The sequence below is a fragment of the Meles meles genome, chromosome 7 (assembly GCF_922984935.1).
Source record: "Meles meles chromosome 7, mMelMel3.1 paternal haplotype, whole genome shotgun sequence".
Taxonomy (NCBI): domain Eukaryota; kingdom Metazoa; phylum Chordata; class Mammalia; order Carnivora; family Mustelidae; genus Meles; species Meles meles.
In genome coordinates, this window is record NC_060072.1 from 18239695 (window position 1) to 18383873 (window position 144179).

Sequence of the window (144179 nt, forward strand, 5' to 3'; positions counted from 1 at the left end):
CTTTATCACCATGAACATCATGGTGCCCTCGGCCACTCTCATTGCTGGCCGTGAGGCTCTCCTTCAGCTGAAACCAAGTATATACAGGTCTGCTGGGCTGCTGGTGTTGAAATCATGAAGTGATCCTTCACTCAAATCCATGACCTCATACAGACTGATGTGGTCTGACATTCAGAGGTCTCCACTATCCTTGTATATTTGGCTCTCCTATTTGGTGAAGACTGGCATTTTCTCAGATTGTTAAAAAAAGATTCTTTCTCAAATGCAACTTTAACGTGTGAGTCAAAGAGCTAACGCATGTGGATGCCTGGCACGGTGTAGGTGTTTGATAAATGGTTGCTTTTGTTATTAGTCATTGGAGGTCACAGAGCTAGAAAGGAAGGAAGAGACAAATGAAACATGTCAGGCTCCAGAGCCCATGTTTTACCTGCCTCACATACGACTCAGCCTCTCCTGTGAAAAGAAAAGCCAAGTTTGCTCTTTTGATATGAGAGATCGGTATCTCTCAAATTTTGTTCCAGTTTATCTGATAAACACCACCGAGTGTGTTTGTATCACAAAGATATTTATTTGGTTATTACTGCATAGTTGAGGTAAAATAATCTTAGTGTTTAATTGAAAGGCTGTTAATAAAAAAGGGCTTGGTGTTCAATGCATTTCTCATTTTGATTTTGAAATATGACATTTTGCTTGTGCTCATTCAAAGGTTAAAAATTTGGACCTAGTTAAAATGTTAGTGAACAGAAAGAGTTCCAGAACATGTGCTTTATAAGGCTGGGGTATCAGATGGTGTTTGCTGCCTTGGTAACAAGTCCAGTTGTGGCACCTGTGTTTATGTGTCATCTTACTTAATTATGCTCTACAAACTCAGAGCACCCTAGTTAGTTGTGAGGGCTCATTGCACTGATCACTCAACCCATTATCAGGAGAAACAATAGTGGGCTCCGTTATGATCTATATTTATATGAGTAGGAGTAGTGGATGGAATTCAAATGATCAGGGTTTTTTTTTTTTACGATTTTATTTATTCATTTATTTGAGGGGAGGGGAAGAAGGGGGAGGAAGAGAAACAAGCAGACTCCCCACTGAGCATGGAGCCTGACTTGGGGCTCCACTCCATGACCCATAAGATCATGACCAAGATCCGATGCTTAACCAATTGAGCCACCCAAGTGCCCCTCTAACGATCAGTTTTATGACCATTTCTCTCTCTCTCCCCTTATCTTTATCACTTTCTAATTGTCCACATTGCAAACTTACTTTCTGTAATTTTACTTTTGGGTAATTTCTGTATTTTATAGTACCCGATGATACTATCAAATGGAAGAAAAGAATAGAGCGTTCTTTAAAGAATATATTGCTATAGTTTTATGTAATAAAATTGACAGTAAGTCCTCCTTGATCATTCCTTCTTTTAAAATGTTTGCTTATTGAGAAAGATTAATAGGGATAAACATTATCCCTCTTAGAATAGTGTTATTGCTATAAAAGAGTGATGACTTTTTAGGTACACAGCAAGTTAATTAGTTGCATATGAGCTTGTATCATGGATAAGACTGGTAAATGAATCTGCCGGTGTTCAATCGAACGTTCAATAGAACGGAAGAGAGAGGTTGGGAACCACAGCACGGTCTTTTGTTGTACTTCCATCTTGAAGGGAATTAAGATATTAGTGAAAGCTCCTGGGGGTATATTTAGAGGTATTTTGAGGAGAGATTTTAGTGCAAATCCCCCTTACTTAGTAGCTGAGTATCCTTGGGACAGTCAGCCAATCTCTCAGTCAGTACTCTCATCTGAAGAGAGAGCATAATACCTACTCTGTAGGGTTGTTGAGATGTGCTCAGTAAGTGCTGATCCCTCTTTTTCCTTAACTTAGTGCTTAACTTCTAAGACAGTGAATGGATGTGAGCTTAGAGAGTCTTCTACTTTTAACCAGATTTGCCAGACAAAGGTTGCTCTGATCCCTAAGGTGAGATCCTCTCTGGAAGTAATTGTCAATGGTGCCAGTCTCCCAGCTGTACTTGCTGGACAATGTTACAGCCCCAAATGTTTTTTTTACAGCTCTTCTCTAGGCATTATGTAGAACGAAGATGATAAATAGGGGCATACATTCATTCCTCATCCACAGGGGATGATGGCTGTGCTGTTGAGAATCATGCAATCAGTCATGGTGCTCGTTCTCAAGAAACCTGGAAAAACTCAATGTCCTGATAGCATTCCAGGCAGCCAATGCCAATTGATCTGAGTTGATGTTGGAGGGAATTCACTCTTCTGATCAAACAGCTCTACAGGAAAAAATTTACAACTCACACATTTGAACACAATGATGGACACTCAGTGATAGGCACACAAATTTTTCTACCTTTTATTTACACAAGGACAGAGAAATTAAATGAGTTACTTGAAATCCCAAGTTGGCTACAGAACCAGGATTAAAACTGAGGGCTCTTGATCTCAAAATTAAGGCTCCTTTTGTCTAAGTTTTCACTCTATGCTTATCAAAGTGTTGCCTCCCTGCAAATACTGGCTGCAGAAAACAGTGCGTTGGAAGTCTTTGTGGAATTGTCCAACTACATGCTAGATGACAGGATGGGAATAGTACTGGGGGGATTCAGATGTCAGCTAGGATGTTGGATTAAATGGTTTTGAGGATGTCTTCTGGGCCCCAGATTCTAATATTCTCCCAACAGTGTCACTGAGGAATGCAATTTCCTAAACATGAAAAGTCTCAGGAAGTAAGTTCCATGTCTGGAGCTCATTTGTAATTACACATGCAAGACTCTAAATAAAATTTGGGTTAATTAGCTTTTCTCTGGTTTCATGAAGCACAGCTAAGTACTTCTGACCATGTCAGTGTGTTTGCTCATTGAAAGGTTGTTAGCAGACTTGTGAAAATGGTGAAATTTGGAAAATAAGGATTGCTGCATAAATACTTTTACTCTTTTAAAATCAAGGAGCTCCTGAATGCATGAGAGAGATCATTTTCTTCTTGGTAGGAAAGAAATCTTATTCATCTAAATCTCATTTTTGGATAGGCTCTATAAGAAAGTTGGCAATTGAAGATAATTCATGACATATCAGAAGTGCACATCTGTCCATTTCTGACAACAATGAATATTAAGTAGATTTTCAAGTTTTTTTTTATTATGGGTAACACAGTGATGTTCTTATTGAACCTTAAAAGCCATAGTGAGCCCCTCTTGTCTCCCACCTTCTCCTTGCAGCGCTGTAAATCCAACTTCTGCCTGTCCTATTGTTCAGAAAAAAGCAGCCATATTGTGCTGATTGCTATTAAATTAAAGCAGAAAGAGAGAGGCACAAATGTGGAAGCCCATCTTACCAGCAGGGATACCACTATCTTTTATTTTGCATTTTGGGAGGGTCAGAAAGTCATGACAGGCATCTGACCTCTGATAACCTCTTTGGTGCTTCTGTGCACAGTTTTTGGGGGAAGAACTTAATTAAATACAATTGAATTTCCCTGCTAACATTGCCACTGAAAAGACTCCTTTTAAATGGCTTGGTGTTTGCTGGTGAGGAACAAACAAAGATGCTTCTTTTGTTCCTCAAAGAAAAGTTAGCATATGTTAGTTAAGGATTTGTGATTTCTTTGACTAGACTGGCGGGTTCCTAAAAATTCAATGAGTCTTCTGAAATGAGACCCGCAATAAAAGATAAAGCATACGACTAGCTAAAACTCTAACTCTTCTTATGCTTGATAATTATGGTGGAGGTTAATGTTTTTAAGACTTCACTATGTTTATTTATACTCAAATAAAAATGAGGACCTTAGATTTATGATGAAGTTGCTAATATTTGGCCACAAAAAATATAACCGGTCTGTCTCTTGGATTCTCCAGCTTCCAGAAGAAGAGAAGAACTGCCGGCAGTTGTATTTCTAGTACTTTCTGTTAGGAAACCATTAACAAGAGGTGCTGATAGAAAGAATATACAGTTTTTGGTTATGAACAATTTGTCATGCATATTAATTGCTGATAGGAAGCTCATCTACAAGCTACACTTTAATAAAAAGCAATAACCATATAAATATGTGGGTTAAAAATCCATTTTCCCATTTTGATAATGGGAAAGTCCATTTTGATAATTACTGGGTAGTTATTTGTTATTCTTAGGGTTCTGAAATCAGAGGAATTGAAGAATCAATTTTATAATCAAGACCTAGAGAAAGAGTGGGTTACTTTGTTCAAGTTTGAGTCTTAGTGCTCATTTTGAGAGGAATCAGGTTTGTGTCTTAGATGCAAAGAATCTTTTAATCCCACATGATTTTGTTTTCCTTGAAGAGAGGATTAGAATGAGGAACTGATGCTTTTGAATTTAAAGTTGACTATTGTAAGCCTACTTCCTCGACTCACACCCCCTTCCACTGTTTGAGCTTTCTCAGGTCTCTCTAATTATTTAGAGGGTGGGGGGAAGTCAACACTTGACCCTGCTGACCTGTCTGGCTTCTGTCTCATCTCTTGTTTAATACTCACAGTTGAACTGCTAAAAGTAGTGTGTGCTACACCCACAGCTTTTCTTTCCATGTCACTATCTCTCTGGAGTCTCGTCTCTAGGTTCACCCATGTGGGATACTATGTACCCCAGCTGAAGCCTCCAACTCTGGGGCCACCATGTTAGATTGGAAGCATGTACCCTTCGCAAGGGCTCTAAGCCAAGAGGATAAGTGGGGGCTGAAATCCAGGTGCATTTGCAGGTCCACCAAACCCTGTCATGGGAATGTATCAGTGAAGAGAGGGCAACATTTTGTGTTTTGTAATTTGCCTGAAGGCTCCACAGTACTAGCTGTGCCTTTGTCAATAAGGCCTTTGGCCCAATCTTGATCTTATTCTTCAAAATCTAGATCTTTAAAAAGGCAACAAATAAGCATGTAATCAAGAGTGAAATCATTAGTTTTTTATTGGTACAAAATTCTTTGTAAACTGGAGTCTGCCCAACGCTGTTAAAATCTTAAATCACAATGGGACTGGGATGGGTTATTTTTCTGTTTTTTGAGCAAAATACTAGTTGAGGAAGGAAAAATCAGGGCTGGGATCCTCATGGAAAATGCAATGTTGATTCCTTTTCAGATCAGTCCTGCCTTCCATTCCACAGCCAAGGTGCTGAAATACAGGCAGAAGGCATAGGTTGGAGGACCAGGCAGACCCAAGCTGGCATCTCAGTGCCACCACTCACTTACTGATATCACCTTGGGCTGTCATAAACTCTCGGAGCTTCAGATTTCTCATCTACAAAAGAGTGGTAAGAATAGTCACTTCTCAATAGTCCTCTGGTGGAAGATTAAGGGAGCTGTTGTAGGGACACACCTCCTATCCTGCCTGGAGTTGGAATGTTCTCACAATCTAGACATTTCCCCATGCTGATTGTCTGCTAACAATACTCTTACTTCCTCTTCTTCAACTAGGTATGTTTTTGCTCAAGCTTCGAGATTCAACATCTTTTCCAAGAAGTATCTCCTGATAGATATTTTTAAAGATTTGTTTATGTATTTGAGAAAGAGAAAGGGAGAGAGAGGGTGTGCAAGCAGGGGAAGGGGTAGAGAGAGAGAGAGAGAATCTTAAGCAGACTTCCTGCTGGGTGTGGAGCCTGACCTGTGCTTTGATCCCAGGACCCTAAGATCATGACCTAAGCTGAAATCAAGAATCCTCATTTAATCAACTGAGCCATCCAGGCACCCCTGATATTTTTTAACTTGACTAAATATTCTTCTCCTTAGCTCTGGTTGAGGTGCTCCTCTGGTACATTAAGCATCTTTTTTGCTGTGTTGTAATCACACTGGGGGAGACTTTTGGGGATTATGCCTCATTTATGGTCACATCCTCGGTGCTTAACCTAGTGCATGGCATTTTGATAATTATTCGGTAAAATCAATTGTCCAGATTTCAACGACTGGGGAAATGTTAAAAACAGCTAGGGTGGCTGGGAAGCATGCATTAAAGTGTAGTGGGGAACGAAACATTTTCCTCACATATTTCATTTCTAACAATTATTCATTCCTCTATTGCTTAATTTCTGGTCCGTTACACTTTCCAAGTTTCTTCTTGGAGAGGAACTGATCTATTTTCAAGGCTTCAGTAACCTCTGGTCCTGATCTTAGGAACTTTTAAAACCAGCTATCTGCCACAAAGCTGAGTAGATCAGTACCTTGCTGAATGGAAATCAACATTTCCTGAGAGCTTGTTATATGCAGAGTCTGAGGTTGCAGGCTAGACTCCTTGAATCAGGATCTGCATTTTAACTAGCTCCCCAAAATGATTTGAAAGTGTAATAAAATGTAAGTAGTCCTGGATTCATAGCAGGTATCTTCAACAATAGTGTATTCCTTGAATTTCCTTTATATAAATGTATTTGTCTATGAAGATACAGGAAAAGGTATAGGATTGTTCAGAGTTCCTGGTCAAAACCAGGAAGAAATTTTGTGATCAAGAAAAAAATGTCAAGCTTTGCGCAGTGGCAGTATCGTAGCCAATGAGGTTTATCCGAGGCGCGATTATTGCTAATCGAAGAAAAAAATGTCAAATAGGTGACTAACATAAAAGAATAAAAATTAAAAAAAAAAGAATCTCAAATAAAACACTCCATATTAGATTAGAACAAGGCAGACAATCTAAATATTCAAAATCGTTTCAAATAAGTGAGAAATGGGTTTTTCAGTTTAGTGTCTTGATCCTCTGCTTGAAAATAAAAATGTTTATCTTTTTAAAGAAGGGCCTTATTTCTATAAAGAAGTGCACACACCCCATCATGGCAAACATAATTTTTTTTTTTTTTGGGTAGCAGTTAAATGACCTAAGTGAGGATTTCAGAGCTCTCTCCTGGTTTCCGTTTTCTCTTCCAATCCCAAGGAAAAGCAAGTATTTGCTTTTAGCATAGTTGATCCCTGAGCACTTTGCAAATGTTTCCACAAAGCCAGCTGCTCTTTATAGATCCCCCTGGGAACCTTTCTTTTGGTTACTAACCCTTAAGCACCCTCAAACCCTATTTGTGAAGATATTCGTCATATGGGAAGGGTCCATGAATCTTCAGATTTTTGGAAGAAAATGCTTAATCTCCAGTTTGGAAAGCTCTGTCCTCTGGCCAGGACCTTTGGGCTCATCTGAAGACTAGCTTCTCCAGCCACAGAAAGACAAAAATATGCAAAAAATCAAACAATACCTCTGTTGTGTGTCTTGGCTCACTCTGGTAGGCTGGAAAACTCTTGAGAAAATTCATCTTGAAAGGTTTCTTGGATTTTTTAATATTTTTGGAGCAAAGTTCCTGGTTATGAGTATTGTAGCCACACGGAATCTCAAGTTGACTTCACTTGCTTCCTCATAGTTCAGGACTGATTCTTCCCTGGGGTTTTCTTTCATCACACCTCATTCTGCTCTTTCCCCTGGATGCCTTTAATGACTGACCTTTAATGCCAAGTGTTAAATTGAATAAAGGACTATAGTCAAATACTAGGGGGAATCAAATTGCAAAATTGTCAGTGGCAGAGCCTCCATAACTCCTGAGATGCAGCGCTGTCCAAAAAACCTGATTGTGGGTTCAGGTTTTACTCTTCACACATCTAAGAGGTAGTTCAAGTATGTCGACTGTGTGTGTGTGTGTGTGTGTGTGTGTGTGTGCACGCGCGCATGTATGTTCATGCCTGTGTGCACAAACAGAAAACTTGAACTCTCCAGCACATACCACCTGTTTTCACATCATTGTTGTCACAAAAGGGTTTTCTTTCTTTCTTTTAATTAGCTGAGCTGTCCTATTTTTCAGTAACTTGCCTCTTCCCTAACATACAGGCTGTAACCGTATTTCTTTTCATTAGACCTGGGCCTCATTTGTCATTTATACCATACTTTTGCCTTTCTCTTTCATTTTGAAAGAAAGAGAGGTTTTCCTATTATTTTAGAGCAAAGCACCTCTGGTTTATGTGGCGACTCTTGTGGCTTTCTAAATGCACTTGATTTAGCTTTCAATGTGTAATTACTGCCAAACAAGTTAATTGCTTTATAAGTGTCCAAAATTCCCTGGTTTAATTTTGCTTTCATTTACCAACCTTCATTATACATCCACTGTTCAACATAAACACAAATGATTGTTAATGAATGCCTAATGCCATATTCATTAGAAAATCAGGTTAATGACTGGCAATGAATATCCCAGCTCCTTTATTCTTCCAAGACATTTTTTTTTTGCTTGTTGATTACAATAGCCTTTTTTTTTTGTTTACAAAGAAATTCTACCTACAGTATAGGCTTGCTTTAAAGTTCAAGATAAAGATTTTCTAAGAAATCAGAAAACCCCAATCCCTGATTCTCTCTGCTTACCTATGTCTTTGCCCTTTAGAAAGAATCTCCTATAAAATGGAACAGTCAGAATAAACATGATTCCCTTGGACTATTGGCTATCATAAAGTCTTATTGCTTGGACAGCGAAAGTCTCAGGATTTTTGTGTACAGGTGTTCAGGTGGTGCACTGAACAACTTGAGGAGGTATTGTTCACTTTCCACTCTGAATGATGTGGAATGTGTTATCCACAACCTGCATAACTCAGGCAGTAGCACTGAGAAATCTGCGTTGAAATAAGAAATGTGTCACAGCAGTGTGGCTTGGGACAACATTCAGTGCTTGGTGCTAATTGCCCAAGACAAGAATTACTTAATCAGAAGACAATCAGATATGTGAAGATGCATGGTTGGAGTGCAGGCAGAAGGTCCGTTGAGGAGGAGAACTGAGGTCCACATCATGGAGAAGGGCTTGACTCTCCACCTGGCGATTCTTGTTTTGTAAGTGAGACCCCTTCCCTTTCCCACAGATGTGGAGTTGCTTTCCAAATCAAATGTGACAGCTGGGTTTGAGGGCCATTCGTGTGCTGACAATAGAACAGAGGATTATGTATGGGCTTGAGCACAGAACCCAGGTGCTAAAATTGGTCACTGACTGGTTGCTACATGCTGGTGTGGACTGAGCAGTATCTAATAAGAATGTTGGTGATGTAGTATTCCTTCCAGTTCTTATGCTCTGTGACTCTTTTTTGGTATCACGAGACAGTCCACCTGTCTGATTGGATGCTTACCATGTGCTTGGCATGGAGTTGATGTCAGGGATATTGTATTAAACACACATTTCCTGGTGTTGTGCGAAGACAAACAAGGGTGACTCAATGCCCCCATGCACATGTCAGGTAGTACCAGTGTGGTATACTTACAGTCGCTCAGTACAGTTGCTCTGAAATGTTGTTATGCTCCCCACTCTTCTTTGGATCTTTTTTCTTTATTCTTTCATCTGGAAACTTCTACTTCTCTTGTCACAGTCCTTTTGTTTTGGTATTTTGATCTCAGAGATATCTCTGTCTCTTCCAGTTTTGTCTCTTTTTGGGGTTCTGTTTCCATCAGCTGAGTCTGCATCATCTATAGTCCTTGGCTGCTCCTATGTCTGTACTCCATGTGTTTGTCCCTCATAACATTTAGGGTCACTGAACTTTTGCCTTGATTTGTGTGATTCTCTGAGTACTAATTCTGCCATAGACTCTAACTTCCTCAGGGAAATCATGGGGTAGACTAATTGTTTTCCTGGTGTCTGGACATATGCTTGTAGCCTGGTCCTAGATCTGTTAGGATATTGTCTTCATGACAACAGGCTTTGCAGGTCAATGAAAGGCTGAGGCATGATTTTGGCAAATATTAAACAATAAAAGTTCAAGGACCTGAAGATTGTGACTAAATAAACAAATAGAAAGTATCAAATTGAAAAGCAGAAGTATAAAAATAAATCCTGGTATTATCTTACTGAGGTTTGATATTTTATTATCAAAGTTCCAGGATCCCATACCATTGGCACATCCTCGGGGTGACCCCAAATGGACCAATTGTAGGTATTGTATATGTGTATCGGTCAAGTTTCTGCTATGATAATTCTGCACAGCAAACAACTCCAAAATCAGTGGCTTTCAACAAGCAGCATTTGTTTCCTACTTATATTCTCTGGTCTGCTTGTTGGCCATGGCTCTGCTATGCTTGGCAGGGACTGGCTTAAGGCTATGGGTCTAGTCTATTAGATTTGTCCCCTTGTTCTGGGACCAGTGACTACTTGGGGCATGTTTTTGTTTGTTTGTTTGTTTGTTTTCCCCTAGCTAAGACAGAAACATAAGAGGCCAAGGCAAACCCTGTGTGCACATTTAAAGCCTCTGCTCCTGTCATGTGTGAACATGTCACTGGCTAAAGCAAGTCATGGGTCTAGCTCAACATCAATGGGGCAAGGAAACATACTTCATTTACTCAGGTGGGGAGGACTTCAAAGCCACATGGCAAAGGATGTAAATGTTTAAATCTATTTCATCCTACTATATTACAAGGTTCTCAAAATACTTCGTTTCTCTCATTCATAACATTTGTTCCAGTTGAGATTTTGCATTTTTTGGTATGATTCTTTAGCTACTGCCTGTGTTTTCTTCTGGACCCTTGAAGGTAGGAATTGTGTCTTTCAGGGCTCACTGTTGTTCCCCCAACACCAAGCACCGTGTTCTGGATGATATCAGGTACTCAATGAATGAAGAGCCATTGTTCGAATGAATAAGCTTCTAGTCTCCCTAAAAATTATCGCAGGAATGGAAATATATCTTTGTGAGAATTACTGGTGTAATACTAAGGGCCTTGTTTCAAACCTTTCAGAAATCCTCTTGCTACATTTCCATTGTGAGACCTGCAACTCTGTGGGAGAGGAACATATCCCATGCAAATGTGAGTAAGTAGAGTGGTATCCATAGTGGAATTGTTTTGGTTTCAGTTGCTGGATGCATAAGAAAATTTGTATTTTGTTTTTACCTTATGACTGGGAAAGATTTTCTTTTAAATTTCAAAATAAGGAGAACACTAAAAGACTTATCCTATGGAAGTTTGGATCTCAGTCTAAGATTTACGGTACATTTTTATCTTTTCTACATGGATTATGTAACTGAGAAAATAACGTATTCATTGGATAAGCAATGGTAGAAGTCACCTCACATTAGGGTGTGTGCAGTGCTTGTGTGTGGCACAACATACAGAAACGGGGACAATACTGCCATCTAATATGATCAATAACAATAAACAACTGAGTTCATCAAGTGAAAGACTGACATGTTAGTCTTGTTCTCCCCCCCATCCCATATTCCACCCACTGGTTGCTAATGATGTCCTGTTGGTGAGAGCCACAGTGAGTGTTTGTTGCTACAGTGTGCAAATGCCTGTCTATAAATGACTGCAATGTGCACATGGAGATGGTCGCCATGGCTGGCCTGTCCAGTTGTCATGGAGCTGTGGGAACTTCCCAGGTTCCCTCCCACCAGAGCTCTGTGGACAAAAGTAGGATCTGGAAAGAAAGAAACCTTTCAGCCAACACTTAAATTTACATCCAAAGGGCTCTAATTGCCTTCATTTCCTTCCTATTTACCACGACAGAATGGCAAAGCCCTTTGGAGAGGACCACACAACTCACTGACACTGAGGAAATCAGAAAGTCCCAAGCATGTGTGGAGAGGACCATGCTAATTATGTCTTTCAGAGTCCCTACTTTCCAAAATTTGGGAGCAGGGTTGCTCCAAATTACTACCTGTGGAGAAGTAGCATATGGTCACTGCAAATATTCAAGAGAAGAAATCAAGAGACGTGAAAAATCATCTTCTAAGAGTAAAGAAGAAAGCCAACTGTGGGAAGAGGAGAAACATGACCTAGTTGAAAAATGTGATCTGGTTTTCTAACTGTTCTTATATACCACTAAAGCACAGAATGTATCTAAATAAGGTGTCTGAAATATGCTGTTCTATCAATCATTTTTCCATTTGGGCTTCAAGAACCTCTTAAGAATTAACCAGAGGATTTCCATGAGGAAACAGACCCCAGTGAAGTCCCTGTATTTCACCACTAGTATGTTAAGGCTCTAAGAAGGCAAAGCTTCCTGGAAGGGGATCACAGGCCCATTCACTTGACAAGGAGTGACACAGGTCATAGGGAGGATCAGAGATTGCTAATTAGCTTATACTATAGGGATAGAATGCTTCTCAAGCTTATAGACAGGTGCCACCTGGGTGCCTAGCACTCTTTTCCTCCTACAGCTTAAGTAAGCACCAGGAAGCAAGGGCAGGCCTACATGAGATCAGGAGGTTGACGTAGCTGGATCCTCTTTCAAATTGTTTTGTCCCCCTTTTTTCTTTCTCTGTTTTCTTTTCCTTCTCCTTCTCTTTCTGCATTTGTGTGACTTTGAAGGAATTATAGAAGAGGACTAAAAGATTTTGAGATGTGTATCTTCTAAAGACTTCTGTGTTATTTGTCATTGTTTTATTATATTGACTACTATATACTTTATTGCATATTATATATTATGTGTTATATATTACATTTTGTACATGATATACTATATATAACATATCTCATATAACATTAGATGTATCTAATATATTGTTATATATTATATATCAAATGATCTATATTTGTATGTGTATATATTCTAATTCCATACATTGTATATTAGATTTACTGATCACCTATGTTGGTCAGAAGGCTCTTCTGAAAGCAACAGTAAAGAAAAACCCTTTGCCTTCCAGGAGCCTGTCATATAATGAGGAATGTAAATAATGGAGACTTTAAACAAAACAAAACAATAATTGCAGGTAGTGAAAAGTGCAATGCTGTGAAGAAGATAAATAGGGGTTATCGGGTCAAAGATGATGTGGATGGCAGGAGTATATGGCCTTAGTTAGGGTACAGTGGTCTGGGGAGTCCTCTGTAAAGAGGTGATATTTGAATCTTGTCCAGAGTTGTGAGAAGGAGACACCCAGGTAACATTCTGATTCACAGAAAGTTCTTGGAGGCTAACTATTCCAAGCAGAAAGGACAGACTGAGACAGATTTGGCTTAGAACACTGAAGAGTGGACAGAATGTGAACGCACTGGAATGGAGACTGACTGAATGGATGGAGTAGTGGCAGGGGCCCCAGCACAGAGGGCCTCATGGCCAGTGAAAGGAGTTTGTCTTCTACATGCAAGGCAGAACTGGTAATGAGAGTTTATTTTATAGCAGGAGATGAAATGATCTGATTTATTCTTGAATAGGTTCAGTAGGTACTGTATGCAGGATGAATTTTTGGGAAATAAGAGACCTTGAGTCCCACTAAGAAATTCTTGGATTATATCAGAGAGGGGAGACAGTGGCTAGGACTAGGTTTGTAGCAGCTGAATGAGTTGGAGGAGGTAGTCAGACTTCAGAAATATTTTGGACATGGAGCTGACAGGCTATCATAATGAATTGAATATGGGGTGTGAAGAAAAATCAAGGAAGAGTTTTGGGCTTTTGGCCTAAAAACTGGGATGGATAGTGGTGGAGGTGGTGGGAATCTTGAGAATAGGTTTTTGAGGGAGCCCATCAGTGGTTGCATTTGGAGAATGCTAAACTTGAAATGCTTAGTACTTAGTATCTTGGTAGTTAGAACTTAGTCTCATGGTCAGACCTTGCTGCAAGAGAGGCAGGGAAATGTCCACTTACTGGGCACATCAACCTCAAATTAGGGTTCCATCACAGAGACTGAGAGGAGAATGGATGTGGGGGTAGATGCCTAACAGTATCTGCCACAGAAATAATAACAATATGACCCAAAATATGGTTTCCAAAAATAATTACTCTGGAATGATTCATGGGCCAAAGAAGAAATAATGATGACAAGTAGAATACTCAAAATGGAATGGTAATAATTTTAAAAGTGAGAGATGCAGCTAAAGAGGTTTTTAGGGGGTAGACTTATATTTTAAATGTTATCATAGAGAAAAACGAAGGTTGGACATTAAAGAGTGAGGCATTCAACTTAAGGAGGAGTTACTCAAACAACAGAATGAATTCAAAGGAAGCAGGAAAAAGGGACTAATCAAAGTTAGAGGAAAAAGTCACTAAAATAGAAATAAAAAAATACAGTTAGAGATAATTAACAAAGTCAAAAACTTGTTATTGGAAAGAGCATATAAAATAGAGAAACCAACCAACATGGATCAACGAAAAAAAAAAGGAGAAACAATATTATGGATGAAAAGAGAAACATAAGTACTGATACAAGGGAAACTTATAAAACCTGGAGTCAATACTATAAATAAATTATGTGAACAATTAAAAACACACTATTGAATCAATATTCAGAAATTTCCATTTTCTCAAAAATAGCAGGCCAAGAGTTTTGGAGCTGAGTTATTAAAATTTCAAATGTCAGGTAATCCTTATATACAGGAAGAGGAGAAGCCTCTTCTAAGTTAATTTTTTGAAGTTAGCAAAACTTTTAAAATAAAATGGGATACTATGGATTAATCTCATTTATGAAGAATATTTATTAAATACTAGCAAAATCAAATTCAGTAATAATCAAGTAGAATTTATTCTAGGGATACAAGAATAGTTTCTTATGAAAAAATCAATTCATGAGGGGCTCCTGGGTGGCTCAGTTGATTAAGCAACTGCCTTCTGCTCAGGTCATGATCCTGGAGTCTGGGATCGTGTCCCACATCGGGCTCTCTGTTCGCCGGAGAGTCTGTTTCTCCCACTGACCTCTCTCCTCTCATTCTCTCTCTCTCTCTCTCAAATAAATAAATAAATAAAATCTTTTAAAAAAATCAATTCATGAGATATATAGCAAGAGACTTACAGAATAAAATCATAACCATCTCAGTGGATATATCAACATTAATTTATGGGAAAAAAAACTCTTCTAGAAAAGTGGGAATAGAAGGGAACTTCCTTAACTTGAATGAACTGTTGGGATTTCATCAAGATCAAAAGCTTTTGCACAGCAAAGGAAACAGTTAACAAAACCAAAAGACAGCTGACAGAATGGGAGAAGATATTTGCAAACGACATATCAGATAAAGGGCTAGTATCCAAAATCTATAAGTAACTTAGCAAACTCAACACCCAAAGAACAAACAATCCAATCAAGAAATGGGCAGAGGACATGAACAGACATGTCTGCAAAGAAGACATCCAAATGGCCAACAGACACATGAAAAAGTGCTCCACATCACTCAGCATCAGGGAAATACAAATCAAAACCACAATGAGATATCACCTCACACCAGTCAGAATGGCTAAAATTAACAAGTCAGGAAATGACAGATGCTGGCGAGGATGCGGAGAAAGGGGAACCCTCCTCCACTGTTGGTGGGAATGCAAGCTGGTGCAACCACTCTGGAAAACAGCATGGAGGTTCCTCAAAATGTTGAAAATAGAACTACCCTATGACCCAGCAATTGCACTCCTGGGTATTTACCCTAAAGATACAAACATAGTGATCCGAAGGGGCACGTGTACCCGAATGTTTATAGCAGCAATGTCTACAATAGCCAAACTATGGAAAGAACCTAGATGTCCATCAACAGATGAATGGATAAAGAAGAAGTGGTATATATACACAATGGAATACTATGCAGCCATCAAGAGAAATGAAATCTTGCCATTTGCGATGACATGGATGGAACTAGAGGGTATCATGCTTAGTGAAATAAGTCAATCGGAGAAAGACAACTATCATATGATCTCCCTGATATGAGGACATGGAGAAGCAACATGGGGGGTTAGGGGGATAGGAGAAGAATAAATGAAACAAGATGGGATTGGGAGGGAGACAAACCATAAATGACTCTTAATCTCACAAAACAAACTGGGGGTTGCTGGGGGGAGGTGGGATTGGGAGAGGGGGAGGGGTTTATGGACATTGGGGAGGGTATGTGCTATCGTGAGTGCTGTGAAGTGTGTAAACCTGGCGATTCACAGACCTGTACCCCTGGGGATAAAAATACATTATATGTTTATAAAAAAAAAATTTGGAAGGGGAGGCGAACCATAAGAGACTATGGACTCTGAAAAACAACCTGAGGGCTTTGAAGGGTCAGGGGTGGGAGGTTGGGGGAACAGGTGGTGGGTAATGGGGAGGGCACGTTTTGCATGGAGCACTGGGTGTTGTGCAAAAACAATGAATACTGTTACGCTGAAAAAATAAATAAAATGGTAAAAGAAAATCTACAGAAAAAATAATTAGACTTAATAGGGAGCCTTTGGAAGCCTTTCTATTAAAGTAAGGGAAAATAAGAATGTTCACTATTATTGTTTCCATTAAAAAATGTCCTGGGGGACCAAGGCAACAAAATATAAGAAAAAAAAGATATTAAAAATTTTTTGGGGGGAAGATAATATTGATTATATACCTTCAAAGTCTAAAATTATTTCATAATATTAAAACTTATAAATTATTATTATTTTTAAAGATTTTATTTACTTATTTATTTGACAGACAGAGATCACAAGTAGGCAGAGAGGCAGGCAGAGAGAGAGGGAGAAGCAGGCTCCCCGCTGAGCAGAGAGCCCGATTTGGGGCTTGATCCCAGGACCCTGGGATCATGATCTGAGTCGAAAGCAGAGGTTTTAACCCACTGAGCCACCAGGTGCCCTAAACTTATAAATTATTAAGACCAAAATTATAATTTACTTTAGAATAGATATAACAAAATATTTGTAAGGCATATATGGATAAAAGTATAAAGCATTACTTAAGTATATGTAAAGGAGGGTCTGAATAAAGGAAGAGATGCTATGCTAATGAGTGAGAAGATTATCACGGAATTTTCCTGAAGTTAGAGTGGGTCCTACAAATTGCATGAAAGATAAAAGACTAAGAATAAATGTGAGAGCTATGAAGAATATAATGTGGAAACTTTCTGACCAGATATCAAAATTTTTATAAAGCCATAATAAGACAGTGAGCTCAAGAAATGGCTGATGGGGGCACCTGGGTTGTTCAGTGGGTTAAGCATCCAACTCTTGGTTTTGGCTCAGGTCATGATCTCGGGATCATGAGATTGAGCCCTGTGATGGGCTCTGTACTCAGTACCGAGTCTGCTTGACATTCTTTCCCCGTTCCTCTCCCTCCCTCCTCTGCTCCTTCACCTGCTTATGCTCTCTCTCTCTCAAATAAATAAAATCTTTAAGGAAAAAAAAAAGAATAGGCTGATAGAACATAGTAGAATACATACTGCTTTCTGGAAAGGATGACTTTAAGTGGTTCCTCATTTTAATCACGGAGCCACATCAGTGACTGTACACTAAACACATATTTTAAAGTCATGAGCTATTCAAGCCTTGTCTATAAGCTTTCGTGGATTTGACTGGAGAAAGATGCAGTAGAGTCAGTCATAAAACAAATTAGTAACCTTGCAATGGATCATTTCCACAGCAAGTGGTAAAACAGACATTTGAAGGAATGAACCAGGAGGTAGCTAGTCATGGGTGAGCTGAGGACTGTGAAAAGTAAGGTAAATGTAAGGCGGGTCATGATAGTTATGACCTAGAGAAGAGCATCAGTTCCTCAGCAGGTGTGTGTGAGATAGATTTGCACAGGGAAGGCATTTTTAGATCTTCCATGAATGAGTTATTTGAGAAGTGGAGTGTCTTCATCTCAGCATGCCTTGGTAGCAAGCTGATTCTCTATCTCCTCTGTGATTACAGCAGGAAATGAATCCAGCTGTGGCTCAGATGATCTGGGGACACATTTTATGTTCCACTAAAGTGCTTTGGCAGACATTTAAGTGTGGCCTCTAAGTGATTTTAGAAATGTTTGCCTTTTCCAATATCCACTATGAATATCTGAGAGAAAAGGAGAGGAATGCCCATTCACTTTGACCCAAAACTGATAAAAACTGGCCCAGAGGATAACTGGAGAGTCAGTGTCCTACAGAAATGACACAAGGGTGGCATATCTGCATCCCTGGGGAAGGTCCTCTTAGAGACTCTGCTGGTGCCCAAGAATGTGCTCTGCCCAGAATCAGAGGGCACAGAGCTGGAGAGGGTTGCACTGCAGAGGTGGAATCATAGGCACAGAACTGTGAACGAATACCTCATGCTTTGCCTTTTAACAGACCTGGGTTGTTGTCAGCGTAAAATGAGTTATTTAGGGTTAGATGTTTCATTCATTCAACAAACTGTATTAAGTGCAATATATACCAGGCACAGTTTTAGGCTTCTAGCAGTGAACAAAATAAATGATCTTGACTTCATGGAGATTCCATTCTAGTGTGAGAGTCAGACAATACCCTGAGAGGTCAGATACTGGTAAGTACTGTAGAGAAAAGGTAGGGTCAGAGCATGGGGGCATGTGCCATCGTTGAGTGTACCAAAAAGGATTATTTGCACTCAACAGAAGCTGACTCTGGTTGATTCATCAGAGAAGGGATTGAGCAAAATAAAATTAGGTGGTTCACAGGATCTGTGGGAGGGCCATGGAACAAGATCTGGGGGTAGGCTTCCTGGAAGAGTGACTCAAAGAACATGGTACGGCTGATCGATACCGGTGGCCACCTCCATCGCCTCCACCACTGAGAATGAGATGTCACAGTCTGCACTGCTGTCATTTCTGCGGGACACTCAAAGTTGCAGCAGAAAGAGAAAGAACTTCCTGCCCTTACCTCCATGTTATTAATTCATGAGTCTGGCTGCTGATGTCAGTGCCTGGACCTTGACAGTGTCCCTTTCTCAGATTTATTTTAAGATTCAACAAGTTAGGTCTAATAAACAACTTCAGCAAAGCTGCAGTAGGCAAAATCAACATGCAAAAACCAGTTGTGTTTCTGGATGTTAGCAAAGAAGAGTGAAAAGGAAATTAAAGCAGTTCTATTTACATATTTATTCCATTTATGTATCTAGGAATAAATTTGACCAAAGAAGCTTAGGATTTATATGTTGGGTACTATAAAAAATGTTGAAAGAAATTAAAGACCACCCAAATAAATGGGCAGGCATCCTGCATTCATAGATTAGAAGGTTTGGCATTACTAATAGGATAACATTGTCTAAAGTGATTTGCACATTTAAAGCAATCTGATCAATATCCCAACTTTTCCTTTTAAGAGATAGAAAAATTCATCCTAAAATCTATGGAATCTCAAGGGACCCCAAATAGCCAAAGCAATGTTGAAAAAATACAAATTTGGAAAGCTCATACTTCTTGATTTCAAAACTTACTACAAAGTTATAGTAATCTAAACTGTGTGGTACACTCATAAGGTTAAACATATAGACCAATGGAATAGAACTGACAGCCCAGAAATAAACCCTAACACATATGGTCAATTGATTTTTGACAAGCATGTTAATACCATTCAATGGGGGAAAGGACAGTCTTTTTAAGAAATTGTACTAGGAGAGCTGGATATTCACATGAAAAAGAATGCAACTGGACCTTACACAAGATATGCAAATTAACTTAGAGTGGATCAAAGACCTAAATAAGAGCTAAAATGGTTAAAATCCTAGAAGAAAACAGGGAAAAATCCTCATTGCCATACTAAAGGCAATGATTTCTTTTTTTTTTTTTTTGCCTTCCTTTTAAAAAGTATTTTTTTCTTTAATTAATTAATTTATTTTTTCAGCATAACAGTATTCATTGTTTTTCTTTATTTTTTTCTTTTCTTTTTTTAAAATTTATTTATTTATTTATTTATTTTATTCCTTTATTTGTTTATTTACAGCATAACAGTGTTCATTGTTTTGGCATCACACCCAGTGCTCCATGCAGTACGTGCCCTCCCTATTACCCACCACCTGGTTCCCCCAGCCTCCCACCCCCGCCCCTTCAAAACCCTCAGGTTGTTTTTCAGAGTCCATAGTCTCTTATGGTTCACCTCCCCTTCAACCTCCCTCTCCTCTCCATCTCCCAATGTCCTCCATGTCATTTGTTATACTCCACAAATAAGTGAAACCATATGATACTTGACTCTCTCTGCTTGACTTATTTCACTCAGCATAATCCACATCTCTCAGCATCAGGGAAATACAAATCAAAACCACAATGAGATATCACCTCACACCAGTCAGAATGGCTAAAATTAGAAGGCAATGATTTCTTAAAGATGATACCAAAGCGCAGGCAACAAAAGAAAAAATGAGCTGGATTTCAACAGAATTAAATACCTTTGTACATCAAAGGACACTATTAGGAGAATGAAAAGACAACCCACAGAATGGGAGAACATATTTGCAAATTATATCTTATAAGGGGTTAATATGCAGAATAAATAAAGAGCTTCTACAACTCAACAACAAAAAACAAATAATATGATTTAAAAATGGCCAAAGGACTTGAATAGACATTTCTGTGAAGAACATATATAAATGGCTAATAAACATATGAAAGAATGTGGAAAAGTTGAGGGTGCCTGGGTGGCTCAGTCGTTAGGCATCTGCCTTCAGCTCAGGTCATGATCCCAGGACCCTGGGATCAAACCCCACATTGGGCTCTCTGCTCCGTGGTGGGCCTGCTTCTCCCTTTCCCACTCCTCGTGCTTGGGTTCCCTCTCTCGCTGTCTCTCTCTCTCTCTGTCAAATAAATAAATAAAATCTTAAAAATAAAAAGAATATGGAAAAATTGGAATCCCCTGTGCATTGCTGGTAAGAATGTAAAATGGGGTAACCACTATGGGTATATACCCAAATGAATTTAAAAAAAGACTCAAACAGATATGAGTATGCCAATGTTCGTAGCAGCTCTCTTTTCCATAGCCCAAAGTTAGAAACAACCCAGTCTCCTGATGAGAGAATAAACATACTGTGGTACATACATTCAATGGACTGAACCATAAAAAGGAATGAAGTTTTGATACATGCTACAATGTGGATGAACCTTGGAAACATTATGCTAAGGGAAAATTATTGTATGAATATACTTATATGCAGTTTGTGGCTCCAGCGTCAGAAACTAATCGGATGGCTTGCTGAATGAATATGCAAACATCGGGTAGAAAGAAGAGGGGGAACTCAAGGGAAGTTCTGTATTTTTCATTCATTGAAATAGAAAGGATGGAACTGGTAAACAGGTCCTTGGACCATCAAGTTAAGAAAGTCATGACATAGAGAGGAAGTATATTCCAGGCAGAAAGATGGCAAGTGCAAAGGTCCTGAGACAATAAGATAGGATAGGATATTGAGGGAATAGCAAAGTCACGAGTGGAGAGTACTAGATGAAATGAGAGATAAGAGGACTTCCTTGTTGCCTGGACAGTCCAGGTTTATACCTGTCATTTCAGGATATTGTTAGTAAGCTCCTTTTTTATGCTAAAAAACGTACTGAATTGGCCAATACCATTGTGTAGATGCCAGATCCTGTTCAGCCTGTCTGTCTCTTTGTATCTATGTGCGTACCAGTCCTGTTCGGTTCAGGAAGAAACCAATGGGGATTGTACTCTGAATAAGATGAGGAGCCTCTGAGGGCTGTGAGTGGCAGGATATGACTTTGGTTTAACAGGACTGTTCAGCTGACTTCTTGGAGGTTGCAGACAAGTTTGCAGGCGTGGATTTCTCTCAGGAGATGGGGCTTCTGCAGGAAGAGTGCCCAGGCAGCTGGCGTGATTCTCAAGATATCCTCCCAAGTCTAACACCTGGAGCCTCAGGCAAAACTTCAGGGTACCTGAGGGTGTTCAACCCAATTCAAAGCTGCCTTGCTTCATGAGAGAGGAAGGGCGACTGCAGTCTGCTCTGTGTCTTTTAAGCAATCCCACACTGCAGGACCCATTGCTAGAATTTGAATCACGTTAACTTTCTTCTGTGATACACACTTTGTGCCTGAGCATCAAGGCCTGACATTAATAACCATTTCAGGAAGACTGTGAGTGGCAGAGGACTCTGAGCGCTTAGACAGCCTCCTTCACTCACGGTAGAGGTGACATCGTTCAGATGCGCTTCAGGGCTTTAGAGTGTTGAGAAAGGATGAAAGAAGCCAGAGAAGACCTGAGGGGCAGGACAGGATGGATTTCCAAAACACTGGTTCAGTTCCAGAGTAGAGTTTGGAATTACCATCGAGCCCTTGACTGTATTCCAGGTTCCTTAGCAATGTGATGTTGAGGGTGCCAGCACCTGCTTTCAGGTGGCTATTGCTTGAATGGGTGGCAAATGGAATGAATGGTGAAAGATGGAGATTATACAAGCAAACCCTGGGGTCTGATGACCTGAGTTCAAGTCTGACTTTGCTGCTTTTTTTTTTTTTTTGCTGCTTTTTTGCCTGTGAGATGCCTTAGCTTCCTCATCTTCCCATGCCTCATCTTCCCCCGCTTTTGCTTCCTCATCTGTAACATGGGATAATAATAGCACCTATCTCGGGCGCCTGGGTGGCTCAGTGGGTTAAGCCGCTGCCTTCAGCTCAGGTCATGATCTCAGGATCCTGGGATCGAGTCCCACATCGGGCTCTCTGCTCAGCGGAGAGCCTGCTTCCCTTCCTCTCTCTCTGCCTGCCTCTCTTGTGATTTCTCTCTGTCAAATAAATAAATAAAATCTTTAAAAAAAATAATAGCACCTATCTCATAAGGATGTTGTGGGTTTAATGTAAATTGCCTAGAGCAGTGCTGGCACACATGGAAAGTCTGCCACGCATGTTAGCTTTTACTACTATTCCTTCTGACTAAGGCACTGTTTATGCCCCTCTTTCTCATGAGACCACTCCATTTTTTTTTTTTAAAAGAATGAAACTAAAAAAAAAAAATAAATAAAAGAATGAAACTATTGTCCTATTGTTTGTTTGCTTTTGACTTTTGGAAGTTAACTGGTATTGAATCTTATAGACTAAGATGTTGAAGGTTTTTTAGGCTGGTCCATTTTGATCGCAGTGATTGGGCATGCTGTCCTCTGTTTTGCGAAGTAGGTGGATTATTTCCTGTGGAGTCCTCTGTACATCCATCAGCCAATGTTGCTGGTTTTAAGCAAAGTCAAGCTTAGCTTTTACCTCAGATTTTCACTTTCATTTCAAATATGAGAAAAATCAAACTCAACTTGTGAAATTTCAGGGGAACCTTTTTTTGGTTTATTTAAATCTGACTAGACCGGTAAAATTTAGAACCCTGGTAAACAGAAATGATAAAATTGATTATCCTCAGAAAAAATAAGGCAAGGATTCACTCATAGAGAAGGTGACACCATTACAATTCATTATAATCATTTAAAAACTTTATTGAGTATTATCTGGATATAGTTATGAATCTGTTTTACCTGAGTAGTTTTCATATTCTGTTAATGGGTTACTTATATAACACAAGAACGAGAACATCTCAAGGAAAGATATATTTGGATTCATTACTCATCATAAGTATAATTATTGTTTAACAATATTATGAAGGGCTAATGATGAGATGCAGGTGTTTAAACACGCGGTGCCCGTAGATTTGACGTGGTATTCAGTTCTAGGCATATACATTTTTAAAGACTTCTATTCACCATGGGGACAATAAAACTCTACACAATGGTAAGTGTGTTTGCTAAAAACATGACGTGACTGGTTAATTTTTAGTCTTTAGATTTTAAAATGGATTTTTTGGTGTGTGTGCGGTGACACTTGTTTCTTAACTTGCTGGTCTATACTTTACACTTTAGAGTAAAAAATAAAATAGACCTATATTGATAAAACCCACCTCTCTGGGCCCTTATAATCATCTCTGGAAGGTGACGAGAGGGTGGAGGACACACGTACGTTTCGACTTCAGACTGTGCAAATAAACTCCAGAGTGGTAGTCTGAAGTTTTGACAAGTATTTTCTACCTGGAATTATTGGTACCTTGGGAAGGATGGAGCTCACACTTCTCACTAAGTGAGAAAACGGAAGCTGGAGAAGGTCATGATTTACCCAAGGAAAAAGGGCTGGTGGACCACACTCTTTGTACACTCGAACCTGAGCCCATTAATTGTTGTTACAGAACTTTTCCTAGCATGCTATGTTGCCTCCCGTCAAATGTGAAACTCTGATTATTTGAATTCTTGATTAATATAGCCAGTCAATAGACACTTTTGAGTATCGACTCTGTGCCTGTTGTGGCTCTAGGATCTCTAAATTCTTAAACTTGGTTTTGATGTCACTATTCTGCTCTTTATTCTTCCACGGGCTAATGTTTCCTTCATTAAGTTCTGTGAGTGTGTTAATATGTTTGTGGCTTATCTTAAAATTTTAGCCCTTAATTGGGAAGGAGCTAAACTGGGAAAGAAAATTTCCAGTTTTAAATTGGGAAGAAACCAACATTTACTGAACACTGCTATGCACTTTATAGGTGCCTTTATGAAAAGCTTATGAGCTGGCATTGCACCCTAAAAAAAGAAAAGCTAAATTATTTGATAAGGTTTAAATATCTTTTAAGTGACAGTGCAGGAAATTTGTTCACCCACAGTTAAGATAGTGTCTGGCATTCAAACCACTTCAATTTTGTTGAATGAATGAATGCATGTGTGCATGCTGGGCTTTAAACTCAGGTCTATGTGGCTCTAAAGATCTTTCCACTATATTCAGTTACCTTTTTTGTATCCCCTAGGGTTAGGAACATACTGGCTTTAAATACCACCTTAGCATATAAGCAATGTTTTCATAAAAACTTTTGCTTATAATGGCATATAAGTTCCTAAGGCTTAGAATGCTCACGTAGCTGTCATTATATATAAATCTTTGAAGAATATGAAACTAGATACCTAAAAAATTAATTTTTAAAATTGTCTTTGGAAGATCGAAAGAGATAACAATCAGCATAATAGAGCTGTGAATACTCTACAAAATCCTGGAGGCATGAATATGCCCTCTTGATCTGAAGCAGCTCTGTCTGCATTGTGGCTTTCAAGCATTTCTGGTAATTTTCCCAATCCATGAAAGGGTCACAGCACCAAGACCCCACTTAATTAAATGATTTATGTGGATGTATGATTTCAGTTCAAAATAGCTTACATTTCCCCGGGCTAAGCAAATTTTGATGTTACCTCATCTTCTCTTTCAATTGTTTTTAAAAATATTTTCCCATTTTTTTGGTGGGGAAAGTTGAATTCAAGAATGGCTAAGTAGAGGGGTACCCGAGCGGGTCAGTCAGTTAAGCGTCTGATTCTTGGTTTGAGCTCAGGTCATGATCTCAGGGTCCCGGGATCCAGCCCCACATTGGGTTCCCCACTCACTGGGAAGTCTGCTTGTCTCCCTTTCCTTCTGCCCCTCTACCTCCTCGTGTTCGTGCTCGTGCCCTTTCTCTCTTTCAAAAAAAAAAAAGTTAAATAGAGATTAAATTCCATAGCACAAGTCCAACTACTACATTACCTTGGTTGTGGTTTATTTTCACACTCCCAGTAATTTGCCACCTTATTCATTTAAAGAATGAATTTAAAGAATTCATTTAAAGAACATGCATTAGTTATTATTATATTATGTGAAGCTGAGCCAGAGAAACACAAGTCAAATGGTGGCCAAGAGCATGCATCTACATTTTCTCACGTATAAAGAAATATGAGAACCAAGTTTATTCATTGCAGCATTTCCTGAGGTAATCAAAACTCAGAAACAACCTGTATATTTATCAACAGGGACAGGTTAAATGCATTCTTAACACTATGTAATACTATAGCCTTTAAAAGAATGAGGCAGGATGCTATGTGCTGATGAGAAGACATGCCCCTGATGAATCAATAAGTAGAAGAAGCAAATTGTAGGTAGTTAAGTATCATATTGTGAGAGGGGTGACAAAGACAAGGTGCATGTGTATGTTCAAAATCCTTGACCTTTCCACTGGCCTTGGAAGAGAAAAATGACTTTGTTTTTTGGGCCCACCAGCCATGTCAGACCTTTTACTGGGTTAATCCAGTAATGGTTATAGAGAAGAACTGATAGAATCCTAGGAAGGCTAGTGATTTTGGAATGAACTAAAACTCCTAAGGAATAAAATTATATTTAGAAGAGGCAGGAAGAAAGGGGAAAACTAAAGCTAGCATGGATTGAATTTTGAGGACATTTATTGGTGGGGTGGGGAGGACAAAGTTCTGTGTGTGTGTGTGGTGGGGGAAAGGCAGAGGGAAGGAAGCAGGGGGAGGGGAGAGAGAGGAAGTTACCATGCTGTGAAGAACAGGACTTTAAGGAGAAAGGGGAAGATACCAGACACAATTTCAGAACACATTGCTGTTTGCCATGTAACTCAATACTTCTTTTATTATTTCTTAAAAAATTACTGATGGAAAGATTTTACTTGCTTTCCAACTAGTTTTTGGATGTAGGCATTAAGCTTGCTTTCTTTTGAATGTGGCACCCGTACTGAAGTGGCTGAACCATGAGGGAACAGATTTATTTGGCTTACATCGTGCTCTTGTTTGCGTAAAAAGAGTATATGTGTGTAATCATACTATATATGCATCAAAACTTTCTGAAAGCAACCAAGAACATTTTTGTAATGTTAATTACTTCTTGAGAGTGGTGACGTTGGGATACTCTTCTATACTGTTTAAGATTTTTAGAGTGGGCATTTTTCACTTTTAAAATTTTAAAAATAGATTTATTTTAGTGGTACTATTTATATTTCTCATAAACAGAATAGGAATATTAAGTGGAGGAGTTGTCCCAAGCAACTGCATGTTTCTTGCCTCTTGAAGTTTAAACAACTGCATCAATTTTTATTGGAATACCAATAGTGCAGAGACCAAAGGGAAGATCTAGCCAAATCACTAAGTGTTTAATTCCTCACAATGGCTCTCGGGAGTGTATCAGGAGGGCATTTCTATTTTCAAATTGCAGAAAGGGCCTCAGGGGTTCATAGCATCTATGTGAATCTAGACAGCTGAATTTGGAAAATGGCATCTAAGATGTTTCCGTAGGTTAAGAAACAAAGGTATTTGCCTAAAATTGGGGAGACAGTGGGGGGCTCTTCATTTTCTACTGGGTGCTGCCTCCTCACATAGCAAAGAATTGGTCTGATGCTGAATAGATCAGAAAATAAAACAAACAAAAAAGCCAGACAAATATTTATCCTGAGGTCTAAGGGATCAATACATAAAACTCCTCTCTTCTTTGAATGAATTTTGAACCAGTGAAAAGACAGAGAAGCTGGCTGATAGATGTTGAAATACCAGATAGGTTAGGAATGTGATTTAGGTGTTTGGGCAACATGGGCTTTCTGTTCTGACCCGCAAAATGGCAGCCTTGCCTGAACTACCATGGTAGCACTTGGAAAATGCAGAACTCCCCAAGGGTGGGAAACAACAGACTCTTCCTGATAGGCTTACCTCATGACTAAAAGCAGACTGGAATCACCTGCTTTTTGTAGAACCCAAAGACAAAGGAAAGTGCATTGAGTTAAACATGATCAGTTCTTTTCTCCAAATTCCCTAATTAAGTAAAAATCTCCAGGAATTGATGAGAAGGCAGGAGTGATTTGCAGGCAGGGTCTTCTCTCCAGGACAAAACTGGAACATATGTTTTTCTAAAAAAAGTGAGAGGTTTTAATGGGGGAGGGCCTACACTCCTCATGTGGGAATTGGTTCCTTAGAATGAAGCATTCTTATTCTGGTGTTTGGAGGATCCCCAGCTAGCTCACCTACCCAGAAGTGAAGCTAGGCAGTTCACATGCCTTGACCACCTCTACCAAGCTCATGGTCATGGGAAAAAGCCCTGAATTCTCCAAGAAGAGAAGCACATCTGCACAAACAGAAAGGAAACTCATCAACTAGGCTTTTATTCCTAATATAGGCATACCTTGTAGATATTGTGGATTTGGTCCTAGACCATTGCAATAAAGTGAAAACCACAATAGAGTCAGTCAAAATAAATTTGTATTGTTTTTCGGTGCTTATACAAGTTGCTTACACTATACTATACTCTATTAAGTGTGCAATAACATCATGTCTTAAAAACCCAACACATATATACATTAATTAAACTATACTTTATTGTTAAAAAATGCTAACCATCATCTGAGCTTTTAGCAAGTTGTAATCATCAATCACAGATCACCATAACAAATATAAGAATAATGAAAAAGTTTGAAGTATTGTAAGAATTATCAAAATGTGACACAGATGCACCAAGTGAGCAAATGTTGTTGGGAAAAAGGTGCTGATAGAGTTGCTCTATGCAGGGTTGCCAGGAAATTTCCATTTGCAAAAAATGCAATATCTGTGAAGCACAATAAAGAAAATGTTATAAAATGAGGTATGTCTTGTACTGAGGACTGCCAATATTTAAGGGAAACCAATTGCACAAAAAGAACCAAGAAGACCCAATAGAGATATTGGCATTGGAAAAAACAGATATAATTCAGAAGCCAGAAGATGATATCTAATTAGTGCCTTCTGGGGAATTCTGAGAAAATCCATGAAATAAGACCAGCTGTGTCCTTGAAAAAGAAGCCCTCAACAAACAGAAAGTGTTCATGCACTCAAATATATGCTTGTTAAAAGTAAATAGTTTAACAGAATACTGCAAGAAGAAGTTGAGGAACATATTCCAGAATGTAAGGCAAGAATACAACATAAGAAAAATGCAAGAGGAAAGTTAAGGATGGGGAATCAGTCAAAAAGTAATCAAAGCAAATGTAGAAGATAGAGAAGCTCTTGGTCTGAAGCACCAGTTCCCCCTCACTGGTGCATCAGTGAGCCTGCAAGCAGGAGTGTGTAGGGCTGCCATGCCCAGGCACTGATCTTTGTCTTCTTCCATTAAGTTCCGTGTCACCCTTTCTCCTACTTCTGTTGTTCCCATTTGACTTCTCTCTCTCTCTCTCAATCTCTCTCTCTCTCTAATGTTCAATTAGCCAACACATAGTACATCATTAATTTTTGATGTAGTGTCCAATAATTCATTAGTTGCATTTGACTTCTGTTGAACTGAGAGCTTAGCAATGTACCCGAGTTTGGAGAGCTCATTGTTAGTGCCTGAGACAGCAGTGGAACTATGCTGACCAGTCTTAATGAACCTTTTGCTTCAAGAGGATGTCAGAGTAAGCACTGTTGTAATACAAGTAGTCTGAGCATAGACTTCATAGAATAAATTCTGGACATGCCAGGGGAAAATGATTTGAACTAAAGATTAGAAGTTTGAGCTCTAAAACCAAATCAAGTTATGAATAAAAGATGAATAAAATTGATAATCTTACATATATGTAAGTTTGGGGTAGGGAGAGCCATTTGGACAGTTAATTTGAATTTCTGTGTGACTCATTTTCCTCCTCTGTAAAATGGGGAGAGGAAAGTACTAACTTTATTGGTTTACTATTTGATGAATTCACAGGTCTGAAGTGTTTATAACAATGCCTGGTCTATACAAGGTACTCAATAAAGGGTTTGTTGTTACTGCTATATAATGAATAGAAGATTAATAGTAAAAGTTATTCCTAAAAAAATAAAAAATCTAGCGTTAAAGACAATCATGCCATCTTTCCCTTCTAAAAGCAGGTGCTTCACTATGGTTTTTTTGGAGGATCTCAACACTCTTATTTTAGAAATATCATAACTTCATTTTCTTTTCATCCTTCTAATTAGATCTGCTTTTATATATCAAACTTCTAACCCTTAGTTCAAAATAACTTTTCCCCTCTGAATTCCCGAAATTTATTCTGCATGATATATACTCAAGTTGCTTGTTTGCATTAGTACAGCAGTGCTCACTCTGACACCATTATCTTTGCCAAGAAGTGCTTTTCAATCTTCAGATTTTCGATATTGTTTGGTGGGAAGCATTGCATTTATTTTCAACAGCACAGGATTAAGAAATAATACTTTATGAAAGAAAAAATATCTCATTGTAGAAGCTTAGCATCTGTTTGTGCAATGACCTCAATAGGTAACTCTGAATCCCCTTTGGTAAATTTCCTATTAGAATTCTGGCTGGTCTACTTCTTATTTGTTAGAAATAACTTTCACCAGAGGAAATTGGGCAGAAAACCTTGCCAGCATATTTAACTTCTTGTCCTTTAAGAAATTATACTTTGATTTTAGAGGTTTGACTTTGCTAGATAATGAAATTATCATGGTGGAACAAGCCATAGAAATAATAAATACAGTAATTCTTCTTTGCCTATTGTGTGTCTTTGCTATTCATAAATTTTAGGGCCTTAGATATTAGATACACTTACGTAAGGCCTCACGAACGGTAATTATCTTTTGGCCAAAGAAAAAGCCCAAACGAATGCTAAGCTGCATTATCGCTTGGCTTCTGACATGAGCTGATAATCAGATTTTCTTGCTTAAATCCATGGTGCTCGAACAATGCTACCCACTGTCTGTGCTTCCCGATATTACCCTTAATTAGAAAGAACAGAAACACAAATCTGAATTATTTCAAAATCTGGTTTCCATGGTCAGTGGTTTGAAGGGCTTAACTTTATTATAAATAAACCTGGCTTTATTGGCTAATGAAATCTGAAATGTGAAGCCTGGGATAGAGGGAGTGTAATACTCTGATGTTTACTCATCAAAATATCCAGTGTGGGCAAAGTGTTTTGTAATAAATCTTTGGATAATTGAATTATGATTCCTTTGTCCAAGTACAGTCTGAACCCCAACACTAAGGAGAACCTGAAAGGAACTTCAGTTTACGTTTTCTTTAGAAGTAACACATTTAATAATAATAACATTTTTATAATTTAATAATAAGTAACATTTAATAATAGATGTACCCACAGCTGTCAAGGAGGTGTTGACCTTTTTATTTATTCTCTTCCACTTTAGTCATTTTTTTTTCTTTTTACAAATTTGGTCCATAGTTGTAAGTGTGTGATGGTCTGGACCTGCACATGTACACATCCCTCAATGTATTAATTTTAAATATTCACATTGGGCTCTCTTTGCTACATAGAATTGTGCATGGACTGGCTTCTGAGCAAAACAGATGATAAAATGAGACATCAGCTGTATTTTTATTTACACACTTGTAAAAAGAAGGCTAACAGTAGTCAAGGATACCTGACCCCATTTGAAGGGCTAATTAATAACTAAGTGGAGATGATAACTTTGTTCTTTTCCTGGAAAACAGCATCAAGAAGCTAATTCCTAGAACTGCTATTGCATGTAAGGACCTCAGATGCCATTGACAATAATATGTACACACACGGACACATCGCATAAGTCTATTTATACATATGTCCTATTTTATAAATAGTATATCTTTATATATATCTTGCTTCTATGTAGATGGTGGAGGCCTAAGTATAGGTGTGTTTGTAAACTGTGGCCCTAATTCCTTTTATTCTTTGTTTAATGGTATTTTTTCTAAGACCGTATCTTTTCTTCTTTGTGAATATTATCTTTTTCCTTTCAACCCCTCATTAATATTTTCTCCGTGCTAGGCACTTTGCAACTGCTTTCTCACTTAAACATTCAGGGCAATGGGAATTACTCTTCAATCTGTTTTCCAGATGAGGATGTTGAAACTTAGAGAGCTAGAATAATTTTCCTAGGATCACGTATCTAGTAAGTGGTGGAGGCAGGCTTTCAGTGCGGGTATTATCAATTCCAAATCCCACGATCTTGAGTACTGGTTGGACTGTCCTATCAAAATGTATGTTAGCTTCTTCTCGTTTATTTCCTTTGTCTTCTTGGAAGTTCTGCTTCATTGGCTGGGATAGATGAACTTCTTTCTCCAGTGTCCAAGGACCAAGTTGGATGTGTCTAGAGTTCAGGTTCCTGTGACTTAAGAGTCATCACGGAGCTAGGTACTTGTAGAGATATTGGGGTAAAAAGCAGGGTCTTTACTACTTCCAGGGATAGCAATCATAGAGAAGCTTTTAGAGCCTCTGGTCTTCCTGGCAAGAAGTATCAGAAAGATACCATTTAGATCAGTTGGAAGGATACTCTGGGACTAAGAAATCGATGATCACAGGGGGTAAAACATCACCTAACCTAGGCAATATAGAAGAGTGAGCAGTGAGGGGTGGCTGGATAAACATGGTTGACTGATAACATCTGTTTCTCTCCTCTCCCTTTCCCCAGACCCTTCAGATTCAACAACAGAACAGAGCCTACCAAACGGTATGTTGCAAGTGGGTCACAGGTGGGCTGAGATATTAATCGATTTAGTCCTCTCAGTAGTGTTGTGAAGGCTAGGAGAGCAGGTAAAGTCAGACCAGTTGGCCTTGGCCTTGAATAGTCTTATCCATTTACCCCAGTGCTCCCTACAAATGTTATATATTTTTTGTCTCATGTGATTTTGAAAACAATTGGGAAGCACTGCTTTAAAACAAAATGCATTCACCCACAAGGTTAAAAAAAATGAGAGGAGATAACATTGAGTGAGCAATTTCAACAATTCTTTTGAAAGCTGTCAAATTGGTTAAAATGTAGTCACTGATCTAACAGAATGGAGTGATCCCCAACACAAGTCTACACAGGGATGCTACAAGGAGAAGTGAATCAATTCACTCTACTCCCAAGAAACCTGGAACTTGAAGGTTTTACATAACTTCTAAAGCAGGAAACAGGCACAGGGCCTAAAATAAAGGGCCAGTGATAGTTTGGTTCCAGAGCTCCATTTTTTCCTTGGCTCACCCTGTAGAGGCAAGACAAGGATTTATTCTCTGGCAAAATTAAACTAGAGAGGCTCTCAACACAGGGACACTGGGCTCAGAGATGATGTTGAATCTCCAAACAGGGGTTTCTTGAGTATTAGGTAGTAGTCTTGTGGGAACTTCAGGCCCTTTTCCCTGTTCTATTCCCAGAATTTGATCAGCCAGATAAATATTTCCTGGGCTGGTATTTGGAGCATTCTTCTGTGGAGAAGGCAGAGAAAAGCCCTTCAGATTCTGACATTGAGGGATCTCTCATGGGAAAGGCAGGCTCCCTGCCGAATGCTACAGAGAAGCCCAGTAGTCAACAAGCCTTGCTCTAGGGAACCCAGTTTTCAGGCTACATTTTAGTGCCTTACTATTAAATATCAATGGGTAGCCAAGATTGCAAATAATTTTTTATAATTTTTAATTTTCAGAAGAATCTTTCTGCTGATGCAAATGTTTCTCAAGCTGTTAAGAGTATTTTTATAGACAGTGACAACATTGGGATACATTTATGATAAATTGTTTTGAAATGTAAATTTTAGTAAATCTAGAGTTGAAAGTTTTTGCAGACAATTTTTAAAAAAAATATTTAACTCTTCATACACATTTGTTTTGTGTAAATCTGAATTTAATTTTAAACTTAAATTTATACAACAGTATTTCCATGTTTCCTCTGACATTTCTGTCACTTGTGGAGGTCTTACAAGAAACTGAAGGGGGCTTAATGATTTTCATATAATTCAAAACATTTGTTATGCAATATCAGGAAGATCGTCCTAACTCAGTGCAAATAGGGAGGCTGGTTTTAGCTCCTTACTCTGTGAGTCACTACATATATTAACAAAAGCAAAATACCTCTTTCTTTTAGTTGTGTTTGTAGCAAGTATCATATTTTTCATTTGGAGGATGAGGAAAGTACCTAGGATTTCAGGACTCAGCTAATTGGAGAATGATGCCAACTAAGGCAAAGTGGGCATCATCTTTTTCAGTATCAGTACCATCTTTATCAGAATTAATCAGTTTAACCCAGAGTGAAAGAAACAATTCCATGACTGCAGACTGCATTTTAAATCCTCATGTCACTAATACAGGTCCCTGGGCACCAGGCAGAGCAGGAAGAGGGTTTAGCTCACCCAACTCAAGCTGTTTTATCCGAAAAGCAATTCAAAGCCAACTTGTGCTTTCCACGTTGGTAAGGTGTCACGTTGGTGAGGTGACTTTGATAACCTGGACTCTGTGCTCTCACCGTCAAACCTTGAACCTGGAAGTCTCAACAAAAATGTTATGATATCCCACTGGTTCTGAATTTCAACCCCTGTAGCCAACAGAACGTAATGCACTGTTGTGCTCAGATGTAGGCATTTGCTTTATCCCTGAAGTCTGTGGGGAGACACACATGTAAACCAAAGGGATCATGATTTGGAGTCACATGGATGCCTAAATACTTGGTCCTGGAAGTAGAATAAAAGAATGTAGGGGCTGAAAAGGTACAAATCCCTTCCCCAGTGGTGGTGGTCATAGAGGCTGTAACCCTCTTTTTGGAGGAGACATCTGCTTTGGGTTAGAGAAAGGACTAAAGCTTTACACATAGACCATTTTTGTCCCTGCACTCATTTGTCACCTGCACTGGCCGGTCATCATGCCTGGCTGCAGTTCTTTTCACACTAATGTTCAGTGGGAAGAGATGAAGAGCAGTGATCAAGATTGCACAGGGCATGATCCTACCTCACCAAATGGTGGGTAATGCTTCATGTAGAAAAGATGATCATTTTATTCCATATTTAATGTTCAGACCCTGGGGGGGTAATATTCTGAGTGGCTACCTTCAATCACAATGTGAATTTCCTCTTGCTGAAATCCCACCCTTATTTCTTGTTGCGGGTCTTCAGGGTTGGTTAAAGAATGATTCTGGATTTCCCCAAGTCAAATTGAAGAACTCTCTGTCAAGGAATAAGTTTCGTGAGGAAATCCAAACCATTCTTTCTGGACTGCAGAGGTGATCTATTTTCATTATCGCATGGGGACATTGTTCAGTCAGAGAAGCTCCAATTTCTGTCCTTCTCTTCCTATGTCCTCTAATTACAATTGCTCGTAGGTATCCTGAAGCTGGTGCTTCCCCTACAGATTGCCAAGAGAGAAAGAAAATACACCGTCATTGGCTACTGTACTTAGAATGGTTCCTAAACCCAAGCAAAAAAAACCCACGGTGATGTTGGCAAGCAAACAATTGAAACGTACAGGTGCTGGCAGTTTGCATAGCCCTAAAATCAACATGACTTGGGAGGAGACGGGGTTGGAGAACAAAGAAAGGTGCTTTTCATTCAGAGAAATTTATTTCTTTTAAATATTTGCAATCTGCAGCCGATCGCATAGGAGGCCACTTGGCATTATTTCCCCACAAAAGGGAGGGCTGGGTGGTAATGAGCAGATGCTTGAGTGGCCTGTGGCGTGAGGTGCACCATCCGTCAAGAAGATCAATATTGACTGTTCTTGTACCTTTGTGGTGCAAGTTTGCTCTTCTTAAGCAAAACAAAACAAAAAAATGGTGGGGGTTGTGCTTTAATATATAGAGCATGGATTTGACTTCAGGCAGTAAATCAACTGCGAACAGTGAGGACTGCACAGACAGGATGAAGTCCCCCCCTCCACTGCCCAATGATAACATGTTCAGTGTTTTAAGGAGTAAAATATATCCGCTCATGACACTGACCGTCTTTTCTCCATCCATTCTTTTTCACTTCAGTTAAATCACACCTTGGTGAAGATACCGTATGAATGTCATGCCGTACAAAATGTGTTTTAAAATATACACTGAGGTTGTTCACTTTGACTCAGCATATATCAATAAAGCAGCATGTCTTATGTAGCAGAGAGTGTGCTAGGCACTGGGGAGACCAAGATGGAGAAGACAGTTGCTTTTTTGTGCCTCGGTTTCCCCAGTTTGTCAAGCTTAGATCACAGCAAGAATTCTGGTCATGACCAGCCTTCTATACCATGGAAAACGATTTGATATTTTGTTCTTCAGATCAAAGTGTCGTCTACATCTTTGACATGCATTCAAATCAAATGGAAACTCTGTTAAAATTTAGATTCTGATTGAGTAGGACTAAGGCCAGGCCACAGAATCTCCATTTCTAACCAACTCCCCAGTGGTAGTCTACGGATTTACTTTGAGTAAGAAACATCTACATATTACTTGTATCACTCACATGTATGATGCTTATGAACTGTGCACATTCCCGGGCCCCCCTCTCAACTTTTTGAGTCAAAAATCTGCATTTTAACATGTTCCCCAGGTGATTTTCATGCACAATAAAATTTGAGAGCCATCAATTAGTTGATGGGAAACCATTGAACAGTTAAGAAGGTGAATGTTATGTCTATTATTATATTTATTATATTGGATTTTAGGAAGAGAAGGTGAAAAGGGAATTCCACTGAGGTGAATGGTGGGAACTGTAGCAGGGGGATGGGTCTGAAGGACATTGAGATGGTGGGGCTGACAGGATTTGGTTATGAGTGGATCTGGGGGTGAAGAAAGTAGGAGGAGGCCAGGGTGACTTTCCAGGTTCTGGTTTGGATGTCTGGATTGCTGGTTGTGCCAATAAGATGGCGAAGCAGGATGATGTGGGGTTAAGAACACAGGGTCGGGGGGGCGCCTGGGTGACTCAGTGGGTTAAAGCCTCTGCCTTCGGCTCAGGTCATGATCCCAGGGTTCTGGGATTGAGCCCCGCATCGGGCTCTCTGCTCTGCGGATAGCCTGCTTCCTCCTCTCTCTCTCTGCCTGCCTCTCTGCCTACTTGTGATCTCGGTCTGTCAAATAAATAAATAAAATCTTAAAAAAAAAACAAAACAAGAACACAGGGTCGGGAGTGGGGAAGAGTAGATTTGAGACCCGTCTTCAACGCTGACTTATTTACACAGCCTTGGTATGTTAATTTTTTATCAACAAAACATGGATGATGGTTTTTTTTTTTTTTTTAGATTTTATTCATTTATTTGACAGAGAGAGAGAGATCACAAGTAGGCAGAGAGGTAGGCAGAGAGAGAGGAGGAAGCAGGCTCCCTGCGGAGCAGAGAGCCCGATGCGGGGCTTGATCCCAGGACCCTGAGATCATGACCTGAGCCGAAGGCAGCGGCTTAATCCACTGAGCCACCCAGGCGCCCCTGGATGATGGTTTTTATGAGGTAATATTAGCCCCATTTTGCAGAGGTGGAAACTGAGGAGTAAAGGGTAAATTGTCCAGCTCCTATGTGCGAAGAGGAGTGGGGGTGGGTTTTCCACATACCGCCTTCCTTGTTGGATAGTCCCTGCTCTGAACCTTTAGCTCCAAGGTTTCTCCAAGGACAGATGGGCTGGGGTAGTTAGCGGCACTCACTTAGCCACCCAACGTTTTCTCTCACTTCACGTTCTCTCAAGGTCTCTTACTGTCACCTCTGAGCCACCTCCTCCCTTTAAAGTGTAGCAAGCCCCTCCCTTTCACTTCTCTTTGCTCATCTGAGATGATTTCCAAAAAGAGTTTACTTAAGATGGAACAAATACTTCTGGAGATAAAGCAAATGCTGGCAGTAGTGGAGACTTACAAGTACAGGTGTCTGACCTTGACTCAGTTTATCTCCCACACCCCGTTGCTGGTGCAGCTGGCCTGGGGCACTGGGTTCCTGGCTTTCTTTCCACCTTTTAACAGATTATGTGTCCTCTTAAGTTTCATCCCAGCAGGTCTGTCCTGCCACCTTGGTCTGTAGTCATGACCAAAGAAGAGTTCCTCCTCTGTTCCCTCTTAAGAGCCTCCCTCTCTGCATAAAGTTTCTGGCTTGAGAAACAAGCCTTTTCCACAGGGAATGGCTGGGGCTGTGGGAGTATGGCTGTGGGATGAAAACCTCAGCCTTCAGGTAGGATCCTATTCCTCATGCAAAGGTTGTTTGGTCTTATAGACCCAGTGGGTTAACACCACCTTAAACATATATTAATCCAAACAGTAATATCCAATCATATCCAAACAATCAGCATCACGCACAAATGCTAGTGGGCAGTTGGTGCTGATTACATGTTTGCTGAACTGTTTTATTTCAAATTGAATCAGGCCGTCCTAATTTATGACCTTACTCCTATTAATTATCCAATATCTTTGCATCTTTCTTCTCTTTATTTTCCCCTTTTATTTTTTATTTATTATTTCAAGGAGACAAAGCTCAACTTCAAAGCTTTCCCTGCTTCAATCTTCTGTCATCCTTCTCTATGCCCTATGTCTCCACCGACTGTACTCAGAATTACCCTCATCAGGACATCACATGGCTATGCCATCTCTGCTTCCAAATCTTTGCTTTAAAGTCAGCCAGTCCAGGAAGGCATCTCTTATTTATGTATATAAATTGGTACATTATCCTCAACATTTTCCATTCCCCTTATCTTGTCTTATTTTTCTTTTTAGCATTAAGAAAATTGCCACCTGATATATTATAGATATATTTATTTATTTTTATGTCACCTCCACTTAGCATGTCAATTTCACGAGGACGGAGACTTCATCTGTTATATCCCCAGTTTCTAGAACAACATCCAGCATATTGTGTAACTCAACAAAAATTTGTGGAATGAACAGATAAATAAGTTAATTAGTCACTTTAATGAAATACATGGGAAGGATGTGCCTATGTAGGTATCTGGAGTCAATTGCAGTTATTATCAGGATTATCTTATTTAAAAAATAAAGAAGATTTTAAAGTATCATTCATTTATGGAAGGAAGCATGACAGGTGGCATGGATTATTTTTGGAACCATAGATCTAATTTTATTTTGTGTTATTTTTCCCTTTACCTTATAGCTCAGCCCTCCTCATGAAAGAGCTGCCTTACCTTGCTCCAGATTCACTGATCACATGAAGAATTTCTCTGAATCTCTTAAACATAAAAGTTTATGTTTTCTACACTTTCCAGGTAAATTCAGAAATAATGTCAAGAAAGACCAGAGTTTCTAAAGAAACTCTAAAATATGTACAGGTAAAAGCATAAAGACTTTATTGAAGAATACTTGAAATATGTTACAAAATAGCAAAAATAAAGATTTCATTGGCTTGTCAAGTTGGTAAATCCATGGGACAGACTGGCTCAGAGCATGGCTGGATCCACTGTTCACTGATATTATCATGATTTTCTTTTTCTTTTTTTAAAAAAAATCTCCATATTGATATAATTCTCATTTTGAGAATGCTAATGGATAGCAGTAATGGGTCTTGTCAGCTAAAGGTTTATATGATTCTTAGAACTTGTAAGTTCAAAAATAGAGAAATCTTCTTTTGCTTGGCATCTTTAACAGTCCCCACCTCCTATCTATTGACTCTGCTTGGTCAAATCTGAGTCTCATGTTCATTCCTGGAACAATCAGGGCGTGTGGGAGAATAGAGCACAGCAGTCAACTTTTGCTACCCCAGCATTTAACTCTGACAGCTGCATTTAAATTACACAAAATACGTGTGTGTGTGTGTGTGTGTGTGTGTGTGTGTGTGAGGGGTGGGGAGAAGGAGAATGGGAAACATAGTTTCCCAAAATAAATTGATACAGGACAAGCAAAAAGTATTATTTTGTGTCAAACCAAAATAATAAGTGGTTGCATTAATTATATTCTATACAGTGCTGTCACAATAAACCATTATGACAATTTTGGACCATTTCACTAACTTGAAAAGATAAATGAATTTATATGTCCTACCTAAGAGAAAAAAAGTTTTTAAGACAATTGATAAAGCAGATAACTGCTATACTCTCAACTTATTATTCAGTCTTATTTTAGAATATTTACTTGTATTTATATAGCAATCAAGTTTGTTGCATGTATATAGATATCAGGACTGTTTGAAGGGTTTTTTTGATTTTATATTTCCAAAGTTCTGGAGTAATGTGATTTTAATGGGATCCTGTCACCCTGTGATCCCCACACAAACTCTTCTTCTTTTTCTTTTCTTTTTAAACAAAAGTTAGGAAACCATGTGTGTGTTGGTGGGGTGGTGGTGGTGGTGGTGGTGGAATTCATTCACATGGCTCAAAACCCAAAATTTAAAGAGGCTTACAGTAAAAAGCCTTGTTCCCACCCTTGCTCCAACCTGCCTCATTCCCCCTCCCCCAAAGGAAACCACTTTTTCTGGTTTCTTGGCAATCCATCCACATTTTCTCTAAGCAAATAAAAGTGTGTCTGTGAGCAAATAGAAGTGTGTGGATTAGTAGCAACGTTCTGGACTTTGTTGTCTTACTGAACACTTTAACTTGAGGATCTATACACAGTGGTACACTGAGAGTTTCCTCTTCCATTTTTCTTGCAACTTTCAGAGTAACATATTTTATGAATATACTTTAGCTAGTTTTCTTTGATAGGACCTAGTGATTCTCCCTCCCCTGCCAAACACCTCAATGAAATAGGATTTCTTAGCCTTGATGGCTTGTATTAAAAATTATTGAAAATTTTGACCCAGTCCACTTTTGTTAGTTTTAGAGAAAGAGTAATTTAGGATTCATTTCAGCCAGCTAATGTAATTCAATGCCAACCCCTTAATTCTTTTTGAAATACAATGGAAGAATGGAAGATAATTACCACTATCAGTATCGCAAAAATGTGTGGCTTCAAGAATCAGTATACTAGGATCTGATGGTTGAGAGAATGGGTATAACTTTGAGAAGTGTCATGGTTAACAACATGGCTTGCTCTAATAGATCTAAATTCCTTGCTGTGTTGATATTCACCTTAAATTTGGGGACATGAAGTCTTTAAGCATGCTAGAATTGAGGGCGAACCAAGGAATGGGGATATGAAGAGAGCAGAGACTCTTCCAGAGGTGAGGGTCTCACCTGGCTATAGGCAAGACAGATGAGCAGCAGCATTTTGGCTCTGGGAGCCGTATCTAGACAAGGGCAGAACCCTATAAATAGCAAGGAAAGCAGTTAGGGTTAGACACCTAGGAGCAGAGGAGCGTCGAGCTAGTTTGGTTTAGTTGCTTGGCAATGGAGAATGATTACTTATTTACTTATTTATTTTTAAGCAAGGATGTAATGTAATTTGATTTTACCTAGATTTGTGTATTTACCAAGATTTGTATACTTCATGTGTTCAGAAAAGAAAAAAAAAAGAGGTCAGTGTGGCTAGAATATAGTTAATAAATAAGAGAGCTGTATAAATTGAGATTAGACACAAACAGGGTCCATATTGTAAAGAGCATTTTAGGTCACAGTGAGGAGTTTTGGATTTTATTCTAAATACAGTGGGAGGCTGTAGAAGATTTTAAGTGGAGATGTACCATCTTCTGATACATTTTTAAAAATGATCCCAATGTGGTTGTTTGGACATTAATTATAAAGAGGACAAGTGAGGAACCAGGGAGACCAATTAGGAGACCACAGTAAAAGTCCCAAGTGAAAGATGAAGGGGAAGCAGATAGCCATCATGGCAGTGAGGATGGGAATAGGTGGAAGTTGGAAATAAATTGTAGACAGATAAAATGAATAAGACTGTGGATGGTTAGGAAATGGGGATAAGGGACAGGTAGGAATCCAGAATGATTCTCATTTCTTTGGCTCGAGCCAACTAGACAATGGTCCTGTCACTTACTGGATTGGAGAATTACTGAGTGAGGACCTGTTTTAGGGAGAAAAGTAAGGAGTAGAGTAAGACCTTAATTCTGTTATACTCAGTCACAAAGTTTGGGAGATTTTGGAGATTGCCATCTTGATTAGTCTAGAGCAATCACTTTCACCCTTGAAATGGCTTCTCCCAGATCCTGCCTCTCAACACACTGCTTCTTGAATAACTCCAGTCATCTCACATCTCTGGGATTTTTCAAGTTTCTCTTTTTATTGCATGACTAAGGAAAATTCATAGAATTACAAAAAGGACCACAATAATTCATTGCACCCCCAAATGTCTCTTTGAAATATGTTTTTTTCAATCCTCTGATGAAGAGGTAGAATTCATTTTTCTACACTTTGAATCTGTAGTTGGCCAGTGACTTGTTTTGGCCAATGGGACCTTAAAAAATATGGCATGAATAGAAAATTAGAAAGTGTTTGTATATTGAGGCTTGCCTCTCTCACTGCAGGAAACTCTTCCATCATTCCATGAATGAGCTCAGACTATCCTACTGGATGTTGAGAAACTTGAGGTTGTCACCCCAGTTAACATTATTAGTGGAACTTTAATTTTCCTCTCCCAGGTGTGATCATGAGGTCAGATCCAGACCCAGGATGATGGCAATGGCTAAAGAAGGATCTTTGGGAGTCCTGATTGTCCTGAGAAACTGGGACCTTCCTTCAGCAGACAGGTGGACCACATTGAGGACCACAGGGGAAGGGAGGGAAAACTGGATGGGAAGAAATCAGAGAGGGAGACAAACCACAAGAGACTCTGGACTCCAGGAAACAAATTGAGGGTTATAGAAGTGAGAGAGATGGGGCAACCAGGTGATGAATATTAAGAAAAACATGTGCTGGGATGAGCACTGGGTGTTATATGCAACTAATGAATCATTAAACACTAAACAAACATTTATGATGTACAGTAGGCTGGCTAACAACATAAAAAAATAAAAGCAACAAACACAATTACTTAAATAACAAGAAGGAATTAAGAGTGCTTGTTTTGCTTTACATGAACCAAATCCAAGTGGTGTGAAGAGAAGAGAAAAAGGAAGCTAAACCAATTTTCTTATCAGCTGAGCAGAAGTGAGCAAAGGCTATAGTTCTGTCTAATGGACCTGAACAGACACAGACATTCAAATGGGCTTATTTATAGATGTTTCCTTTGTGACTTAGAATAAAGCTCTGAACTGGGGGAAATGTTATGAAGTCCTGAGGAGGTTGTCAGGAAGTCTTGGGAGTAGATGACCTCCTGATTAAGGGAGGGAAGAAAACCTGGGGGCTGAGATCAGAACTCAAAGAAATAGTATTTAAGGAGCATGCACAGGAGTTAACAGAGAAGGCCTGTGGTCTAGAAAGTTGAGGAAGAAGCAGGAGCCAAGAAGAGGCACTGCAGCTAGGACTTCCCTGTCTGCACTAAGATTTTTGAGCTTGTATTCCACATTAACCGATGACTAGCTGTGTAACCTTGGGCAAGTTTCTTCACCTCTCTTTACTTTCGCTTTCCTAAAGTTAAAATGAGGGGATACCAATATATTTAACTCCTAAGGTTTATTATGAGGGATAAATATCATAACGTGTTCCAGTTTTGGGGACAGTGCCTGGCCCATACTATATGCTCAGTAATCATTAACATTACTGATATGACATTCAAAGGAGGTGATTGGTTTCAAAAGAAGGGAAAGGTTAGTGGCATCAAATACTAAGGAGAAACGAATAATAAATGCACTAAAAATGCTCACTTGATTTAATAACTAGGATGTTTTGGGAACATTGGCAAGAAAAGAAAAGTTTTTGCAGAGTCCTAGAGCTCAAAGTAGGCTGTTGAGACTAGAGGCATAAGGAGGAAGTGAGACCACTGGTGATCCAGGCCTGGCCTCCTTATTAGCTGTGTGACCTTGTGCAAACTACCTTACCTCTCTGAGTCAGTTTTCTCTGCTATAAACCAATAGGAGGAGGAGACTCAGTGATCTGTTCTCCGTTTTGAAATATTTTTCAATCAACCAATGGGAATCCAGATTGTCATCCAGCAGAATGTGGTAGAAATGATTTTTTTTTTTCCAGATGGTAGGGTTGATGACCTGCCAAAGTTTATGGCTTCCCACTTCTTGTTTTCCTTGGTGCTGCTCCTTTCAGAGCTAGAAACATACACTGATATGGATATGAATGCAGACAAGAATGATGCACATCTGTGTACACCCACAAACATAAATCATGCTGTCCTGAGACCCATAAAATGATACATAAGTAGATTATGTCATAGACCACAGATTTACCCATCACTTACTGAAAACCAACCATGTTCTGGGTGTTCTGTTAGATACTGGGGATACCTATATAATTTATTGGGAAGATTAGGAATTTACAAAAGGACAAGGTAGCTGACTGGTAATGAGACATATGATACAATTCAACAAGTATTTATTAAATGCTAATTCCTTGGCAACGACTGTGCTTGGTATTGAAGAAAACCCTGGTTTGAAAAAAGAGAGTATAAAATTATTTCTAATAGAAAAGTCTCATAAACTGTCCACTTTTTAAATGAGGTCCATTGGTTGATAGTCACCAGGTGATCTCAACATGTCACCTGGGAGGTGTGCTGCTGGTCTCAGTCTTGGTGGTAGAGTAAGGGAACTATGGAAAGATGGGGGATGGGAAGGCTGAATGAGGTGGGATCTTGTTCCCCTGCACTCACCTGATTTCCCTTGGAAACCACAATTCTCTTCAGAATCGAAAGTCAAGCACTTCCCACGTCCCTAGGTGTGCTTTGGGAAGGTTTCTGTGATTACTACCCCATACTACCCTTCTATTTGTGCTAATATCAGCCTCAATACAATGCATTGTCTGGAAAAGTCTCACCAAGATTGGAGACTCCTGTATTACAGACCACAAGGGCTTCCTGGAGAAGACTCATTTCTCCTCTTCCCAGGTAGAATATGAAGAGAGGAAATGACCTCAAAATGTCTTAGTTTTTCCAAACATATCTCCTGCCAGTCTGCAGAATCACATCATAGCCGACCCCAGGTGGATGAAGCTGACTGGGTCTTGCAGGGACAGCTTCCTCTTTGTTTCCTGAAACTCTCTTGCTCTTTCTTTGCCATAGCCAAAGGCTCTCATTCCTCTTCTACTAAAACTTGTGAGAAAACTCTTGGATTCTGACAGGACTCTTTCACTTACCCTGGGGAAGTGAAATGGGGAAGAAATGCTGACTCTCACTGGAAGCTTAAATGCTCTGTACTTTTCTCACCACTTTCTTGCAAAGAACTCAGAGTGGGATTTGCCATCCACCCATCCCTTGGTGAAAACACTTTCCATGGGTTGATAGAAATCTGCATTTGGGGCAATTTCCAGTTGTTTGGCTTTTGAGGGGAAATGGTGCAAATATAAACCCAAGCCTTTTCTTGGGAAATTTATGAAGCATCTGCAGAAAGGGAGGGGGAGAAGGGCATTTGTTAAAGTGCCTGTGCTGCTGGTCGTCATATAAATGCTCTTTCTCCTTCGTTCGTACCAGACACAAGAATAACAACTCAAGCATAGAGCAGAGGAGGCACTGGCAAGTGAATGCAAGGGTGTTTTCTAACCTGTGTGGATCAAAACCACACAAATTTTGATTCTGTAAAAAGTGTTCCTTAGCATGCTGGATTAATCACATGGATTAATAAAACACAATTGCCTCCCCTCACTGGTTCCTCCTAGCTTTTGTACTTGCCTTCCCCCAATCCCCTTCTTTTTTAAATTCTATGGAACTCTGAGGGGAAAAAAGCATTTTCTGCAAGTATCCTGGCCGTTGGTTCATTGGTTGAACCCGCCTGGAAGGATGGCTCTCTGAATTTCTCAGTGTGCAGACCTCTTCTCTGAGCCTATATAGCAACCTCTGTGCTTTGGGAAGAACTCAGGGTATCTTTTGAACCCCACACTTTGCAGAGTTTGTTGTGAGTGAAAATAGCACACTGCAATTATTTACATTTAAACACAAGCGAAGACTACATTAAAGGTGTTTAGTACTTGGTGGAGGATATTAGATAAGGGCTTGGTTAGGGATGTATATGTTGGTCTCAACTCTATTCAGCCCATTTAGCTTCCATGATCCCAAGCCTCCCTGTCTTCTGGGATAATATCAGTTAGCCTATGTCTAATTCAACAACCGCTAAACTTGACGAATGTGATTATGGTGCCAAGCATCATTTTACCACTTCATATTCACTTAATCCTTGCAGAGACCTTAGGAGACATCATAGTATCATTTCTATTTTCTGAAACAGTAACTGGGACCAGACATGTCCGCTCTCTGACTCGAGGTCATGCCACTGCTAAGAGGTAGAACTGAGACAAGGCAGATCCAGCATTCTCCCACGTTGTGGTCCTAACCATTGTACCTCCTTGCCTAAAGCCAGTTCCTTTCAGCCTAGGTCAATGGTGTCCTCATCCAGTAGATAGATTTCTAGGCTGTTTGAACATTTCTTCATGAACTTTGCCTTTTTCAAAATGATATCATGGCAGACAATTTTCTATTTCAGCCTCCAGCTCACCGTTATCATTCATTAGAGGGAAAACCCTGATGAAACCTCATAGGGAAAAGCAACAGAGGGAAAAATGGATAGAGAAAGGGAGCAGATAGCAATGTGAGAAAAAGCAATGTCTTGGAATGGATGGGCATATACAGACACTTTAGCACCTTGTGCTAATGCTTGAGTGCCATTGTGATGTGGTGCAGTGGCTTGGTTTTACTCTTCAGGGTCTATCTCCTGTACAGCCCCCTCTTCCCTCACCTTCCCCCAGAGGGAGAATTCTTTCTTTTTCCTCAGTCCACTTGGTCTCTTCTTCAAATTTATCAGCAAAGAAGAATTCTTCCCTCATCAGTTAGCTCCACGGCTTTTAATATCAGACCAGGGTAATAGTGAGTGAAGAAGCAGAAAAGTAGCAAGGACAAGAGAGGAAGAAAAATGATAGTGTGGAGGGGAGCCAAGAGGAAAGGACAGGGAACCTGTGGTGCCAGCTGGTGTGAAGGGGGGACTTTGGGGGTTTGGGAGTGGGGCAGCATGGTGGGGGGATATGGGGACAACTGCTATTCATACAGGAAAGAGAATGAGGGGAGAAGAAGGGCAAGGAAGGGACAGAATGAGAGGGGGAGAGGGAGAAAACAAGGAAGAATGGGGGAAAGAGGCTTTCAAGGAATTTGTTGTGCCTTATGCATCTAGATTTTCTTCAGTATTTCTGAACTAGACTGAAATTAAGATGGAAATTGACCTTCAAAAATCTTTAGACACCCATTAAATTTATTTTATCTAGGCACATCTAGGCAAAAAGGGGCCATATATGGGATCCCCTCCTTAGGGATTACCCATCTTAAAATCTCCAGGTTGTGGGCACATGTATCATCTTTTTTTTTTTTGGTCTAAATTGAGCCCCTTCGCTAGAATATGTGGGCCATGACAGTTGTTTCTCTTTGCACATACACAGTGTAGCTATTTTATCTCTTCACTTTTGATTCAAAATAGTATTTGCTGAGTGCCTGCTCTGTGTAAACCAGTACCAAACGAGACGTGGTTCTTGGCATTTAGAGCTGACTTTTAGGAGAGGATGCAGAAAATAAGCCACTAAAATATATAAACAACATAATTACAGATTGTGCAAAAAAAAAATACTAGAAGTAAACTTGGAGCAATTCCCTGCAAAATGACAGTTAAATCTGGATCTGAAAAATAAGAAGGACCTACTTACATGAAGAGCTCTGGGAAGAAAAGTACGCTATGAATTTTTAGGGATAATGTCTTGGAAATACATTTTTAATAAGATTTCTTCACATCTCTATTTTTTAAAAATCAGAATCTTGAGAAAGATCAATAGAATTTACCAACATGAACAAAAGAAAGAACAGAACATTCGAGTGGACATGTGGGACAATGACCAAATTGCTAACAATTTTATTGTTGGAGGCCCAGAAGGTGAGGAGGAAGAGTGAGAATGAAGAAGTATTTGGAGGAATAAAGGCTGGAGACATCCTAAATTTGGTGAAAAACATAAACCCACACATTTAAGAAGATGAGAGAATCCCAAATGGATTAAAAAAAAAATTCACATTAAAACGCATCCAAATTAAATTTCTGAAAATGGAACATAAAATGAGTGTATTCTGTTACCCTTAAATCCCTAGTATACATTTTAAAAAGTGAAGATTTAGTGTTTTAGGGCCAGGGAAAAAGTGATAACTAGTTGGACACAGCAGGACACAGCAAGAAATATTTGACACAGTTGAAAGGGTTTCACAGAAAGAAAGTTAGTTAAAGGGACCATATGCAGAGAGGAGTCTTGCCTATTTCAAAAGGAATGACATATTTATCTTTTCTTCTGAGGGAAGATTTTAATCTCTGTGTACCTTTTCCTCCCACTGTAACATGCAGATAATAATATGGTCTTATTTTAGGAGCTACTTTTAACATTTTATAAAATACTATTCCATCTCTAGTTCTATGATGAAAAATTTATACAAAAGGTGTATTTTGACTTTTCCTTCATAAATAAGGAATTTAGCAAACTCTGCTTACTCCCAGTACCTCTTAACTTCCTGGTCTTCAGTTATAGAACTTGGAATACTATTTTTATTAAATCTTTGATTTAATTAATTATGAATGCATTGATTTTAATTCAATTATATATGTCCTCTTATATCTGAGTCATATTATTTACCACAATTCTTTAAAACCAGTCTACATGCTTACATTTTTTTTTCTATGTTCACCCTCAGCTTTCTGCTAACTCTTTCATTTTTAATTCTTACTCTTGATTAATTTTTCAGCTTATTAGGGACATTTTCAAGTAAAATTTTATTTTATTTTATTTATTTATTTTTTAAAAAGATTTCATTTATTCGAGATACAAGCAGGGGAAATGGGAGAGAAGCAAGCTTCATGCTGAGCAGGGAACTTGATGCCAGGCTTGATCTGAGGACCCTACGATCATGACCTGAGCTGAAGGCAGATGCTTAACGACTGAGCAACCCAGACGCCCTGAAGGAAAATTTTAAAGGAGCACATTTACTTGGTTTGCTCTTTTTTATTTCAGAAAGGGTGAGCTTCTCGTTTGTCCTGCGCATCAGTATTCTTTTCAATCCAACCAGCAAACAGCCTGCCAAGTCTAGTGTGGGGGGCCCCTAACCTTGAATTAGTACCCCCCACGCTAGCAAGATAGCCCTCACCTTCCAGAAGAAAACCAGTCTTCCTGTGTGTGGACATCTTCGTGAGTAAACTCTTCCCAGAAGCCCCCAGAAGACTTGCCTATAGGTCTCATTATGTTTAACTAAGTCACGTGTCTTCCACTTGACCAATTACACTGGATGGAATGAGATTACCATTAATGGGGATTTTCCCCTGAGCTGGGAAGAGGGCTACTTCCTGGAGGTGTGGATACCTGAATGAAAGGTGACCTCTCTTTGTAGAGAATACGGTTTCTACTGTACCAATGGTGTCTGCTGCATCTTCCTTACTCATGATTTGTTTTTTTCATAATGTTGGTTACTCCATTTAGTCATCCAAAGAAGATCTTGATTTTTCTATCAGACATTTAATTTACTTGGGATTGTTCCTCATCATACCCTGCTCTGTCTTGTCTCTGCTTACTGGTCTTTGCCAGTCATCCCATTGTTTTCATCTCATCCTGTTCTTTTGCTGGTTTCTGTTCCTGTTCTGTAAGGCTGTATCTTCTTTCTGTTAAGGATGCCAAGCTCTGTTTTGTTTGTTTGCTTGTTCCTTATGCAAAAATCATTTCATCTTTCTCCATCAGCCACTTTTACTTTCCTTCTATATTCTAAGCTCCTCTCTCCAAAAATCTCTTCTACTGTCCAGAGCAAGGGTGCCTCCCTCCCTATTCATTCCCTACCCTGAGCCCCAGACTATCCAGGCATCTTGGTAACTGGGTCTACCATCTTGTATTTCATCATAGAACTGGATAAAATACACGAGTCTTCTAGCCAGCCCTGAAAGTCTGCTTCTGTGCAGCTCTCCTTACATTCTTCCAAAACCCTTCACATCATCTCTCTCTTACTCAAGATCTTTCAGTGGCTTCTGATCACACATTCCTGTTCTTAAAAGGATGGACTGGCTGGAGGACTCTGCCTCTTGCTGGCCAGGAAAACCAGTCTGTGTCTATGCTGCTGAGCTCTGTCTTTGAAAATTCCCAAAGTGATTGATTGCAGGAGGTTTTCTGTGAGCCTTTGGGATGATGCATTCTCTCCTTCATTTTGCTGTATGTAACTGCATTTCCATTTTATACAGCATCATATGAATTCATATTTTTTTCATCTTTGAGTGAGCAGGAGTCTTTCTGGTCCTTAGTGCTTTCTAGAAGACATGATGTTACAAGTATCATTTGCTTCTGTTCATTATCCACTCAGAAGTTGTTAGAATCTTTTTCAGGCCTACTGCTGAACAGTAAGGTGATGGTACAGGGCCAGACCTGTTCCCAGGTTTAGCTTCCATTATAACCCTAAACTCACCTCCATCTAGCAGTGCTTTCCCATGAGAAGCTGGGACCTCCCACCCACTACCTGATTCTCTGATACTCATGGATTATAAGAGGGATGACAACTTGGGGAAACATTGTTACCAGGAAGCTTTATTCTCTGACCTAACACTTGACATGTAAGGTCTACATCTTTTGGCCACTGTCCTCTGTCTCTCACACATCCTAGCATGATGTTAGGGCAGGGACTGGAAAAATACATAGCCTGCCTCTAAAATCACTGGGCGCAATACATAGAGGTGACTATGTTTTATTGTTGTTTTCTTTTTATCTTGGCCACAGACCCTGGGCTGTGTTGGGGAAGTGGATGACTGGATTGGGGGCAAAGCATCTCCCAGCTGGTGCTATTTTGTTAATCTTCTAAAGTATGCATATGGCATTGGAAGTTCTCTTTCGATGTCATTCTTCATAAAAATGCCCCTCAGAATTCATCATGGAGTGTCTCACAGGCTTAGAATTAGTAAAATGTGAGGAGAGGCTGCACTTGGGAATGATGGCTGAAAGTTCACACGATTCTTCCAATAATGGATTTTTACTTGGTCGTGTGGGGATCGTAGAATTTTTGCCATGTAATCTCATTTACATTTCATAGCATCCATGCCAGTGGCAATTCCAAGAGATGGCACAGATTGTCCATGGCGCTGTGATATCAGCTCTGGGATGGCCTGACAATAGCTCTTCATACTTCTCATCACTTGGTACATCACTTCATTTTTTAACACTGAGTTTATTGCCCCTTTCTCTCCTCATTAGTGTAAAGAAGACTACACAGATAAGCAAGAATGAGTTTTTGATATTATGTAGTTTGAAACTTGTCTTCACCTATAAATACCTTGTGAACTACTTTTTGCTTCAAGCTGTGATGTTGCCAAGGTGGTTCTAAACTTGATAAAAAAAATTCCCAGGACCAATATCATAGAGCATCTGGATACAAGAGGCCTATATAGTGAAACCGTGTTAGTTGCTAAGGACTTCTGCCCAGGATGGCCCCACCATTGGAAACAGATTTATTTGTGTAGGACCCCCTCCTGAAATCACTCTTTCTAAGTCACTTCTTTGCTAACTACATCTAGTAGAGGCTCATTTTATTTCAACATTCTCTAGCATGGTGTAGAGATGATTTATGAAAAGAAAGCTCTGTTAAACAGTTGACCTTGAACAACACAGTTTTAAACCACATTGGTCCACTCTTACAATTAAAAAATTACAATTCTTTAATCTTACAATTAATTCTTTAATCTTACAACAGTACTGTAAATGTATTTTCTCTTCCTTATGATTTCCTTCATAACATTTTCTTTATGCTAGCTTATTTTATTGTAAAAATACAGTATATAATACGTATAACATACAAAATATGTGTTAATTTACTGTTTATGGCATTGGCAAGTCTTCCCGTCAACAGTAGGCTATTAGTAGTCAAGTTTTTGGAGAGTCATAAGTTACACACAGATTTTTGACTGGACAAGGATTGGTGCTCTTAGTCCCCATGCTGTTCAGCAGCCAACCGTATACAGTTAAGTGCTAGTGTTTATAGTATTTATCCACTCATGCACTACAGTTACATGCTATAATGAATGAAGGTAGGATACCCCCTAGTTATACCAGCAATAACATATTATTTATTTAAAGATTTAAACTTTGACAATTTTTTTGATGTTTAAACATCATTTTATTTATTTTTATTTTTATTTAATTTTTTAACTTAAATTCAATTAGCCAATGCATAGTACATATTTAGTTTTTGATAAAATTTCCAGTGATTCACTAGTTGCATATAGCACCCAGTGCTCATCACATCATGTGACCTCCTTATTGCCCGTTATCGAGTTACCTTTGACCAAAAATTTGACCGGTTTTAATTTAATATTTGATGGAGTGTGATTAAGGAAAGTGATTCCTGTCAAAACTGTGGAGGATTATTATATGCTTCTTCTGTATTTGAAAACAACAGGATTTATTTTCGATGACTGTCACATAGCACTGGAGAAATCTAATTAATAGTGTACAATGCAAGTATTTATACTATGAAAAATTCATTGCAGAAAGTGTGTCAAAGGAGGGAGAATTCTCAGATCCTCCTAACTTGACAAAACGTATCATTGTTTCAAAGACTTATTTAGACTGTCCCATATGCATAGATTTTGTCATAGGGTTTTAATCATAGAAAATGTATGGCTGTATATTCTGCTTTCACTTACCATCATATCATTTTTCTATAATGCCTCATAGTTCAGTTCAACAAACATTTTTACATTTTCTTTCAGTGGCTCAACAATTTACCCAGCTGACCTATTATCATTGAATTAATATTATCATTAATATTATAATATTATCATTTCTCCTTTATGGGACATACAGGTTGCTTTTACTCCTTTTTTTCCTTTCATGAATAACTTCGAAATGCTTGCCTTGATAGAATTCAAGAACATGTTAACATCAACTATTAATAGGAGAGTCAGTAAGAATAGCCCCAATGAAGCATCCAAGATTAGAGAGTTCTGAACAGAGGCAAATATAATTCCATCATTTGCTTAATCTGTAAATGTGGTGACGTTAAAAGCACTGCTGGGTTCCACAAGGGGCTGGGATTACAATAATAATAGCAGTAGTAATCATAGAAATGAGAACAACAATATCAACAATGATAGTAGTGCTAAGAATGGCATCTACAATTTATGGAGCACTTTATGCTGAGTGCTCTTCTAAATGCTTTAAGTATATAGACTCATTTGACTTTCACAACAACCTTATGAGTAAGATGCCATTATAATTTTTATTTCATGGAAGAGGAGACATGCACAGAGAGGTTAAAATTCCTTGTTATTGTAGTGCTGATTAAGATTTCTGTGGTGGCTCTGTTTCTCTTAGAAGGAGAGATGGGCAACAAAGCAGGGATTGGCATATTTATTGTTGATTGAAATCAGATAGGAAAAAACCCAGAGCTTTCCTGGTAGAGGAAAGAGACTGTGTGGTCCTTGCCATCTACCAGTGCTTTCATTGATCGGCCCATGGAATTCTCGTACGTAGTTCTTCATGGAAGACTCCAGTGTCCATTGGCTACACTCTGGCATCATCATGAGCATTTCAGCAGTGGCCTCTGTGCCATGAGAACACAGCTTGGGGAAGTTTGAATTAGATTAATTTTCATCTTTGTGGATGAGGTCAGGAGAATTTCTTTATTTTGATCCAAGACCCAGCTGCCCCATCTTCCCTCTTTATTTGTATCACAGGATGAAAATGGCTGAAAACAACTTAATTTTATACAAATAACATTTATATACAATTTTGTATATATACAAATTTGTATATTTATATATACAAATGTTATTTGTATAAAATACGCGACCTTTCCCTGTTTTGATCACATCAGCTGAAAACTGGTAACATGCCTGAGCCTAGTTACTACTCCTTGTCCAGATTTAAAGATGAAAGAGATAAAAATGTTTCCTTCTGGATATGAACATTCAGGGAGCATGGATGCACTAATGAGTAGTGATTATTATGGTGCCAATTTAATGAATTTGTACCATTAATGCTAGCGACCCTGGAGAAAAATGTTGAACTTTCTCCCCATGATTCTATTCAAGCATTACTAAAATTCTGGCTTCTGAAATGCCATAAAAAGCATGTCAGGAAGCATTCCTTAGCTGGCCTAATTGATTCTCTTAAGATTGTTTAACTACATAACGACTTAATATAAATATTCTTTTCAAAATGGAGAACTTTGTCCACAGTCTAATTTGAGAAAAATCTTTGATTTCAGCATGTTTCCCTTTTTAAAGCAATGTTTTAATTTTGCTGCACTGAATTGTGTCCCCCCCTCGGGGTAAAAAGAAGTCAAATTGAATTGATTTTGTGTTTCAAATGCCTACATCGAAGCATATTGAAAGACAATATTAAATACCTCCATTTTTTATGATAAAGCATTTGGGGAAATCATTTTGTGTGTGCTGGGGTATAGAAGAGTTTTGCTTTCATTTGTGAACATTAGAATTTCATTTCATTAAATCACATTGGCAGCAAACATTGGTATTTTGAAAGTGGATCACTCCATTTGGATTTGTACTAAAATTTTGATAGTTAGCCTATTTTCCTTTTATTGTTTTCAATGTTACAACATCTCCAATGGGTTTGTAAAACTCTCTGCTCACTGGATATGGAGTATGAGTTGTAAACAGGGGAGCGGGCAAAGGGTCCTCAAACACTGCTCTTGAATCTGTCCCTGGTACTTGTCTGGTTTTTTTCTTTCTGGCGTTTGGAAGGGTGGCAGAGACCTGGTGACAGGACAATGAGGTTTTCCTATCAATGCTGACCCTCAGAAACAGACGTCATCTCTGTAATGTAATTCAGTCCAGCTGTCTCTGCATTCTGTAGCTTCTATCGTGGAGTTTTATTCAAGAGTAGGCTTGTTTTTATAGAAAGATAGAGGAAAATGCATATTTAATCTTTGAATTTGCCTTTCTATTTTTTTAACCTAAAAGAGTTAAGATGTTTTCTAATTTGCAAGCTTTCTGATTAACTCTGCTAAAGCTTCTTCAGGAGTATGTATTATGAGGTAATAATACTATATAACTCAGGCAGATTTGAAGACTAGAGTTTGTGTATATAGAACACCTAGTACAATGCCCAGAACAATAGGTTCTCAATACATATTCAGATATTGTATTCATATACATATTCAATACATATTCAGATATGTATTCTCCATCACCTCTCTTTATTTGAGCATCATTTGTAATGGGATCCAATAAGACATCATTCCTTGTCTAGATCTCAGAATAAAATAACATATCCCAGACTAAATGGGATGAGAGAGGAAGTCTGATATTAACACTTGATATCTTTATAACATTCTCAGTCTTAGAAAGTTGATTCTTCTGCTAAAGGTAAAAGTTTGATGGGGTGCCTGGGTGCTCAGTGGGTTAAAGCCTCTGCCTTCAGCTCAGGTCATGATCCCAGGGTCCTGGGATTGAGCCCCACATAGGGCTCTCTGCTTGGCAGGGAGCCTGCTTTCCCCACTGGCCTCTGCCTGCTTCTCTACCTGCTTATGATCTCTGTCTGTCAAATAAATAAAAAGAATCTTTAAAAAAATAAAATGTAAATGGACTTAAGCTAAGCGACCTTTTAATCAGGGCCTAATTGGCATAAAGTAAATGGCACATATTTAAGGTACACAAATGTAATAAATTTTGACTTACATAGACACCCCTGAAACCTTCAACACGTTCATGACTGTGAACATACCCATCATGTCCCCAAAGCTTACTCTTTTACCTTGTAATCCCTCCTTCTGGTCCCTCCATGCCTCCCTTCCCTGGGCCATCCACTCACTGACTGGTCTGCTTTCTGTTACTATAAGGTAGTTTGCATTTTCTAGAATTTTATGAAAGTGCCATCAGGCAGTGTGTCCTCTTTTTGGCAGGGAGAGAGGAGGCCTGTCTCTGTCACTGTAATTATTTTGAGATTCACCCACGTTATTGCATATACCCGTATATGCAATACTGGTATTTATCACTGTTCAGTAGTGTTGCATGGTAAGGTGTAGTGCAATTTGTTTATTCATTCACCTGTTGAGAGGCATTGGATTGTTTCCAGTTTGGAGCTATGACAAAGTTAGTGCAAACGTTTGCACTATACGGACATATGTTTTCATTTCTCTTGGATAAATACCTAGGAGGGAAGTGGTTGGATCATCTGGTAGTTGAACTTTTTTCTTCCCTGTTGGTCTGGGCAAAGTCACATCAGCAGTGTTGGGAGTTCCTGTTGCTTCACAGTCTCCCCAGCAGTACACTGTTTTGATTCCCATTCAAACAGGTGTGCAAGGGCTTTCATTAGCATGTTAATGACTGATATTGAGAATCTTGTCACAGGCTCATTGTTATTCACATATCTTCTTGGGTGAATTGGCTGTTCAAATTTTTTGTCAAGGTTTTCCTGTCCTTTGGCACAGCTCAGGGACTCTTTGAAGGTGGTGAACTGGACAATTTCAGTGATTACCTCAGTTTCAGCCTCCCCTCCAGAGTCCTTGTGCTTTCCGATGTATGTTAATTTTTTTCTAACAGTTTTTTATTAAGTCTTTCCAGCTTTCCAAGACATACAGTTAAAGGCATTTTGTAATGAGACAAAGTTTATTTTATTGAAATTCTGATTGAATAATATGAGTGCAGATGATCCTTTGAATATCACTTGAAGTTCTGAAATAAATGTCCTTGCTGGAATAGCACACAGATGAAATATAAATTCAAATGTGTATTTGAATTTACTCAGTAAAATATGTATCTCAATATGTCACCCTGCCTTAGAGACCCAAAATGCAAATAATATTTATGTCTTAAATTGTTCTTATTGTGGAAGTTAAGCAAAGTCCTCTAAATGTAATCTGTTTGTAGTTTAAAAATCAGTAAAATGATGAAACATGGACATATTTATGCTTAATCTGAATGAATATTCCAGATTGCTTTTATAAAAACGTGCTTTTCTATGAATCCTTTTTTTTCTTACTATGTCATGTTAGTCACCATATAGTACATCATTAGTTTTTGAATCTTTACCATAAAAGAGAGATGAGCTCGTGCCCTGAGGCTAGGTGGCTGTGTCTTAAGGGGATTGGATTCAGCTAAAGATTTGATAAAAGTGCTGAAATCAGTCAGAATGTCTCCTGTCATTTTCCTCTTCTCCTGCTCCCACTCCTGTTGCACTGTTTCCCATTCTAACTTCTGCAAATGTATGCATCACCAGCCTTGGTGAACTGAGACTCAGCCAGAGAATCCACAGAGCACCTCTGTTATTAGACATGCTTCAGGGACCTAAGAACTATAGGCAACAAGGTAAATCAGGGGCCTCAAAACTGAGAGGGGTAAAGTGTTGGGAAACAAACAGAAACACTGTTTGTAAGGAAGTTCTTACCTTGAGAAAGGGCTTTATAAAGAAATACAATCTGGAAGAAAAAGATTATAAAAATAAATGCAACAGAGTAATTCCAGGTGACCAGGAAACACTTCTTCGGTCCTCGTTAGGAGAACTTGCTGTGCAGAAGTCAGATGCTACTCTGAACTTTGGCAGGATGACATCAGTTTCAAGTGCATAAGTATAGGAGTAAATCTGAAAGTAAAGGAGAATCTGAAGTAAGTATTAAGTATAAGTATATAAGTAAGAACTAAGTATAGGAGAATTTGAAATTCTGAGTTCCAGGTGTTGGTGAGAGAGTTGTTATAGATGTTCACAAGGAACCTGGAAATGTGGGTCTGTTTCTTGTCCTGCTAGAAAGTTTTGGTTGTCCTCTGCAGAGAGGAGATAGGGCCAGCAAGAAGAGAGGGTAAAGTTTCTAAGGACACACAAAAGATGAGACAGAACTCCATGGTTGTGCTGCTTAATAAACTAACCACTAGCCACATCTAGCAATTTAAATGTAACTTAATTAAAATAAAATAAAATGAAAATTGAGTTCTTCAGTTGTGCTAGCCACATTTCTTATAGTTGTTAGCCAGATCTGTCTAGTGGCTGCTGTACTGGACTGCATAGATATAGAACACTTTCATCTGTGTGGAAAGTTCTTGTACAATGCTGCTTTAGGGGAAGCTTACATTTTAGACAGCTGGATGGTTAGACAGAGATGAAAGGAAAACCAGTAGGCAGAAAAGGATAAAATCAGAAATGTAAAGGGAAAAGCAGAGAGGACAATGTCTAAAGAGACTGGGAAAGTTATGGATGTAAGGAGCACACGAAATAACAAAATGCTGCAAAAAATAATTAGTGAAATGCTGCTTAGGGACAAGAAGGAAGAGGACGTAGAAGCTGGGTGGGGTCTCTGTGTGCAGTGGTGACCGTCTGGAGAGCAGTTTCAGTAATGGAGGCAGAATTCAAATAGGATTAAGGAATAAATTAAGAGTGAGAAAATGGAGGCATTCAGAGTGGGCCCCTTTCCTGAAAAGATTGGTTGTACAAGAAAAGAGTAAGATAAGATAGCTAAATATCAGATATCAGAGCTTAATGATCTGAGTTGTTTACAGGTACAGAAGAAGATATGGAATTTTCTAACAGAAAGAGACAGTCAACACAATGAGATGCAAGGAGAAGGGGCAGAGGATGAAAGGAGGAGGCCAGGTAGAGGTTTACCTATGTCCTGAGGAAGGAAAGAGGATGAAGAGTAGATGCGAGGGGACAGATGGGCAGTCCATGAAGGGGTTCCTGGTAGAAGGCTTCATCTTCTCAATGGTATTAGGGTCAAAATGAGGTTCTGGGCTTGAGGAGCACAAAGGAGGTGTGTATGGCCACCACGGCAAGGCCATATGAATGCAAAGGAACTCACGCAGTATCTCCTTCCACATTAAATGTTGGTTTTCTGGGGGTGTGAGTGGCTCAGTTGGTTAGGCATCTGCCTTCAGCTTGAGTCATGATCCCAGAATCCTGGGATTAAGCCCTGCCTCAGGCTCCCTGCTCAGCGGGGAGTCTGCTTCTCCTTCTCCTTCTCCTTTGGTCCCTGCTCCTATGCTCTCTCTTTCTCTCTCTCACTTGCTCATTCTGCCTCTCAAATACTTAAATAAAATCTTAAAAAAAAAAAACAAATTAAATGTTGGCTTTCTAATGGAGTCCTTCTAGAGGCAGTATCTTAACCCCAGATCATGACTCCCTGTAAAGAAAAGAATTTCAGGGTAACCTAATAAGCCCAAGTAGACATACATTGGGCAAGGCAAGGAGACTTGATAGCACACATCAGCTGGCCTCATGTGGGTAAGGGCCTGCTCCACCCTCCCTAGAATTAACCCTGACTGTCACCTCCTATTTACCCAACCAGCTCATTTGAAGTGGGGCAGTTTTTTGCAGGGGACTATTCAGAGAATCATTTTTACAAAGCAGCCATTTAACCATTGATTAGGGAGGTTAGGAAATGGAGAGTTTGGCCTTGGACAGGTGGCAGAGTGCCATGGTGCATATAGGAGACCCAACTAGAGGGACACAGTCCACGCGAGAAGCCATATCCTATATTAAAATTCCCTGTCCCTCCAGGTTTCCAGTCTGCTCCTCCCCATGGCACCAGACCCTTGTCCCAGCCCTACATCAGGGACTCCTAGGCTGCTGAATATGAGCAAACTTTTCAGCTGTGCACAAAGGGAAAGGTAACACTGGGACAGAATAATGCTGCAGGCAGTTCCTTCCTCGATGACGCTGGACTTGACAATTTTTGCTTTGGCTTCTCCTTGGATATCTTTCTGGGCCATAGACCTATCAGAACAACTCTGCTTTCATGTCTCCAACTCATTTAACTGTAACTTTCCATTAAAATATTTTTCATTATGCAGCAAAGTACTTCCTTTAAGAGCAGGTTCATTGGTGAAGCATCCCCAACCTTCCCTCAAGGGGAAGGGGCTAAACTTTGAACTAGATTTGATGTCCACCGACAGGATGAAAGTAGGATGCCAGAGACTTGAGAATATGGTTTGTTTGACCAAGTTACTGCTAATTCTCCTTAGGATGGAAGCAGAAGGGGGCTTGTTTCTAGTGCCCTATATGAGCCATGAAGAAAGCCACTTCAAGCTGTTTTATTTTTTCTCCCTTAGTAATGCGTTGTTAGGGTTTTATGAGTTGATACGTATGGGGAAAAAAGAGGCTTGCTTCAAAGTAAGAGAGTAGACCCATAAGAAACTCTTCTCATGTTCCAAATTAGCGTTTGTTAATGGTTCCTTCAAATCAGAAACCCTGGGATTAAGCAGGTTTGATGTTTTGAGAATAAATTCATTGATTGTGAACTCAAAAATAGCCAAGCTTTGACATCTACTTGGTGTTCTGCACCATCTGAGGGAGTTTGCATGACTTATTTTTTAATCCACAAAATACCACAACAGAAGTATTTTATTCCTTTCCTACTACATTTTATCAACAGATAAGGAAATAAACTTGGAGGAATCAAGAGAGAGGTCCTAATGGCCGAAGTGTGGAGGGAAGTATGACATGGATGACTTTCAAACTATGCTGTTGCCCCTACTTTTTCTGGCTAAAGGTATATGGAAAACAGTTTGTCAGCTGCTCTTTGACCCAAAATAGAGTGTATTTTCCCTACACTTCAGATTCTAGAGCGGAAATACATAAAAACTATAATTTTTTAAAGTTTCCTAAAATTTTAAAATATTTGCGTATTTATTATTTATTTATTTATGAGTACAATTAGAGGTCAGTGGTAGTCAGAGGGACAATGCCATTAAATGGATATAATGTCTAATATTCACTGACAGTTCCCTCTGGCCGAGATTCTCCAGCTGTGACCTAGAAAAGACTCATGGTTTCTAGACTGGTCTTGCACCATATTCAAGATTATTTATAGTATTGAAACTATTCACTCAATAATTGCTTATTGAAAATTTATTCATTGTAGGCCCAAGAACCTAGCTGCTACCAAGAATACAGCAGTGAGCAAAAGAAGCAGTCCATGTCTTCAGTAAGTTTAATAGTCTAGAAGGTGATGCCGGTGTTATTCTAACTGATCATGAATGTAAAGAGAAAATGACAGTCGTCATTCATAGTTTCTGGCCCTGATTCACGTTTTGCTTGTGAGATTCCTCTCAACTGTCTCATTAAATCAGCACCCCTCTGGTGATTTATTCCAACAAAGCATTTCTTTTTTACCCGCAAATAAGAGGGAGGATCTTTAGGAACTTCTGACATGGTACGATGGTCTGCAAACTGAAGATATTTGAGAACCACTGACCTATAGCCAGACTCTGAGAATTACATTAGAGAACATGACAATTGCTTGTCTCTTTTTCTCAGGGTTTGTATGTTTGCATGCAGCATTTGCATGAAGGCCAAGGTCAAAAAGCAGTCAGACTTCAAAAAAAAAAAAAAGAAATCTAAAAAACTTATCAGGAGTAAATCAGTGTTGCCTCGCCCTAGAAAATACAAAGATGGGTGCAAACTTGGTACTTTTGTCTTGCAGCATGTATACTAAATGCATGTTTATTTTCTGACTGCACGAAGATCTTTTTCTCTTGATAGAAAATTGCCTATTAAGGCTTTTACTCTTGGGATAGTGAACTTGAAATCTTAACTGGGTTCCTAAATCATGTTAAGAACATCAAGTGCATTTTCTGTTGGCATAAGGAGGTGAGTGTTTAACAGTTAAAGAGGCCAAAAAGTGCATCATCCTTCTTGAGACAGTAGTAATGGTATTCAACATAAATTTATGCCTACCTCTTATGCATCAAGAGCAAAAAAGCATCCTGGTGCTTGGCTTTGACATCCCAATCTTTATGTGGACTGAATTCATCATTTTGAAAAAAAAAAGAAAAGAAAAGAAAAAAGACGAAGTTTGAAGCCATTTTATTAAAAGAAAGATATTTGGTTGTGAAATCTGGTCATCGCCCATTAGGCTGTAGCCTCTCATGAAAAAAACAAAACAAAACAAAAAAAACCCCCACAAAATTACAGTTTGCTCCTAAATGCTATGGACTGCAGACTGTCACCTATTTGAAAGGAAGCAAAAGCAAATGGGACAGAGCTTGAAGCTGGAAAAGAAAACACACACACACACACACACACACACACACACGCGCGCGCGCACACAACTTTTGTTAATGTATAGGCATTCAACTCCCACTGTTCATTAACACACATATTGCTAATGCTTGGCAATGAAGCGGACATTTTTCTTGAGTGGGGTCGAAAAACTAATTATTCGCCATATGGTGGTTGGCTCAGCAACAATTGCTGAAGCCGTGGAAGCAAAGGGAAGTTGGCCGAGCGATTTCTTTGGGCAGTTTGCACAGCTCTGACTCTCTTGACATATGCCATTCATGTGGCCTCTGGAGAACAGATGGGCCAGGGCTGGGAACGGAGGGGAAATCATGGCTGGGATCTGGTGGCAGCCTCTGTCTCTTTATCCTTCAGAATGACTTGGAGTCACATGGCATGTGAAAATAACAAGTAGGGGATTGTACTTGGAGAACTTCCCTGCCTTCTTTTTATAAAGCCACAGCGTAATTTTGACTGCCTTTTCGTATTTTGTTTATTAAAGGGATCAGGGTCTTAGATGAAAGAGATTCCTTGGTTGTGGGTAGGGTCTGGCCTATGCCAATGACACTTGCTCATTGTCAGCAGGAAAAATGCTGGCAGTTTGATAAGGGATAAGAAAATAGAGGGTTTTTTAAATTAAAATTTAAATTACTCTTTATTTGTTCTCTTCCCGTTTGTAAATCTCACATAGGCAAGTTAAGATAAGAGCTGGTTTAGAATCAGGATACTCAAACCTCTTGAAATGAGTTAGTGTGGGCTCTTTTATTTTTTTCCTCTCCTGAGGATCCAATGCAGGAGAGCCAAGAGTAATGGGAACATTGTGCAGGCACAACTTGGGTGCTTTCTGGATTTTACATTGTCCTAAAGAAACAAAAGAGGAGAAGGAGAAGATATTGCCAATTAGAGATTAACTGGGCATTTATATGCATAAAAACGGCTTAAGCTAAAATTGTTCACTCAGCAACTTGAATTTTAATTAAGAAGCCCTTGCAGTTAGGGTACCAAAGTTATAGTCCTGGGAAGGTATTTATGCTCCTGTTCTTACTTTTTCAATTATAGCCCTGGTACTCCTACTAAATATGAGGCATTGTTCTTGGTCTTAATTCTGGAGATTGACTACCCAAGCTGACTCCTCACAGAGAGACTTTCTGAATGCCAACTGTAGTTGTTCACATTTTATGAGCTTCTAAAAGCAAAATCACTTGGTGATTCGAAATTGAAGAATTATAGGTCTTTTTTTTTTCTTTTGACTTTTTACATTTTGAATTTCTATCATTCAAAATTTGGTGCTAATACAAGATGGCATTGAAAGAGGACACTGGATTTTTTTTTAGCTCCTCTGGGAAATTGATGTTTTGAGTTTTTATAGCCAGAGCGTGGTTTCTTACTAGAGCTGAAAAAGGAAGAATGGGTTTTGTTCTTCTTTATGTTTCTTTCTTGTTTCTGAATTTTATTTTTAACTTTTTTTTTTAAGGATATATTTATTTGTCTTGGGAGGTTGGGAGAGAGAAAGAGAGGGAGAGAGTGAGAGAAGGGCAGGGGCAGAAACAGAAGGAAGGAGAGAATCCCTACTCCCTGCTGAGCGAGGAGCCCTACCCAGGGCTGGATCTCAGGACCCTGAAATCACAACTTGAGCCAAAACCAAGAGATGGTTGCTTAACCGAATGAGCCGCCCAGGTGCACCTGAAATTTATTTTTAACTTTGGCTAAGTTTTAGGCAGAAGACCATCACTCTGTTCTTGAATTTGTGTAGTTTTCCTCTGTGGCCCTATGAGGCAAGAATGATCAGCCTTTTATATTTTCATTTCTTGCCATCTGAAATTCCCCTCTTTGTGTATCAAGTCTTCAGATTACATGTTATGCAGTTTGGAGTGGCTTCCTAAATATTTGTTTGATTCTCAAAACAGACAGACTGGTTAATTCAGGGTCAGCAAAGTTTTTCTGTAAAGGTCAGGGTAGTAAGTAGTTTAGGATTTGCAAGGCATTGGTGGGCCATATTTGGTCCCTGGGACATAGATTCTGGATTTATGCAGTGTTGCTGTGCAAGTGTTGGAGTTTGCTCAAGTATTCACATCTCTCCAGCCAGGTCATTTTCCATTTCAGCTTCTCTTGGTCTTGCTGGAACCATGTTCTCTAGCTCTGCCCCCACTGCTCGAAGTGTGGTCTGAGGACCAGCCTCATGGGCATCACCACTCAGGAGCTTGTTGGGGATGCAGACTTTTCCCCAGACCTCCTGAAACAGAGTCTGCTTTTTAGAGAGGGAGCACGGAGTAGACAGCAGAGCCCACTCAGAGATGCCCAACAACTCTCCAAGGCCACACCTCCAATAAGAAACCAAGCCCAGATTTTTCTTAACCCTGTCTCATTAAATGCCTTACTCTTAATCATTTGGGTAGAGTGTCTATGTAGATCTAGACCTCTGGAATTTGAGAATCCACAACCAGAATCTTCCCAAATTGGAGTGAATCATTTCAAGAATGACTTTTCAGCAGCAAGATGGAAACTGAGACTGGATCCTTCCTAACAAGTCCTGTTAGTGCTTCCCATGCATCTGCTTCCTGTTCTTTCCATCCATTCCTGCATGGAACTCTCCCTCCTTCCAACTTGTGTTACCATGCAGTTCATTCATTCAGAGGATATTTTTCAAGTGCTGTATGAGTTTCCTGGGGTTGCCCTAAGAAAGAGCTCAGAGCAAGTGGCTTCCCCCACACAAGTTCATTCCCTCGCAGCTCTGGAGGCTGGAAGCTTGAAATTGAGGTGTCACACGGCCATGCTCTCAGCAGGCTGTAGGGGAGGGTTCGCAGCCTCCTTCTTAGCTTCTGGTGCTTGCCAGAAACTCTTGGTGTTTCTCCACTTGAAGCTGCGTGATTCTAACCTCTGCTTCCGTTACCAACTGACCTTCTCTCTGTGTGTCTCTGGGCCTCTTCTCCCTGTCTTGGAAGGACACTAGTCATTGTAAATGAAGAGCCCTCCTTACTCCAGTATGAGCTCATCTTAACTTACATCTTAATTTCACCTCTAAGGACTCTTCAAATAAGGTCACATTCGCAGGTGCCAACAGTTAGGACTTTAGCACCTGCTTTCTGGGGACACAATTTAGTCCCCGACAGGCATTCCTGAGGATACAGTGGCAGACCAGCTACACAGTCTTGCCTTTAAGGAGCCTCTATGGAATAGAAAGAAAAGCACAGAAAATATTTTCAGATAGGGATGAGTGCTGTTTAGAAATCAAACAAGGTACTGATATAAAAACCCAAGTAGCTTTTTTCGCTGGTGAAATTGTTGAAGGCCTCCTTGGTTTTCTCTGGATTTATTGAGGTATGATTGACAAAAATTGTATCTGTTTATGGTGTCTAAGATAGTATTTTGAAATATTGTGAAATGATTACCAAAATCAAGCTAATTAACACACTGATCATTTCACATAGTTACTCTGTGTGTGTGTGTATGGTGAGGACCCTTAAAGCCTAATCTTGTAGGAAATTTCAAGGATACAATGTAATGTTATTAACTGTAGTCACCATGCTGTACACAAGGTCTCCAGAACTGAAAGTTGATACCCTTGGACCAAGGTCTCCCTATTTCCCTCACCACTCAGCCCCTGGTAACCACTTTTCTATTCTCTGTTTCTATGAGTTCAGCTTTTGAGATTCTACGTATAAGTGAGATCATTGGTATTTGCCTTTCCATGTCTGGCTTATTTCACGAAGCACTATGTTCTCCATGACTCCAGCTTCATCCATGTTGTTGCAAATGACACATTTCCTTTTTTCTTAAGGCAGAATTATATTCTATTATCCATAGATACCACATGTTCATTATCCATTCATCTGCTGATGAACACTCTAGGTTTTTTCCATATCTTAGCTACAGTGGACAATGCTGTGATGAGTGTGGGAATGCAGGTATCTTTCTGAGACATCTTCATCTCATCTTCATTTTCTTTGGAAATATACCAGAAGTGGGATTGCAGGATCATATAGTATCTTGTTTTAAAGTTTTTTTTTTTTTTAAGATTTTGTTTGTTTATTTGAGAGAGAGTGCAAGAGAGGGAAAGTCAGAGAGAGAAGGAGACCCTCCACTCAGCAGGGAGCCCAATGTAGGACTCGATTCTGGGACTCTAGGATCATGACCAGAGCTGAAGACTGTTACTTAAACGATTGAGCCACCCAGGTGCCCCCTTACTTTTAAGTCTTTGGAGAACCTCTATATTGTTTTCCATAGGTAAGTGTACCAATTTATATTCCCACCAACAATGTATAAGGGTTCCCTCATCTCTTCCTTCATCCCTCTCACCTTCATCCTTCATATAGAGATGAAAATGAACACCTTTTCATATACCTTTTGGTTATTCATATGTCTTCTTTGGAAAAGTGTTTATTCAGATCCTGTGCTCATTTTTTAATCAGTTTGGTGTGTGGTATTGAGTTATATGGACTCCCATATATACTTTAATTACTAACCCCTTATCAGATACATGGTTTGCTAATATTCTCTCTCATTCCATAGGTTGCATTTTGATTTTGTTGATTGTTTCCTTTCTTGTGCAGGAAATTTTAGTTTGATGTAGTCCCGTTTGTTTATTTTTGCTCTTGTTTCTTGTGCCTTCTGATCTTTTTAGTTTGCTATACTTTGTTGATGGTCTTGCATCTATTTTGGTCAGGGATATTGACCTGTGATTTCATTTTCTTATTGTATCTTTGTCTAGTTTTGGTATTGGGGTATGTTGGACTTATAAAAAGAGTTTTGAAGTGTTCCTCCTCTTCAATTTTTTTTGAAAAATTTGAGGAGGATTAGTATTAATTCTTCTTTAAATGTTTGGAAGAGTTCTTCAGTAAAGCTATCTGGTCCTGGGCTTTTTTTGTTGTTGTTGGGAGATTTTTGATAGTTAAAGACTCTTAAATGTGAGCCATCTCCCTGTGCTGTCCTTAGTTTCACATTTTTAATCACCTTGCACTTCATTGCTTAAGGAATTTGCCCAAAACACTGATTTCACTACTCTGACTTATTTCCTCTGGAGTAAATTTTAGGTTTGGTGAGTGAACCAGAGAAGTCACCACTTACTTTATGACCTTTAAGAAGCAACTTTCGAAAAAAGCTTTAGTACTGTTATCAGTGAAATGCCATTATTATGAAAATTAAATGAGCTAGTTTACATATGGTGTCAAGACCAGGGCCAAGCACTCAGGTCCTTGATAAACAATTGCTCCAGGGTGTGTGATTTTTCATATTCTTCTTTTATTTCTCCTTTATATCTCTTTTTGCACAAATTGCTTTTATTATTGCTCCCCTAATTTCTTTATCTCTAGGTCTCTCCTAGAATTCCTTCTTCCCAATTTCTTTCTTTTTTATTTTTTTTATTTTATTTTTCCATTTTATTTATTTTTTCAGCATAACAGTATTCATTGTTTTTGCACAACACCCAGTGCTCCATGCAAAACGTGCCCTCCCCATTACCCACCACCTGTTCCCCCAACCTCCCACCCCTGACCCTTCAAAACCCTCAGGTTGTTTTTCAGAGTCCATAGTCTCTTATGGTTCGCCTCCCCTTCCAAATTTTTTTTTTTATAAACATATAATGTATTTTTATCCCCAGGGGTACAGGTCTGTGAATCGCCAGGTTTACACACTTCACAGCACTCACGATAGCACTTACCCTCCCCAATGTCCATAGCCCCCTCCCCCTCTCCCAATCCCACCTCCCCCCAGCAACCCCCAGTTTGTTTTGTGAGATTAAGAGTCATTTATGGTTTGTCTCCCTCCCAATCCCATCTTGTTTCATTTATTCTTCTCCTATCTCCCTACCCCCCCATGTTGCTTCTCCATGTCCTCATATCAGGGAGATCATATGATAGTTGTCTTTCTCCGATTGACTTATTTCACTAAGCATGATACGCTCTAGTTCCATCCACCTCGTCGCAAATGGCATGATTTCATTTCTTTTGATGGCTGCATATTATTCCATTGTGTATATATACCACTTCTTCTTTTTTTTTAATATTTTATTTATTTGACAGAGAGAAATCACAAGTAGGCAGAGAGGCAGGCAGGGAGAGAGGAGGAAGCAGGCTCCCCGCGGAGCAGAGAGCCCGATGTGGGGCTCGATCCCAGGACCCTGGGATCATGACCTGAGCCGAAGGCAGAGGCTTAATCCACTGAGCCACCCAGGCGCCCCTATACTACTTCTTCTTTATCCATTCATCTGTTGATGGACATCTAGGTTCTTTCCATAGTTTGGCTATTGTAGACATTGCTGCTATAAACATTCGGGTACACGTGCCCCTTCGGATCACTATGTTTGTATCTTTAGGGTAAATACCCAGGAGTGCAATTGCTGGGTCATAGGGTAGTTCTATTTTCAACATTTTGAGGAACCTCCATGCTGTTTTCCAGAGTGGTTGCACCAGCTTGCATTCCCACCAATAGTGGAGGAGGGTTCCCCTTTCTCCGCATCCTCGCCAGCATCTGTCATTTCCTGACTTGTTAATTTTAGCCATTCTGACTGGTGTGAGGTGATATCTCATTGTGGTTTTGATTTGTATTTCCCTGATGCCGAGTGACGTGGAGCACTTTTTCATATGTCTGTTGGCCATCTGGATGTCTTCTTTGCAGAAATGTCTGTTCATGTCCTCTGCCCATTTCTTGATTGGATTGTTTGTTCTTTGGGTGTTGAGTTTGCTAAGTTCCTTATAGATTTTGGATACTAGCCCTTTATCTGGTATGTCGTTTGCAAATATCTTCTCTCATTCTGTCAGTTGTCTTTTGGTTTTGTGAACTGTTTCCTTTGCTGTGCAAAAGCTTTTGATCTTGATGAAATCCCAATAGTTCATTTTTGCCCTTGCTTCCCTTGCCTTTGCCGTTGTTCCTAGGAAGATGTTGCTACGGCAGAGGTCGAAGAGGTTGCTGCCTGCATTCTCCTCAAGGATTTTGATGGATTCCTTTCTCACATTGAGGTCCTTCATCCATTTGGAGTCTATTTTCGTGTGTGGTGTAAGGAAGTGGTCCAATTTCATTTTTCTGCATGTGGCTGTCCAATTTTCCCAGCACCATTTATTGAAGAGGCTGTCTTTTTTCCATTGGACATTCTTTCCTACTATTAATTGAAATCCTCTCCATTTTCCAGAGCCCATCTGGAATGCTGAACATCTTTTCCCATACTCCCCACTGTGGAGTGTGGAGAGGTTAGAACCCTTCCCTATTCTGACTCTCCAACAGGACTTCATGCCTCATAGCCTATAGTGCTACATTGTATCCTAACCTCCCTCCCCTGTGGGCAAGAACTATGTCTACACTCACCTCATTTATTTAACTCTACCTTTCTAAGCTAGTGATACATTTGCCAAGGCCCTACATGATTTAGCCCTTCTCACTTCCCCAGCATCCTTGTTCTTCCTGGTGAATTCCGATGCTGGGCTCCTCTCACTATCCTGCTTTTCCAATCCTACCATATCTCTCCCATCATTCACAATGCAGTTCTCTCTGTAATGCGACTGCTTCTACCCTTTACGTCAGTGAACTGGGCCACATGCTCTTCCTATGTTCCCCTTTAGCTCCCTGGGTTTACCTTATCATCATATTTTCTACATTGTCTGAAAATTGCAGTATTTGGACCAGACATAAATGAGAAATAGCCTTGTAGAGTCCCCTTCCACATTACAATCCCTCAAACATTTTATGAAGAAATGAGTGGACTCTTCCTTGCAGTTGAAGTATTTAGTGCTTTCATCACGGTTAACCATGAACTACTATATCTTTTATGTTTGTTTTATTAAGAAAGATATACCAGTTAGCAGATATGAATCTTCTGTATCATTCTAGGTACTTTATGTTTGGCTGTTGTCCATACTTTTTTTAAGATAAATGTATTATTTATTTGGTAATAGACTTGAACTTCATGAACTTCATCAGGGATTTTCTGAGGGTTAGAACTGTAGTTGAAGAACTATTGGATATATTAGACTGGTTCTCTTTTTGTAAGAAATGTACAGTTGATGGTAGTTGTTCTGCAGCCCCAATCTAGCTATTAGATATGCTTGGTGTTCCTTGTAAAGTAATGAAAGAGAGAAAGAAAGAAAGAAAGAAAGAAAGAGGGAAGGAAGGAAAGAAAGAGAAAAAAAGAAAGAAAAGGAAGAAAAAGAAAAGAAACAATACTAGAAAGAAAGTATAACTAGGTGAGTATTGAGGTTTTTTAGTTTTTGTTTTCAGAGCAAGTAACTGACTTGTTTCTGTTTGTGTTATTTTCTTGGACTTATAGATATTTGAATTTGTAACTCCTTGCCTTTAGGCAGGAACAAGATATTTGAACAAGAAACAGTATGTAAGAACAAAAGCAAAGTGTTCCATGGTTTACCAGAAACTTTCTTACACATTGAATTTGCTTCTCACATCAAGTTCCTGAGATAGATGGCAATAGTCATCTTTGTTTTATGGGTGATATTACTGAGGTTCAGAGAGTTTTATTTCAGTTCTCCTGTCATGAATGAGCTAGTATTCATCTCCAGGTTTTCTGTTTCTATGTTTATTTGCACCCCTACAGTCATTAAAAGAGATAGTGGGCTGTTGTTCAAAACATTTGCTGCCCTGACTTGTGGGTAGTTAATGCTCCTCTGCCTCATTGACAAAAGGTTGGCTATGTGATTGTTCAGGCCAGTGAAGGACAAATAGAAGTGTGTCACTTCTTGGCCTCTTTTCCCCTTGCTATGATACGAGCAGTATCCCACATAGAGACTGCTCCTTCTATACGAGGCTCAGAATGATGCTGACATTGAGCAGAGCTGAAGCTAACTTGCTAATAAACATGAATTGTGAATTATTGAGAACAATTCTTTTTTTCTGTCAACCACTGAGACTTGTTCATTATTGTGGCATAACCTGACTTGAAATCAGATGCTAGGTGATTTCCTATCAGCAGTAGGGTCTAGAAGAGTGGTTCAGAGAACCATAATATCTACATGGGCTAGAGCAATCTGGTGTAAACCTAAGGCAATAATGCATGTCTTCCTTAACCATTTTAGCTTCCCTTCCCTTCTAAGATAGATGAGGTCCTATGATTCCACAGTGGTGCCATGCTTTAGTGCAAATGCAATGGACCAGAGATTTCTCTAGCTCTAACTATCTTGTGCCATTTAACCTTGGGGAACTTAGTGTTTCTGGGCCTCAGTTATCTCAACTGTAAAATGGGAATATTAATGTTTGCTAACTCTGTATCTCAGAACTACTAAGGGAGGTTCCTATTCCATTGGTGCAGGGTTCCATGACAGCCTTTATCACACTATGTGGTGATTATTTAGTTGTCTTACTGTCTCTAGGCTGGAGCATCTAGGGGGTAGAGATTGGGCTTCATTAATTTATTGCTTTATGACCAATGTTTAGCACAATGCCTTGCATGTAGTAGATGGTAACAATAACTTGTTAGGTGAACTTTGAAAGTTTTAAGTCCTCTTTGAGAGAGAATGATGAATGGAGAAAAGGCCTTTCTAGGAGGCGGTATGCATGTCTGGGACAGGCAGCTGATTGCAGTCTCACTGAAGCACACCAAGCCATGTGCACGTCCAAAGAATGGGAGTGATGTAGGTTTGGTGGGAGGCAGTCACTAATACTTCACCATCCAATTGACAATAAACACAAGGAGGCAGAATAGCATCAGTGCCTCAATGAATGGTAAAGCTGGGTGGGAGAACGTGGCAGTTTTCCTGGTGTGCTTACAGCATGGGCAATGTAGGCACCAAGTGAACCTGCCCTGCATAAGAGCAGGCTTGTAAGAAAATAGCAGTGTGACAGAAGGCATAGATTCTTTTTCCCACTTTGGGGTACAGTGATCCTGGAGCTGATAATCTGTCTAGTCCTGCCCTGAGGAAGGGAGTAAGGTGAGGGGTAAGAGAGAGGACTGGTGAAACCTTGACATTGAGTTCCCCCTAAGCTTAAAATTAGATGCATGGAAACAAAATAGATGAGTAAGACATAAATAGCCCTTGCAAACAGAGGAGTCAGGTAAGGACACAGATGACTGTAATTCAAAATGACACAGAAGGTGCGATAAAGCCCTCAGGAGAGTTAGAGCAGGAAAAGATAACGAAAAGTCATACAACTGGGAAGCAGAAGGTGAGGATTTAGGAACAGCAGTGACAGTGGACAAATGGCCTTCATCCTTTCCCACAGAGTCATGCTTGTCTTGGCCAACCATCTACAATAAATTCAGATCCAAATGGTGCTTCTATGTTGTGGGCCTGAGCAGCCAACCACATCAGTTTAAAGTTAATAGTTACAGATTATCCAGTTTTTGACACCAAGGGATTTATTGAGACTAATGGGACTAATCCTATTAGAACTCCCTGTGCACTCCTGGGAGCAATTCCTTTACCTCCAATGGAACTACCTCATTTTTGAATTTACAAAATAAGATAATCTGAAAATCATTATTGGTATTTAACACAGATGCATGCCTGTGAAGTCAAGAACCCACCCTTTATATATAGGTCCATCTGAAATAAGATTGACTCATTAAATTCTTTTCCAATGGGGTATAAAAAATAACTGAGATTTCTCCCAACCCACCACTATAAATGTAATAAAAATGCTTTGATGTTGTTCTGAACAGGAAGGAAGATATTATAAAATCACATGAGAGTTATTTGTTAATTCTAACTGCTTCTATACTTGGAGAAAGGTAAATGAGCAAAGGCAGTCCAACAACATTTTTATTTTAAAGTAGACTCCATGCTCAGAGTGGAGCCCAAAGCAGGGCTTGAACTCACAACCTTAAGATCAAGACATGAGCTGAGATCGAGTCTGATGCTTAACCGACTGAGCCACCCAGGCACCCCAAGGAAGTGCAAATAACATTTTTATCTCCCTTAAAGTTTATGGCACTTCAATTTTCTTAAATTTTTGGAATTGTAAATCTCATCTGTTTTGAAGTTTGACGTCTTGACCTGCCAAAATGAGTCATTTCACTTGACAATTTCTTTTTATTGCTTCTGTCAAAAAACTGTCCAGAAGGAATGGTGACGTTATCACACAGCCATATTATAGAGTCATAAAAAAGTCTTGACGGGGTATTGGCATGGCAAATGTCTAATGATGGAGGGTTAAGTTAAAAATAAAATATAAAATCATCTATATTACTATAGGTATCATATATATCTTCATGGATATACATATGCATTATACATTTTATATATATCAGATCAATACATGTATATTACAATAATCCATTTTTAGACAGAGAAAGGAGGAAGACTGGATAAAAATAGCATAAAAGTGCTAAGAGTAGTTGTGTATTTTTTCCTTGTTTCCACATCTTTTCTTTATTTGCCAAATTTTGTACAACGAATATGTATGCTTTTATCAGCAAATGAAAAGCCTTCATGTTTTATAAGATGTAATGGCTCCTCATTTTTTCTCTTTTGGACTATCTTACTAACCATTGAAACAGCAAGTTGACAAACTGAAAGATGTTAGAAATCCTTACACACAAACATACAGCTCTTACACTTGAAAAGCATAGACATAAGAGCCCTCCATGTGTTCCCATTGTGTTAAGTACCACCTCCTGTGTTGCCATAGCCCTGAATGCCTATCTGCCTCACTACACTCATCACATCATTTTATAATCTCCTCTGTACTTCTTTCTTTCTCCTTCACTAGGTCTGGATATTCCAAAGTGCACTAACTATGCTTTAGTTATCTTTGTATTCCTAGTTTTGGAGGCACAGTCTTTGGAACATACTAGGTGCTCAATAATTGATTTCAATTCAGAAACGTCCAAGAAATACAAAGGTGGTCCATCTCATTCTCTCCTTCTGAGGTACTGAATTTGCTAGTGTTGGTGCACTCTGTGGAATTGACCCACCCCACCTAGAATAGTCTGCCCCCTCAGTGTTCATTCCATTTGTTCAACTCCATGACTTGCATGAAAACCACTGCTCACGAGGCAATCCTTTCCACCATTGCCCACATATATATATATATATATATGAAAGCTTTCTTTCTAAAGAATTAAGATGTGTTCTGTTCAAAAAATGTTTTCACTAAAACAGTATGAAGTTTCCTCAAAAAAACTGAAAATAGAGCTACCTTACAACCCAGCAATTGCACTACAGGATATTTACTCCAAAGATACAAGTGTAGTGATCCGAAGGGGCATGTGCACCCTAATATTTATGGCAGGAATATCCACAATAGTCAAACAATGGAAAGAGCCTAGATGTCCATCAACAGATGAATGGATAAAGAAGATGTGATATACATACACATACATACATACAATGGAATATTACGCAGCCATCAAAAACCGTGAAATCTTGCCATTTGCAACAACGTGGATGGAACTAGAGGGTATTATGCTAAGTGAAATAAGTCAATGAAAGAATGACTTATCATATGCTCATACTGATATGAGGAATTTGAGAAATAAGATCATAGGGGAAGGGAGGGAAAAATGAAACAAGACAAAATCAGAGAGGGAGATAAAATATAACAGACTCTTAATCTCAGGAACCAAACAGAGGGTTGCTGAAAGGAAGAGAGGTGAGAGGAATGGAGTTGCTGGGGGATGGACATTGGGGAGGTATGTGCTATGTTGAGCACTGTGAATTGTGTAAGACTGGTGAATCACAAACCCGTACCCCTATGACAAATGATACACTATATGTTAATTTTTAAAAAAAAGTTTCACACAGTGGAATCTAACAGTGGGCAAGGGATAGAGTTTTGGGAAGCTGGGGAAATGCATCTTCCTAGTGTGAAGGAAAGACTTGTTGAAGTTGTGGAGGCATAGCTGGAGGAGGATGACTGAAATAAAAGTATGTTAGCTTGAGCAATACTATTAATATCACTGCATTGACTGAATTTGGAATATAGGACTTTCTGGTATTTTTATCTGCTCAGCATCCGATGTCTCTTTTTTCTAGTAACATTACCCTCCTCCCCAACTCTCAGTCTCTATAACTTAGGTGGGGCTGACCCTACTCCCAGTTTCATGAGCATATGACCAAATGAATCTCACCAGAGCATTTGAATCTCTCAGGCATTGTAATATTGGTTTGAGTGTTGGTATCTGACCCCAAGCAGGCCATAAGACACTGTCTTTGCAGTTTTGCTGAAACTATTGAGAAAAAGAATCCTTTTTGCCTGAAGAGACTGCTAACCTGTTAAGACGTTGGTCTGGAACACAGGTGATCATTTTATCACCATGAAAGAGGAGACTGTCAAGAATGAAGCCAGTGCATGGGAAAATAGTGGTGAGACTTGGGTACGAATCTTGATGACATCATTTCTTCATATCTGAATTCAGTCATTCCTGAATCAAGATCCTCCTGGATTTTTCACTGCAAAATAATAAACTCTTTTTTTTTTTTTTTTTTTTGCTTAAGCCCATTTGTGTTGGATTTTGGTTACTTTCTATGAATGGAGTCCCATTTAATACAGAGAAGGTCTGTCTGTTCTCACTCCATCTGTGGAACTGAATTCCTCGTTTTGGACCCGACTTTGGAATTGATCCACCCTCACCCAGAATAGACTCCTTTCATCAACATTCAGTTGTTCCCACAGTGTGACTTGCATCCTCCTGGAGGTAGAAAACTATTGCTGCTGGACAACAACTCTTACCACCATTCCCCTCCTATACTGATTGAAAAGATGGTGTCAATATCCGGTCTTAGTTCTGTCCTCTAGAGTCACAGAAACTAGAGGTCTTTTCTCTTCAGATATTTAAGCTGTGAATCATGTCTCTTTCTCAATCAAACTGATTTTCTCCAAACTGAATATCATCTCTCCCTATAATATAGGGTTTTTCTTTGAGTGTGATCCACAGTGTTTTCAGATAGACTATAAGACACTCAGTTTACCCTTCAGAATATTTTTTAGTATAACCATGTCTATAACCAGAAATATAATGTTTCTTTGAAATTCAGGCTTACTGAGGCATCCTATAGGTTATTTGCTTAATCTGACAATCTTCTCCACACATCATTTGAGTTAGAGTCACCTAGGAGCTCCCCACTTTAGAGGTCCTGACACTAAAGGTATGCAGTTGTTCAATGGAGTTTGAGAACCACTTCTTTAACCATTTCATACACACCTACATGTCCTACTTTGGGCATACTTTGGTTGGTTAGTGTTCCAAATTTTTGAAACTTCTGCAGTTAAGCAACATTGAGGCTCTGGGATATTTCATAAAATGAATTGAGTGGAGTTTTTTTTTTTTTAATATGACAGACATTGGTCTAGGCAATAAACAATAAGAATTCTGCCTTATGGAATATACATTCTAGTGGGACAGCCAGACTGTAAACAAGTACACAAACAAATATGTCATAACATAATTTCAAGCACTGGTGAGTCCTATGAGGAAATGTAAATCAGGGTAAAGAGAGAGCAATGAGATGAAGAGATGTCTTTTTAGAGAAGGTGACCCAGGAAGGCCTCACAGAGGAAGGGGGATTTGCACAGAGCCTGGAGAAGGCAAGAGAAAAAATATTCTAAAGTAGAGGCACCAGGAAAGGCATGGAGCCTGGGTGGGAACAAGCTTGGAGTGGTCAAGAAGCTGGAGTAGAGTTAAAAAGATGGAGGGTTGGGAGGTATGTAGGCAGAGAGGCTAAGAGGGAGCCAGATTGTGGAAGGCCTTGTGATCCTTATAAGACATTTTTATTTTTTTGTAAGTGCAATGGGAAGTGATCAGAAGGATTTGAGTGAGGAAATTAACAGGATCTGATTTCACTTTTCCAGGGATCCTCCTGGTGGCTCTATCGAGAATGAACTGAAGAGCATGAGAATGAACACTAGACCCTAGTTGTGAGGCCAGTAACAAAGTTTTGGTTCCTGCCTTTGACGACCTGTTCTTGTCTTGGTGATCTTTCCCCAGTGTTCTCAAGAGCACCATATCATGACAGTGAAAAAACATGGGTTCCGTAGACAACGGCCTTGGGTTTGAATTCCAGTTCTGTCAATTACTATCTATGGGGTGTTGGCCCAAATTCTTAACTACCCTGGGCCTTGTTTTCTTAATTTGAATGAGATGAGGGTCATAATTATACCTACCTCATCAAGCTGTTGTGGGGAATTAAATCAGTTTGTATAAGTAAAATGTTTTGAATGGTTCCTGGCCCATCACGAGCATCCAGTAAATGTTAGATTCTATTATTAAATATTATTATTGAGCACAACATCCTCTTTCTTGCCTTAGGACACTATTGTCCATTTTCCTCTTCCATCAGGCTAATGTCTGCTCGTCCTTCATGCTTTGAACTGTCACAGGCAGCCTTTCTTACCACTTTCATCACATCCTCTTAGGCAAAATAAGTCACAAGACGAGCCCAGAATAAGGGATGGGGAAAGATGGGGCAAAGTCACACTCCAGGAGAAAGTGTGGAGAATTAGGGCCATTTCTGCGATCTACAACCAGAGAAACCAAGAGAACTATTGGCAGATGTTGCCATAACACATTCTTTCAGTCATCTCAGTACCCAAAGGACTCTGTCTCAAGACAGTTTCCTGTCTTGTTACCTTCTACCTTGGTGTTGCGAGACTCCACTCTCCTGTTGTCCAGAATGCGGGCTCTTCTCTTGGCCATATTCACTGCCTTCTAAATGGAAACATTGCCAACAGCGGTCTGCATGCATGAGAGAGTGGGATGCGGGATGGGAGGGAAACCTATGTTCCAGCAGACATGTGCTCCTTGGGCTGTGTACTGAGTCCTCAGTGGAGAACACTGGAGTTTGATGCCAGATCTGAACAGCTCGGGACCACAGGCCTTGAGGTCTGTAAACATCAGATGCTTTTAATGCTGCCTTTCTTGCTTTGCCACAGGAGCAGTCGCTCAAAGAAGGAGTCCCTCCCTCTGCCCATGAATGAGGTCTGCCTGCCAACACCAATTCCAGCTGTGAACATGTAATCAGCTCTTCTATGGCCCCAAAAGGGGAGTCCCAGAGGCCTAAATTTAATTTTCATGCATATTTGTCTTCTCCCTCCACTTTATGCAAACACTATTTTGTCGCCAACACAGGCGCCAACTGTTTTGTTTGGATAATTGCTTGAAGTCAACCCCAAACTACAGGGAGCTCCTTTTTTCAGAAAGCACATTTTGGTTAATTTTCGGTGAACCAAATGATATCTTCCTTCAGCTCTTCCTTCAGGGTTTCAGCGATGATTTCTGTAAACATTTTATTCATTCTGAAGCCGTTCGACAACGCGTCAGGTTTATTCTCCTCCATCCTGGGTCGGTTGGAATGAGCAAAGAAAACAGGAGCTCAGCAGCCCCGCGGATCATCTGCTTCTGCTGTTTTTCTTTCAAATAATTCGCTATTCATCTTGCCACAATCAGCTGGTCCTAGAGTGGCTGTAATAACCCAAGTAGGGGTTTGTGGCCATAATAGGGAGGAAGGGAGAGAGAAAAATGAACTCTTGTAAAACAAAGATCTTATTTTTATGGAAATGAATAGAAACTCCGAAGTAAGGATGAGACATATGGAAAAGCATAAAATATGAACAGAACGTTTTAAAATAGAAGGTCCTCAGAAATGCTCCATATGGCCCAGCCGTATTTAAGGTAACAGAAAACAGTTCACATCGCAGCTGCAAGTGTTCATTCCTGGGGTTCAGGACTCAGTTCACAAAACTGTACTCTCCAATTTGTCTTGAAGAATGCTTTCTTTGTCTAGCTCCTGGGGCTAATTCTCTTAGGGTTTGGGGGAGAGTTAAATGAGTAAGTTATTAATTAAGACCGACAATTTTAATTCATTGTATTTCATTCTTAATGAAGGGATAAATTACTCATAAATGATCTCTCCTCCTCCCTTACCTAATAATCAATAGTTATGAAAGAGTTATGAAAACTTCGTGGAGTTTTAGAGCCTCTTTAGAGCTTAGGAGATCTATATATTAGAGCGTAGTAACAACACAGTGCTCATAATGGAAACATTATTCTAAAAACAAAACGACCCTGGACATTCAAAGGGCATCTTCTAAAAGCAGAGCTCATATACACTGTTAATGCTAGCCCACAGTTACTATCTAAAGAGTCAACCAGCAAAAATCACACATTTTACCAAGGATTTTCTGATTTTTGTCATGGTATTAAAAATGACTTGGGAAAATCAGTGTGAACATCAAATGAGTTTTGTTATTTAGAATTCTCCATAGATAATTTGCATCTCAGTCTTCTTTTTGTCCTGCAGAGAATGAAGGGAGGATTTAATTCACCAAATATGAAACTAAGTCATGCTGAATGCTTGCATCATAATATGTCCTATGCCGGCCTTACCATAGGAAAGCATTCTTTTTTAATATCCTGTGCTAGGGTGTAACTCAAATCTTTGGATACTGGCCTTGTTTTTTTCATGATTTCCATCTGAAATTTGAATGCAGAAAATGAGATAGAAGGAAATGGGAACATAATAACAAGATGAAGGAATCTTTTTTTTTTTTCTTTTTGGTATGACCTTTATATTTTTCTGACAACTTTCCTCTTTAAGTTTGTAAATTCTGCCAGAACGTTTACCATGCCATTGTAGTGTCATTTGGTTCTCATTTTACTTTGACTGTACAGTCCTGGTCAACTAATTTCATTTTTCCTGCTGCTAAACTGTTTTTCTTTTTTTGGGGGGCTGAATTGACTGGATGTTTGGCTTTGTGTAGACACAGCCTCACTGTAAGTTGGCCCCCTAATTCAATAATTCACCATGAAGACTGGTTTTCATCCTCAGTGTGTTGAACAGGCATCTAATCAACCATTAATTTCCTTTTTGTTGGATGAACATAGTAACTATTTCTTTCCTTCTGATGAGAAACAGAGGCAGAGAGGATTAGGGGTTGCCCTAAGTCAGAAAGGGACATTGCAGAATTTAGCCTCAGGAACCCGTACAGTAGGAGTGAAGTGGTAGAGAAAGGCCAGAATTTCTGAGAAAAAAGACATGGAGAAGAACTAATGGGTAGGTGCACAAATGCAGTGCTAGACATGGCTCTCAGCACTTAAAGTCAAGCCTAGAAGGTTCTTTTATTGAAGAGCTGGATAAGTCAAGCCTAGAAGGTTCTTTTATCAAAGAGTTGGATGACCTTGGACAAGTCTCCTAGATTCTCTAAACCTATTTCTTTATCATCCTAGAGTGAAACTGATTGAGTAGAACTGAGCAATATTTTATCTCTTTATAATGCATAATTGTAATATTTCCAGTGACAAATATGAAATTATGCATATTGTTACTTGGTGTCTTGTCATTTTCATACTTGTCTTTTGAATTTATTAAGAGATAGTAATAAATTTTACCATATTTATGAGGATGAAAAGTCTTCACTACTTATCTAAGTAACTTTGTTATAAGCACTCCACTTGTTTAAGAGAAATATCAGATAAGCCTAAAAGCAGTTTAATGAATTTAGACACTTGTGGTGGAGACCAATTCAAACTTTAAAAAAAGTGCAGTTACAGTTAACATAATACAATACTGTTGACTAATTTGGGGGGACCTGGGTGGTTCAGTTTGTTAAGTGTCTGCCTTTGGCTCAGAGGTCCCTCAAGTCCTGGGGTCCTGGCATTGAGCCTTGTGTCAGGCTTCCCACTCAGTGGGGAGTCTACTTCTCCCTCTCGCTCTGACCCTCCCCTTGCTCCAGCTCTCTCTCTCTCTTTCAAATAAATAAACAAAATCTTTAAAAAAAATTGATTAGTTTTATTAAAGCTGACATCATGGATATCAGTCTGAATTATATTGATCTTATTTATCTAAAGTAAATGGAATTTGGGCTGAAGCCTCAAGGATGATCTGAACCAGGACTTATGAGAGCTTCTAGGACCTTCCATCTCATGCTCCTCATTCTTCCTGCATGTCACCTTTTTCTTCAGAGCAGCATCTTCAACGAGGACAGAAAACATGGTCTCTGATAACTCACAGCTCATATTCCAGAGCATCTCTTTCTGGAAAGGAATAGGCATGCGGTCGTGTGGGTTCTAAGAATGAAAATATATTGAAAGAATCTGATTGTCCAAGCTTGAGTCAGTTGCACAAAACTGTGTAAGGGAGTGTGGTATCATCTTAAATGATCTTCCCATTGTAACTGGAAGGAAGAATATAATAATATAATAATACGGAAACTCCCCTTTAAACCACTTTGAGTCATAGGATCTTTGTCCCAAGGAAAGAATGTGTGTGGGGGTGTGTGTGTATGTGTGGGTGTGTGTGTGTGTGTGTGTGTGTGTGTGTGTGAGCAGACAGAATAAAACATGATTACTAAAGTTTAATAAAGCATTGACAAAAGAAATTCTTTTTTTAGAATTTGCTTAAATAATTAGAATGGTTACTTTTGTTTGTTAATGAATTTACTTAGAAAACATTGCCTCGGCTCTCTCAGAGTGCAACATGCTAGGCCCTGGGCTGGATTCAGAAAAGTAAAAAATGCAGATTCTTTCCTCAATTAATTTACAACTTGTTTTGTTAAAAAAAAAAAAGGACATACTCACCTAAGACTTTAAAATTTTTTAAAATTATTTATTGAGATTTTTTTGAGAGGGAGAGGTGGGGCAGGAGCAGAGGGAGAGAGAGAATCTTAAACAGGCTCCAGCCTAGTGTTGGGACTGACCTAGGGCTTGATCTCATAACCCAGAGATCATGACCTGAGCTGAAATCAAAATTCAAATGCTTAAGTGACAGATCCACCCAGGTGCTCTCTCACCTAAGACTTTTAATTATAATGAGGTTAGTGTCTAGTGAGAATACAGGAAGAATTAGAACCACTTACCCTGAGTGTTGGGAAAGTGCTGTGAACATAGGCAGCAGGGGAAGGCTTCATAAAAAAAGTGGTACTTACCCTGGGCCTTGAAGACTAATAGGAGGTGGACAGGTAGACAACATTCCTTTGGAGGATATTCTAAATGGAGTCAATGTACAGGGTTGGAAAGAAGACTCAGAGCCAAGGCAAGTGGCTGAGTGTTTCAAAATACCTTCCTGAGATATTATGTATGTACTTATTTTGCCTAGAAAATGCCTTTTTCAAACATAGTTCAAAATTTGGCTTCCTTTTATCCCTTATTTGGTTATGCCTTGTTCTGAAATAATAGAAAATGAATTTGTGAGGCTGTATTATAGTTAGTTGGTGCCTTGTCTATAGTACAAAAAAAGTAAATTGTCCCAATGCTGAATCCCTCCTTAATGTGCACGAGAATTTCTTTTATTTAACAGAAACTTATTATAGGTCAAAAGGTGATAAATTGAGACTTTGATCCTGTTTTATTATTGAAAGTTACTACTTATGTACAAAAATTATGGAGTGCCTACAATGATGAAATTGACATATCCTGTCTCTGTCCTCCTGGAACTTGGAGCAATTTTGGAGGCAGGATAATTTGATAAGCAATTTCAAGTGTTAATTGTTATGATAAAGCAAGTACAAGGAATGATGAGAACATACAGCAGAATGAGCTAAGCCATTCAGAAGTTAGGGAAAAGAAGTTAGGGAAAAGGAGAGGAGTAGAAATTGGTCAGAGGAGCAGGGTCTGTGAAAGAGATGCCACATAGAAAGAAAATGTCTGAATGTTAGGCTATAGTATTGAAAGTATGATGTATCCAAGGAACTAAAAAGAACTTTCTCTCTTCTTTCTCTTTCCATTTCTTGTCTCTCCCTCCTGACCCACACCATGGCTATGACTGAGGTCAGAGTGACCCAGCTGAGAGATACGTGCATATTCACTACTCTTTCTCTGGCTTATTTTCTTTTCAGATTTCATAAGTTGAAATAAATTCCAACTCTTTTTCAAGATGGTGCTTAATGACTAGAACTCCGTAGTTCTAATATCAAACGTAGACCTATTCTGACCAAGATTGTCAAACAGGGAAGCTTGCGGTCTGTTCTTGGGTTTAGTAATAAATGCATGTGACACAATTTGTTCAAATCTGCTATCACACTTCACTTTGAATAGCCTTTACCCAAGACTCAGTGTTGTCCACAGACCCCGATCTTGATTTCTTTTGTACCAACTGTATTAGATCTCACTGATAGAAATTTCATGGGCTTGTTTGTCTTTACTATTAAGAAGACCATTCAAGACTCTGAGATGTTAAAATAAGTAATTTCTCTTTTCAGTGTGGAAGGCTATTCCTGTCAAGGGGAGTTGCCATTTGGTCTAATGATTACATGTTATTAAATTAATATTTTAATTGGATTGCCTGGTTATTCTAACCCCTATGGCCTTGAGGTATATTCCTTCAAGATGATCTCTTACCATAATGTCTGCTGCTGATTCAAAGTAGTGAAAGGGTATTTCTTAAAAGAGGAGCTCATCACTCAAGATCATTTGCCTCGTTGGTGTCAGCCATCAAGCTAATACATTTATTTGGACAACAGTAGGTTCTGACAGAACTTAGAAAGTTCTCTTTCTCGGTTGTGAAATATGATGGATGTGCCATAGTGGTGACCTTTACACAAGGCCACATGTTAATATTCAGGACCTCCCTTTTGTTGGCCTCAAACAATGGCTGTCATTAAGAAAGCTTGGTTTGCCAATATGCCCTCTGTTAGGATGCTGGACCACTCCTGATTGGTCACCAGGAAGTATCATGTGCCTTTGATGGAAATGACATGGAAGATGTATGGTCAAAGTGCTGTGCTCAGCACCACTGCTGTGCAGGGGAGAAAACCACTATGACCCAAATAGCCCTGTGCTCAAACAATGTCGCACCAACCAAAGACAACATATTGGGAAGAAAAATGCTTGTAAACCGCGTGTGTTGGAAGATGTATTGGCCAGACGGCCATAGGGCAATCTTTGAACTATAGAAATCTTTAGAAATATTGTTTGGTTCTGAAACAATACTTACAAACCTAATTAATCAAGCATAGATGGTTTATTTTCAGGCTTTCCACAGTGTGTTTCTTTAATGCAAGAAAGGGTCTGTCGGGTTCTTTTTGCTGTTTCACAGAGGCACGCAGAAACTCAGCATGGGCATTCATGTTCATACAAGTTGAAGCTCTAAATTTCAAAATAATATCTACATAGATCTCTGGTGATCCCTTCAACAAAAGCCGAGATTTGGGGTAGCCTGGATTCCTTTTTCAATTGTCCCTGATTCTACGTGTGATTTTTCTTTCCACCCTTCTCCTTCATTTTATTTGTCAGAATCAGAAACACTTATTCACAGAATCATTGAAGAAAGAGCCTCATTTCTGTTGCATTCTCTAGCTTGAGGGGAAAACACTTTTTCTTTTCTTTTCTAACAGAATACCTATCATGAAGAGTTACTTTCCTGAACATGTACTACTGAATGGTGTGATTTAAATTGTTTTCCAGTCTTAGTATCATATTTTAAAAGGGTCATTAGGAAACTGCACATCCTCCAGGGGAAGGGTGAGAGATATGAACAACATTTCATGCAAGAAATCTAAGGTGCCATCTGGGGTGATACCACAGGCAGGTAGCACAAGCCTTTGTGTCTCAAGTAAGCCGTGGCTGAAATAAGCTAATCACTCAAATAAAAGAATTGTCCAAGTCCTTAGTTTCATGCAAAATAGTGCTGGGCCACAGTTTCAGCCAGACATGAAATATTACACCGGGTCATGCCAGTTGAATGGCATGAGTACAATCCCTGAGGGTCAACTCCTGGTTATTTATTTAGAAGCAGGTTATCAACTGGGTGGATTATCCAAGCTCCCCACTGTGTCCTCCAGGGCTAATGTCACTATTTACCAGCTGGTTAGACTACGGAGAGCAGGAGAAGGAAAGGGGTTAAAACTCAACACATGCTTATAAACTTTGTAAGCAATTCAGATGAAAGATTTGGTGGGAAGAGAGATACTCAGGGTCATTAATTTCAGGAAAATACACAGATTAAAAACGCAGTAGCAATACTCTTTTATAGTTGCCCAAATGGCGAAGACTGAAAAATGCAGTCAAGTAATAATAGCAAGTGTTGGCAAGGCTGTGGGACAGTAAGAAGCCTTGTACACTGCTGGTAGGAATGTAAATTGCTAAAAAACACTCTGGAAAACAGTGGGCATTGTACAATAAGGTGGAAGATGTGTGTACTCTGTGACTTAGCTATTCCACTTCTAGAGAAACTAGTGTACATGAAGCAGGAGTTGTGTGCAAAAATGTTCACAGCAGCCTTGTTTGTAATATTAAAAAACTGGACTTCATCCACACATCCATCAATAAGAAAATGGATGACTAAGTAGTGGATATTTATATAATGAAGTTGGGGTTAGTCTGTGGATTTTATTATTGAACTCTGCGTCTATGTCTTACATAGTCTTGTAGGCATATTAAGTTGTAAAATATGAAATTGCCTACATTTGACCATTTTTTGTCCTACAAAGTAGCAATTTCATATGTTAACATAATGTTCTAAAAATAAAGAAAGAAAAAAATGTTCAGTGTAGTTAAGAAATACTCAGAGACTCACAGGACTGGAGGCCTGGAGAGTAAAGCTGGAGAATAATTAAGAGATCATGTTATTTCATCTATAGATGAGAAACCAGGGTCTAGAAACTTTCATTCAGTGAATCCATGAGAAACTGAGTGCATTGGTTCCCAAATTGTACCCTGTGTTTGAAAGAATCTGTAGCCTATCCAATCTACTTCTATGCCCCTAGGCTGGAAAGTTTTTGTGATTCTGTGTACTTAGAACTGAGAAAGGTTGATGGATCATCGGGAACAGATGGTGTCATGGAAGGACGGTGAGGTATGTTTGAATGCTCTTTAGTTCTGACGTTCTGATGTGTAGTGAGAGGCTGACTCTGTGTGTGGACACAGATTGATATCAGATTTACTAGATTGATACCAGAAGAAGAAACACCCCTCTTGCAGAAGGCAGGGACAGGTACGGTCACACTTAGAAGAATACCTGAACTGTGACAGGTGCCTGCCCCTCCAGTGGCTACTTCATTCTCCCACACCCACGGTTGACATAAGCAACTTCCCCACGAACAAAGACACAGCCATGGAACTCTTTAAAAATCGGTTCCACCCCCAATTTGGGCTTCTGGTGTTTGAGATGAAACTTGTTTGCCCTTTTTTGTAAAGGACAAGGCACTAGAGCTGGGATTGTGATTGTGATGAACTGAGCAATGTGGACCAATCCCAAAGGAAAGAGAAGGGAAGTCGTTACTCTCAGACTAGTCTGCAGAAGGGGAGGAGGATAGAGATTGATGTACACAATGGAGAAAAGTAATGTTGTAACACCGAAGAGCATCCATCAGAGGGGTGAGAGGTCCATTCAATTGTCTTTTCCAAAAGAAGTTTCTGAGTATGAACTTCCTGCCTAGTGTTTGAGAAACTGTGGAGAATGATTCAGAGATGGTACTTGCCCTCATAGAGCTTACGTTCTAGCCAGGAAGATTGGCATAAAGTTGTAAACGATTACTTATATAAAATATTATTGTAATATATTGAATAAAAATAAAGCATAGTACAGAGACATGATGGGGTCAGGTGGCCATTTGGAAATGAAATGGAAGAGTAAGCTTCTTTGAGAAGCAGTTAACTTTTAGATTAAAAATTTAAAAAATTAAAGATTTTACTTATTCCTCTTGGAGTTCTTTTCTTTATGTAGATCTGAATTTATGACCTCTATTATTTTCCTACTCCTTGAGAAGTTGTTTTAACATTTCTTGTGAATCAGTCTGTAGACAAATTTTCTTCACTTTTTAAAAAAACATTTTGTTTATTTATTTGAGAGAGAAAGAGAGAATGAGTGGTGGGAGGGGAGAAGCAAGGAGAAGCAGACTTCTTGCTGAGCAGGGAGCTCAATTCAGGGCTTGATTCCAGGACCCCTGGATCATGACCTGAGGTGGAGGCAGATGTTTAATTGACTGAGCTACCCAGGTGCCCCTCTCCACTTTTTTTTTTTTTTATTATTTGAGGAAGTATTTCTTCTTAAGTGTTGAAATGTAATTTTGCTGGATATAGAACTCTAGGTTGGTGTTTTTGTTTTTTTTTCTTCTGGTACTTTGTAAATATGTCATTCTACTCTCCTCTTTTTTGCAGTTTTGAATAAGAAAACTACTTTAATTCTTATCCTTATTCTTCCAAAAGGGGCTTCCTGCCTTTCCCCACCCCTGATTCTTTCAAGATTTCTTTGTGTTTGGATTTCTGCAATTTGAACATGATATGCCTAGGTGTAATTTTTTTTCTTTTTGGCGTTTATCTTGCTTAATGTTCTTTGAGCAGCCTGGGTCTATTGTTTGTGTCTGTCATTAATTTTGGAATGTTCTCAACCATCATTACGTCAAATATTTCTTCTGCCTTATTCTCCCTCTTTTCTTCTTCTAAGAAGGATGTGTATGTTGTATCTTATAAAATTGTCCCACAGTACTTGTATGTTCTGCTCTGTTTTTTAAATTTTTAAATTTTAATTTTCCCCCATTCTTTTCTCTTTGCCTTTTAGTTCAGAAGTCCTTACTGACCTATCTTCATGCTCACTGATTCTTTCCTTGACCATGTTCAGTGTACTGATGAGCCCATTGAAGACATTCTTCATTTCTGTTTCAGTATATTGTATTTATAGCATTTCTTTTTTTGTTGTATTTTTATTGTATTTCATTTTTAAATAAAAACTGTATATATTTAAAGTGTACAATATGATGATTTGATACACACACACACATATATAGTGAAATGATTACTACTAAAAAGCTAATTAAAATGTCATCTCCTCACATAGTTACCATTTTTTTGTTTGTGTGATGAGAAAACCAGAAATGTACTCTCTTAGCAGATTTCCAGGATTCAGTACAGTATTATTAACTATAGTTACTATGCTGCACATTAGATCTCCAGATTTATTCATTCTATATAACTGCAAGTTTGCACCCTTTGACTAGCCTTCCATTTCCCCCACCTCCCTGCCCCTGGTAACTTGTGTTCTGCCCTCTGCCCCTATGTGTTCAACTTTGTTGGGTTCCACAGATAAGTGAAATCAAGTAGCATTTCTTTTGTTTCTTTTAGTTTCCATCTCTCTGCTTACCTTACTTATGTGCTCTTTCTTATGTGCCTTCTCTATTAGAGCCCTTAGCATATTAATCATAGTTATTTTAAATTCCTTCTATGATAATTCCAACATCAGTGTCAGATCTGAGTCTTGTTCTTTGCTTTGTCTCTTCAACTGTGTTTCTTCTTCCCTTTTGGCATGTCTCATAATGTTTTGTTGAAGGCCAAGTTGGATATATGAAAATATAGGAACTGAGATAAACAGATCCTTGGTGGTAGGGGGTATTGGTAGGAATCTGGCTAGGTGTTGGGTTGTGTTTAGTGTTTGTTGTAGCTGTCAGTGTCAGAGGCTTCATATTTCCTGCATGTTCCCTCACTATTCTTCCTCAGAGTGAGTCTTTGTCTTCAGGTCTTTCAGCTATAATATACTAGAGACCTGGTGGTATGATGATAAGGTGTGGCTGGGGAGAAGCATTTTTTGATCTTATGATTAAACCTCAGTCTTTTAGGGAGTCTGTGTTTCTGGGCTGTGACCTTCACACATATTTCTTGTCTTTTATCTCCCTTATGTGAGACAAGATGGCTAAATGGGGCTGTAGTGGGATAAATGCCCTTCCCTGGGCTGAGATAAGTCTCTGGTATGTCTTTGCTATGGAGAATGCTCTGGGCATATTTTGTAATGACTATTCTTCCCTTTTATGCATCAGAATTGTGAAAGAATCTTTCTCAGGTCCTCAGCTTGAGGTGGTTCTTCTGGGGTGGGGTGCTGTGAAGGGGATTCTTCTAAGGAAAAACGCACTAGATTATAGAGACCCCCTAAAACTGCAGCCATCAGGAGGTTCTCACTCTCAAGCTACTCTACACTTAGCCTCCAACAATTCATGAAAATTACCATTTAAATGATCCTACCAGTTTATGGCTTCAGAGGCTTCTACTCTAGGTAAACAGACCTTAATTTGAATCTTTGGATTCACCTGTCTCTGGATTGTTGGGTGCCAGTTTGTCCTGTGAGCTCAGTTCTCAGAAGGGTCCAAGTGAAGTTGTTGATTTTTAGCTTGTTTAGCTCCATCTTGTTGCAAGGATAGGAATGTCAATTTCCAAGCCGTTTCCATGTTGGAGCTGCAACTGGAAGTCCATTTCTTATATTTTCCTCCATTTTTGTTACCGTTATCCCCATTTTACAGATGAGGCAGATCCAACACAGACTCTCTAGCTCATAACTGCTATATAAAATGACCGTGCACATCCAAGTTGCAATTACGACTCACTTGGCTGACTGCCAACTGCCTTCTGACTGGCTTCCATTCTTGTCCTCTTCTGCCCACTTTACCTTAGAGAGCTTTCCAAAGGTACATGCTACTGTCATCCTTCATCTATGGGAAACCTTCAGTAGCTTTCTGTCGCATCTTGTGCAGTCCCCCAACCTTGCCTGCCTCTTTGCTTCAGCTCACTTCCATTCAGCCACTGGGGCTAACACTCTTGGGAACACAACTCAGTACTTGTCATGCTGAAATGCTCTTTTCCCTGCTCCTGAACAAGTCCTTTTCAGTCTTTGTGTCAGTCTCAGAGTCAATGTTACCTTCATGGGTCTCTACCTATGTTTCTCTGTCTCAGCCCCTTGAATTTTCCCTGACTTCTCTCATCACAGTTTGTAACTGCTTAGTTGTGACCTGTTTTTGGCATCTTCCCCAGGAGCTTGCAAGCTCCATGAAGGCAGGGGTCACATTTGTCTGTTGCACCCCAGAGCTAAATGCAGGACAAAACATGTTAGTAGGCATTTGAGAAATATTTTTGAATAAATAAAATAAGGCAAACTCCAGATGGATGGAAAAGATATTATTTTCCACTTGAGTCCTTATTGCTGAAAGAGGTCATTAAGGAGTTGTAGAGGGAAGACTGGAAGGAACATTTTCAATAACAACAACAATAGTAACAGCAAAGGCTTGCTGAGTACTTCCTGTGTGCCAGGCACTGCTTTGAGCCCTTGTTTATTAACTTACTCTGCATTTGAACCTCATCGTGTAGGTATTATGATTATTGTCACTTTATGAATGAGAAAACTAAGACAGAGAGCAGTTGAACGACTTGGTCCTAGTAACACAGTCGGGAAGGGGGTAAGAGAGATTTGTTCCAAGGAGTTTGGGTGCAGAACTTGTACACTTGGTCTTAAAGCTCTACCACTGCTCAAGGCTTGATGCTTCACAGCCTCCTCTGTAAACGCAACCCCATTTGCTTTCAGGTGACTCTCACTCCACAGCTAGGAGAAATGGTATGAAGTGGCAGATTCCATTAAACTCCACAGTGTGGTTTAAGAATCATTTTAAAGAGTATATTGTTGGAGTTTTCAGCAATAATTAAAAATCTATTTAAGGTTGTATTTGATTTTATATGAAGGAGATGACATCAATTAGTCTTAGCTCCTATTTATGCCAACAGTCAAGGACAAAATGAGCTTTGGGAAATTAATCGTCTCAGGATTTTATTCCCCTTCTAGGATAGTTGCCTCTGGTCCTCCCATAATGTGAACATGCTAGCTAGAAGCCCAGGAAAGCAAAGAGAGAATGGGGATACACACACATAGGAGTTATATATTAAGGAAAGCTGCTGGGCGTGGATGCAGAGGGCTGTGGTGCCGTACCTGCTGATATTGTAGAGAGGCTGAAAGTGCAGGAGATAAATGACTAGAAAATGAATAAAATGAATAAATCAGAATCTGTCATGACTTATCATGAACTATTTTGCTGCTCAAGAGAAAGATAAATTGCTTCTGTGGAAGACATTCAGTGCTGAGGCTTATTTTATTGTGCCTTGAAATCTCCTGTCTGCCACAATATTACTTCCAATGAAATTAGCAGCAGATGGAAGACCTGAGTTGCAAGATGACAGGCAGAGTTGCCTACACATGAAAAGAACTTGAAAAACTGGAATAATGGGAAGAATTTTTTTAGCAAACAACACCAGAAAACAAGGGTCTCAACTAGTGAGAAAAGTTGGAGGGATGGCCGGGGAAGCCTTGACAATGTGGGCTTTCGTGGGAGTGAATTCCAGTTACGGGGCCATAGGCCAGTGACCTTTCTTTTTGGCACATCAGAAGCCCAGCTGATGGCACTGATTACGGCCCAAAGCATGGACCCTAGGACAGTGTCAGCTCTGTGATCAGGTGCCACTGTTTGTTAGCTGTTATTGTGCACACTTCTGTCCCACTCTTCATCAAGCCCAGTGCCCATAGTTTGCTCTGGCAATGCTGGCATTGATTGTGCAGTAGGAAAACAAAACCCCCTCGAAATGCAAGATGTGGGTCCCCGTCCCCGGCTTCTGTGATGCTTGGTGAGTGGGGTGGAGAAGGTGCTTACTCGCTGACTTCAGTTTTCTCCTCAGAAAAATGAGGATGCCAAAGGATTGCTGTCAGGCTCAAGGGCGATTACTGGTGGGAAAAGAAATAAGATGTAAAGGAGTGTACAAGCTGTAAAGTGATACAGATTGCCGGTTTCCGAAATGAAGACTTGCCACAGAGAGATAATACTCTGAGGAGAAAGACATCTTTGACTTCATGCTTCAGCATGTTCATGATTGCGTGGACTAACTCATAGTTATAAAGCACCTGAAATTTCTGATGAGCTAATTAGACACATGTTTCCCTGATCACTAATTATAATCCCCATGGGGCTTACAAAGCACAGGTCCTGGGGTCCTGGGACCACATATCTGTATTTTTCAAAGCATGCTGTTTATTGACTAATGCACAGACAGGATTGAAAAATACTGCGTTAGATTCAAGGGATGGCTGATCTGACAAAGAATACTTAACATGAAATCATGAGCAGTGGATTTTGGCTCAAGTTCTGTTACTATTTTGGTGGGGAAATTTGAAAACTTTAAAAAAAAAAAGACTGGAAACCATTGGAGATTGCAAAATGCCCTTCCATTTGCCACAGTCTTTTTTGTTTGTTTGTTTGTTTAATGTTAAAACAACTGGTTGTTCTATTCAATTCAGACAATTGTATCGGAGAGGAATTGTATCAGAGAGGAAACTTGAAATTCACTCCGGTGTCCATGAGAGGCTCCGCATTGCTATGCTGAAGTCCATTTTGCTATAAATCAGCTGGTCAACTTAGTCTCAAAATGATCCATTCTGTTGACCTGAGTAACATTTTGTCACTGGAGAAGTACCTAGTATCTGATAGGAGTTCAATAAATATTGGTTGAATAATTAAATAAGTATAGTCACTACCTGTCCCAACACCATACAAGGAGGCTTTAATAATTATTTCCCATGTATAGTATTACATATATCCATGTGTATAATATGTTTATTATATTGCAAATACAATGTTACTTATTTGCTCTTCTAATAAGCAAGGAAATCTCTGTTGCAGAGGTAGTGAGATTCAGGTTCCTAGAGGCATTTTTTTAAAAAAAGATATCATTTATTTGAGAGAAAGAGAGAGAGTACGAACAGGGAGAGGGGCAGTGGGAGAGGGAGAAGCAGACTCCCTGCAGAGCAGGAAGCCGGATGCAGGACTCAGACCCAGGACCCTGGGATCATGACCTGAGCTGAAGGCAGACATTTAACTGACTGAGCCACCCAAGCACCATATAGGCTCCAGAGGTATTTAAGCAGAGGTGGATGGTGAGGGTGGTGGGGTTCAGCCTCAGATGATCTATATGATCTCTTTCAACTCCTAACTTTTAGGATGTGAAGGTGTGTAAAGTATCTTTGAAACTTCCATCCTGTTCTTGATGTTTGACAATAAAACAAGGGCAGATCAAATGCCACTGGTTCTAGTGCTATAAAATTTCTTCTGGGAGTAAGAGTCCCAGAGCTACTGTTTTGAAAGATTCTAGATATTGCTTTGCATTTAGGAAAGCCTGATGTATTTCTGTGCCGTTCGAATTCTGGGCTTTAAGATGAAATGAGGCAATCAATTAAATATAAATAAAAGTTCAGTCTTCCTAACGTGTTGGAGGTAGACAAGACTTCTGGAACTCTAAAATTTGCTTATGCACAAAGCTTGCACATGCATCCCCATGGTGCCCAGCTGAATATTTATAAAATCAGATTCTGAGAGGAAGATGGTATGAAGGGAAGCAAACGATACTGTGACTTTTACAGGGCTGGCCATAGGCCAAAGATGCAAATTGATGGCCTGTGGTGATTCAGAGAGCAGATGTGTTTTGTGGAGCCCATGCTGTGTTTTTTAAAAAATTGAATGGGTTACCAGCATTGAAAAATTATAAGTTTTTACATACGTAAAAATATATATTTCTGTTTCTCCTGAAAAGCCAGAAAAATCTGTCTACACTGGGACCATCTGCCCTCCTGGCAACATAAGGCATGGTCTGAGAAGTGGCTGGCCCCAGTTGACAAGTCCCAGGGTACCCCTCCTTGGCCTTTTCTCTCATTTCTGTTATCTGCACCCCCCCCCCCCCCAAGGCATTTGCTTTGATTCCTCCTTTTGCAAACAAGGCTGTGGTTTAGGAGGAATGTGTCCTGGTACCAAACATGGCCAGCATGCTCTTTGCCCCATGCCCACAGCTTGCTGAGACTTGTTGTGTCCTGGCACCATTTCTGCCACACAGCAGAACTCATGCAATAGACTCGCTTCCCCTTCCCATTCCACACTTCCCACCTCCTGGTTTTTCCTTTTTGCTACTTTCTACTCCCCAAATCCGAACATCTTTTTTTTTTTTCCCACTATGAAAAGGGCTGCTGTTAATAACTGCTCTGGGACAATTGGAACTATTGTGGATACCTGTTTCTTAGCACTGCTGTAATAAAGAATCACAAATGGGATGGCTTAAAACCAAATTGCTTTCTCCCAGTTCTGGCAGCCAGAAGTCAGAAATCCAGGTGTCAGCAAGATTGGCGCCTTCTGGAGGTTCTGATGGAGAATTCCTTTCATGCCCTTTTTTGAGCTGCTGGTTATTGCTGTAATCCTTGACATAGCTTGGCTTGGAAATCCCACATTGCGGTCCCCGCTTCCGTCATCACGTGGTGTTCTTCCTTTCTTCCTGTGCACCCCTGTCTTGTTTCTCCTTCTGATAAGGACGCTCATCATATGGGATTATGGCCTCACTCTAACAACCTCAACTTAATTGCACCTGCAAAGACCCTATTTCCGAGTAAGGTCACATTCACAGGTGCAGAGGATTGGGACTTCAACATATCTCCTTGGGGGACACAATTCAACCCATTAGCTTCAAACCAGCTTTCTTACCTACAAAATGGAGGCAATGATAGCATCTGTTAGTTATAGTTTGTGTGAGGACTGATTGACCAACATGTCTAGCCCTCCACACAGTGCTTCCAACAGAAGCATATTCAGCCTCTTACCTCCCTTACCATGTCTTTACCCTCCTCACCTTCTCCCACTTTGGCATCCAGGTTCTTGGCTTGTCACTTCTGTTTTCTCAGTATAGAAATGTGAAACAAATAACCCATATAATGCCTGATTTCATTCTTCTTACCATTAGTTTCGAAGGTATTATTGAAGTGCATTCTTTTAAACTAATACGTTTGCCTTTAAACTAATGTGTTTTTCTGTCTCCAGGAAAGATTCAGACTCCAGTAGCATGTAAAAGCCTGTTTTGTGCCCACCCACACACTGTCCTGAGGTCTCCAGTTTTGAGCACAGCTTCTTTGGAAGAAGAGAGCCATGCAGAAGCCAGTTCCTCCCAGACACCGTCCAGTGGATGTGATGAGACCCTACTGATCTTCACTGTCAGACAAGAAATTAAGAGAGCCAGAGCAGCACCTAAAGAGGCCTGGAAGAGTCCAGTTTTGGCAAAGAACATGACAAAAAAGCCTATTAGATCTGACTCAGTCACTCCTTTGGACCTGGAGGCTGCAGGCACGCACATCAGTAGGCATGCGAGACTTCAGAACTGGCCCTCCTACAATTCCGGGGGAGATTCTGCCCCACTGGGTAAGGATTACTTTGTGGTTCTTGCTTTTTTTTTTTTAATTAATTAGCTTATTTCAGAGAGAGACAGAAATAGCACAAGTGGGAGGAGCAGAGGAAGAGAATCTCAAGTAGACTCCACACTGAGCGCAGAGCCCAATGTGACCCTGAGATCATGACCTGAGCTGAAACCAAGAGTCAGATGCTTAACCAACCACCACCCAGGTGCCCTGACTTTGTGGTTCTTAATTCTTTGTTTCTCTCTTCAGTTGGTCACACTTTGTTTTTAGCTTCAAGTAAACAGTAAAATTACAGACTCAATGGCAGATCCTGTTCTAGAAGGTTCTATAAGAGCTGTATCAGTCATTCTCGAATGGAAGTCTACTTGTTGCCAAGTTACTGTATTGGAGGAGAGAACAAGTGTGATTTGATGACAAGTAATGTGATGATTCAGGTATTGCTCCAGAAAATAATGATGACAGTTATTGCTCACATATCAACCCAGCCCTCATTTAATTAGCTCTCACCATGTGCCATACACTGTGCTGAGCATTTCACATTATTTTATGAAACTCTCCCATAACACCTTTAGGCGTGTCATGTCATTATCCCCATTTTACAGGTAAGAAAACTGTGAATTCATAGCACAGGATAACGTATATGATGACAAAGTGTCTCAAAATTGCTCATAGGAGGAATGAGTAAAAATAAGGAAATGGACCAGAAGGAATGAGCTTTGAAACCAGGGACACCTAGGCTCAAATCTACCTTCTCCCGTTTCTGTTCTGTAGCCATGATCAGTCCTGTACATTTTCTTTGAGCTCAATATTTTCATCTGCAAACTAACAATGATTACTGCTTTGAAGGGATGTGGTAATTAGAGGATTGATGTAAATGAACTTCATTGAACACAGCAGGGACCAAACAGGAACGGGGTGATGGTGGTGGTGTTTATGGTGCTATTGTTCAGACTGGAGGTAAGAAAATGTGAGGGAACAGTTGATATTCCAGATGCTCTAGAACTGTCATGTAGAAGGATTAGATTGATTTTACATAACTTTTTTTTTTTTGAAACTTTTTTTGGTAGATTTCACTTCATAGGTTCAGGAAGTTTGTTGGAGTTGACCAACAGAAGAAAGAGACAGATTTTTACTCAATACAGAGGAGAATTTTCTTTGAACTAGAAGATAATGTCCTGTTTGGACTAGAAGTGGAAAAGGAGGGTCTGGTAGACCCTCATTTAGAAAGATGCTCATTCAGAGATCGCTTCATTCTAGGAAGCTGGGCTTGAGGATGGGATGCTGAGGGCACGGTTCATTGACATTTTTTGTTGTTGTTGTCTTACTATGTGTAAGGCAGTGTGCTAAAATCTGGACATACATCTTCAGTTTTGATCCATATGGCCATCCTCTGAGACAGGAACTGCTTTTTTCTCATGCTTCAGATGCAGAATCTGAAGGTCAGGGAGATTCTGTAACTTTAGGGCTGGAGCCAGGATTCAAGCCCTCTATTTTGACTCCAGGTCAGAGTATACTGATACTGATTTCAAACATGACAATAATAGCTCTTGGGTATTGAGCACTTACTATTTACTAGGTGCTCTACTTTTAGCATGTTCCTCTCTCAGACACTTAACTAGTTTGCTTTTTCTCTTCCTTCAAGTCTTTATTGCAATTGTTACCTATGTGTGCATTATTTTTCTACTTTGGATTTATTACCAGCTGACACTCCCTCTGTTCTTCATTTGCTTCTTTAGTCATCCACTTTCCTATCCCCAACCCCTTTCCCCAAAACAAGAATGTAAGCTTTTGTAAGTGCAAGGATATTGCCTGTTTTATGCTTCTCTGGATTTCCAGTGTCTAGAATACTGGCAGACATATAACAGACAAATTTTAATGAATGAATAAATGAACGAACAAACTTAATCCTATTAGTGACCTTGTGAAGTAGGTAACACAATCCTCATGGTTCAGGTAAGGACAAAGAGGCTTAGGCCAGGTGATGTGTCAGGATTTGAATCTACGATGGTCTGACACCAAAGCCTTGTTGATTCCATTACATCACACTCCCTACGAGAGTTTGTTACAAAATGCATCGTTACCGAATTGCATTCAGGGAAGGAATTCCTGTTCTTTGTTTATGACAGAAACTTGACCTGTCTTAACCTGTCTAGGTTTTATTCTGTTGCTCCAAATTCCAGAACCACATCCATGTTTTCTTATGGAATTCCCTTGCACTGATTATTGATAGCAATGAATGGGTCATCTGCCACGGTGGCAAATCCAAATCAGCAAATATCTATCAAGCATCTAGTTTTCAGAAAGTAGTGTGTCTGGCATTCTGAAAGCTCTTACTTACATGGAGATACTGAAATGCCATTCCACTTTTATTTCCAGGAAATAATTCTTATACTGAAAAATCAGTCACTAAAACTTTTCCAGTGTTTGATTTGGGTATGATGAGTGTGTAGTGAGAGATGCCTGATACATATCAGGCACAGTATGTAATAAGGTAATTGAATTGCCTAGATATAGACTGGCTGTTTGACACAGGTACCATGCATTTTTAATTTCATGCATTTTTTTAAAGGTGAATGCTCCTATGGGTTGCTCCAAATGTTCTATATATTTACATGCTTTTCAAAGTCCTTTAAAACTTGTGCAAAGTGATTTAAAACACATACATTGTCTTAATTTACTACTGAAGAATTAAACTTTATGTAGGTCAATGGGTAGTATTTCTTGGGGAAAATATATGCATAAAGAAATTACATATATATGTATATATACATATATATACACACAGGTACTATATATATGTATATATACATTCTTTAACAGTATTGACTGTATTGTAAAAATCCTCAGCTTTTACATAAAAATTATTTGACTGGGCAATTAAAGAAAAACATCAAATTGATTATTAGTATTAGTGTGTACATATGTGTTGTAGAGATCTGGATCATATTAACTCCCTGATTGTTTTAATTTTCAACTGGTTGAAACTTCTAATAAAACTTACAGAATATTGCCTCTTGGGTGTTTAAATTATCAGTTGGAAGTCTACATGGGCCATGGATCTGTTTGCTTTGCCCGCTCTCTAATTCCACTTAATTTTCCACTCAAACTTTTCCCAGATTTAGAATTTGTGATCCTATTTTCGTCACCAATTCTTCTGTTTCCGTCCTCTCTTGAGCCGTTTTGAACAGCTTTCCTTGAAATAAAAACTGTTATGAGGAGTCTGTAAAAATGATTTTTTTTTTTTTTTGGAGGGGGTGCTTTTAAACAACAGGAAAGGAATAAATATCATTTTATTTGCTTAAGGCAATGCCGGGGAAGCAAGTAAGGAGAATGTTCGGGGCCTCTCTCTCTCTCAGCACGTTGCAAATGTTGATTTCTCCAACATCCAGTTATCAGCAGAGATTTTCTGAAAGTCGCGGCAGGGCGGCGGGGCGGCAGGGCGGGTGAATTCCGCACACTTCAGGGCCACTCCTCCCTTGTCTGCCTTCCAGGTCCCGCTGCGAGGCCTTCCACCGCCATTGGCCTCTGCAGGAAAAGTCAGACCCCCTCGGCTTCGTCGGGTGTTTCCCGGAGTTCCTCGGAGCTGGAGCTGGAGGACAGGAAGGCAGCCCCAGTAGGAGCTCAGGCGGAGCCCCATCGCCAAAGCCGGCCCCGGGGCGCGCCCCTAAGTCCGGCTGGAGGAGGCGCAGTTGCCATGGCACCAGAGATGTTCCCCAAGCATCCTCATCCCCCGGAGAAAAGGGGGCCCAGGGCGGACGCCTCTCTTCACGGCAATCTGGCAGGAGCTCCCCTTCCTCTGCTGGCCGGTGCTCCCACCCATCTCCCCTCAAAGAAGTTAATCAAGGTTCGCTCTTCTCCTTCTGCCCGCCCACCCCAGCGTTTCCATACGGTTTGTTCACAGACCCCTCCTAGGCCGGGGGTGGGGGTGGGGGGTCGGTGAATGCTCACTTGCATTGACCGCTGCGAGGGAATTGTCCGCGGGTGCTGCCCATCTTCAAATCAATGCCTGCCCAGAACAACAGAAAAGGCCTCAGATGTACTGGTTTCCACAGAACCATTGTTAGGCTTTTGTGAAGCAGTTTTGAACCTAATAAATAATGTCAAAAGTCTCTATCGCAGCCAAAAATGTTCCTTTTGAAGCATTTCTAATAGTATTTTTGTTCTGCGGTGTCTCCCAGGGTCACAAAGAATTTGTGCCTCACAATGGGGATGGGGTACATCGCGTGCCACTTTGCAATGTGCCCGCAGGGATTGGACCCCTCTTTGTTTTGCTCTCACAGGTAAACGGTTTCATTTGCCAACTTGAGCTTTGGTTTAAGGATGTTTTCTAAGGGCCTTTTGAGTCTCTAAACAGAGGTTTGGAAAACATAATTGAATGTCTGTAATTTAATAGTTAACATGAAATTTGATTACTCCTGATGTGCCTAGGGGAATTCTTCAGACTGTATTAGAGTTTTTATGTCAGAAACCTGAAGCTGGATCCTCCTTTGAGGTCCTAAACACTTGGAACTCAGTTTAATGCAAAAAGAGATACTGAGTTTTCTTATTTTGGAATTAAAAAAAAAAACAAAACACTGGAGAGCCTTAGGCAATATTCTATCAAATTGGTCATTTTGGGCAATATTTTTTACTCAGTAAACATAGTTTCAACAGCAGCTTTTTCCATGATTTAATGCAGAGACTAACTTTATCACATGAGTTTATGGTTTTTTAATGTAGTATTCTTTTTTTCAGCATTGAAAGAGAAACACAAATTAATGAGACCAATACATTCATGTGTAGTTTTACACTCAAGTTACTTGCATTTTTCCCCCCAGACTTGAATTCAGAGAGTCTCACAAATGGAGTTTATAATTCCTACTGCATTTTCCACCATTCAGTTCAAATTAATGTATAGAGTATGCCCACATTCAAGACTTATCAAGTCTACAAGTCTGAATTTAAGTCTCAAAGTTTTAATAAGAATGAAATGTTACAGCCAGTAACAGCTTAATATTTAGAAGTCTGTTTAGTGCTTTGAGGATGATTTGATTTCTTAGCATTCTCTAGGGGGTAATGTATTTAAAATATTTAAAAAGGATACTGAAGCTTTAGAGTATTCCTTCTTCCAGACAATGATTTTATAATAAATATGTTATTTTTTATTAGTTATTTATTAATGTGATTTTGTTGTAAGAGAGCAAACAGGTTATCAGTGATGGTTGCTATAGTTCCTTGAGGGGATAGTGGCATCTGCTCACTGGAATGCAGATGACAATCCTAAATTCAACTTCATGCCATTTGGTTGGAAAGAAATGTGTGGGTAAATTCATGGCTTTATGTGGAATTTTGATTCTGGGATATTTTAATTTGTTATATAATTATGAGTTTAGGACAAATGATATTTTTTCAGATAAAGAAACTATTGCTTTGCTTGAAGTGATTCTAAAACAACTAACCAGAAATCTGTAATGGTCAACTATAGCAGTAAGAAGTGTTTTTAATATAGTAAATATATTCTTTCATCTGTGGAAGTACAAAATAGTGCATTTACTAAAAATACAATAGAGGAGAAACAATTCTATTCATAATTGAGAAAGGGGATACAAGCAAAAGATGTGAAATATGTGATATACCATATTTTATCTTTTTAAAAATTTATTTTTTGGTGAGAGAGAGCAGGGGTAAGGGGTGGGCAGGGACAGAGGGATAGAGAATCTTAAGCAGGTTCCAGCACAGTGTGGAGTCCAGCGTGCGCCTTGAGATCATGACCTGAGCTGAAATCAAGAGTCAGATGCTTAACTCACCCAGGCACCCTGATATACCATATTTTAAAGCAGTTTCCCAAAGTGCGTTCCATGTCTCTCTCTCTCTATTTATCTATCTATCATCTATCTATATTAAAAAATAGCACCTGTAAATATCTTGCAATACTAGTGTCCTGTGGAACACATATGAGAAAACTTTGCTTCAACTCTATTCTAAATATACCAGAATTCATATAAACTGGTAGGGTTCAAAGTAAGGATTTATTTTCAAAGGTAGTGAAGAAAGAATCAGAGCTAAAGAAAGCAACCCTTATTAAATACCCCCAGGGCCCCATTATTCTTTGGAGGAATGTAACTAGATGTTATGGTTATTTTTTCTCATTTTGAGTGCACATGATTGGGAGGAGGTTAGTCAATCCAGCCATGATCATGTTTTGATAGTGATAGATGAGGAGCATTTCCATTGTGACTGTTAGAGTCATGGGCTATAAGCATTCAAGTTCTTCTGAATGACTACTTTTGTATTAGAATTTATCCACAAACACACCAATATAAATGTAGTTGATCTTTTCCAATGCAATTATTTCTGAAAACAATGCTGAATTAAACAGCCATAATTGAGGATGAATCAATTTTAGGATACAAATTATATGTATTTACTTACAGTACTGTCACTGAGGAATAGAATATGGTCCTATGGTATAAAATAATTGTTACTAAGATTCTGGTTTATAGCTTGCCTATATTTCTTCAGGGGTGTCTGATTCGACTACGGTACATTTATTACACATATTGTCAGAGTCTTCTAAAGAAGATAATATGCCACTTTGCAAAAAAAAATGTTTTTCTGAAAGTCTCATTGGAAAATAGACATTGATAAATTTTTTTAAATTGGTGTTAAAGAAGCTAAGTGCTTAACACACTCTAGAGAGTGATATTTACCAATGAGGAGTCCTTTTATAATATATAAAATAAATAATGACAACGACAGATAACATTTATTGAGTGTATATTATGTATTAGGGACTGTTCTAAGCATTTAGTAAATATGAATTCATTTAGTGACATGGTGGCTTTTTTTTAAAGTACTATTACTATTGTTTATTTCACTGATGGAGGAAGCTTTACTTTAGCGGTTATAAGACATGTATGTATGTATGTGTATGTATGTAGACACAAATACACACATAACCTTTTAAAACTTTATTATATGTCCTACAATTTTATTTCATATATAAAGCTAGCTTATTACATACTGTATTATTAAAGCTGACATGCGTACACATATCTATGCACGTGTCTTTCACTTATACAGATAGCATCTATACATTTATAATATATAACATGCTATTGGTCCCTAAGTGAGAGAGCTATAGAAACTCTATTTATATCCCTTTCCTCTTGACAGCAAGGTTTCAAGCAGGGAGCCTGCTTTCCTTCCTCTCTCTCTGCCTGCCTCTCTGCCTACTTCTGATCTCTGTCTGTCAAATAAATAAATAAAATCTTAAAAAAAATGTACGTAGCTGAGAAATTAACAAATCATTCCATTTAGAACCTTCAATTTGGAAAAGTTCAGTTGAGAGCACAGAATGCCAGTCAGCAGTCTCTATCATCACATGCCATCTTTTGGTCCAACTTTCTATAAAAGTCTCAAACTACCCAAATAAGGTGTGGAATAAGGCAAAGTTTTTGAGAACTAGAGATGAGATGTTAAAGATTTGAAGTCAAACAGTTAAACAGGGACCCAGGAAAGAGCTGGTTGTTGGGAGAAGACTTGACATTAAGAAAGATTCTCCAGTGTCCAGAAGGTGGGTGGCATCACTCCCCCACAGGCGAAGGTCATTATGGAAATGCAAGTCCCTACATCAGGACTTCAGTACAAGCCTGTAGCTATGTCTGGGCTTTTTCTCCTACACTTCCTCCATACTCATCACCCTGTGTTTTCCTACTTCTACAGGAATCAATCTGATTTTTAAGTCAGTGATACTGGGATGAGTAATTGTAAAGTGTTTATTGGGTGCTTACTGTCCTAGGTGGTCCTATTTGAGAAGTGTGACTTCACGCAACTGCATTTATTGGGCATTTCCCAGGTGCCAGGCACTGGCCTTGGTGTTGGGGATATTGACTAAAAAATACAGAATTCTTTTCCTTGACAAGTTCTACCTGGTCTAAGACTCAATTCTTTCATTCATTCATTCTATCAAATTTATTGAATACTTATGATATTCTTTATAACATAGTGGTGAAAGCTATTTTGGTGAAGTAAAACCTAAGGAGGGAGACATGAAATAATGACACGATGATGTTAAAATCTATAGTCCTTTAATCATTGTTCAGAAATCCCAAATCTCAGAAGATCGAAAATTCTTTTATAACTCCTTTGGCATCGGCTATGACCCGGACTGGAGTAAAGCAATTTATAGCTTTGTCTCACTTAGTGTGAACAGTCATGTATTTTGATAAAGATACATTAATATATTTACTTATGGGATGTTACCTGGGACTCTAATGGATAGTGTTACATGAAACATAATTTGTGCACCATTACATACTACATAATTTATGCACTGTCATACAAAAACATTTCAATTCTCAAACTCAACCTGGGGGGTTTTGGAAAAAGGATTTTGAAGTTCTCTAACAGATGAATACAGTGGGAGCTTATAGAAGGGAGAAGTCAATCCAAGTTGGAGCTGTCACAGGCTTCCTGTGGCAGGATTTGGACTTGATTTTGAAGGACGGAGGATTTGAAAGAACAAGGTAGTGAATGTGATGAAAAGTAATGATGGGAATGATGGTAATGATTGGAAACAAAAAGATTATTGTTAAATAAGGAACATATACACTTTTATGGGGCCTGAAGGTTATACATTTTGAGGGGATCTTTTCTTTTTCTTTTCAGCATAACAGAATTCATTGTTTTTGCACCACACCCAGTGCTCCATGCAATACGTACCCTCCTTAATACCCACCACCTGGCTCCCCCAACCTCCCACCCCCCGCCCCTTCAAAACCCTCAGATTGTTTTTCAGAGTCCAGAGTCTCTCATGGTTCACCTCCCCTTCTAATTTCTCTCAACTCCCATCTCCTCTCCATCTCCCTATATCCTCCATGTTATTTGTTATGCTCCACAAATAAGTGAAACCATATGATACTTGACTCTCTCTGCTTGACTTATTTCACTCAGCATAATCTCTTCAGTCCCGTCCATGTTGCTACAAAAGTTGGGTATTCATCCTTTCTGATGGAGGCATAATATTCCATCGTGTATATGAACCACATCTTCCTTATCCATTCGTCTGTTGAAGGGCATCTTGGTTCTTTCCACAGTTTGGCGACTGTGGCCATTGCTGCTATAAACATTGGGGTACAGATGGCCCTTCTTTTCACTACATCTGTATCTTTGGGGTAAATATCCAGTAGTGCAATTGCAGGGCCATAGGGAAGCTCTATTTTTAATTTCTTGAGGAATCTCCACACTGTTCTTCAAAGTGGCCGCATTGAGGGGATCTTTTTAAGGAAAATAATGCAAAATTATGGATATTGTTAGATGGGCTGGGAAAGACCTTTGCAGATGAAAGGCTCAGAAGCTTAAGGTTTTTTTTTTTTTTAGTAAATCTTTGAGCAAGGCCAAAAACATAGATCATTTATTTTACAAAGTGAAATATACCTGTAGATTTATGAATAAATATGTATGTTGTTATGTGGGGGAGAAAAGACTTGAGTTCTTGCAAGAGAAATGAGTGAATTTGACTGTTTTCATCTTTTTGAATTGTTTGAGATTTTGAATATTGATAACCACAACAAACTGTTTTTTTTTAAATCTAGGCATAATATGTATGACCTTTGAAAAATGGTTCAAAGAGTTGTTTTTTAAGAATGAATCCAATTATGAGTGTATTTCAGAATGAATGGCCTTTCTCAATTTTCTCATGTTCGATTCTGTAGCTAGTCAACTTCTAAAGTGATAAGACTTGACAATCATAAATAATTTGATATACTTAAGTGGCAAACTCTTTAAAGGAGAGAAGAAGCCATATTTCATTTAAAATTTTCTTTTTAAATAGGCTAGTCATAGACTGCCTTTAGATTTCAGGGGATACACTTGAATTTAAAAAAAATCTTTAGAGATGAATAAGTTAAGATTAAAATGGAAATTTCAATTAGACTACCTAACAATACTCTTTTTCAAAATATGCACATTGATTTCTATTTATTCATAAAAAATAATACTGATAGCTAATATTTTGTGAGTACTTCCTACGGGCCAAGGACTGTTCTGATTCCTTTACCACAGTGTATCTCCACCCTCCTTTCTTTTTTGTATCTTTTATTTTGTTTTTGCCCTAAAGCTCTGACTGTCATTCTTGCTTGGCTTCTTTTATTTATTTTTAATAGGCTTATTAAGGTATAATTCACATATCCTACAAGTCCTCTTTACAGTGTACCCTTTGCTGTTTCTTTTTTCTTTTTAGTATTTTCACAGATCTGTGCAACCATTTTCACAAATAGTTCTGCATTTCTATCAGCTCACATAGAAACTCTATACCCTTAAGTATTATCTTCTCCCCTCCTGGCTCTAAATGATCACTAATCTCCTTTATGCTCCTACACAGTTCTCTATTCAGGGAATTCAATATGAATAGGATTATATAATATGTGGCATTTGTGGCTGGCTTTTTCCATTTTAGTAATTTGTCAAGATTCATCCATGTGGTAGCAAGTGTCACATTCATTCCTGTTCATGGCCAAACAATATTTCATCGTGTGCCTAGACCATACTTTGTTTCCGCATTCATCAGTTGATGGACATTGGGGTTTTTCCCACTTTTTGGTTATCCTGGATGATGATGCTATAAACAGTTGTTTGGGAGTTTTTGGGTAGGCATATGTTTTCATTCCTCCTGGAGGCAGTCTCTGCATTAATCCTCCCTTACTCCCATGGTTTACTGTGGTTATCCCCTTTCCCACAAGCGGAAACAGAGTTGCGAGGTTAGAGCACTTGTCCAAAGTCACGTGACTTGTTCAAGGCGGAGCCAGTCCACAAAGGTGGTGCTTCTCTCTAGACCAGCTCCGCTCAGAAGGGTTTCTAGGCTCTCCTGTTAAGGACATCTAAGAAATTGTACAAAAGTAATAACTGCCCTTTAAATACACTCACCCTCTGCCGTTTATCTGTCATCTGATTAAATGCTACACTCGTCTCCTAAGGTGCATCCAGAAAATATCATTTTTACAAATGTTATAGCCTGCAGGGAATTAGCACCCCTTGCACATTTTACCTCATTTTAAAAACAAATAATTACATTTTCCCCACTTTGCCCCAAATAACTTATGTTTCTAATAGGCAACGTGGCAAGAGTTTCGAAATGGCAAAGACCATCCCGAAACTGTCTATTAACGCATCCCCCGCCCCCAGCCAATTTTTCTTTGGGATGAAGTCAGTATTGCGTGTTAGTTCCTTCCTTCCCACACCTCCTCTAGGTTAAAGTTGAATTCTTTGAGATCGCGATTTTTTTTGTGTGCGACTTTAACAATATTCTCTTCACATGTCCTTGCATAAGCCCAACAATTGCTTGTTGACCCATTTTAACCTCTTTTGAGCGTCATCTTCAAAGTGTAACTGTCCTTGACAATGAAAGAGACCTTCCTATTGTCTGGTCCTTCCAGGCAATCTTTAGCAGGGAGCTAAATGGCTTTCAGATGGAGGAGTTGGCCAGAGGAAGGAGACAAAGTAAGCTGTTGTTCCTGAGTGACTTTGCTTAAGTTTCCCTTTTCTCTCTTAGAATGGTGCCTTTCTATAGAAGATGACAGACGTTTTGACAGGTGCAATATGCTTTGAACTGTTGTGTCCGATAATTCTTTTGTCTTGGTTTTTCCCAGCAGAGTGGTACATCGTAGGATGCTGATATGCATATTGTTTGCTTTTCATTTAGTGTGGTGAAGCCTTCCTTCTCGCTTTCCCTCCTCTTCAGTCTTGAGGCCCTTTGCACGCATGTCAGTAACCCAGATGGGAAGGAAGGCACTGGTGCAGGAACCTTCCCCCAAACCTCCCCCCACCTTTTTTTTCCCTCAAAGTGGAAATCGCTTCTTACATAGTTTTTGCATTAATGTTTAAAAAAATAAAGAAAAAAAGAAATTACTTAGAAAAGGACAAAACACAGTGACACATCAGAGTCAATGGTCAGCAGAGCTAAAACCCTAATAATAATAATAATACCTCAAACATATTGAGACCCTTCTTGTGTCAGATCTTATGCTAAGATCTTGACATGACTTGTCTATTGTGGAAAAGTGGAAATTATCTATGACCTAATAACCCAATGACAACCATTGTTTACATTTTGGAGCATATCCTTTCATACATTTTTCTTTGCATATTATATTTTGCACTTTCTTGGGAAAAATGAGCCACACTAAACACGCTGTTCTTTACACTGATTTTTTTCCCTATCACAATGAATGTGTATATCTTTGCCAATCAACAAATAGTTTATATCATGCCATGTTAAATGCTTACATAGAATTTTTTTGTACCATCATAATTTAATTAACCGATTCATTGCATTAGAGCATTTTTGGTACTTCCAAATTTCACTATTGTGCTTTTCTGATTATTTTTATAATGTAAATTCCTAAGAGTGGAAGTGCTAGTCAAAAGGCATGCAAGATCTTTTGCCCCTGTCCAGAAAGATTCCCAAGTATTTCATCTGACATGCTCTCTGACTTCCAGAACTTAAAAAGAGGTGATGTTACAAAAGAGCCTAAACAAAAATAGACACCAAGGATCCCGACTTAATCATTTTGCCTCTTCACCTTTTATCATGGTGAATTAGAGCTACACAGATTTTTCTGCCTTGGTATAACAGGGAAAAGTTTTTATTTGACAAAATAGAGGACTTCTCTTATTTTAGGAACTAAAACTGAGAGCTTCCACAGATATAATAAAATAACACTAATTGTCCCATATCTAAACTTATATGGAAACAGAAACTTAACATTGTCCTATTTGTTTCTCTGGATGTCCTTTCATGTATGTTCATTAATTGTGGTCATTGCCTAGTACCTTGTCCCAAGTATGACTGAAAAGAACAGGCTGAACTAAGAAGGGAATCATCAATAAATAAAATAAAATAAAATAAAAATTAGCTGGTTCCCTATAATAAGTAATTTTACTTTTTGTTTTAATTCATATTTTTTATTTTTATTTTATTTTTTCATTTTTTTAATGTTAAGAAAATTTTAGAATTGGTGGAAGAATGAACCAACAAGGAATTTGGACTTGAAGTATTGCTAACATTAGAAATAGAAAGATGTTGGGGCGGTGCCTGCCTTTGGCTCAGGTCATGATCTCAGGGTCCTGGGATCGAGCCCCACATCGGGCTCTCTGCTCAACAGGGAACCTGCTTCCTCCTCTCTCTCTCTGCCTGTCTGTGTACCTGTGATCTCTGTCTGTCAAATAAATAAATAAAATCTTTAAAAAAGAAGAAAGAAATAGAGAGATGTTGAGATGTTTATGTATCTACTTTCAAAACCAGTTAAACACACTTACAAATAAAGTGCTTCCCTACAAGCAGTATTGAACAGAAGTCAATGAAGAGCGAGATCTGTTACAAGTCTGACATAATGGCATCTGGTTTAGAAAATGCCTGAAAAATCAAAATACTGTGCTCTGTGGAAAACGATGAAGTACGGCATCTGTGGTTTGGATTGGAAAAAAAGAGACAAGATTAATTGTAAATGTTTATTGAAAATAATGAGAAAAAGTACTTAGAATTTTCAAATAAGGACACATTAAATTAAATTGTGTAGTATGCTACATGTAATTTTTATTTTTAATTTGTTTTTCTTGTAAACTGTAAGACCAATTTACCCTTCTGACTTGGTGACTCCCCAGTCCCCACCCATTGGCCCCACCTCTAGCTTTCTATTTTGTCTTACACTGTGGCTCGCTACAGTCTGAACTTAACGGTGGATGTAAGAAATTGGCATAGGTTGTGAATTCTGCTAAATGGGAAGGGTTACAAAGTCACTTCTGCTTTAGTTGAAGCAGCAGGACACTGGCAGTTTGGCAGGCCATGGGTCATGTGATCTGCTGACCTCTATCTGGGCTCCGTGACTCTGCCTAGTAACAATTGATTAATGGTGTATGGTAACTCTGAGAACAGGTCTCATCCGTTCCCCTGAGTTTGAAGACTTCCTCATTATCAGGCCTTTCACTGCTGCCCTTAGGAAATTTTACTCACAAATTAGGTTGAACAAAGTCTTCTCAAAGAAAATTATTTTCGGTGTTTGGTCATCAGGGAGCAGAAGGCTTGATGGTCATTTACTGCATTGACAATGGGTATGGGAGGCAAGTGGCGATTATAGGGCCCGGACACTGTTTGGGCCTCCTCCCTCTGTGCCCTGGGGCTGGGTTTTCAGAAGAGGCAGTGTAACGAAAACTCTCACTCGAGTGACAAGTTGGCCTCAAACTTTTTTGGAGTGGGGACAGAATATCTGATTTTCGTGCTGGCGTAGAGGTTATGTACACATTTATTTATTAAGCTTTAGTATCCAATAGCCATCTGGATTTGTGACAGGCACTGCTAATTGTCTACCCGATACTCATTCTTTGCTTCTTAGTAACAGAACCCTGGTTTTGTTTAGGGCAACAATATGCTAGGTTCAAAATACTCTCATCTCCATACTTCCTGGTAGCTAGAGTCATTGTATTAACCTGTTCTGGTCGACAAGTTATAAGCAGAATTCTACTGAAAAAGCTGCCATTTTCCTAATACAAGGAACACACACAGTTGGCATGTCCTTTGTCCCTTACTTTTCACCTTCCTGCTTCATGACAAGTGCAATACCCAGAGAGGGAGTATCCATCTCCTGACCCTGAGGACAACAGCCACAGGCAGAGGATGGTACAGCTGGGAGCTAGAAGGAAACTGAGCTGAGGCATGAGCCCTGAATTCTCTGGATTTCGTCTTACGTAAGAAAGATTAAACTCATTTGGTTAAGCCACTGAGGTCTGGTGTCTATCATATACAGTTGAGTATGTTCAAATCCCAGCCTATCATCTGGCACGTGGGTGATGCTCTCTGGACCTCGGTTTCCTTCATCTACCAGGTGGGGTTGGCAATAGCTGTCCCTACCTCAGACCGTTTTTGTGAGGGTTCAATGCAACAGATACTGTGTGTCAAAGTCTTAGCAGAATATCTGACAATGGAAGGTGCTAATTGTGTATTAGCTATTATTATTATTGCTAAGGATTTAGCACTGGTGGCCATTATCTCTGATGTGCCACTGTGTTTTGTCTCTCTTGATATTCAAGTTTACCTCACCTTTTCAGAATCCAAAAGATGATCAGGTATTTATGTTATTTACATTGAGCTAGCATTTACTTCATCACCACATGATTCACTTCGCATCTATTGTATATGTACCCAGTCCACGGACAAACTGCTGAATCACGAAGTCAAATATAAACTATTAGGTATAATTGGATTATGATTTTTTAAGATTCAAAATCTATTAACATATAGTGTTTTATTAGTTTTTTCAGAGGTGGAATTCAGTAACTCATCAGTTGCAAAAACACCCAGTGCTCATTATATCACATGCCCTCCTTAATACTCATCATCCAGTTCCCCCATCCCACCACCTCCCTCCCTCCCAGCAACCCTCAGTTTGCTTCCTGGAGTTAAGAGTCTCTTATGGTTTATCTCCCTCTCTGTTTTCATTTTATTTTATTTTTCCTTCACTTCCCCTATGTTCTTCTGTTTTGTATCTTAAATTCCACATGTGAGTGAAATCATATGATATTTGTCTTTCTCTGATTGACTTATTTTGCTTAGCATAATACCCTCTAGTGCCATCCATGTCATTGCAAATGGCAATGTTTCATTCTTTTTGATGGTTGAGTAATATTCCATATATATATATATATGATATATATATATATATCACCTCTTCTTTATCCCTTCATCAGTCAATGACATTATTTGCGTGGCTGTTTCATTTCCAGAGAGACAAAGAAATTAGACTTTTTAAAGGGAAAACAAGTCATGATTTGAACCCAGATCGCCTACTGAGTATTAAATTAGAGATTCCCCTTTGTTACCAGGGGCAAGGAATCAAAAGTTCGGCTTGTGACCAAACATACATGATAGATTTGGAAGTCTTTTGCAAGCAAATTATGTCTATCAGACTTTTGTGCCATTCAACTAACCAAAGAAACTTTGGAATTCTGTGTTGTCAACAATCAGAATACTTTTATTTAGTAACCCCTTCTATGCCAGGATGGAGGGATAAAATATGTCAGATTGACAGCAATCCATTCCACAGATAATTTGAGTCTGTTTTCGGTATTTTTTTTCTCTCTTACCCTTGAAGTGCATTTTTGTAACAATTTTTTTTTAAGATTTTATTTATTTATTTGACAGAGAGAGAGATCACAAGTAGGCAGAGAGGCAGGCAGAGAGAGAGGAGGAAGCAGTCTCCCCGCAGAGCAGAGAGCCCGATGCAGGGCTCGATCCCAGGACCCTGAGATCATGACCTGAGCCGAAGGCAGCGGCTTAATCCACTGAGCCACCCAGGCGCCCCACAATTTTTTTTTTTAACATAAGCTTCAGGAGACCTGATTTCTAATTTAAATTCCGTATTACCCTAAATAAATTATTTCACTTCTCTGGACCCTGGTTTTCTTATTTGGATAATAAGAAGACCTTTCAGAGCTGATGGTCTATGATTCTATGCTTTCTCCAACTTTGCCAAACTCCCTCTACTGTACCTATGCATCTTGGTTTACCTATTTTTAATATTGTCCTTCCTTTTTACTATACCATAGAATGCCTTAACTTACTCTAATTCACTCCCATACTCTGTGATCCATTCTTTTTTCTTTTTATATCAGACCTTAGAAAAAAGGGACAAACAGATCTAGAAGCTGAGAGATGTCTTAATTATAAGAAGAAACTACATATGTTTTGCCTCTTTATTTGCAAAGTCATAGAAATGGTAATACTGATGATGGGGCCACTTTAGTAGCCAGTCAGTTAAGTGTTTGACTCTTGGTTTCAGTTAGGTCATGATCTCAGGGTCCTGGGATTGAGCCCTGAGTTGGACTCCATACTCAGTGGGGAGTCTGCTTCTTCCTCTGTCCTTACTCCACTCTCTTTCTCTTGGATAAATAAATAAATCTTTTATTTTATTTGTTTATCAGAGAGAGAGAGAGAGAGAGAGAGGGAGAGAGATTGAGTGTGGGAGGAGCAATGGGAGAGAGAAAGAAGCAGACTCCCCACTGAGCAGGAAGCCCAATATGGGGCTCAATCCTAGAACCCTGAGATCATGACTTGAGCTGAAAGCAGAAGCTTAACCAACTGAGCCACTCAGGTGTCTCAAATAAATAAATCTTAAAAAAAATACTGATGATGATAGCTAAAGTGCATTGATTACTTAGTATGTGCTAGTCTATGCTAAAGCATTTTATACACACCTCTGGCCACTGAAGTATCAAAGAAATCTGTTGGATTTCTCAGGAAAGACCTACTCATCATTGTTAATGGAGAGGCACATGAGAAATCCCAGTTCAGAGCAGCAGCAGCCATTTCTACATTGGGAAGGCAGTTCAAGAGAGTTCTAGAGATGCTGGATAATATCCCTGTGATTGCTAAACAGTGAATGGACAACCCACATCCAGACTTCTTGTCAACAGAATAACAAATATTTACATGATTTAAGTCAGGTTTTCTGCCCCTTGTAAGCAAAAGCATTCCAACTGATATGAATAGTTACATGCCAGGCACTGCTAAGCCTTCTATACCTTATTTAATCTCACAGCAATTCTAAGAGGAAGGTACTCTCACTTCCCTCAATTTTGCAGGCAAGGAAACAGATTGAGAGAGCTCATGCATCAGACCCAAATCACAGACTGTTAGTGGCTTTGTGGTGTTCCCATCGGGCCCTGAGCCACCTGTGGTCAGAGAGCATCAGTCACTCCTCCTCGTACTTCTAGGTGGCAGGTGGATCTCCAGAAAGCCAGTGGATTACTGAATGAATGCTTCATTTTTCATGTCTAGTTCATTCTACTTTTTTTTTTTTTAAATATTTGTCTCGGGCCGATATAAGGTCATGGTCAAGGGATGATGCTTGTGAACAAACCCTTCTGTTTCCAAGCAGGCACAGTGGAATAAAAAAATAAGAACTCAAAATAATTGCTTATATTTATTGTAAGATTGAAATTTGTAAATGTGAGAAGCCCTTGTCATGTCACTTAATGTTCTTGGGGGACAGCTTTGATTAGGAACACTCAGGTGTCAAGACTCAGGAATTCTGCCACAAGTCTTTGATGATACTCTGCAGTTCAAAAGCTCTTACCCCAAATTTACCTAAATGGTATCTTAGATGAAGCTGGCACAAAAATTTCAGGCTAACTTTTTTTTCCTCCCTCCTAATTAGAATGGACTTTTAATAAAATATGTATTGCATTTGAAAATTTGAAAATACTTGCAAGTTACTTATTCTCTCTCCATCTTGGTTTTTTGGAACTGAAAGAAGACAAACTATTTACAAGCTTGTTCATTCATTCTGTCATTCACAAAACATTTATTGAGCAGCTACTACATGTCAAGGAAGGTGATAGGCACCTGAAACAGACTGGTATGGAAAGAAAACATTACCTTTCTCCTTAAATGTGAATAGAACCAAGTAATAGCACATAGAATCAAGAAGTAGCACAGATGGTCCACATGAATGTCTGGGTGATATGTGATATTCAGCACCTGACCAGATGGCTTTCACATTCAAATCTATGAAAACGAAAAGTAAAATGAAAATGGTTTGGACTCACTTTCTCTTCTTTCCTAGTAAATATAAAAGACAACAATTATGGTTATGAGCTTTATTAGTGTAATTAAAATTAGTGGCTTGCTCTTGAAAAAGGATCTTGCATGGAAATATATTTGGTTTTTCAATGAATACGACCTTAAGTATGTTGCATAAATGAGTTGATATGGTGTTGATACATTTTAAGACTCCTGGTAAAAGATAACACTGAATTCAAGTCAAATCTTGGGCAAGTGGTGGTGTTCATCAGAGTCAGAGGGAGTCTCCAAAGCCGGAGCTGGCGCTGGTGGTTGGGAGGAAAGCCATTTCCTCATTTGCTGATACCAAATCAGAAGAAAAATGGAACCAACTTCCTGAAAGACCGTTTTCCCCGTGTGTGCAGAGGGTGGGTACACTTTGGAAGGACCCATGGCACAGCTAAAGAAGGGCCTTGCCAGTGAACAGTACTGATCCAGTGCAAGCCTTTAGAATTCTGATAAGAATCCCCCCTTCGTTGGTTGCAGTTGATGGAATGCTTGGTTAAGCTGTGTGGGGCTTCTCCAGGCTCTACTGGTTAGAGCCAAGCCCTCAACTGAGGGATGTGACTAGACTTCACAGCTTTGTTTGAGTCAGAAGTATGAGGAAATCAGAGTCATGTCCTGATGCGCTCTCTCTAACATGAGATGACATTTTCAAAGAAAAAAATGTCTAAACTGGAAAACCATTTTATCTTACCCATCCCACTGGTATTGCCCTAGAGAATTCCAGTTCCCAATGTACAATTTTCTGCCTTTGGAGACGAAGGCTAGGGGTACTGACGCTGCAATTTAATACATTTTTTCTATAGCAACACTTCAGCCAATGTTTTTGTAATTTACCCTTAGTCTCACAACTCCTTAGAACTATATTCTGAAGATGAGAACAGAGCACTTTAACATACAAATTAATAGTTTTATTAAAATTATTTATTAAAACTATTATAAATATATAAATATGTAAATATATATTTATATATATAATATATATTATATTTATTATATTTATATATATAAATTATATATAAATTAACACTATTATGAAGCTAAGTGGTCCTATAAGATATTTTGCTCTCCCTAAAAAATTGTTATTTATATTTTAACATTTTCATTTTTGAATGATTTGTTAAATTCTCTCACCACCTCTGCCCAATAAAAAAAAAAATCTTGCTGGAATTTTGATTGCAACCCTTTTTTTATACATTGAGCAATTTTGAGAAAGAAATTTACTTTAAAAAATGTTGTCAACCTATCCATGAAAATGATTTATTTTCCAATTTATTCAGGTCTTTGTTGTATCCCTTAATAGAGTTAAAAATTGTCCTGTTCAGGGTCAGATGTGTTTATTTATCAGCGGTACTCAAGTGTGGTCCAGAAGCTCCTAGGGATCCCTGATACCTTCTCAAGGAGTCTGCAAGATCAAAATAATTTTCAGAATTATATTAAGAAGTTGTTTTTTAGTCTCATTTTCCAGAAGCTAAATGACATGTGATATAATAGACTGTATACAGAAGCAGATTTGACAATTAGCCAAATGTTAGACATTTCCAAAAATTCCTGTGCCATTCTTACTAATTTTTTGGAAACACAGCTATTTTTCATTTAATAATATTACTCATGTTATATGTAATAACTTTATTATAATTCTTAATATTTAATTTAAATTTATCATTCTTAGTGTTAGGGTCTGCAATAACTTCCCAGTGTGTAAATGGATCCTAAAATTTAAAAATTGGAAAATGTCTGTCTCAGATTACAGTTTGTTGCTGTTGCAAGGGGTATTTTATTTCCTACTACATTTGCTGGTTGGTTATTGCTATTGGCATCTTTTAAATATACTTTATGTTTTAGAATAGTTATAGGTTTCCAGAAAAGTTAAGAAGATAGTACAGAACACCCAGTTTTTCGTATCATTGGCATCTTACATTAATCTGGCATATTTCATACAAGCAATACACTGATATTAATATATCATTATTAGCTAAAGTCTGCACTTTATCCAGATCCCCTTATTTTTTACCCAGAGCCATTTTTCTCGTCCAGGATTCTCTCCAGGATACCAACTACATTTAGTGGTGATGCCTCCTTAGGGTTCCTCTTGGCTGTGACAATTTATTAGACTCTCTTTATTTTTGATGACTTTGACAAACTGGTTAGGCACTTCATAGAACTTCCTTCAATTAGGATTTGACTGATGTTTGCCTTATGATTAGGCTGGGGTTGTGGATTTTGTGAAGAAGATAATAGAAGTCCCAACATGACTTAGTCTTGATGTTAACCTTGATCACTCAGCTGAGGTGGTGGTTGTGGGGTTCCTCCCCTGTAAAGTCATTCTTTTTATTCCCTTTTTATGGTCCTCTTTGGAAGGAAGTCAGTATGGGCAGCCCAAACATAAGAGATAAGGAATTATGGTCCATTTCTTTGAGAGATGAGTATTGTTAATTAAATTATTTCCAATTTTCACAAAAATTTATTTTCAATAAAATTATTATCCCTGATGCTTGTAGATGAATTATCCCCAGAAATAAGGTTTTTCTTTTCAAGGGGTCAGCCATAGGAAAATGGAGATATAGGATATGCCAATAAAAATACAGAGTTGGTGTTTAAGGATTAAAATTCAACTGAACTTAGGTAAGGCATTTTCTTTAAGTCTTTTAAATAAACCATAGATGATGGAAAAGAATGATTTTTTTTTCTCCAAAACTTGTCTCTTTGTCACAAAAGAAAACTCTAAAATGTTCTAAATGTGGATAGCACCAAGTAGTTAAGATATCAGGAAGAAAGAGAGTTCAATTCTGGCATATCAGTCAGGACTCTGGAAACTAAAGGAAACTAATTTCAAATTGAATGGAGTATTTGGCTAGATTGAAAGAATAACAGCTGGAAACTTCTGCTTATTAAATTTGAAAAAACAGTATTTCTGGGATTTTTTTTTTTTTCCAGGCAGCAAATGCTAAAACACACACACAAACCCCAGGAAAAACAAGTACCTATTTCTATGCCCAGATGAATCAATGTATGATAAATCAGGTTCCCAGATCAGCCACAATGAAAAAGGAGAATGAACAAGGGATTACCCATAAGAAGCGTTACAGCTCTGTAGGCTGCAAAATGGAGAGACCTAACTTGAGACTTCCAAGGGAAAGAGAAAAAAATTAAGCCTTTCATATATACTGAGTATCATTCATACTTAATAACCACAGTAACCCAGAGAAACGGGTTTTATGGTTCTCAGATTAAAGATGAGGCTTGGTTTATTTACTTTTTTTCATTTTTTTGAAAGAGAGAGAGAATTAACACCTTTTTATTGTGATAAATACATAGAGCATGAAATTTATTATTTTTACCATTTTTAAAGTGTATAATTCAGTGTCATTTATTATATTCCCAAAGTCTTGGTTGTTTTAAAGATGTACCCAAGGTCGGCTGTCTCATATGTGGAGACATAGGAACATCTGATTCCAGACAGCCAAGGACACATTTGGAGCACAGACATTGCAGCTGAACTGAGCTTGAATTCTGCTTTGCCACCTGACAGCTGTGTGGCCTTGGGTATTCTACTTAACCTCTCTGTGTCTCAAACTCCCGATCTGTAAAATAGAATTATTAACAGTACCTAGATCCTTGGGTTCTTGCAAGGCTTAAATGAATGCATAGTAAAGCATGGAGAATGATTTCTGTCCCTGAGTATGTCCTTGTTAATATGCTTTTGTGAACCCAGAAAGGAGAGAAAATGTGGAAGCAGGGGGTGGGCAAAGGAATGCTCTTGGGAGGACTTTTCTAGACCCTGGACAGCACATTAAATACTTACAATTCTGTTTTCCCTTCTTGGACTTGAACTTTCTGGTTAAAAGAGCCAGTATCTGGAGACATTCCGTAAGTGTGTTATTTTGAAACTGCAAATATGTCAGTGCTGCCTCAGACCTATTCAGTAATCCAGCAAGAGGCTGGGGCTTCTCTTCTTCCCCTGCCTGCCCCCCTCCCTTCTGCCTTTCCCTCCTCCCCCTTCTCCTCTTTTTCCTTTACCCGTTTCTGATTTCTTAGGTTTTGCTTGTCCTAGTCCCATACCACCTCCTTATTACTCCTTCGACCTTTAGACATTGCATCCTGCATTTTAATAAACTTGACAGATTTTCAGGCATGGAATTAGGAATTAAATGGCCCAGACGTTTCATTTCCTCAATGAGAAATGTGCCAGGAGAGTTCAATGACGTGCTCAAGGTGACAGAGGTGGCAGGGAGTGTCCTCTTGCAGTTAGAGTGACCTGCTTGCCTTTACAGCAGTGGGGGAAGGGCACTATTTAATGATGTGTTCATTTTTAAAATAATTATTACAAACAATCATTATGGCCACCAACATTTTATGTATCATTTCAATTAGAAATTAATTATGTACATGCAACACATTCTTTCGTTATTATCTTTTTTTTTTTTTAAACCTTAGTGACCCTAAGTGGAAAAAGAAGGCCATGCCCTTTTCCTTATCAAGCTGAACCCTGGCCAAAGGCTTCACCTCATGGGTCACTGGTGGATCCAGGCTGGAAACGTGAATTTGAGCTTCCAGATGGTCTGATACTGAGTCACACCAGCACAGAAAGAGTGACTAATATCCTGACAGCGAAACATCAGCAGGTGTTGAGATTTAAGGAGGAAAACAACCTGTATTAAAAATACTCTTCTATTAGTGTCTAACAGGGAACACACTTGCTTAAAAGGTAATATAAAAATAAGCTGGAACAAATGAGCAAACTAGACTTCATGTGCGAAGATAATGAACTTGCGATTTATTGGAAGCAGAGAGCCTGGCCAAGTACTGAGCAGAAAGCATGCTTGGATGACAGTCAAGAGATGGAGAAAAGCAGGTCACTAGTCAGGAGGCCTGAGTGGTCCTGCCGTGGCCTCCAGCCAGCTGTATGGCCACCTACCCGGGCCTGTTTTCTCCTGGGTGAGAGGAAGGGTTCAGATGGACCAGTCTCTAAATTCTCTTTAAAGAAAGAGACTTTCAATGATTCAAAGTTTACAGCTCTATCTCGTTTTGATCTCACACTACTTTCTATAAAGCTTACATTCTGCAGGAAAAAAAAAACCACTGACATCCCTGTGGCAGGTGTCGGAGGTCATAGGTTAGAAAACAAGGGTGCTCTTTATTGGAAAAGTAGGAAATGAAATCCAGTTTTCAAACCAGTCTCCCATGAGGGATATTTTGACTTAATGCCTGGGTGCCTAGGCCTTGGAGGAGATCCTGGTGCCATCACGGCTGAGCTGTGTGCCCTTGATCAAGGTGTGACATTGCCGTCATCCTTGGCCCGTCATCCCGTGGTGAGTGTGCAGTGATTTCATACAGTGCTTGGCACGTAGTAGGCACTCAGTGTTTTTGTCGTGCTCTTACCCCCTCAGCAGATTGCCTGACTGTCTCCTTAAGGTCAAAACTCTTGAGTCAATGCTAAAGAACTAGAAATATCATAGTCATGGTCATCGTGATGGCTTAGGACAGTGTGTTCCTTGCCCACCCAAGGTTCTTCCATGACGCTGTCTAACGTCATGCTTCATTTAGTCATGCTCGTTTACACCACCTCTCTAATCTCACCTCTTGTGCCTTTTGTCACTGCGTTCTGTGTATTAGTAAACTTGACAGATGTACACTCATGAAATTAGAGAATCCGTGCTTTTCATTTCATAGATGAGAGAATATGCCGGGAGAGTTCAGGGATGTGCCCAGCATTACAGAGCTGGTGATGCAGGCAAACTTCGGTTGTGAGGGTGGCCGTTAGTCATAGCAATGTGGCCACATTAGGGTTTGTGTTTGTTTTTGAAATAATGATCAAGGGCTCTCAACATAATGATTGACTCCTCCAATGGCTGGTGTCCTTGTTCTTACTCATCCCGGTTTTAACAATCCAGGCTTACTGTCACCCACCCCGAGTTGGCATTTACCCCCCAGTCTTGAAGCGCTAGTCATAGTTCTGAGCATTTGCTGTACACTGTCTTGTTTATCTTCCCATAAAAAAAAAAAACGGTCCTCATTGTCTCCCTTTTACAGATGAGTAAACTAAGGCTCAAAAAGAGTGACTTGCTGTGTCACACAAGTGGCACGGAGGCAGACTCAGGGTCCCAGCAAATGGAGTTTTGCTTCTCTGCAATGCACCTTCCTGCTCTCCCTCTGACTCAAAACCACTCTCTAGAGCCATCTGTTTGACACGGTCACAGACAGGCATGCAGAGTGGATTTAATCTCACCTCTCTCTGAAAATCGCATCTGAACATTGTATCTTCCCAAGGACAACTATTTCAAAGTGGCTTGTCTAGTTGTTGTGGTTAAGCTCTTGTACTCAATCTGGTAACAAGTGATTTCCCACCTGGAGTGTAAACAGGACACCCTCGCGCCCCGTCCCTGTCTACAGGGGAGGCCACAGTGGCTTGCAAAAATCGCACAGCTCTTTGTGACACACAGCAAGGTGCCCTTTGGCTATTTTAGAGCTGAGAAAAAAAACAAAACAAACAGTTCCGGAATGACTGCTTTGTCCCTATCAGAGAAAAGAACACAATTCACATTTCCGGGTTCTTGGTTTTGGCCTTTATTTCATCATTCTTTCCTATCCTGCTCTAGGAAACCGTCGAAATTATCTCACTTAGCTATTGCTGTAATTAAAGAATAGCAAGAGGTTTCAGTTTTTCACTCCTTTTATGTATCAATCTGACATGATTGCAATTTTTTTTCATGTTTAAGATCTAAATGTAAAATTGAAAACAGGAAACGAATAATCAAAATCCAATCTGAGGTTTCTTTAGTTTTTCACAACTCTGTAGACATTTTTTTTTCTTTTTTCCTTCCTTCCTCCTGCCTTCCTTCCTTCCCTCTGTCCTCTCTCCGTGTCTCTCCCCTCCCCCCACCCTGCCCTGCCCAATCTAGTAGAAAAGCTTTCCATTCCTTGTGTCTGGTGTACTCCTACGGATATTCTGAAACCCACTGTAAGTGTGACTTTTTCACTTTCCTTCTCTCCATCCCCGAGTAAGAGCTGCTTTTCTGTATTCTTTTTTTTTTTTTTAAAGATTTTATTTATTTATTTGACAGACAGAGGTCACAAGTAGGCAGAGAGGCAGGCAGAGAGAGGGGGGAAGCAGGCTCCCTGCTGAGCAGAGAGCCCGATGTGGGGCTCGATCCCAGGACTTTGAGATCAAGACCTGGGCCAAGGCAGAGGCTTTAACCCACTGAGCCACCCAGGCGCCCCTTTTCTGTATTCTTATAGTACCCTAGATCATGTTTCTATCAGAGTGCCTGCCATGTTGTATTATAAATATTTGCTGCCAAATATTTATGGATCACATGGTTCCTCTACTTAAATCCTTTAGGGACTTCTTGTTAATTTCAGCATTAGTTCCCAAAATCCTCGCACTGAAATTCTGAATCCTTTGCTGTTAAACCCTGAGAACCTCTCATTCATATCTGACCATCCACACTTGCATCCTGAGATCCTTTGTACGTAGAGGACCTCCCTTCCTCCACCCTTGGCCAGGAGACACCTAAACGTCACCACTCTTAGGAGCCCTTCCTGAGCCCAACTGGCTCCCAAGGTACAACATCCGTGCTCCCCAGAGCACTCCTTGTACTATTACCACCATGCTAAGCATTCTGCATTGAATTTTTCTCTCCCCCACCAGACTAAGTCTTCAGGGGAGAGTCTGGGTCTTCTGTCTTTCTCCAACACCCAGCTGAGTGCCAGGCACTTTTTGGGTGCTCCATCAATCCTTATTGAATTTAATAAATTAAGAACATCCATGGCCAGTGGTGATTCCAATAGTCATTGCATGAATAAGAAAAGCTGATGTATAAACTTGTCATAGGATAACCTGTGGGCAGACAGATGTTAAATAACAGACTGATTTGCAAAACCATGACTACGATTGCTACCATTGCTATTCTTTTCTTCTGAGTTCTGGAGAATGAAGCACAAGATGAGTATGGCCCTATTCCATGCGGTTGGGCAGCCCGACCAGAGTGCTTCCCCAGAGTTCAGCCCAGGTGTTTCCTCTCAAATGAAGCTCCAGCCACACTTCACCTTTGCTTTACCTTGTCATTTGTCTACTCTGGACATTTATTTGCTTTCACTGACCAGTTCTCACTCAACTCTGATTTTTTATTTGACTTTGGCAGGTGTAACATCATATTTTGAGGTAGTGCATAATTGTTTTAAAACAGTACTTCATTTTGTAGGTTACAAAACTAACAGTGATCCTTGAAATACCACAAAGATAATGAAGACAAAAAGTAAACACCTCTGAAGTCGTAGTCAGAAGTCATTTCCCTCCTAGTTTCTGGTTACTTTCCCTCTTAATTCCTGGCAGCCTGCAATCATAGGGCTCTGGTCGCAGGCACCAAATGGTAATTTATCATCTTTCTTGGCAGGCTTCCTGCTTCATCCTGCACCTGCCTTCTTGAAAGAAAACAAGACATCAGATACTTATTCAAATAATGGAATAGCTGATCAACTAGGTCTCTACACAATAGTGAGTTATCCATGATAAAAGAACAACTTTTTCATGCATTTTATGTGACATATGCATCCTTTCTCTTAAGATTTATGAACCCATGACTATTAGTATTGTTAATATAATCAAACCTCTTACAACCTCACTCCGAAGCTTCAACTTATTATCAATTGGTTGCTGGAGGGGAGTCAATCAATTTCATAAATGCTTAAACACCTGCACTTTCTTTGGATCAGGGGAGAAAAATCAATACTAAGTCTTCATTTTTCTCCAAGTATAATGCAACCAAATCTTGCTTACAAGTTTAGGAGGACTTGTAATTCAGACAGCCACACTTAAAAGACATGGTGAGCTTGATCCTGAGTGGTGGTGCTGGCGGTGATGGTGGTGATGTGTGTGTTTTAATCACTCTTCCCCTTTTTTATTCCTGAATCCTAATGAAAGAGCAGGCCACAAAAAGAAAAAAAAAATGAAACAGGCTTTGTTAATACCATTTAGAATTAAGTTCCCATTTGTGGTGTGTGTATTTTGCAACAAACATTTATTACATTCCTATTAAGGAGGCATGGTGCCAGCCCTGCATATAGGAAGGTGCCTGAGATGGGGTTTTGCCCTCAGGAAGTTCCCCTAGGTGAATGGACAAAGACCTGTAAACAACTTATTCTAATGGTTATATACAATCAGAATCATGTAATTGCTGAAGGTAGAGGAAAAGAAAAGAGGACAAAAGCAAAGGAAAGGTAATGGAAAAGAAAAAAAAAAAGAAAGGACAGCTTCTTAGATGTTAATTGCTGGTACTAATTGCAGGCTAGGACCTCCACTTCTGGAGGACATTTAGTGTTTTCAATATATGGTGAAAACACGGAGGCAAGTATAAGCATTCTTAAAATGTTATTAATTCCTTTTCGGTCATAAGATGTTTTTCAAAATGTAGAAGGACTGTGTCACATAGAGGAAATGCTTACTCATCACAAGGAATTAACTGATGTTCACTTTTTGCCCCTTCCACTTTAAATCTTATTTAAATAAAAGAAATGGAATGTTGCTCACAAACTTGAAGTCACCTTGGTTCCTTTTTCCCACCCCAGAAATGGTCCTTCCTCCCTCTCTCGAGGGGCAGCTCCTTGCTGAATTTGCTGTACCCTCCCAGTTCATGTGTTTATAAGTATATGCCACTGACTTACTCTTTGCTTTGTCATCTATGAAATAGATGATATAAATATAAAATATATAAAATATAAAAAGAAGCCATTGAGGCTAGCTGTCCTTCCCATCCAAAGGGGCTTGCTTGAGCATCAAATCCGATCCTGATGTGAAAGTGCTTTGTAAACTGAAAATTATGATTGAAAGGTTATTGATTGTTTTTAATGATGTTACTCCAATTTATGAATAATTGTGATACTGCTTATGTGCTTATAACTTTCATAAACTCTCTCATACACCGAGAGACAAGCACACACACACACACACACACACACACACACACACACACTACAGCTACTTCTTTTTCCTTCTCAGTCCTAGGCTCTGATATCTACCACGTTAATATGTGTTACTGGAACAGTGTCGGGCCCACCGTAGGTGCTCAATGAATGCTTGCTGACTGTGTGGTGTCTCTCTTTCCATTAGATGCTCAGCAATATGAGGCCAATGTCTATTTTCATTGCTGCTGTCTCCTCACTACCTGGAAGGGTGTTGCTGATTTGACTGAAACCAGAGGAAGTTTCCAGAGTGATGGCATTCTGAGACAGGAAGGATATACAGGATTTCCACAGGTGAGTGAATGATGGATGGATACTGCCACTGGGAATAGCGTGAAAAAAAGCTGGTACCGCTGAGAACGGGTATTCTGTGTTGCTTCTACTCTGCTCTTTGTATGCTTCTCCTTGGATTTGGATTAGAAGGCATTCCTAATTAGCATATAACTTTTTAATAGTCATATTTCCTTTGTAGTTAAGTTGCAAAGCAAAATGGCTGCCAGGGGTTAGGATAATTACTGTCTGGCCTTTCTTGGAATTTTCCCCAGATACCCTAGAAGGTTATTTTTCCACTTTTTACACCTGGTGTGCTGTTTGATAGTGTGACACCTGGTGACTGGAATTTTCTAGCTCCCCACCTGCTCACAAAATATGTTATTTCTTTAATCTAAAAATACTCTACTTTTTTTTTTAAGATGTAGAACAGAAAAGAACGAAATTAAAAAGTTTGAACAGTCAAATTAAGCAAGAAACATTCGAGACTAACCTGGGTTCCATCTGACTAATGTTTTTTTACACCCCAAATCTATAGAGAAATGGAAGACATAGCCCCCACTTTTGTGCATGCTTATCTTGACCCAGCTGACATTCCCTTGATTTGCTTTTTAGTATTTAAAAATTTTCTTTAGAATTTAAAGACCACAGAGGAACACAAATACAGCTACTTTAACAATAGACAAAAAGAACTTTGCAAAAGGGGCTGCTCAGATTAGCTAATCTAATAGAAATCTCCCATCCCGGACTTCTCTGGTAACACAGTATGCGCACATTCTCCTCAGTAATAGCAGTCAGCTGGATTGGCCAGGGCTAGGCCATCTGCCTTATAACATAAAAGATGCAGACATAAATACATCCCGTCCTGCAGGTTTTGTTTTATGAGATTTCTTCTTTCTATTTTGGATATCTAGTTTTCAGAGCTTTGGTATCATTTCCAAATAAAAATATACTTTTGTATTGAATTATGGTGATTTGATCTTAAAGAGATCTCTTCAATAATACACTTGTCTGGTGCCTTTGGGAGGTAATCAAAGGAAGACACAGTGCCTGTCCTCTAAGAGTACAAACTCCACCACAGATGATGTTAGCTAATTTGTCTGGACAAACATCATGTCCTCTGCTTGTAAGGCTGATGGGTGACACCCTAAGAGGAGACTTCCCACTAAATGCCAGTGAGAGGATATCTGTTTAAGATGATCAAAAGTCGCCTTGGTCAACAGACCTTCCAAGACAAGATGTTCAGGCATGAAGGTAGCTAGAGTTGTGGCAGTGGCATGTGTCCTGTGAAAGTCACACCAACCCACCAACACACAAACCAGTCCAAGAAATTTCAAAGGGTGTTAGTGGGCAGTGTGTATGGACTGTATTTTCTCCAATAGATGCTAACTCTTGTCTTCTCCCTTTCCCATTGGCTATGTCTTCTACCCAAAGTGTATCTCAGTTTCTATGTACCCTACTGTCATTATGTTCAATGCTTTGACTTTGTCATCTGTAAAATGACATCAGTAAAACCAGTCTCCTGTCTGACCCCATGGGGCTATTTTGAGCATCCAAAAGATACTAGATGTAAAACCCCAGTCTCTTTGTTAATTTTAAATTACTATTAAAGCAACATTTACCATTTTAGTTTCAAAATATGGGAAGCACTTGTCTGCCACTTTGGTAAAATGTAAACAGGTCAGGGACATGATCAGTCTTGTTTGTTGTGGCATCCCTGATACCTGGCATAGCCCTGACCCCATGGAAGTCCCTGGATAAGTATTTGCTGAAGGAAAGCAAGTTTTGCAAACAACGAGCAGCGATGTTGCTTAGGCCCATTTGCCTAGGTAGCCAGGTCAATAAAAGAGAGGAGGAGAAACCATCAGCGATGAAAATAATCATTTCATCAAATGAAAGCAGCATATGATCAAAGTATGCTATGGCTTCAGCTTTAGACTTTAATTTTAGAGTTATAAATATACAATTATTTTTTAGTCCATCTGTTTTCTATTCTTCTTTGGGACAGGCCCTACAAATTCCAGTCTTTAAGTAAACTACTTGAAGAAAAAAATAGAATAACCTGCAAAGTTGTGGATTGTTGGATGGGATATGTCAAACTTCAGGAATTTATAGGCTAAACTAGTTCAAATTATGTAGAGTGGCACTGAAACCCATTATTCAGTGAGCTAATAAGAATGTGTAGAGGGCCTACTGTGTGCTAGGACTGTGCTGGGGACTGTGGGTGCCAGGGTCCATAAGGGCCTCTCTTTGTCTCATTGGACTTGTGCTGATTAGATGGTGGTAGTTCATTTCCTTTCTTATTTCTCTGGGACACGGCAGTCAATAGGGTAGTCCACTCTGAATTAAACCCCTTCCTCTTCTAACCATCTCAGCAGTATCTGTGACAATGATTTATTTCATTTTAGATCGGGTACAGTGACAAAATTCATTCTACTGCCACACCACTGCCCTGCCTCTATGACCTAAAACCAGGCAAAGCTTCAAGTGCACGCTTACTGCCGGAATGGGTTCTAGAAGTATCGTCACTCTCTCAGGTTTGAAGCTAACAATGCAGAGCATTAAGTAAATATATCCCAAGGCAAGGTACGTGTTGATGGCATGAACTCCACCAGAACTCAGTTTTTTGGGGGAAGATGTGGGGGGTGGGGCAGACAGTGTTTCACAAGCCACAGTGAGAAACATAGAGAACAGGGAACCCATCCCCCAAGCCTGGTGTAGAGGACGAAAAATAGCCCCTATTCCTAATTCCTAATAAGGAATGGCTCCAGGAGACAGTCAGGTTTCAGTTAAAGAGCAAAAGTGAAGAGGATGTTCAGAGAAGAAGTTGTCAATATGGGGCATTTGGCAGCTGATCAGTCTTTCCCAGGCTGCAGGGGAAGGGTCTGGAGTCATGAAGGAGATTGAATCAGATTAGGGGATGTACAGAGATGTATAAGGTTGAGAGTCAGATGACAGGAGAGGTCCTGGGGTCATCAATAAGTATGCAAGGGCACGTCAGTGTTAGCCTTATGGTCTCAGATGCAAGCCTGGGTGAGAAGGCTGAGAGTGTGTGGAGCAGGAGGAACACAGAGCCTTGCGGGGAACACATGACCAGGCTGTCAAAGGTCAATATCTTCTTGGAGCATTTATGGCTCTGGGTGTGCCTCCCTGTCCCCCGGTTCTTTCCAGATAGAAAAGATGACATCATGGCAGGCCAGCAGTGAAGAGACCATTAAAAAGTTTAAAATAGAGAGCTATTATGGCTTTACTTAAATACATTTTTTTTCTTGTGGGTGGCTGTTCAGCTTGGCCACCTGCTTAGTGTACCTTGAATAGAAGGTATTCTTAAGATAATATTCCTTTTCGCTCCCCTTTAATACATGCATATGTGTTTGTTTTATAAAATTGGATATGCAGAAACAATATAAGAAGAAAAGCAAAACCATGGGTAATTCTATTACTAAAAAACAGACCAGGGGCGCCTGGGTGGCTCAGTGAGTTAAAGCCTCTGCCTTCGGCTCAGGTCATGATCCTAGGGTCCTGGGATGGAGCCTTGCATCAGGCTCTCTGCTCAGCAGGGAGCCTGCTTCCTCTCCTCTCTCTGCCTGCCTCTCTGCCTGCTTGTGATCTCTGTCTGTCAAATAAATAAATAAAAATCTTTAAAATAAAAAAACAAACAAATAAAACAAAACAGACTACACCCATCAGTGTGGTTATAATCACACTTATAAGTTTGGCCTACTTTCTTTTTTTTTAGACTTTTTAAAAAAGATCTTATTTATTTGACAAAGAGAGAGAGAGAGAGAGAGATCATAAGTAGGCAGAGCAGCAGGCAGAGAGAGAGGAAGAAGCTGAGCAGAGCGCCTGATGCTGGGTTTTATCCCAGGACCCTGAGACCACGACCTGAGCCAAAGGCAGAGGCTTAACCCACTGAGCCACCCAGGCACCCTGGTCTACTTTTTTCAGACTAGAATGTACTACCTCACACACCCAATTTCATTTTACTGAACTGAAATTAGACTGTAGGCAATTTAACCTTTTCAAAACTTGACACAGTAAGGAACCAATAAATAGTTGTTAAATGAGGGGAAAACTGAAAATTACAGAATTTAGTACAGAGTTATACCTTCTTAAAAAGTACTTAAATTTATATCCATTCAAAGACTAATTTCCTTTATATACATATAAACAGAAAAGCTTTGCAGACTTTTTGCATGAAGAATCATATATGAGGATGCCCTGGTGGCTCAGTTGGTTAAGCATCTGCCTTTGGCTCAGGTCATGATCCCAGGGTCCTGGGCTTGAGTCCTGCATCAGGCTCCTTGCTTGATCAGTAGCCTGCTTCTTCCTCTGCCTGTCACTCTCCTTACTGTGTGCTCCCTCTCTCTTTCTCTGATAAATACATTTTGAAAAATCTTAATAAAGGAATCTTATATAAATTTTGATGGGGAAATAATTTACAAATAAATAGGAATTATGACAATTACTCTTAGAGTAATATGCTCTCATAATGAGAGACAGAGTTCATGGACCCTGGTAAGATACATCAAATAAAGTGATAATAAAATGCTAAAGAGGTAAATGATATAATTAAGAAATTTTGTAGCAAGTGTTATGTTTATCCTAAGTGTGACAATCCTTAATTTTCTGAAGGAAAATATCAGAAGAAATAATATACTATATTTAGGAAAACTATCCTCAAGTTTGTTAAGGTGAGAATTCAGCAGACTACTAACATGGACATGAAAACTAGCTGAGTTTGGCACTATTGCTGAGACTTAGGATATGCCTTCAAATCCACCACTATATTAAGGTGGAAAAACTCACCTCAGCTTCTTGGAAATGGTTTCTGAAAAAGCCACGCAAAAACAGATACACGTTTGCATGGCATCCTAATTGTGATTTTCGTATTTTGGCAAAGCTCCGAAGATCACTTTGCCCACATTTAGTGAGGACCACATGATATTCAGTAAATTAATCTCCTTGCTATTTTTGTTTGGGCTCTTGTGGTTTATTATTATTATTATTATTATTATTAATTTTTAATTTGCTGGGTCGCCTTGTACTCTTTGCCACTGGTTAGCATATCCTAATTTTCCCAAGGAACAGTTGAGTAGATAATCGTTTACTTCAGACAACCTTAATGCCCATGACTTAGAAGGTTCACTCAGAAGCCAAAAGAGCAGAACTAATACACAAAGCTTGGTGTATCTGGTTGCCTGGGCGAGTCGACTTGCCTTGCATATGTGAAGATATTAAATTCCTATCCAGTTAATTAAAAGAGCTTCTTCATGTGTCAATGCAAGACCTACTCCATAAATGGGGCATTAGGGGTTTACTCATGTTTCAGGACACAGCACACTCTCCAAGTTTCTCACACTTTTAAAATTGTGTTTGTTTTGTTTTATTTTTTGTTTTTGTTTGTTTTTTGTTTGTTTGTTTTGGAAGTGCCTGCTGGTCACCTGTGCATTTCTTGGCAGCGGACTACAAATTTTTATTAAAAAACAAAGTTGATGGAGTTCTACAAAGATGTTTTTGGGAGAGATAACTGGTTGGTTTTAATTGATTCAGGTTATATAAATTTCCTTTCCTCTGATGTTAAGGTGAAAATGTACCAGTTCAATTTCGAACAGAGCAATGGCAATATTTTATGGAGAGACTGCAGAGTAGTAAGTAAGAGACCAGGTGCTGCTGTTCAACAGACAGAGGTATAAGTCCCATTCCATTACTTAGTATACGATTGACTTTGACCTTGGGAAAGTTACCGAATTCCTCCTAACCTCAATATGCCAACCATAAATTGAGGATGATAATTGCACTTCCCTCACAAGGTTGTGTTCAGGATTAACTCCTATAGTTCATATGATGTGTTCACTACAGTGTCTGGATCATGATAAAGGCTCCAACAGCTACTACTATTACTACTTTTGGCTGTGAGACAGAAGAATAGCTGAGAATTTTTAAAGCACGTTTGTGAATACTATTGCATTTTATCATCAAATGAGAAAAGGGTGGAGTCATTCACAGTGAACCTTTGATAAAAGGCTACATTGTAATTAAATTTTCTGACCTTCTATGCCAAAGTCTTCTACTCTACCTTTGTGGATAGTCTAAAAAACCCCAAAACCGTGTATGAAAACTGAACATCTCAAAATATGAAATTATTTTATATATAACAAGATAAGAAAACAAATGGAGGGAGAACCCGTTTTGTTATTGTCCGATTCCAGTTCAGGGTCTTTATATTAATAGTGAAATCTGAGACCTGACAAAACACTGGATTACAGACTCTAAAATAGAATCAACTAAAACAATTAGGACTCAGGGTTCCAATTTTCATTTATGTCTTTCTGTTTCTGGATCCTTTAACCTATTCAGTTGGCTGATAGGTTTACTTTAATCATTACAACTTTCTAATGAATCTTGGTGTCTGGTAGGGTGACACCATTTTGTCTCTTTTTCTTAAGTTTTTATTTAGATTCCAGTATGGTTAACCTTCAGTAGAATATTACTTTCAGGTGTACAATACAGCAATTTGACACTTCAACACAACCATCTTGTCTTTTGAAATTGTCTGGTTGTTTGATCTCTCATGCAAATTTTAGGATCAATTTGAAGGGTTTGAGTTAAAATTATGTTAAATTAACAGATGAATTTGAGAAAGCTTGATATGTTTATAATGCTGAATATTTCCATCCATGAATATAGTGTCTTTCCTTTTTTTTTTTAAAAAACTTTCTGTGTCTTTAAATGAAGTTTTATAATTTTTTCCAATAAAATTTTGCACATATTGACTTATGATATCTATAGGTATCATATAGGTTTTGATCCTATTATCAAAGGTATCTATCTGACCTTTCAGATTGAGGCAGGATTGAGAAAACTTTTCTATTGTCACAAAGCTCCCTGATTATATTTGTTGATATAAGGAAACATAAATTTTTTGTACATCGATCTAATATCCAGAACTTTAAAAATCCTTTTAAGTATAATAGTGTTTCTTGTCTCTTGGACCATCATGTCTGAATGATAACATTTTTTAATGCTATTTATTTTGTATATTTTTTGCCTTTAAACTTTTGTACGGATTTGAGCCCTGGTATGATGTTAAATAGAAGTGGTGATGGGGCATCTCCAACTTGTTGATGACTTGAAATTGAATGCTTTATCATGCAACGTACATTTGCTCCAGGATTTCGGTATGTGACATATTTCTTGCCATTCTGATCACATTTTGATCTGCATTATGATATCTACATTGTCAGAGCATCCATACCATAGTCTCTCCCTCAAGCTCTTATTTAGTCTTAGGTCTCCAATCATTTAGGTTGTTTGAAACTTACTCTCTACTAAATTCCCCAGGAAGGGCCTTTTGGAAGAGTATTCCATTAGTTCTCGCATGTTGGTAACAGTTGATCTGTGTCTGGTATTCTTTAAAGTCATTTTCAACAAGTATGAAAACCGTTGCTCATATTTTTGTCCCTTAAATATCTATCTTAGTGATGCTATCGATTTTGTTTTGGAATAAAATATTGCTGCTAAAAGCCTGGTATAAATGTAATAGATTTCCTTTATAAGTCACATGGTCTTTTTCACTAGATGCTCAAAGTGTTTTTCCTTTCTTCTTTAAAGTTTATTGGTTTTGCTAGGATTTTTCTTTGATACTGGTCATTTTAAGTCAATAATGTCAGGTAATCAGTATGATGTTTCAAAGTGGGGTTTCAAACTTTTTAAAAAAATTTTAGAGGAGGGTTTTTTTGAAATTAAAAATGTTTCTACTTTTTATATTCTTTTGCTCTGGTTTTATTCTTCAGGGACTCCTAGTATCTGTATGTTAGATCTTCTTTGTCCATCTTTGTATTTTATTCTTAATTTCTTAAACCATATTTTCTTTTATTTTTAATTCTTTCCTGAGTTCTGTTAGTTTAGGTCTCAGCTTGAAAAATTCTGATTCATGTTGTTTTTTTTTTCATATCCTATATAATTTTCTTAATGTCTTTTAACTTATTTTGAAATGGTAAGTTCCATGTTGATTTGTTTGTGGACATACTTTTGTGGCTTTCATTATCTCTAGAAATGTTATGCTCCTTATTGCCTCATTTCTTATGACTTTATATGGGATTTGACCTTGATACTTCTCTTTTGCTCATTTTTACATGAAACTAGTTTTCCTGACCTTCCAGACTGAGGCAGGATTCAGGAAAGCTTTTCTAATGTCACAAAGCTCCCTCTTCTGTTATTTTTATGTAATGTTAAAAAAAATATGGCTTCTTGCTCCCTAAGATTTTCTGACTGTCTTCCTTCCATTTGGATCTGAATCCTCTCTTTTTTAATCTTAATTTCCCTTAAATTGCTCAATTTTATTCTACTTCCAATGGTTTCTCCACAGCATGGTTTCTTTATTGAAAGGAAGCCCATTTCAGGATTGAGAGTTCATAAGGGTTAAGCTGCTCCAACCCTTTCAGTCACTTGGTTTTAGAGAGAGAAAAATTCATTCCTGGTTTCATCTGGTGGTTTCAAATTGTCCCACTGTGCTTCCTAGTAAATAACTATCAGTTCTTTTCGGGTTCTGGTTAACATTAGACACAACCCTATTTGCTTCCCTGTATTTTGTCCTGCAGAGATGCTAATACCATATGTGTCTTGTGGTTGTTGGTGGTTTGTCTCCATTTGCTTGCATTAGAGAATACATTGTTGCCTACTTCTGTTATAATTTTGTACATGGATCTTTGGTTTTGCCATTTAATTGCTGTGACTGCTTTGATGTGTGTGGGGAGGATTCAAACAAGATCAAAAACTACACTGCTACTGTCACTACCATTTCCCATAATCTCTAGATTTGGCTTTAAAAGCAAAAAACTACAAATACAGTAACACATTCAATTATTTTTTAAAATAAACATTCAATTATTTTTTAATAAGAGGCATACCTGTGACCCAGTTATGCAGAAAATTTTAATATAAAGGGATAGAAAAAGATAGGCCATGCATTTATAAATCAAAATATAACTGGAATAACAATATTAATTTAAATTAAATAGACCTTAAGGTAAAAAGAATTAGTAAAAAAAAAAGTATCAATACATAAGAAACAATTTACCAGGAATATATAAATCATGCATCTGTATTTCCCTAAGAAAATAATCCTTAAAACTGTATAGAGCAAAAACTGAAAGAAACTGGCAAATCTGTAATTTACAGGAACAATTTTAGCATATCAATCCCATGCATATTATGATGATCTAAACTGATCTAATGAATATACAGAAAGAATCCTTCACTAAACAATTGTAGGCTTTGTTTCTTAAAGATATATGGAAATTTATAAAATACAACTGTATAGAAGTTCACAAATGAAAAATAAATATCAGGATTAATATTTTACAGGCCGCATTCTTCAACCACAAAACAAAATAATTGGACAGGAAGATTATCCCTCTTTCCAAATCCACGTTTGGAAATTTTAAAAACACCCATAATATGCTATGAAACAAAGATGGAATATAATGAAAGTTTAAAATATTTAGAACTTGAGAACAAAAATACTTACTGCAAAACTTAAGGAATACAACTAAAGCTGTAGTCTTAAATGTATATGCCCAGAAGAAAGATAAATAATTAATGAGTTAAGTGTTCCACTCAAGAAGTTAAAAACAACAACAACAACAACAAAACACAGAATAAACTCAAGGAGGAAAAAGAGAACAGTATTTTGAGAAAAACACTAATAAAACAGAAAAAAAAAGAGATTTTAAAAAGATAAAAGATGGTTCATTGAGAATTATCAATTAGCCAAAATTCTAGCAGGATTCATTCTTGTAGAGTTCACAAAACTGTGTAGAATCTTTTAATGAGTTTTTTTTTTTTTTGAACCTAGTTCATTTGCAACAATGTAGAAAAATTCATGGCACTTCTTTGAGACCCTTTGGTACTTTATTTCTCTCAAGGAGGCATTTCTTGCATGTAAGAAAATACAAGGAAATCCTTACATGAATTTACCTCTTCTGCTATCAGGAAAACAAATATCACATGCATAACACTTGGCGATTTTTAAAAGGAGAATGTAACTGAACATGGCAAAGGAAATACAGTTGCCGGTAAACAATAAATTACTTGCAAATGGATTCTTGGTTCTACAAATGCATTCACAAGTTAATTCCTTTAACTAGCAAGATCAGCCACTGTATTTAAGCTATTTTTTTTCCTTTTAACAACTTTCAAGGAATACAACTTACCTAAAAAATGAATAACTCCTATATAAACTGTATACCCACCAGGAATTCAAGTATTGAAATCCCAGCCATTCAGCTTTTCTCTTTAAAGCCATAACATAGATACTTGCATGGTCCTGAGCTTGAGTGCCTCCTTCAGTGTTGAGCTCTATGCATCTCACTCTCTTCACCCTGGTCCTGTTCTGGACATACCTTCTTTTTTTTCTAAAGCTGATCTTCAGTGTGGTGGAGCCAGCCAGGGAATAGGGAGAGTAATCGTAATCACATTGAACAAAGTCTCAGAGGTAGTACCTTTCAATCATTTTTCATATACGAGTCTGACGAATGTTAGGTCTGTGGTGTAGGGACAGGGAGGGTGAAGGGGGAGAACAGTCAGCCTGCAGCAGGTGACAGGATGTCGGTGTCAAGCTGCCAGGCTTGGATGGATACTTGCTAACACAAATAGAGTTTATTTAATCTTCACAATATTGTAATAAGGATGCTATTATGATCCCCTCTTCCAAGTTGCTCAAGGTCACAAGGTTACTAAGTGGCAGAGCCAAGGTTGGCACGTAGGCAGTCTGGCCAATTCCACTGGCCAAAAGATGAATCTTTTCAATGGCCCTCTAATTGAAGATGCAGGTCCCACATCCAAACCAGCTACCTGGACAGTAGAACTTGGCTACACTGCCATCCTTAATCAGAAACCCAAGCTCCACCATATATCTGCATTCCCTAGACCTCTTCCTCATGTTTCTCACCCTCCATCCCCATCACATTTCACAGTGGGAAGTTGCACATTGCTTGTTTATCCCAGTATGCCCTATGACCGCTCTATCAGGTCAGCCCTGGGATATCATTATCCTATCTTCTCAGTGATGGGGAAAGTCAACTCATTCTAGTGCACCTTGCCATGCTCTGTATCACCAGAGGCATGGTGATACAGTCTATAAGTATTTTATATTCTTTTCATACTCTATGTATTCATTTATAGAATCAGTATGATAATGTTAACCTACCTCATAGGTGGATCATGAGAATTAAATGAGATAAGGCTTGATAGTTCTCAGGACAGTGTCTGGTATGTAGTAAGCACCCAAAACAGATAACTTCTGTTGCTCATTATGAGTATTTTATTTCCTCAAGCATCTAAGTTTATATAACCTGGGACGGTGGACATGCAAGACACTTGCTGAGCTGTGTTCACAAGCCAAAGAGGGTTCCCTTGGGTCTCCCAAGGGATTTCTCAGCAATATATACAGCCAGAGGCAGCTCCCTTTGGGAACATAACACTTCATTTACTACTATAGGCTGAGGTTTCTCTGTGTCTCCTCTCTAGGCATTCATTTGTCTGGAAAAGGCAGTGGGCTCATGACCTATTTCTTTCCAAGAGTCTCCAGGACCTTGACATTTCTTATCTTCTGGAAATATTTCTAAGACATGTAGACACTTTCCTTCCTGTTCCCTGACATTTGGGAAGCTCACACCATTCTTTAGCTTTGGAACAGGAAAGAGAAGTTCAGACATTGTTGTTGTCAACCCCTTACACTACTTCAGAGGAAGCTCCCCTGTGGAATGCTCAGGGACATCTTTGCTCTTGGCTCTGCTTTGACACTGGGAACAGGTTTGCTAACTCTTCCTTGGTTCAGATTCATTCTCCCCATTGTAGGGGATCACAAGTGGTTTAGCCCAAAGAGGGGATGTGGAATCAAGTATGTCTGGGGTGGAGTATACACCTATGACCTCAGACCCATTGTAGAAGCTCAAGTCAGACAAACTTGTGTCCAGCTCTATGAACTTAAGCTACTCCTCTTTTTATCCTCAATTTCCCTATCTGTATGTAAATAACGGGGTAGGTAGGAATTCTTTTTCCTTGTGATACAAATAAGATGAGCTCAAGCATAGAAATGTCGGGACCCTCTCTTTGTTTTCTGAGAGTCCCTTAGAGTGCTTATCTCTCATGGTCATATCCCTGAGGTTTTGCTGGACAGCCTTTCTGCATGTAAGCTCGATCCCATCATGTTCCTTTTCTCCCATTTTCTTGACCATTTTCATTTTCCTTGGGTTCCTGCTAATATCCACACCTTCAGGATTCTAACTTCTACTCCAAGCTGTTTATCAAGATATCTCCCCCCAGTCATAGAGTTTTTGCCCTTAAAAACATTTTGATGGCCACCATTAAGAAACTGTATATTTTGGGGGGTGCCTGGGTGACTCAGTTCATTAAGCATCTGCCTTTGGCTTAGGTCATGATCCTGGCGTCCTGCGATTGAACCCCACATAGGGTTTCCTGCTCAGCGGGGAAGCTGCTTCTCCCTCTCCTTCTGCCCTTCCCCCTCCTCATGCTCACTCTTTTGTGCCCTCAGTCTCTCTCTTTCTCAAACAAATAATATCTTTGAAAAAGGAAAATGTATTTTTTATTTCATCATCATATGTAAATTTGATTTTGTTACACTGTAAAGATCAGAGAGACTGATAAAGGTCTGGTACTGTGCTATGTACACAGTAGGGAGAAATGCACACATATTAGTGGCAATTGTGAAGATAAACTGATATGGAAAACATTGAAAAGACTCTAACACACTGTAAATGTAAAGGATTCTCATTATCAGTGCTCATACTCAAGTCCTAGTAGATGTTATACTGTGCAGGCCATGTTCAAAATTCTTTGAGATAATGATAGTACATGGTCAAGTTCCTATTCCTTTGTTTGAGAAGCCTTCTTTAGAGTAGGAGATACATAAAGCAAACTAAAGAAAATTCCTTGGGTATAGGCTCAGCACAAAGACTACATGTATCAGAACAGGGAAGAAGGGACACCTGGATGGCTCAATTGGTTAAGTGTCTGCTTTTGGTCCAGGTCATGATCCCATTATCGGGCTCCTTGCTCAGTGGGCAGCTTGGTTCTTCCTCTGCCTGCCATTTCCCCTGCTTGTGTGCACTCTCTCTCTGACAAATAAATAAAATCTAAAAAAAAAAAATCAGGGAAGAAAATGTAGATTTCATACAAGACATCATTATGAAAATGTTAAAGGAAAAAATGCAGACATTAATTCACAAAGTCCCTTCTTTGAATAGCAGTTGATGACATAGAAGAATATTTGATTGAACTCCCAAAGCCAGCATTCCAGGACCAAATGAAAAGGCATGAGCACCTAAACAGATTCTTAGTAAGAACTCACATGAGATCATTGACAGTGCAAGGTTTCTGCAGATGATCAAGGATAAAATTAGCACAATAAAAGAACTTGATATAGTGAATAATGTCTTCAAGAAATATCAGTACCAGAACTCAAGGGCAGTTGAACACCGAAAGAAAAAATTTGTAAAGTAATCCAGAAGTTTCATAGACACTCTGAAAACCACTTTTTTTTTTCCATTTTATTTATTTTTTCAGCGTAACAGTATTCATTCTTTTTGCACAACACCCAGTGCTCCATGCAAAACGTGCCCTCCCCATTACCCACCACCTGTTCCCCCAACCTCCCACCCCTGACCCCTCAAAACCCTCAGGTTGTTTTTCAGAGTCCATAGTCTCTTATGGTTCGTCTCCCCTCCCCAATGTCCATAGCCCGCTCCCCCTCTCCCAATCCCACCTCCCCCCAGCAACCCCCAGTTTGTTTTGTGAGATTAAGAGTCATTTATGGTTTGTCTCCCTCCCAATCCCATCTTGTTTCATTTATTCTTCTCCTATCCCCCTAACCCCCCATGTTGCTTCTCCATGTCCTCATATCAGGGAGATCATATGATAGTTGTCTTTCTCCGATTGACTTATTTCACTAAGCATGATACGCTCTAGTTCCATCCACGTCGTCGCAAATGGCAAGATTTCATTTCTCTTGATGGCTGCATAGTATTCCATTGTGTATATATACCACATCTTCTTTATCCATTCATCTGTTGATGGACATCTAGGTTCTTTCCATAGTCTGGCTATTGTAGACATTGCTGCTATAAACATTCGGGTACACGTGCCCCTTCGGATCACTATGTTTGTATCTTTAGGGTAAATACCCAGTAGTGCAATTGCTGGGTCATAGGGTAGTTCTATTTTCAACATTTTGAGGAACCTCCATGCTGTTTTCCAGAGTGGTTGCACCAGCTTGCATTCCCACCAACAGTGGAGGAGGGTTCCCCTTTCTCCACATCCTCGCCAGCATCTGTCATTTCCTGACTTGTTAATTTTAGCCATTCTGACTGGTGTGAGGTGATATCTCATTGTGGTTTTGATTTGTATTTCCCTGATGCCGAGTGACGTGGAGCACTTTTTCATGTGTCTGTTGGCCATCTGGATGTCTTCTTTGCAGAAATGTCTGTTCATGTCCTCTGCCCATTTCTTGATTGGATTGTTTGTTCTTTGGGTGTTGAGTTTGCTAAGTTCCTTATAGATTTTGGATACTAGCCCTTTATCTGATATGTCATTTGCAAATATCTTCTCCCATTCTGTCAGCTGTCTTTTGGTTTTGTTAACTGTTTCCTTTGCTGTGCAAAAGCTTTTGATCTTGATGAAATCCCAATAGTTCATTTTTGCCCTTGCTTCCCTTGCCTTTGCCGTTGTTCCTAGGAAGATGTTGCTGCGGCTGAGGTCGAAGAGGTTGCTGCCTGCATTCTCCTCAAGGATTTTGATGGATTCCTTTCTCACATTGAGGTCCTTCATCCATTTGGAGTCTATTTTCGTGTGTGGTGTAAGGAAGTGGTCCAATTTCATTTTTCTGCATGTGGCTGTCCAATTTTCCCAGCACCATTTATTGAAGAGGCTGTCTTTTTTCCATTGGACATTCTTTCCTGCTTTGTCGAAGATGAGTTGGCCATAGAGTTGAGGGTCGATTTCTGGGCTCTCTATTCTGTTCCACTGATCTATGTGTCTGTTTTTGTGCCAGTACCATGCTGTCTTGATGATGACAGCTTTGTAATAGAGCTTGAAGTCCGGAATTGTGAAAACCACTTTTAAAGACGGCAAGGCAATAAATATGTTTGTAACTGCCAACTGACTCATTCATCCAACTGACTCAATACTTCAGATCTTCCCAACTGTGGCCTTCTAGATGAACATGTTAAGAGATGCACTTCTCAGTTGAGTACTGACCTGCCTTACTTGTAAATTTTCAGGTTTGACTGTCTAAATAACCAGTCTCTCTTGAAGGGATCAAATCCAGGAAGTTATGGGATTATTGCCATCTTACATCTTATGTTTGTAAAATGTAGCTTAATCATCATCTCACACTGAGGATTTTACATCACTTTTGCTAGTATCATTTTTTAAGAATTATAAGTCAAAAGAAGGTGTGCCCTGATGTGTCACCATATAGCATTCCTTAAATGAATTGTAAATATTAGTGTTTACGCCTGAAGTTTTAACTTGATTTCAATTTACTGCCAAATAATGTGCTTAATAGGATTTGGTGGCAAATATTCAATAAATACTTTACACCTGTTGAAAATACTTTACATCTGTTAAAAAAATGGAGAACACTCTGTGAATTATGGATTAAGGAATGTGTTGCAGGCATGGACTTTATACAACATGGAAAGAGCTGAGGATTAAAGGGGAATTGGAGGACCGGAGAAGAGGTACCCATCACTCATCATGAGACACAGGTACCAGTGGACTATTAGGAACTTGAAGAAAACTGCTTGAAGAAAAATGCTTACCAATAATACTATTTTAATCCAGTGGAGGAAATGGTAGGAAGACATCTTTCATGTACTCATTCATTTGTTCATTTTGTATTAAAAATAATCTGCCATATTCTCAATGCTTTTTTTTTATGGCCAGGAAATAGAGAAAACTATTATCCATGATATTGTATAGTTTAATGTCCTATTTCTAGTAAAGTGAGTTAAGGGGTTCAAGCAACAGGTCTTGGAAGCAGAAAGTGAGAAGGGAAGAATGAATTGTGAAGATGACTCCAGGGGTTAGGAGAAGCATGTGAAAGAGTATATCAAATTCAAGGAGTCAAGTTCACTGAAACTAGAGTTAGCATACGGAGAGAAATAAAAATTAGTAAGATTTAGTGAACTGTGAGAGAAAGAGAAGGACAAGAATTGAAGCTTCCAATCGAGAGATTATGTGGTTGGTGGCTTCATTAAATGTGACACCAAATATAGAATATGAATTTGGGGAGAAGATGCTGCATTCATATTTGCAGTTATGATCTTCATAACTGGAGAATGCCGAGTGGAGGCATCCAACAAGCATTTTCACTGTGTGGATCTAGAGAGCACTGGTCCCCTCCTGCTCTTCTCTAGTCACAGCACTAACTACATCTGCAAGTACTCAGTGCCTACCTTCCATGTCAGAATGAGTACTCTTTGAGGTCAGGAGCCACATCCTGCTTGTGCTTTGCTGTTACTGTAACATATCAAGTAGTGAATGGCATATTGCAGGTGTTTAATATTAGTTGAGTGCAATTTAAGAGCCCCAGCAAAGGGTGTCCTTTGGGAGCACCAAAGAGGGGATCTGAATTTGAGATATGGATTTGAACAGTGCTTGAAGCTATGGGAGTGTATGGATTTATGCAAGGATATATACACAATGATAAAAAAAAAAAACAAAAACCCAGGGTATGTCTTGAAAGTGCACTCCTACTCAGTGAATGGCAAAGAAGAAGTATCCGGTAAAGGGTTCTGAGATGAAGTGATTAGAAAAAGTGACATTTGTGAAAGAAAAATAAAAACACCTATCCTTTTAAAATAAAGCTTGCTATTGAAGTCTGCTATAAATCAGCCTCTACAGGGATGGTGGCACTCCCTTTCACCTAACATCCTCTTGAAGACCAGTTTGATTTGCTTTTATTCTCTTCCTTTTCTCCTTTGAAGAACCCTTGAACTCTATTTTGTGAACACTGTGTATTCATTGTTCATCTCTTCTTTCCCTGGATTATCAGCATATTGCATTCCTGTGTCCATAATAATTGTTTTCTTCTAGGGTGGGCAGAGTGCAAAGCTATACCAACTGGGTTGTATCTCAGAACATTTTCTGGTGTATTGAGGATAAGTCTTGCCTTTCCTATTGGAAGTGAGAGTGAAAGGTATGAGGTTCTGGACTGCTTAAGCCATCTTGCAACAATGAGAGGGGAAGGGGAGCTAACATGGAAGATGGAAGATATAACAGACAGGAAAACCAGGGCCTGGTGACATCACTGGAACTGCCAGTCACACCATGTTTAAGGCAAGCCCTATCTCTATTGTAGGAGCTGATAAACTTCTTTGCATTTTTATCTTAGTGTCTTAACTGACATTTTAGAAACAAAATGTATTAGAGTCCTTTATAAAATTAAACACACACACACAGAGAAATATTTAATTTTTGTAAAAATGGGAAAAAATTTTGCTTACCTCAAACCAGATCATGACTTTAATGATTCAGAGACTGATGTTCTGTAGGGAACATTGTCATAAATTGAACAAAAACCTTGTGAGTGTAATGTGGCTCTCTTCCTAAACAGCAACCAGCCCTGCTGAGTCAATGTTGACCTATGTAACTCTTTCCTGGAAGGCAAGAAAATCTAAGGGTTGACTGGTTTGTTCACTCACTCTGGCTTTTGTTTCCTAACGAATGGATAATATTAGTCTTTCAGTATGATAACATAAAGCTGACTGATTTGCATCACTTAGTATTGTCCACCCCGTGTGTTTGAGTTTGTTCTCTTATTTAATAGGAGCTGAACTGAAACTAGGTAGTCTCTGTTTATTCAGTGGCCTCTTGTGAGTGCCTGCCTTCTCTCCTGGATTGAGTTGGACCAGGAAAAAGAGAGATGTGGGCTAACACGAGGAGGTTTTCTTAGCTACCGCAGACATTCCCTATCCCTTCACCACTCCAAAGACTTCTGATAAGGCTTTTGGTGTCTTTAGAACTCTACTCACTCCAGCCTGCAAGAGAGTTGATTTTTGTCTCTTGCTTCACTTACAATGACATTCTGTCCCAGTTACTTAGTTTTAGTCAACTGCCCTCTTTTGCCATGTCTTTGAATCTTGGTAGCCTAGTATTGCCATCCCCATTTATTCTCTGGTATTTATACATGAGAACATTGGGAAGCATTCTCCAGGCCCTGCTATTTCATCATCTGGAAAGTGAAAGGGCTAAAAGTAACTTGCAGGTTTGTTGTGAGGTTTAAAGAAAAAACAAAGTGAAGAATGTCCCTCTTAGTCTCTGGGACTGTTCCTAAGCTTGGACCACACTCCTCAGACCCATCCTTTCAGAAAACCCTCACTCTGACCTGGGTCTTCACCCCAGTCTGTGCACACCTCTGTGCAGCACGGGTTGGCTTTTGTTGTGTTTCTTGGTCTTCAGATCATTCTTATTAAACCACAGACTCTTTTGGAGGTTTCATTCTGCCTTCAATATTTGTATTCCCAGGGAATGAAGCATGAGTAGAACACTAGTAGGGGTTCGATAAAAGTATGTAAAATATTAAAAGAAAGAGAAAAGGAATTAACTATTTTAAAAAGTTGACCAAGTACCAAACATTGTTAAGGAACGTTCACATACATAATTACATTTAATTCTTTCAATCTACCAGTTTTTCAGATGGAGAAGAGACAAAAGAATCATGTGATTTTGTGTAAGGGCCCACAGCTAGAGGGCACCAGACCAGAATCTCATTCCATTTCTGTTTGTCTCCAAAGACATTGCCTCAAGACAATAGAAAAACTAAGAAAACAGTCGACAAAACAAAGAGGTAACCCACAGAATGGGAGAAGATATTCACAAATGACACGGCAGACAAAGGGCTGATATCCAAGATCTATAAAGAACTCCTCAAACTCAACACCCACACAAAACAGGTAATCACGTCAAAAAATGGACAGAAGACATGAACAGACACTTCTCCAGTGAAGACATACAAATGGCTAATAGACACATAAAGAAATATTCACCATCATTAGCCATCAGGGAGATTCAAATCAAAACCTCACTGAGATACCACCTTATACCAGTTAGAATGGCCAAAATTAACAAGACAGTTAATGACAAGTGTTGGAGAGGATGTGCAGAAAGGGGAACACTCTTACACTGTTGGTGGAAATGAAAGCTGGTGCAGCCACATTGGAAAGCAGTGTGGAGATTCCTTAAGAAATTAAAAATAGAGCTACCCTATGACCCTGCAATTACAATACTGGGTATTTACCTCAAAGATACAGATGTAGTGAACAGAAAGGACATCTGTACCCCAATGTTCATGGTGGCAATGGCCACAGTCACTAAACTGTGGAAAGAGCCAAGATACCCTTCAACAGACGAATGGATAAAGAAGATATGATACATATATACAATGGAATATTATGCCTCCATCAGAAAGGATGAATACCTAATTTTTGTATCAAAATGGACAGAACTGAAGGAGATCATGCTGAGTGAAAAAATCAAGCAGAGGCGCGCCTGGGTGGCTCAGTGGTTTAGGCCTCTGCCTTCGGCTCAGGTCATGATCTCAGGGTCCTTGTATCAAGCCCTGCATCGGGCTCTCTGCTCAGTGGGGAGCCTGTTTCTCCCTCTCTCTCTGCCTGCCTCTCTGCCTACTTGTGACATCTCTCTCTGTCAAATGAATAAATAAAATATTAAAAAAAATCAAGCAGAAAGAGTCAATTATCATATGGTTTCACTTATTTATAAAGCATAAGGGATAACACGGAGGACATTAGGAGTTGGAGAGAAGTGAGTTCAGGGAAGACAAACCATGAGAGACTGCGGACTCTGAGAAACAAACTGAGGGTTTTGGATGGGAGAGGGATGGGGGTTGGGAGGGCCTTGTGGTGGGTATTAAGGAGGGCAAGTACTGCATGGAGCACTGGGTGTGGTGCATAAACAATGAATCTTGGAACAGTGAAAAAAATGAAATAAATTTTTTAAAAAAATAAAAAATAATAAAAAATAAAAAGACAATAGAAAAACTAAATCCTTATGAGTTCCTTAATCTTTGGAATTATCAAGGTTTCTCTTACATCTTTATGTTTCTCAAAGGAATGAGAGAATCTTTTTTATATAATATGTAATATGTATTATGCATATATATATTACATAAGCATATATATGTGTACCTATATGTATATACAAATATCTTTTTAAAAAACAACTATAAGAAAGACGACTTAATTTTCAAATTAAAACTACTTTGTTGGGGTGCCTGGGTGGCCCAGTTGGTTGAGTGACTGCCTTCAGCTCAGGTCATGATCCCAGAGTCCTGGGATTGAGTCCTGCATCGGGCTCCCAGCTCCATGGGGAGTCTGTTTCTCCCTCTGACCTTCTCCCCTCTCATGTTTCTCACTGCGAATGACTTGCAGCATGACCTTAGGGTGGATTGCTTCTCTCAAGCATCAGTGTTCTCATCTGTAAGATGGGAATAACAATAGTGTATACCAGTTAGGAGTTTGAAATGATAATCCACACCATAGGACAGAGCAGAGCCTGGCACACAATGAACACTTAAGAACTATTAGCTATTTTTTTCCTTTTATAATTGGTCTTAAGCAGCTCCTTATGGCTAAATGATCATTTGAATACAAATTTTACATTTCCAATCTGTATAGCTAAATCCAACCACTAGAGATAAATACAGAGTAGTCAAGAAGCTTACCCATCTGGACTAGGGGCAATCAGGCAGAGTCCCAGAGAGAAAATTGTTGGGTTAGGTTAATCTTAAAGTGTGGCGAACTCATGAGAAAAGAGGAAAGAATTGGGCTGTGTGTAGGGAATGCAAACTGGCCTGGGAGTAGTCATGGGAACTGGAGGGTGAGAAAATTACTTCTGCTTTCTCATTTCAACCTCACAGCATTTCAACACTTTATCCCAAATGGAATAATGAATAGCTACTTTTTGGAATTGTGTAAGAAATACTGACTTCACAAATGATATACCTATAACATAAAATTTCTGGGTGGCTTAGTCGATTAAGTGTCCAACTCTTGGTTTTGGCTCAGGTCATGATTTCAAGGTTGGGAGATCAAGCCCTGTAGAGGCTCCCTGCATAGGGAGGAGTCAAGATTCTCTCCTTCTACTCCATCCCCCACCCCACACATGCCTCTCAAACAAACAAACAAATAAATCTTTTAAAAATATTTCTTGACATAAAACGAATAGCATTTTAGACAGGAAAAAAATTATTTTACGGTGTCAGGGAATAAATGAAATCTTTGTTTTTGCTCTATTGAAATTTTCAAGCAAAACTGCAGAAACCTCAAGGCACTTACTTAGCTATCTTAGCTTGTGTTTTATGTGTTCCATGTGCATTTCTAGTACATTTTCTCAGTATCAGTTGATTAAATGTCAACTCAAAATATTAACATGATAATAGTTGTTTTTTTTGTTTTTGTTACTGAGAAAATGGTGCTTGTTCCAGTGAGAAAGAGACCTTCATTTGACCAAGTTAAGAATTTCCAGGC

The 144179-nt window shown here is 39.1% G+C and overlaps 1 protein-coding gene and 1 pseudogene across 1 annotated transcript; both read left to right on the plus strand.

Annotated features, from left to right (window-relative positions):
- The first annotated feature begins 6457 nt into the window (after positions 1-6457).
- On the plus strand, positions 6458-6543 carry LOC123947735 (annotated as a pseudogene).
- Positions 6544-10204: 3661 nt separating this feature from the next.
- On the plus strand, positions 10205-97739 carry C7H12orf42 (chromosome 7 C12orf42 homolog). Its single transcript, XM_046011782.1, is given in 10 exon segments — positions 10205-10261; positions 10264-10278; positions 10668-10736; positions 31747-31785; positions 34196-34302; positions 41505-41577; positions 41579-41612; positions 93412-93786; positions 97274-97714; positions 97717-97739. Coding segments are annotated over 10 exon segments (1233 nt in total).
- Positions 97740-144179: the final 46440 nt, after the last annotated feature.